Source organism: Pseudorasbora parva, chromosome 1 (genome assembly GCF_024679245.1).
Source record: "Pseudorasbora parva isolate DD20220531a chromosome 1, ASM2467924v1, whole genome shotgun sequence".
NCBI classification, from domain to species: Eukaryota; Metazoa; Chordata; class Actinopteri; order Cypriniformes; family Gobionidae; genus Pseudorasbora; species Pseudorasbora parva.
This window is the reverse complement of record NC_090172.1, coordinates 64744384-64888562: the sequence shown is the minus strand read 5'-3', so window position 1 is coordinate 64888562 and position 144179 is coordinate 64744384. Positions and strand designations below refer to the sequence as shown.

The 144179-nt window shown below is 40.0% G+C and overlaps 6 protein-coding genes, 3 long non-coding RNA genes and 1 pseudogene across 10 annotated transcripts; 1 reads left to right on the top strand and 9 right to left on the bottom strand.

The window, feature by feature from the left end:
• Positions 1-4901: 4901 nt before the first annotated feature.
• LOC137082207 (GTPase IMAP family member 5-like) lies at positions 4902-10757 on the bottom strand. The gene is made up of 2 exons (XM_067447701.1): positions 10751-10757; positions 4902-6328 (listed from the first exon to the last, which is right to left on the bottom strand). The coding sequence occupies exons 1-2, from the start codon at positions 10755-10757 to the stop codon at positions 4902-4904; spliced, it is 1434 nt and encodes a 477-aa protein (XP_067303802.1).
• LOC137089127 (5S ribosomal RNA) lies at positions 7019-7134 on the top strand (annotated as a pseudogene).
• Positions 10758-50682: 39925 nt separating the features above from the next.
• LOC137087888 (uncharacterized) lies at positions 50683-56529 on the bottom strand. Its single transcript, XR_010907540.1, has 4 exons — positions 56496-56529; positions 52806-52957; positions 52626-52726; positions 50683-51084 (listed from the first exon to the last, which is right to left on the bottom strand). It is a non-coding gene; the product is annotated as an uncharacterized lncRNA (long non-coding RNA).
• A 16936-nt stretch (positions 56530-73465) lies between these two features.
• On the bottom strand, positions 73466-75085 carry LOC137087877 (uncharacterized). Its single transcript, XR_010907539.1, has 3 exons — positions 74425-75085; positions 74139-74293; positions 73466-74029 (listed from the first exon to the last, which is right to left on the bottom strand). It is a non-coding gene; the product is annotated as an uncharacterized lncRNA (long non-coding RNA).
• A 15737-nt stretch (positions 75086-90822) lies between these two features.
• LOC137072586 (uncharacterized) lies at positions 90823-92417 on the bottom strand. The gene is made up of 2 exons (XM_067440471.1): positions 92411-92417; positions 90823-92327 (listed from the first exon to the last, which is right to left on the bottom strand). Exons 1-2 carry the CDS (start codon positions 92415-92417, stop codon positions 90823-90825), a joined length of 1512 nt encoding a protein of 503 aa, XP_067296572.1.
• Positions 92418-99491: 7074 nt separating this feature from the next.
• Positions 99492-102034, bottom strand: LOC137087861 (GTPase IMAP family member 7-like). Its single transcript, XM_067452088.1, has 2 exons — positions 101955-102034; positions 99492-100791 (listed from the first exon to the last, which is right to left on the bottom strand). Exons 1-2 carry the CDS (start codon positions 101959-101961, stop codon positions 99611-99613), a joined length of 1188 nt encoding a protein of 395 aa, XP_067308189.1. The 5' UTR covers positions 101962-102034; the 3' UTR covers positions 99492-99610.
• Positions 102035-106758: 4724 nt separating this feature from the next.
• Positions 106759-114318, bottom strand: LOC137087835 (GTPase IMAP family member 7-like). Of its 2 annotated transcripts, XM_067452086.1 has the most exons (3): positions 114189-114292; positions 110706-110826; positions 106759-108452 (listed from the first exon to the last, which is right to left on the bottom strand). In XM_067452086.1, the coding sequence occupies exons 2-3, from the start codon at positions 110782-110784 to the stop codon at positions 107572-107574; spliced, it is 960 nt and encodes a 319-aa protein (XP_067308187.1). In that variant the 5' UTR covers positions 110785-110826; positions 114189-114292; the 3' UTR covers positions 106759-107571. The 2 variants fall into 2 exon arrangements, with proteins under 2 accessions (XP_067308187.1, XP_067308188.1); XM_067452087.1 differs by lacking the exon at positions 110706-110826 and having other exon boundaries at positions 114189-114318.
• An 8003-nt stretch (positions 114319-122321) lies between these two features.
• On the bottom strand, positions 122322-126548 carry LOC137087819 (GTPase IMAP family member 7-like). The gene is made up of 2 exons (XM_067452085.1): positions 126236-126548; positions 122322-124284 (listed from the first exon to the last, which is right to left on the bottom strand). Exons 1-2 carry the CDS (start codon positions 126240-126242, stop codon positions 123101-123103), a joined length of 1191 nt encoding a protein of 396 aa, XP_067308186.1. The 5' UTR covers positions 126243-126548; the 3' UTR covers positions 122322-123100.
• A 132-nt stretch (positions 126549-126680) lies between these two features.
• On the bottom strand, positions 126681-136992 carry LOC137087808 (uncharacterized). The gene is made up of 4 exons (XR_010907538.1): positions 136854-136992; positions 136163-136352; positions 133411-133459; positions 126681-127156 (listed from the first exon to the last, which is right to left on the bottom strand). It is a non-coding gene; the product is annotated as an uncharacterized lncRNA (long non-coding RNA).
• Positions 136993-137015: 23 nt separating this feature from the next.
• On the bottom strand, positions 137016-141744 carry LOC137072432 (GTPase IMAP family member 7-like). Its single transcript, XM_067440416.1, has 3 exons — positions 141630-141744; positions 137146-137954; positions 137016-137099 (listed from the first exon to the last, which is right to left on the bottom strand). The coding sequence occupies exons 1-3, from the start codon at positions 141634-141636 to the stop codon at positions 137016-137018; spliced, it is 900 nt and encodes a 299-aa protein (XP_067296517.1). The 5' UTR covers positions 141637-141744.
• Between the last annotated feature and the right edge of the window lie 2435 nt (positions 141745-144179).

Genomic DNA, 144179 nt, shown 5'->3' with positions numbered 1-144179 from the left:
TTAGTGTTGACTTCAGTCAAGTGAGGGTTTCTTTCAGTGTTGGAGCTCTGCAGAGACAGAATTTGCCTACTCCTGCTCTAAGGACAACGTCTCAGGTTATGTAACCATGGTTCCCTGAGAGGGAATGAGACGCTGCGTCAAAATGCTTCGGGAACACTTCTGCGTGATTGAGTCGTAAAGCACTCGTGAAATCCTTTGTGGTTTATATACAAGATCCACTCATGATCTCCCCCCAGCCGGTGAGGGATGCATTCATCGTTAGCATCAAGCAACGACAATGAGCCCCCGACACCGGTCCTTGGACCAGAAACCAAGGATTCTTCTACATCACCAAGGCACGAAGGCATCGCCGCATGACCTTGATCATGCAAAATGGATTTCCCCTCTGGAAGAACCCCTTGGTCTTGAGCCACTACTGCAAGAGTCTCATGTACAGCAGGCAAATCACGTTGGACGCTGCTGCCATCAGACCTAACAGTCTCTGAAACTGTTTCACAGTAAGTGACTGGCATAGCTTCACCTTAGTTATGGCTATGAGAATCGCTTTACCTAAGCGGGCTTTAGATAAGCCTTCATGGTCTTCGAATCACAAACTATGCCTAGAAATGTGGTACTCTGTATTAGTGATAAAACACTTCCTTGGTGTTTAGCCTCAACCTCGACACTTTCATGTGAGCAAGAACAGCATCTCGATGCTGAACCGTTAGTTATCGTCTATATATTTCAGAACGCAGATGCCCTGGAGTCTCAGAGGAGCCAGAGTTGCATCCAAGCACTTTGTGAACGTGTGGGAAAATAAAGCTGGTAAGCTTCGTCCCCGAAAGCAAACCTGAGGAACCTCCTGTGTTGAGGAAGGATGTAGACGTGGAAGTATGCGTCCTTTAAGTTTATTGTGACAAACCAGTCCTCGGACCTGATTTGACACACAATCTGTTTCAGCGTGAGCATTTCTTGAATTTCTTGAACTTTTTACTGCAATTTAACTGACACAGATCTAGAATGGGACACAGCCCTCCATCCTTCTTCAGAACTATAAAGTACTGGCTTTAAAACCCAGACTCTCTGCTGTGGGGAGGGACCCTCTCGCAGAAGAGTCTGTACTTCTTGTTCCATAACCAGAACTGGCTCGGGGCTGACCACAGTGGACCCCGTTTTCTACCGTCTGCAGGACCCAATTGGAGATATTTGGCAGAAGTTTCAACACTGCCAGAAAATCTACTAAACGAACCAGCATCTCGAGGCCAGCCTATGATGTTTGTTGAGCGGTCAGCTCGGTGCCCTGAAACGGCGCACCGCCAGGGAGCAACCGAACCGACCGTTTTTGAGCCCTCCTGTGCTCGCAGCAAGATGTGTGCTCGCTGAGTACTGCTGCGCCCGGAAACACACCAGGTGGCAGGGTTGGCAGAAAAGCCTCCTGATGGCACCGAAGGCCCCGTGTATGAGGTAAACACCGACCCACTCCAAAGGGGACTGCCATCAGGAGTCTGACCCTTATCAACCAAACAAGTAAAAATGATCTGGATGAGAGTCTGAATATAATGTATTAATACAGATAATCTTCTGAAAAGTATTTATAATTTAATTCCTCAGAATTCAATGCAGCCAAATATCAACCAGACAAGTAAAAATGGTCTGGATGAAAGACTGAATATAGAGATAATAGACATCATCACAGATGAGTCTACAGATGTCACTGTTCATGAATTCACTGGTTCATTCTGTGTGTGTGTGTGTGTGGTGTGTGAGTTGGAGGCGTGGTTACTGATTACCGGCTCATCAGATCATCACCACCATCTGCTGCACTTTATTACCTGGTCTACTTTATGGCTTGTTAACCACCTTGTGTTTGTCAGATCTTTTGATGTTGTCCTGTGATCCAGTCCTGTGGTCCTTCCATTTCCTCCGGTGTTTGCTGTTTTGAGTCGTTCCTGTCTGTTTCTGTGGATATACTCAACATGGTGGATTATCTTCCTGACCTGGTTGCCCAAAGAGTCCCTGCGTTACCCGGATCGAAGTCTGCCAACATATCTGACCCTCGCTGTATAGCCTATACTAACTGTGTTCTGAGAAATAAACTCATTTATTCCACTCACTATTGAATCAGTCTGTTATATGACAAGTATTTAACATTTAATTTATTTTAATTTAATTTAACAGACTGAATAGTCTATGAATATTCATTACATTTTTTCTCAATTTTACAAAGGGAATTCATAGATATAGTCTGCAAACACACATAATTAGTTTGCACAAAATCATAAGAGAGAGAAAGGGAAATTCCCGTCTACTCAATTCCCCACGCATATTTTGCGGACCCGTAATCTACACATTGCCTAAGCAAACGTGAGATCTGAGCTGCGATTTGTAGTAATTAGATTCTCATTGTAGATGCAGACCTATAATCTACGCGATGCCTGGCCAAAAGCGCAATCTGAACCACTAGACTCAACCCCCTAATCTACACGCTGCCTTGGCAAACGTGAGATCCGAGCCAAGGAATCTTTGTTGATTTTATTCCCTCGAGAAGAAAGCCAATAGGAGGAGAGACTCTTGATAGTGCATGTTACATGTCGGGAATTTTATGAATGAACACTGTCAGCTCTGTTTTACTAGAGCATTCTCTGCATTCTCCACTCCCAAACAAACAACACATAAATCGTGTGTATCACCACTCGTGATGAAGCGAGGGGGAGGAACACATAATCCAAAATGCTATCTGCTTGTCCATTATTCTCCTGTCTATATGTATTTCTTATGCTCGTTCTTTTTTAGACAAACAACAATAAATAGACAAAGACAGTTTCACGCAGAGCTCTTGCTGAAGACAACAGAAGCTGATATCGTTTGGTTCAGGGGTGCTTTACAGTTTCCTGGTCAATGACGTCACCCACCTGTGATGTAGCGTCACGCCATTGGACTGATTTTTACGAGGGCTTCACGACACAATCAGCAGTATTTCAACGCAGTGTCTCGTTTCCTTGAAAGGAACCAATGTATAATTGTATCATGAGGACCAATTGTGTACACTGTACCTGTTATTCTGACAGTGTAAATCTCTACAATATTAACAATTTTTACCCACAAAATGTCAACAAAATTTTGCAAATGTAACATTCTAAATCAATTCTTAATTCAGTCTGATTACGTACAGCACCTTATGAATTAGTGGAATGAATGGAAAAATAGAGATTAATAAATGTGCACCAAATATAAACGCATTTTATGCAATTATATACCACGTGGATGCATAGACACTCCTTCAGTTAGATTTAATTTAGGTTAACCACTTATGCAAGGTTTTAAACTTTACATTGTAAACAAATTGATTGATGACATGTATTAAAGGTTATCTAACAGTCATAATGACCAAACTGCAAGACTGATGAACTTGAGTCCAGAAGGTTTATTATATATGGCATCTAAGAAGAGGATTTATTACCCATGCTCACTGCAGCTAAACACAGCTGACACTTTAACACAGAGTTCAGTCATTTGGGCATTACGAGTGACTCCTTTAAACATACAGATCATTTGGAGAATTCACTTCTGCTTCACTCCTTGTAGTGTATATGTGGCCAGTGCAATGCAAAGAAGAACAGTTCAAATAGACATGATCCTAGAACTCATGTAACACTTACCTCAAATGCAATGATAATTTATATGTAATAAATAATACAGACTGCTGAGTATTTTAAAGGCATTTTTATTCTCAGTTCATGTGCATGCTTAAAGGTGCACTATGCAACTTTTCGTCCACTGGAGGGCGCCTATTCTAAACGGCTCGCGAGTACCGGGACTTTTATTATGACGGGACGGGACACAGTCGCTGGGTGGCCGCACTTCCGCTTTTTCCGGTCAGGTCAAGCAGCTATTTTTATCATATCAGATACATTTAAGGGGCCAAGGGCTTCGGCCATCCGTCCACTCTCTTCCCTAAACTGAAATGAAGTAGTGGGCTGTACTTTCCACATGATTGACATCAGGTTCAAGTACTTCATGTTGGCTGGTGGTTATGTTGCCCGCATACCGCCTCCCATGGCCGAGACTGGTATTACGACACCTGTCGGGCCGGGGCTAGTAATGCTACTGCTAATTAAGGTTGATATCTCTGCAGCACTATAACGTGACATTTTTTTAATGACATCATCGCCCTTATTTCTTCTCATTCTTTTGATGCGTGAAGGTAATTTTTTGGATATTTTTACCTCAATTTTTACACATGGCACCTTTAAATGTACATCAGAATAAATTAATGACTATATTCATTATAAAAAAAATGTTTTTTTTTGTGTTTTTTTTTTTTTGGACTAATAATAATAGGTGAAACTGTATGGAATTGTATTTATTTATTTTTTTGGTCATGAAAATAACAAGAAATTAGAATACAGAATTAGTAGCATGTAACATAACTTGCATCAATTATTCATTAACAAACATCATATACTGCTTAATCATCATTAGTTAATATGTAATCACATAGCTATGAGATAAAATGCTTGTTAATGTTTAAATAGACTTAATTACACAATGATGTATACTTCATTATTTGATGTTAATACAATTCTAACAAATCCCAAATAAACTTTAATTCATATATTAGCTTACCGAATGCACTTTTTTACGTTTACATATGTTATGCATTTGTAAGCACTTCACGCACTGTTCATGTTTCCTTATTATTCCATAACTCCAGCCTGTAAATGTCATACATTGGTCTTTGTGTGTTGTGATGTGTCTATCATACAAATGTATTTATTAATTGTTTGTTCATTATCTTTGATCACAAAAACAACATATTTCCCTGTGAAAAAAACAACAACAAATTTTTTTTCCATATCTGTTAATCATAAATACAACAGAAGGTTTGCTTCTAAAGAGGGCACCAGATATACAGGAGTTAATTATTTTTTATTTTCTTCTGTTTGAGTTGGACTGAAAGCATTAGCAACAAATTTGTGTGCGTTCTCCAACACAGCTGTTGCATTCTCATAGTTCAGCTTTGCTGCTTTGTTCATTGCGTCATACACTGAATCAGCTTCTTCTGCAGCTTTCCATCCAGTGACTCCTCCTACAAAGGCTCCTGCGAGAGCTGAAACTTTAAAAACACCTACAGCAATCGCAGCAGCTGCACCAACCCTTGCAGCTTCTGCTTTTTCTCCTATTTCTTCTTCCACTATTCCTGCTTTTTTTTCTGTTTCTTCTTCTGCTCCTTCTGCTTTTTGTCCTGTTTCTTCTTCCACTATTCCTGCTTTTTTCCCTGTTTCTTCTTCTGCTCGATCTGCTTTTTCTCCTGTTTCTTCTTCCATTATTCCTGCTTTTTTTCCTGTTTCTTCTTCTGCTCCTCCTGCTTTTTCTCCTGTTTCCTCTTCCACTAATCCTGTTTCTTCTGCTCCTTCTGCTTTTTCTCCTGTTTTCTCAGCTTCTCCTTTGGGAACTGTTGCTTTATCTGCTGCAGTTTCTTCTGTCACTGCTCCTCTTGCTCCTACAACAGCTGATGCCATATTCAGAAATGTTCTAAAAGGGATGGTCGTTTGTAATAAAGGCAGAATGAAAGTCGCTGCACTAAGCGCACCCATTAAAGCACCAATCAGCGCTCCTGTGGTTGCTCCCGTAAGCTGATTCAGCATTTTATTCCCAACACTTTTCTTTGCTTTTTCTCGTTTCTCTTCTAGAGGCACATTTTTCTCATCCATATTTTCAATCTCCTCTTGAATGTCTTTCTCCACCTTCTGAAGCAGCTCATTGGTGAAGCAGCCACTCTTATTCCTCATCTTGTCGATGGTCTCCAGCAGTTTTTTCACCTGAACTCTGTTGCTCTTGTTTCCCTGTTTACGTTTTTTCCAGTGTTTGTTGTCGATGACGTGACAGCGTCCTCCACATTTATCAACAAGCTCCTGTAGTATGGAATTGGCCTTCAGAAATTCTTCAATGGTCTGGCCTTCTAGTTGCTCACCAAAAGTGAATAATATCACTGTATGCTCTAAGACATCCCCTTCCAGTGAGTTCAGACGCTGCTGTAGCACCTCCATTTCTTGTCTTGTGTACTTTCCCACCTTTAGAACAATCACAAAGGCATCGACACCCTGAGCGCATTCAATCAGAAGATTAACAATCTCCGATTTCATCTCTTTATCATCACAATCAGTGTCAAATAATCCAGGTGTTTCAAAGACTCTGATCTTTCTTCCATATCTCCTTGTTTTTCTTCCTTCTCCTGAAGCGCTAGGGGTAAATACTTTTTCTCCAAGAATTGTGTTCCCAGCACTGCTTTTGCCATCTCCTCTCCTTCCCAAAAGAACAATTCTTCTCTCTGGCATAGACACACAAGCTATGGAAAAGAAAAAGAAAAGAAAAGGGAAAAAATATATTATGTATAATGAATGTAATTTAAGCCTATTTGAACAGTTAATGAAAGGTAAATGTTGTCAATGTGATATCACACTTATAAAAATAAAGATTCTCTATTGGCATTGATGGTTCCTTGAAGAACCTTTAAAGTACTAAAACAAGAAACACTTTCCTCCGAGTTCATCACACCTAAGAGTGTTAAAATGAACACTGAAGCAGTTTGTTTTTCTCATTCGCTTTGGTACATTTCTCATATCACTATTTACATTTACACAACAGTTAATGCAGTTCTCAAAACAATTAGTACAAACTGCAGTATGAAATGTGATATAAAACATGTAATATAGTGTACTGTATAACATACCGTTTTGTTGTCTATGTTTTAAATCTGTTTTTGAAGTGTCCCACTCTGTGTAGCCTCACATCACGTGTCAAAACAATCTCCATGATGATCAGTGAGCATTTATTTGCCCTCTATAATAAAATCTAATATTTGAATCTATAATAAAAATAATAATAATAAGTGAATCTGTACTTTTGTACTTTAGTTTTTATATTTCTGTTAACTTTACCGTTTTACTCCACTACATTTCTTAAAAACATTTATACTTTTACTCTGATACATTTCCCTAAAGCATTGTATTACTTACTACAAACACAGGACTGCCATACCAGCAGCCATATCACCCTGTAGCCCAAGACTGGTTTCCCACTGAAGCTAAGCAGGGCTGAGCCTGGTCAGTACCTGGATGGGAGACCAAATGGGAAAACCAGGAGCTGCTGGTAGAGGTGTTAGTGAGGCCAGCAGGGGGCGCTCACCCTGTGGTCTGTGTGGGTCCTAACGCCCCAGTATAGTGATGGGGACACTATACTGTCAAAGAGCACCGTCTTTCGGATGTGACGTTAAACCGTAAGACGTAAAAATGTGGTCATTAAAAATCCCATGATCTCCTTCGATAAAGAGTAGGGGTGTAACCCCGGCATCCTGGCCAAATTTGCCCATTGGCCCCTGTCCATCATGGCCTCCTAATAATCCCCATATCCTGATTGGCTTCATCACTCGGTCTCCTCTCCACCAATCCGCTGGTGTGTGGTGAGCGTTCTGGCGCAATATGGCTGCCGTCACATCATCCAGGTGGATGCTGCACATTGGTGGTGGTTGAGGAGATTCCCCCTTCTATGTAAAGCGCTTTGAGTGCCTAGAAAAGCGCTATATAAATCGAACGCATTATTATTATTATTATTATTATTATTATTATTATTATTATTATTATGACTGTGAATATGGACAAACAAGTGCTCACACAACCGCAGGTGATTTCATTTTCCAGGATGTGTCCGTTGCTGGAGTGGAGTGAAGTGTCCTCTGTCATTATACAATCAATCAATCAACTTTATTTGTCTAGCGCTTTTACAATGTGAGAGTGTGAGAGTGAGAGTGTGAGAGAATACAGTGTGAGAGTGACCTCTCGAGGGCAAAATAATACTCACAGATGCATCATGGAGATTGTTTTGACACTAAACAGAGTGGGACACTTCAAAAACAGATTTAAAACATAGACAACAAAACGGTATGTTATATATTACGCTATATTACATGTTTTCATATCATCATAAAGTAATTTGTTTGTTCTCTAAAAGCTGCATTAGTGGAGAACAGGAGTGGAGGCTAAGAGGAACATCAGTAGCACCTCAAGTGGTTAAAACAATCTGACGAAAACACACGCAAATCTGACCCAACTGTTTAATGCCACGATTGTTACCATCTATTTGTATTAGTTTTAATTTGTTCGCTTTTATGCATTTGTTACCCAATGAAATTGCATATACATAACATCAGAAAAGCTTTTCTCTGCAACACATATTTTGATTAGATAATTATCAAATGTTCTAAAATAGCTAATAATAAGTATACATGTCATATTATGGAGGACCAACACTGTAGAAAATAAAAATAAATTAATGAATGAATAAGTAAATAAATGAATAAATAAATATACACATATTTAAATGAATAAACAGATAAATAGATTAAAAAAATGATAATAGGAAAATAAATAGCAGAATAAATGACTTGATAAAATAAATATGATTAAATTTTAATCAAACTAAAAGTTATATTTTATAACTTAATAAAATATATTTTATTTCCCTTAATTTATTGTTTTCTGCTTTTATTTAAAAAAATGTTTAACTTTTATTTATTTGTTAACTAATTGTAATATTTTTTTACATTTATTTATTTATGCGTTCATTTATTTTTTACATGTATTTATTCCCACATGTGTTATTTTTACATTTATCGATCGATTGATTAATTTATTTGGTAACACTTTAGTATGGAGAACACATATTCACTATTAACTATGACTTTTGCCTCAATAAACTCTTAATTTACTGCTTATTAATAGTTAGTAAGGTATTTTTTGTAGTTAATAGTTAATAAGTGAACCTTAAAATAAAGTGTTACCACTATTTAAATTTGTCAGTGTGCAACATGGAAATGAGGAGGGCGGTCCTTGTGTAGCTTCAGCGCATCATTGGTTGAGACTCGTGCACAGAATCGTCAGACCAGCCGAGCTAAGATAGAGGAGAGTTATCAGTAAATGACGGCTGGATGGTTCTTTCACAGACACCAAACAACTTATCAATGTTTCCAGCAGTTTGACACTGAGAGATAAGTTTCAGTGGTAGCCTACTTATCGGAAGAAAGTACAATGGTTGTCCCACCTTAGTACCATCTGACTCGCACAGATTTTGAATGTCCTGGGACATATTTTGCAGGGTCTATCAGTTATCGTGGTAACATTTCATATTCATATCGGAATACAACCCTCCTAAAAAATCGATAAGCACATCTAATTTGAACAACAGAATTTGATGTGTTGTTTTTTTGACTTCATTCGCTATTTAGCACAACTCTCTAACGTTAGCTGTTTGTGAAATGTCCGCCATATAGTACACACCTGTTGAGTCAGACGGCACTACTATAAGACCACTGAAACTTATCTCTCAGTGGGTCAAACTGCTGGAAACACTGATAAGTTGTTTGGTGTCTGTGAAAGAACTATGCGGCCGTCATTTACTGATAACTCTCCTCTATCTTAGCTCGGTTTACACAAGGACACCCTTCTCTTTTCCATGTTGCATACGGAAAAATAAAAAGAAATGAATCAATCCATCAATTCATCAATAAATGTATAAATAAATATATGTGGGAATAAATGAATGTAAAAAGTAAATGAATGCATAAATAAATGTAAAAATAAATAGAAAATAAATATGAAAATAAAAAAAATGAAAAAAAAACATTTTTTATAAAAGCAGAACATTATATATTAAGGGAAAGATAATACAAAATTTTATTTTATTAAAAAATGATCATATTTATTTTATCATGTTGTTTATTCTGTTATTTATATTCCTAATATCATAGTTATTTATCTATGTATCTGTTTATTTACTTATTCATTCATTCATTCATTTATTTTTAATTTATTCAGGGTTGGTACTCCATATAATATATACAATTATATATAATATATAATAATAGCTTAATAATAGTAACGTTCATTGTTATTTTCAACATTTACAAATGCATTTAAAAAAAATGTATTGTCTCTTACATTTGTTACTGTACTGTGAATTAACATGAGTGATCAAGGGATAATTAATATATTAGTTTGTATCACTTTAGTATGGGGAACACATATTCACTATTAACTATTACTTTTGCCTCAGTAATCTCCTAATTTACTGCTTATTAATAGTTAGTAAGGTAGTTTTTGTAGCGTTTAAGTTTAGGTATTGCGTCGGATTAAGGGATGTAGAATAAGCTCATGCAGAATAAGGCATTAATATGAGCTTTAGAAGTGCTAATAAACAGACAATATTCTACCAATATGCATGATCATAAGACACTAGTTAATAGTTAATAACTGAACCTTAAAATAAAGTGTTACCATTAGGTTTTTTATATATTTTAAAACTACAATAGATATTTTGCCTTTTTTAATTCAAAGAAACCAAAATGGAAGAAAGAGTTAAAACTGAACACAATCTTGCTGCTCAAACTGTGTCTACATTTTTACAAATAATAATATTTTTGTATCTCCTTTTAAATGTTGTTTTTACTTGTACTTTTACTTTGAATACTTAAGTACGTTTAATAATTAAAAATTATTAAAAATGTAAAAGTGCTTATACTCTTTAAAACTTTTACTCAGGTAATATTCTAAACAGTGACTTTAACTTCTACCAAATTAATGTTCTGGTAAGATGTCTCCTTTTACTCAAGTGTGGTTTTCAAGTACTAACCATTCTATTGGATGGCATTTTTTTCGTTGAACTTTTAAAGGTTCATCATTTATTTTTGAGAGTGTATGACAATGACGTGACTTACATCCCATTATCCTTGTCTGTTGATGACGTCAGTGTCTGTAAGTTAAATATGAATCATATGAATATGTTAATCTTGACTTTGAGCAGTTCATATATATATATATATATATATATATATATATATATATATTGTTAATTTACCATATTATAAATTGTGCTGTCGAGGGGATGACAAATCCTTTGCCAACACATCAAAATAATTTTAAATCAAATACATTTGAGAATGTTCTGATTATAAAAATAATGTCTGTATGCTAAAATCTGCCCTGTTAAAACTGAACACTATCGGTAAATGGTGTAAAATGCAGTACTTACATTAGAGTTTTTCCTTCTTTTCTTTGTGGAGAGGTTGTTGGTGGATGGCCAAACCGAGATCTAACTTTCACTTTCTTCTGATATAAGATTGGAAAGGAATTAATTATCAAGTTAATTTTTAGCTAAGCAATAAACACACCCAACAAACACAGCCATGAACTTGTAACTGGTTCATAAAACTTTTTGGTTTTGTTTTACTTGTGACTATGACAATGACCTTTTCTTTTCAGTAACTTTATTTGAAGAAAAAATGGAATTAAATAATTATGACCCTGATGAAAGGTCTCGTAACCTGTCAGAATTTAAAATAGCCCTGTTTAAACATGAACTAAGTGTTAATATTTTACTTTTATTTAATGTTGTAAATAACAGTACAATTACAGTAAAAAAAAACAGTAAACAGAATTTTTTGTTTTTTAAAGTAAGGAATGAACACGAGGTAACTAAATACACACAGTGAAGACTAGACTAACAAAGGGAACACAACGACACACAGTTGACACGAACTAAACTGATGACGGTAACCAAGGGAACAGACAAGTGACAGGAAACTGAGAACATGTGACTCAAAACAGGAAGTACATGAAAAACATGACAACAGAAACACAGATGTGTAACACTTATTAGGTCAATTGGCAACATAATTGGGTATAAAAAGAGCCTTTCAGAGTGGCAGTGTCTCTCAGAAGTCAAGATGGGCAGAGGATCACCAATTCCCCAATACTGCGGCGAAACATAGTGGAGCAATATCAGAAAGAAGCAATGTATTTTGCAATCTATCATCTTTGCACTGTATCATCTACAGTGCATAATATCATCCAAAGATTAAGAGAATCTGGAACAAGCTCTGTGCGTAAGGGTCAAGGCTGGAAAATAATACTGGATGCCTGTGATCTTCAGCCCTTAGACGACACTGCATCACATACAGGAATGATACTGTAATGGAGATCACACAAAAACAAGGACAATTGAAACAACTATAAAGAGATATAAATAAAACAAATAAATAAATAAATAAACTGTTGGAGCACATCTGATCTGTTCAGGAAGCTGGTTCAGCTGTGGCTGGCATAATAGCTAAAGGCAGACTCTCCTTGCTTTGAGTGAACTCTTGGTATTTCTAACTGACTTGATCCTGCTGATCTGAGTGATCTGTTGGGTTTGTATTTAATCAGCATATCTGCGATGTATTGAGGTCCTAGCTCATTGAGTGATTTATAAACAAGTAATAGTACTTTAAAGTCGATCCTAAATGTAACTGGAAGCCAGTGTAAAGACCTGAGGACTGGTGTGATATGGTCATATTTTCTGGTTCTGCTCAGAATCCTGGCAGCAGCGTTCTGTATGAGCTGCAGCTGTCTAATGGTCTTTTTGGGAAGGCCGGTGAGAAGGCCGTTACAATAGTCCACCCTACTGGTGATGAAAGCATGAACGAGTTTCTCTAAGTCTTGCCTGGAGACAAAGCATCTAATTCTTGCAATAGTTTTCAGATGATTGTATGCTGATTTAGTTATTGCTTTGACATGACTACTGAAACTCAGGTCTGACTCCAAAATCACTCCAAGATTCCTGACTTGATTTTTTGTTATCAGGCCTTTAGCCTCAAGATACGCGTTCACCTTGAGAATTTCATCTTTGTTTCCAAATGTAGTGATTTCGGTTTTGTCTTTGTTTAACTGAAGATAGTTTTGGCACATCCAGTTGTTAACTTCATCAATGCATTTGCACAGCGAGTCAATGGGGCTGTAGTCATTAGGTGACAGTGCTAAGTAGAGCTGGGTGTCGTCAGCATAGCTGTGGTAAGCAATATTGTTCTTTTTCATTATTTGGCTCAGTGGCAGCATATACAGGTTAAACAGGAGAGGTGCTAGAATTGACCCTTGTGGGACTCCGCATGTCATGGACGTCCACTCAGACTTATGGTCTCCTATACTCACATAATAACCTCTCCCTTCTAAGAATGAACTGAACCATTTGAGGACCATTCCAGAGAGCCCAAACCAGTTTCCCAGCCTGTCTAGATTACTTCCAGCAAACATTGTCTGTGAGTACAATCCACCGTGCCATTCGCCGCTGCCAGCTAAAACCCTAGAGGTCACATGGAAAAAAGAAAAGCCATATCTAAACATGATCCAGAAGCGCAGGCGTTTTCTTTGCGCCAAGGCTTATTTTAAATGGACTGTGGCAAAGTGGAAAACTGTTCTGTGGTCAGATTAATGCTTTCGGACTAAAGAGGACAAGGACAACCCAAGTTGTTATCAGCGCTCAGTTCAGAAGCTGCATCTCTGACGGTATGGGGCGGCATGAGTGTGTGTGGCATGGGCAGCTTACACATCTGGAAAGGCGTTATCAATGCTGAAAGGTATATCCAAGGCCAAGCACAATTATGCTCCATCCAGACGTCGTCTCTTTCAGGGAAGACCTTGCATTTTCCAACATGACAATGCCAGACCACATACTGCATCAATTACAACATCATGGCTGCGTAGAAGAAGGATCCGGCACTGAAATGGCCAGCCTGCAGTCCACATCTTTCACCATTAGAAAACATTTGGCGCATCATAAAGAGGAAGATGCGACAAAGAAGACCTAAGACAGCTGAGCAACTAGAAGCCTGTATTAGACAAGAATGGGACAACATTCATATTCCTAAACTTGAGCAACTTGTCTTCTCAGTGCCCAGACGTTTGCAGACTGTTATTAAAAGAAGAGGGGATGACACACAGGGGTAAACTTGGCCTTGTCCCAACTTTACTGAGATGTGTTGATGCCATGGAATTTAAAATCGACTTATTTTCCCCTTAAAATTATACATTTTTAAATTTGTATAAGTTTTATTGTGAATAAAATATTGACATTTGAAACTTCCACATCATTGCATTCTGTTTTTATTCACAATTTGTACAGTGTCCCAACTTTTTTGGAATCGGATTTAAAAAAAAAATGTAGCCAATAAAACCAGAAAAAAACTGAAGATGCACTGACTGTTCAGTTGTGAATAATTCTATAAAATTATTGTTTTAGGAGTAAGTATGCAGTAAACATAAACAGTCTGGAATCCGGTTTTCTTAGATGTACTTTATTTTTTATTTTATTTTAAACAGCTCTATAGAATCGTGAATACAATAAAAATATATACTTAAAAACAAATATCAATATAAACAAACATTTTCTAAAAACAGTATGCCGAACCACTTTATATAAGGTGGCTTTAACTAAAGTACTAACATTTAAATGAATCATTTGAAACAATGTTTGAAAACACTTATTGTGTACATAGATGTTTTTTGTACGCATTTATAATTGACATTCCCTTACACCTAACTCTACCCTTAAACTTACCCACGCCACCACACCTGTCCCTAAGTGGGACCCAATATGAAATTATATATATATAGTATAAAATGCTATTTGCACATTTATAAGTTCCTTTTTATGGTTTGTTCATTTTACATTTCTCCCATTATTAATTTTAGTTTGGTTAACAGTGTCAGGAGTATGTTCTGTTTTAGTTTAGCTTTGTCATTCTTTTATTGAGTTCTCATTGCTAGTTTGTTTCCATGATATCTATTTATTTTATAGTTTTGTTGATTAACATCTCATATAATCCTTCAGTTCTTTCTTTGGCAATGTTTACACCTGCATCTCCTGCATATGCATCGTTGAATTGAGGAGTGTTTTGTCGTGGACTCTTCTTCAGATCTCTTATCTCTTTTTTGGTTCTCCCCCTGAGCTTGTGCTACATCCACACTGTGCAACCATTTGTTAATCTTATCTATGGCACTTGTGATGTTATCCATAATTGTCTGGTATTCAGCAGCTGTTTGTCTCATTGTCTGAATAAATTTCAAAGTTTCTGATTTCATGTCTTCTGCTTTTCTTTCGTCTGCTGATTGATTCATTTGATGTATCTCTTTTGAATCTTGAACAATACAAAAGATATCAAGACCAACCATCAAACCCGAGAGTATGCCAGTGACTGCTGCTGCGATACGAAGACCTTTGGCAGCTTGTGCAGCTACTTTCCCAATTAGAGCCATGTCAAGTAAAACATCTGTAACCAATAAAGCTGAATTTATGCCTGTCAAGCCTTTGGCAGAAAAAATCAACTGTTGCTCATGAAACTTCTCTGTGTTTGTAGAAACTGTTCTCAGCTGCTCAGTCATTGGTTTGATTTTGTCCTGGAAATCACCTGTGATCTTCTCAATAGTTTCACGAATGTTTTTCTGCTTGATAAGGTTAGTGATGTTACTTGCTGCACCTGTTACTCCTCCAGTTGCTGCAATGCCAGCACCTACACCTGCAATCGCTAAAGAAGCACCAAATGTGAATGGGGTTAAACACAGACCGACTATGGTTGTGATTCCTCCAGCTGCCCCCATCACTGCTCCTGTCAGACTGCCCACTGTAGTGGCTTTGTGCATGGATTCAAGTTCATCAGTGATGTCCTTCAGCTCCTTTATTAGACCAATGACTTCATGATGCTCTCTGTCATAACGTGAGTTCAGTTCCTTCATGGTCATTTTTATTTCATCAAGTATTCTGAAATATATATATATAAATAGAAAAATACATTAAACTCAATATTAGATGGCATTTGAAATGTGATTTGTGCGTCTCTAGTAGAGAGAAACAGTTTTAATGTAGGGGTGAGCAGGGCACAACCTAAAGCAGGGTTTGTTCCCAGACAGCACAGCCACGTGGGGCCCAGATGGGTTCAATCACTTAATAATCTCATTAACATAATCAGATTCAGTGCTGTGTTTAACACCCGGTGCTGCATTTCCAGATAACGATGGATCTTCACAATTAAGGCTGCAACATACTCCGCAAGAACAGAGAAAAAAGTTCTCACTCTCAGGGCTGCGAGAACAAAATGATGTCAGTTTGTTCTCGCGGCCCCGGTTTGGGAGTTCTCGCAGCTTGTTCTCGACACAACGCCTGAGCAGAACTTTTTTCTTGTGGGTGTCGGAGAACTATTGTGTGATTGGTCATACATTTAAAGTGGGCGTGGTTAATGTGGAGAAACGCAGATGATCGGCACCTGCTTTTCTCGTGAAGTATGACTGTACTGCCTGAATGAACTTTGTTCTTGTTCTTTGTTCTTTGTTCTTACCACCTTAAGAAAACGAACAAATGTATTTGTTCTTGCAGAGTATGTTCCAAGCTTAAAGAGCCTTTTCTACGAGCGATATTACGAACGTACGTGTGGCTTTCACATTCGTTTCACAAACACGCAGTTAACACGATCGCTCGCAGCTCTGCTTTAAGTGCTGCTTAAGAGTCCTATACATTTGTCAAGTGCTGAGATCTCACCTTATAGAATGGCTCGCAGTTGTAGCACACGCTTGTATTTTCAAAATGTTTAGCCTTATTAACGTTTGCTATGAGGTAAGAAATCTATATAAGCACATAGACTAGGTGGACACAAAAAATGGCTGAATAAAAAACAAAAGAGGAAACTTTTCTTATTTTACAGGTGGAGCTATAAGTTTCAGCAGTTTTGATGGCAGTCATACCAATAAACAAAAACAAGAAATCTGCTATAAAATGATATTGCTATAAAATTGGCATTCAAATCAGGGACGGAGGTCAGGAAGAAGTGCCAGGACTTTGCAAGCCTCAAGAGTACCACAGAGGTCAACAATTATTAAAACAGGTTCATTGTGGGCCCAATAACTCCTCTCTTCTTACACTGAGAGAAGCAAAGGCACTGTCAACACTTGGCCTCAGATGGGACCTGTGGTGTTATTGACCTCCATGGAGGAGTAGGAATGCCTGAACCCAAACCAGGTCCATCATGCACACAGGAGCCATCAGGTTCACCTGCCTTTGGCCGACACCTACTATCTCCCAGTCCTCCCAACAGCTTACCCATGCTCGAGCCTCCATCTTCAATTGTCAGACCACAACACCTCAGTGCTCTGAGAATGTCTGCGGTTATAGTCAGGACTTATTGCAGCTAAAGAGGGAGAAACTAGATGTCCTAAACGAGATGAGAAAATGACTTAAAGATGCCAATAAGAGGGACATCAGCTTTCAGCAGCAGTGAAAGCTTACAATTGTATTACAACAATTGTATGAAGGAATATACATAAAAACAATATTAAAATCAAGTTTAGGTGCACTTCGCCAATTGTCCTGCAGGTGAGCTCATAGCTCTGTCTCCTTCCGATGCCCTTAGAGTTACGATTACTCCAGAGCACTCGTAGATCTACGAAGATGTTCAAGTACTACTTGAGTTATGAAGGTTTTGGGAAGTGTAAGATGATTCGTGCAATAATTTTTACAATCTACTGAGGCTTACGATGCTTTTGGCAAACCCAGCCCTATAGCGTGCTCTCTGAGCAGTGTCCATTTAATCTGGGCTAACACATGCTAACTTCATGGAAACTGAGGACAAAACATGGCTGGGTAACGCATGGCTTAACACTTTCCTCACATGACAGAAGAATCTCAGTGTATTTACTAGTTACCATATCATATCATATATATATATATATATATATATATATATATATATATATATATATATATATATATATATATATATATATATACAGTTCACTTCCATTCTTTGAGTAAATAAATAAAATAATTATACACTTAATTGTACTAGACGTGGAAAATGAATGTGGGAAAACATAAATACACTGAACCCCAAGTGGATTTACACAAACTGAGACAGTCAAAAAGCATTATTTTGTGCCCCAACTCTCCCCTACATAACTTTACATTTCAGCAGTATGTATGTAAAGACCTAAACAACTAAATAAAATATAACTTATAATGACATCAATCAAGTTATATTGATCAAATATTTGAGGAAGAAAACTACCTTTTAAATGTCTCTTCTTCTTGATTCTCATCGCCTGCAATTGAAACAAGAAAAAAAAATAAAAAAAATAAACGGATCATAACTGTTGTTGAGTTTGTCCATACTTTAGATTCAGAATATTACTGTATTATTCGGGACATCAAATTGTGATTTCTGAGGATCATCTGTTGCTTTATACAAAATGAATGTTTATCATAATTTATTACTCACAGTTCAGTGTAGGAGTCTGTTCAGTGCTGCGATCCTTACTGCAGCCAAAGGCATTGCGAAGGTAATTCATCTCTAGAAAAAAATAAAAACATATTAAAATAAGACATATATTGCTTGCTATATCCCTTAATTAATAAGCAATATTTTTAAATATAAGTAAAAATATTTGCCTTGAAACCATGAAAAAGAACAAGAGATAAATATATGAATTAGGACAAGACAAAACATACTAAAAGCTTACCTTATGCTTACGAATATCCACTTGTTTCTCAGAAATCATAAGGTTTGTCACTGAACTGTTGCAGTTTGTGTGATTGTGACAAGTGAGATGGTGCAGTTGGTTAATATAATGTTTTTATAATCTTTTTATGGTCTTGTTGCGCAGTTCAACAGTGAACATTTTTTTTATTGCGTTGACCATTACAGCTCATAAACATTTCATGCATGATAGTATTGGAATTGTGTTCCTCATTTATTGTGTATATTGCACAAAGATTTCATTAAAGATAAAGATTTTGATTAAAAAACAGAAACATCCTAAGGCATCCTAGATATGCTTGAGATGATACATTTTCCACTGAGTAAAAGTTTGTTAGGAGATGATGTTTTCTAAAGTAAAATATTAATTTCCCTTGATGAATGATTTACACTGGATCCAATCTGAAAGTGAAAGCTTTCAGATCTGTTTTGAAGCAGTATAATATGTTTGAGCATGGACCTTTGAACCTTTGCTGTCTTCTTTATTCGGTTTATTAATCTGTTTAAATTCTGACACTGACACACATTGCACTGTTAGACTTTACCAGGAAACACGGCTACTGAGAGAGCAGTCCAAACGAATTCAAGTGGATTCAGGACAATAATGTCCAATAATTCGCATGTCCTGCCACTCTTTTTCCGCAGCTAAGGAATCCAGCCGTATGTTGTACATAATGTCGAAGAAGTTTCTGGCTACAGGACTGTCTCCCATGCAGAGAGTTCTCCTTTCTCCTCGTGTGGTGAAAGTTACAGATTTTCCCCATTTCTCTGTCTCTATCCCCATCAAATGTTACTATCGATAGCCTCTGATATCTTACAGTCCAGCTCGTCTGACGCCAGTCCGATACATTCTTCCTCGTCTTCATCTTCGCTCAGTTGTAGATTAGGGATATTATTATGCCACTTTCTTCGTCACATAAATAAGTAGCCTCGCTTCTCTTGGAGGTAGGGGCAATAACAAGCTTGGTCCATCCAGTATGCAAATACACACAGACAATGACACACCCCTGCTGCATGCTAGAATCTCTGAAAAACAAGCCGATTTCAACCTCAAAATGTGCGCTTTTAAATATACCAATACTGCTTTCTCAAACACGGAGAGGCTTCTTCGTGATCTCAACTAACAGATTCTGCAAAAAAATGCTTCTGCTCGAAAGTAGTGCTGCTGACTTGTGCCACTGGTTTCCGTGACGGGTCACAAATGTCATAAATTTGCCAACTTTTATGTGTCTGTTATTAATACCATAAATGTATTGCCTGATTGATTTACTTGAGCCTATAGTTGCCATAACTCTAGTTAAACACATTTCAACTGAACAAAGTTGAACTGTTTTACAGATGTAATGTTAATGCACCTGTTAAACGAGCGCCATCTGTTGGACAATGAGTCATCAAACATGTCAGATGGTTGTGCAATCATGGACGTCCACTGTCCTGCAGAGTTTAGCTCCAACACACCTGCCTGAACGTTTCTATTAGGGGCCTGTGCCATGATGGCAGTTTAACAAACTCAGGGTTACCGGATTAGTTTAGAGTTGACAAAACCAAACCAATCTATTCAGGCTTTGTTGGTCCCATGATGCTGATCATCAGCTTTCTCTGTCAACGCAGGCTTTGATCCGGAGTTTAGCTGTGACATCAGCAGTGAACTCTTGTGACCTTTAATTTGGAGTAGAAAAAGAGGGAACGGCTTTATTGCATCAGAGGTGTGTCACTTTTCTCACAGCTGATTGGTCCAGTTTCAGTTTGAGATCTCTTATCCAGAACATAACCTGCCCTGGAGCAGGTTAGCAGTGGAGTGTAAGTTACAACGGAGATGAACACTGCTAAAAACCAGGCCACTCTTATGGTACCTCAAACCCAGGATTGGCACAAACTAAGCTTAAACATGTCTGGCTAGCCAGCTAAACCGGCTTCATGGTATACGCACCACGTGTGTTTCATTAGAGCCACTGTTCTTCCATTATCAGGTTTGGACAGCACTTCTGTAGATGCGAAATGGACAACAACGAGCTAAAATGCTTTCTAAAGAAAGTTCTACAGGTTTGGGCTGACATGACGGTGAGTACACGGTGACAAAATGTTAATGTTTGGGAGAAATTTAGTAGCTTTAAAATTGTCATTCTGTAACAATTACTAATGCACTCAAACAATTGTAGATGAGTATAGGCTGGTGTTCGGACGCAAACCACAGCTTTACCACAGATATACTGTAACTGAACCGTTACTAATACAGTGTCTGTAAGTGCTCCATATGCCCTCATTCACTACATCAGTCCACTAATATAGTCCATTTTTGCAGAAAAGAAATGAGTGAATTCAGACACTGAGTACGAAACATAGTTTGTGCTGTTTAATAATTACTTGAAACTTTGCAAAATTGCATCTCCAGTAATAATAAAAGATAAAAAGATTAAAAATATATATATTTAATAATCAATTAAAAAGGAATTTACTCCCGCTTGACGTTGCGCTGTAGCCCCATTGGACCAGCGGTTTGGGAAACGGATGGATGATTCAGCTGCGGACGCCATCTTCTGCTCAGAGGCAGGATTTCATTGGGCATGTATGCGACTCTCGCAGTGCATTATGGGTATTTTATAGCCCTTATGTGTAGTAGTGGGGCACAACCTAACACGGGCTAGTTATAACACATGGTTTAAAACCTTCCTCACAGGCCAGGATGACGAAACTTTGTGTATTTACTAGATGCCATATCAACATTATATAGAGAAAAAAATGCAGCAAATTAAAAATAATTCTTTGGAAGATATCACTGAACATTTTTTACCATAGCAAAAGTACATTTTCTACTTATTTTTCATCTCTGTTTTTTGTGTTATTTAAAGTTAGACAAATCTGCTATTATTGTAATCGTATGTATTTTATTGAACAGTTGAGATGTTCTGTAATGCTGATCTAACAGCAGAAGACACGAGCTGCGGTTAAATCACAGTGGAGCATATTTATGTATATGTATTTATGTATTTGTACTAGACTTGAGAAATTCATGCAATAATACTCTGAAGTATGAGACAGTCAAAAAGTGTTAGTTTGTGCCCGCTCTCCCCTATCAACAGTACTCTCATTATTGTGGTGCATTATGGGATTGAATGAGTGCCCTCTATAACGTCCACTATAGTTTCAGACACCACTACAAATGGCTGATGTAAAAATATGTTTAATTATAAAAACACCTATGGTATTTTAAGATTTCATATATTTAAATGGCTTTTCCAGGTCTAGAAATCACACTTTTAAAATTAGGGTCCCTCATATATCCTGGTTCTCCTCTGGTGTTAAAGAGAACAGTAGTTGAGGCGGTGAATTTGAACAGAAATCTCCTGAATTGCAGCAGTTTTAGCTCATTGTTCCAGTCATTTTGAGGCCTCTAGTGGACCATGACCCCTGGTTGGTTTAGTCCGTCACACGGCTTGACTTTTCATTAGGAGTGTAACGATTCGTTGTAACAACGATTCGATTCGACACTGATTTAAATTTTTGGCTAAAAAGTTACTGAATCGATTTCAAGTCATTGAATCGTTTCCGATCATATCGTTTTAAATGAACCAATATCGTCCTTAAATAATATCGACAACCTCAAATTCTGATAAAAAAATCGTATGGTTGTTAAAACGAATCGTTACACCCCTACTTTTCATGTTAGCTACATATTATTACTCATCTTTCATTGTAAATGCATGAGCATTGTTTTATTAAAGCGTTCAGCTCTTCCTGTGTGTTTGTGCAGATCACAGTATGGAGACGCCTCACAGCGCCGGAAACACACACAGTCCGGCCAAACTGACGCTGATCCATGATGTGGGAATGGAGAAAAAGACACTCACACTGACAGTCAGTAAGACGTTTTATTTTTAGCAAGAATAACATAAACTTCAGTTTTGCAAAAACATAAAACCACACGTGCATTTGAAAAAAAAAAGTTTAAAGGGATGATGAATTGAGAAATCATCTTTCCCTTGAGCTTTTGATATATAAAAGGTCATGATAATATAAGATTATCCTGTAAGTTTCAGAGCTGAAAATGTCCTTGTTAGTCAAAGAAAAGCTTTTATAGACACCAGGCCCAGAAAACGATACGGCGCTCTCAGAATACACCACACCTTGACGTCATCGTGTGCTGAAACACCGCCTCTACAGTAGAAGAAGAAAGCCTGACTCTGAAGCTCCGCCCACCGCCCTGTGTCATTAACATGACATAGGCCTACATAGAGCTAAACTTCACCGGATTTCTATCTAAGCAGTAAACATACCACGGAAGCTTCAACTGGATTCTAATATAATGAATGCCTTGATGAACTTTATTTTTAATTAATATCCAGCTCACGTGGGGAAGACATTGCGCATTTGTTCCTTCATTTAACCATGGATTCGTTTGTAAACGAGACTGGATTTGCAGACAGGATCATATGCACAACACACTAAATATCGTATTGATTTATGTCTAACAGAACATACCTTAGCACGTAGTCACAGGCTGGAGAACCCTTTATTTGTGGTGTTGTTGGTTGGGATTGTGATTTGGGATCAGACTTGGACTTGTATGTGCCAGGGCTCGCAAAGGCCAGCGTTCCGGGGCTGTGTGTTTTCCAGACGGGCTACCAAAATGTAAGCCTGACTTGATATTGTGATTCAATATCACTCTCTTGACTTGATATTGTGTGTGTGTGTACGGTTCGCAGTTAAATTCATCGATCGGTCGGGCCAAGTAATGTCAATAAAAAATAACAGTCTAATCAATCGCGGGTGGATGAGAGATTAATCGTGTTGGTTTAATAAAGCCATTTCCCCACTGACCACAAGTGAGCTGAAGCTCATTAAATATGCAAATCTTCTCCAATCCTAGCCGTGGGCGTTTACTTCCGAGTCTCCAGTGCGGCACGCCCATCAAACCTGTGCGTTTCCTGAGAGAGCCTTAAAACCAGTGTAGAAAATAGCCCATTACTTATTCATCATGATAATTTTGAATGTAAAAACCACACAAACATCATTAGTTCACCTCAGTATAAAAGCTTTATAGCTTTTAGACAGTATTAAAAAAAAAATCATGAACCCTTTAATTCTGAAAATTACACATGGAAAAGTCTAGAAATGGATAGTTTTCTGAAAACTATAGCAAACATAAAGTGATAAACAGCAATAATTTCTCCAGTCAAGCTAACAAAAACTTCAGGAACCCTTTTTTGAAGAATCATTGAATTCATTGATTGACTAATGGACAGATTAAATCAAGAGTTCACAGAAATAAATCACGATCTCCAAATCACAATCTCTATCCTGAAAGGAGTTTTTTTTTTCTTTTTTCCAACTTTTTTCTTTTCAACCTTGCCTATAGTTCGACCACTCTTCACCCCTAATGAACCTATTTGGTCTTTGGCTTGCAGATCTTACCTTCGGGTGGTGGTGGTGTGTTGGTTTGTTTCTCAAAGTGGACAGGCAAACACTGATTCTCAACCAGATCACAAGCTACAACAACATACTGTTTATCCAATTTGTCTACTTTCTTAACTACACACTGGCCATGATCGAGAACGCTTTCAACAATGTACACTGTGAACTTATCTTTACTGATACACAAGTTGCCTCTGTCTCTGACGCCTTTTCCATTGCAGATTCCTTTAACTTTAGTCGCATCATTTTTGTTGATGAAGGACTGGATCTTAGCTCTTCCACATAGTTTCTTGGCTCTGAGGTAATTTAGCCAAGCATCTGCACTGTTTGTGTTGAAATCTCCTGAGAGAATATGCTTTTTCTCAAACATAGCATAACCGTTGTTATTCTTTTTCCGGCATGGTTCCGATGCAAATTCCTCTTGATCATTGTGCTGATTAAATAATCTGTTTCTGACATTATCAGTGAACATCAGAGTGACGGAGAGTAAGAGGCCAACCACCAATGTCACCCTGAGAGAGAGAGAGAGAGAGAGAGAGAGAGAGAGAGAGAGAGAGAGAGAGAGAGAGAGAGAGAGAGAGAGAGAGAGAGAGAGAGAGAGAGACACTTAGAGCTTCACAATTAGTGGATATGAGAAATATCAATGTGGCAATATTCCACTAAGAAAATAGTATTATTAATTTAGTCACATAGAGATAAAGCCTATTTACAAAAATCATTTAGCCCTGTTGGAGAAGTTATTTAATATCTGTATTTATTTATTAGCCTTTTATAATAATAGTAATAATAATACATATTAAGCTTTTATTTAGCTTTTTATGTTGGTGGAAAACCACTGGAAGTCCTCAAAGCTGCTTAATAAACTTCATTACAAGTTTGGGAATTGTTTGCACTTTCAAATGCTTGTTATGATTTCCGAGTTCATGCAAGTGTGTGTGTGTGTGTGTGTGTGTGTGTGTGTGTGTGTGTGTGTGTGTGTGTGTGTGTGTGTGTGTGGGCTGGTAATCCCTACGTTATGGGGACAAAATGTCCCCACAAAGTTGGCAATATCCAAAATCCTTGTCCTTGTGTTCCCAGTTAGAAATACCAAGAGTTCACTCAAAGCAAGGAGAGTCTGCCTTTAGCTATTATGCCAGCCGCAGCTGAACCAGCTTCCTGAACAGATCAGATGTGCTCCAACAGTAGCCACATTCAAATCCAGACTCTAAACACATCTGTTCAGCTGTGCATTTACTGAATGAGCTCTGAGCACTGTACGTCCGACTGATTGCACCTTATCTTATCTATCCATCATATTTTTATTATTTGTATAACTGTTTTACTTTACCTTTGTACTTATCTTTGGTAATTGATAATTTAATCTATATAAAACATTTTGTTAATTCTCTTTACAACTATACAAATTTTTTTTTTTTTACAACTTTTTTTTTTTTTTTGGTAGGGCTGTCTGACTGAAGGAGATTGGAAAAGGAGAGCAGTGAGCTTCTCTTCTTTCTGCTAGTGTTAGCAGACAGTAAAGAAGCGGACTCAAGAAAGGGGAGGCCCTGCGGGGCAAAGGTCACGACCCCTACAGGAGCCCGTCTTAGACTGACTTGTAAGGTCAAGGAGACATTGTGAACCTGCTTCTTCTCTCCTATCTCAGAAAGGGGTATCCGAATTTAGAATCAGGCAGATAGTGGACTATTTATCACCATTTTATTTATTTATGTATTTAATTTTTATTCTCTTTACAACTGTTTTAATTAACATTGTTTCTATTTTTAATTCTTACACATGGTATTCCTATTTCACTGCATGAAAAGTGGGATTTTCGTCCCCGTAAACGGCCGGAAATCTCCCTGATTTTCGACAATTAACGTCAGTTTACAGCCTGTGAACGTCGCGTTCGTCTGTGCCACATATTGACGGAAACGAACCATGACGTATGTGGAGCTCGCGGAGGCATGCTGGCGCCGGCGCTAATGGCTCTAATTAGCATATGAATAGCAGCTCTGGGCGGCGCCTTGCCGGAATGGCTTGAATTTCCTCACTCAGTATTGGTTGAAACTACTACATTGAAACAAGAAATATCACTCGTGATTGGTTGGCAGATCTGTTACTATTGGTCAACCTGGGTAATAAATTAATAAATTTAAACCCCCAAATTATAATAATTTTACACAAATATATATATATATAAAATTATGATTTGCATATTATTTTTTAATTGTTTATATTTATATTCATGTGATATGCTATTATGTTTTATATTCATGTCATTGTTATCCAATGGATTACGCTATTATAACCATCAAGGACATTCATTTATTGAGGAAAGGAAAATATGACAGGGACATGCAGTTTATTCAAAGAAAGAGCTTTATTAGAACAAACACAAACACACAACCAAATGCAAAACGTTTGAGATCTGCCCACACAACAATAGGAAGCTCACGAGAAGCCCAAAATCCTACAGCACCATGAAGTCTCTGTTTTCCGCTTCAGAGCTGTAGGTAACTAGCGCCATTCTGTCTGTTTTAAGTCCATTTTTCAGACGTCTGTCGTGCGTTGCCCTGTTCTTTGGAATCGCCTCTAATCTCGATTGCAGCGTGGCACAGAGTCGGCGAACAGTCCATCCAGACACCGCGCGAACGATGCCGTCTTCCTCATCAGATATCAGGTCTATGGTAACGCACTTCCAAAGGCCCACCTCATCCTCAGCTAACACACTCTTTCTTGCTTGTAGCAGCTGTAAAAACAAACAATAAAGACAATCAGTATTGCGCGAAGTACTGCGTAAAATGCACCTGAAAAATAGTCACACTGACCCAAAACGGATCTAATCTAATAAATCTTACCCTCTTTCTTCTCAATCGACTCCGAGCTGAACTCTTCACAGCTTCTGCTTGCGATGCAAGAACTCGTTTGTACCTCCTGCGTACTGTCTCTGTGTCTTACATGCAGCTGGAAAACAATTAAATGAGTGTTATGACGAAGTTGTGAAGACGGCGTACTGCTTCCTGTAAAATGACCAGAAAAAGAAAACACTTTTATAAAGCAACTTACATTTTTTCTTTTACAAGGCTAATTTCAGCTTGTGCTACTTAAAAAGCTTTGCTTTAGGTTACTTTAGCTTAGATAACAGTCTTACCGCAATCTTAGGACTGGTCTTCTCTTAGGCACTCGTCTTCTCTTCTTAAAGTTAGTATCTTCCACACAGTTTTTCGACTCCAAAGCAAGCAACCTATCATCTATGGACAGCAACCTGGAGATTACTAAAGTTAACTGCTCGTTAAAATCGGCAGCAAGCTGACGAGATAGCCCAATGATTGCATTCAGCTGTTTCTTCCCGCCGGTGTTACGGATCAACTGGGGATCATGTTATCTGGGGACGGGCGCGTGCACGCAGCTAGTTTTACCTGGATTTACAGCAGATGTTAGACGAGGACAGATTTGTCACAGCGGATTTTCCACTGAACAGATTTAAAACGCTTTCCACATTATTGGTAAATGTTTGCATAATATCAGGCTCTGTGTTTTCCTCTGTCGCTGCTTTGCTGTATGTTTCAAACGCAGTTTAAGGGAATTTTTAATGTGGTTTCATTTCACAACACAGACCACGCCCACATTTTGTTACATTCTTTTCGATGAAAGTCGTATCCAATGACAATTAAATTCAATAAATTACATTGTGTCGTATTAGTATCGGAATTTTTATTTTGTTTTTTATTTTGTACTATTGTTTTTGTAATTTGCTTAGGGTATTTTTTAAAAGAGATATATATATATATATATATATATATATATATATATATATATATATATATATATATATATATATCCTAACTAAAATAACTCAAAGCCTGTCATATTACCTTTCTCATATTAGCCTATTATATTCTATTATAATCTATTATATTGCCCACCCCTTGCCCACCTGCACATCCCAGCTGATATACAAGATTTGAGGGGGTCATTCTGCATTTGAAAGTTTGAAAGGGTTTTAAATCTTCTAAATAAAGTAAAATGATTCAAAATCAAGTAATTTATATATGCCAAAGTCAACTTTAAACATATACAATGTAATTTCCAAACAGCAAAATTGTGGCCAGTGAAAATGCTGAGTGGCTAGTAACTTTGGAAAACCACTAGCCACGGTGGCCGGTGAGCAAAAAAGTTAATGTCAATGTATAATATGTGTATATATATATATATATATATATATATATATATATATATATATATATATATATATATATATATATGTAGTGCCCTTAAAATTAATTTGCGTTAACACGTTAATTTTGACAGGCAATGATATATGATATATAAAGTTTGCTGATGTATGACGCCGCTTATTAGCAGGAGACCGCAATGATTGGTAAAAGTTGCGGTGATTGGTCAAAATTGCGAGTCGCACTGAATTCACGGGGACTGATTGCAAATGACACACAATAAATAATCTAGAATACTTTCATCAAATATATAAATTCAAGCTTAAGTTTAAGATTTTACAATTAGGCTATACTGAGCCTGATCTATCTAAGAGATTTTTTTAGAAGGAAGTTAATACCTTTTAGAAAAATGTCACATGGGTTAAAACTCCTGCTACCCTGATTTGCATTTGTATAGCTCACAGCATGTTCATTTACATGTTAAAGCCTCCCCTGGAGTTAAGGGAAGGGGGGTCTTGGGGGGGACAACTGCCAAGCAAGGCCCACGTCAATTTCTGACAATTCACAGCAGTTTTCGGTGTCGCCTGCAAACTGCCGTGTACAGTCGTAAACCTGATCTTCCACGACAATCTACAGTGCCGCTTATTGACGAAAATCCCACTTTTCATGCAGTGTTTCTTATGCATATGCTATCACTATTTTAATGAATTTCTAAGTAAAGCACTTTGAATTGCCATTGTGTATGAAATGTGATTTATGCATTGCCTTGCCTACAAAGCGTGTATTTCAGCGGGAATGTAATTAATTTGCTTAAACTCAACACTGATTTGACCAACTGCATTAAGGCTGCACTTCAACCATGACAGTTTTTGTAATGTAGGCTGCTTTTAAATACTTTAACATTTAAATGATTTCATGAGGTTAACTTATACGGTTTTACCCCACTTGTGGTCAGTCTGCACAAATGCCAATCACCATAACTGTTGGATTCGTGGCCCCTTAAAATAAAGTTTAAAGAAAGACCAAGCATTTGATCTCCGTCAGCGCGTCCACAAATCTTTCTACAGCGTCAATGGCAGGGCGGCCAGAGCTGCTTTTGAGGTGTGTAAGCTCATGGCGTTCCCATTGAAAACAACTGAGTTCCAGCCATGTTAAAAAAATGCTTCAGTGGACACACTGCCTAAGACCCCATTTTACTAAAACTTAAATTGATATAGAACTTTTCACATTACTCAATGAACACTTATTTTATATTTGGGGTTTTAAAACTGTAATAAATAAAAAGCTGTAATTCTGAGATGTGATTTACCTGTGGTTGTCGACAACCCCATTGTCCCCCCGGTTGCGAACCCCCTGGTTGTTCATCTGTTCTGATCAACTGTAGATTGTTTTTTAAACTAAAGTCGCATCCACTGGAGCATTCACTGTTTGGCCTGCTGGATCACCTGGAACGAGAGACCAAATGAAGATTGAGAAGACGAGGGTAGTTTCTCATTTATCAACATGCGTACACACACACACACACACACACACACACACACACACACACACACACACACACACACACACACACACACACACACACACACACACACTTGTTTTTGTGACATATGGGGACATTCCATAGGCGTAATGATTTTTATACTGTACAAACCGTATTTTCTATCCCCTTACACTGCCCCTACCCCTAAACCTACCCATCACACACACACACACACACACACACACACACACACACACACACACACACACACACACACACACACACACACACACACACACACAGCCCCTAAACTAAAAGAACAAAGACCGGCACTGAAGTCATTCTTAAAGGGGGGGTGAAATGCTGTTTCATGCATACTGATCTTTTTACACTGTTAAAGACTTGGATTCCCATACTAAACATAGACAAAGTTTCAAAAGTTAAGGTGGACGTTTGATGGGAGTATTTCTTTGTCAAAAATACTACTTCCGGTTAGTCATAAGTTTCGGCAAGTTTTTGCGATCATGCATCCCCTTTGACGTTAATGGGGGCGGAATTTCCTTGTATGGGCCTTACGGACAATTCTACCGGAAGCGCGTGAGAGAGAGAGAGGGAGAGAGCGAAAGTAACAGGCTACCCCCATCAAAGCGCTGGCTCGTAGGCTGCTGCACAGGTGATGTGCACAATTACAATGTCACCAAAAAAGTGCGTTTTTGGTTGCCAGACCAAGACAGATGCACAGATTCCCCAAAAACCCCGCGTTAAGGCAACAGTGGATGTAATTTGCTTTTCCGGATCAGCAACTGAGTTGCGCGAATGTTTATATCTGTTCGCTGCATTTCGGTGCCGACTGTTTCATAAACAAGGCCCAGCTTGACGCCGGATTTTCCGATCGCCTAATGCTGAAGGATGGAGCAGTCCCAACGATAAAGATCCCAACGTTAGAACCGCAGGCGGTGAGTGAGACTGCTTCAAATGTCTGTGTTTTTGCCTATGCTCATCAAGTAGCCCAAACATGATCACGTATAGTTAATTGATCAATGGAGCATGCGATGTGTAGTGCGTGTACATTTGTTTAGCTGGCCACTATATGTGTAACTTTATGTTTGTGTATTGTAAAAGCACTCCAAACAACAATACACAAAGAGGGGGGAAATATGTTGAACTAAATAAGCGCGCTTCTTCATTCAAATGCGCTACTATTCCGTGTCTTTCTATGTAAACACTAACTTAGCCTGCCGTGCAAAACCAGTCCGCTTACTGTCTACACAAACCACGCGTAAACACACAAACACACGTGCACAACTGCACTTCCCACATGTACACCTTCAAAGACAAAAATATGACGATATAATTCAAGTATAAATATGTAAATAACACAAGCCGCTAAGCATATTATATAGTTAGTGTATAACTTGTACCACATAGAGACGTCCTGCTCTAGTCGTTTTTGCTGCTGCTCCTGTTCAACTGCAGCCTCTGGGTCTGATTCCGGATCATAGATGTATGGCTGTATCTGATTAAAAGCCATATTTTTATTTTGAATAAAGTTTTTTTCCCGCTGTTAGGGATGACACAGCTTTACGACGCACTCGACTCAACACAATAGCAGCAGCGCGCACACGTCATTATTTAGCTCCGCTCACACGACACGCCCCCACCCGCTCGGCTTTTTCCGGAAAGACTCGGAACAGCGCATCTTTCTTATATAATTATAAAAAAAATAAAGACTTTTCGGAGATATGCAGGATGCAATGCTACTCTATAGGTACTCAAGATTGACATGACACTGACTGAAACTGAGTGTTTCACCCCCCCTTTAAGAAGGGAAGATGTGTTCGGAGTTTAGCCGACCGGATAGGGCGAATGTTTAATCTGTCAGCGAGCTCTGCTTCACCTTCGTTGCTCTGGTTGGTTGTAGCGCTATCCTATCGCGTGCAGAGGGAGTTTGAAAGACAACCGTTTATCCCGCCCCTCAGATTGAGCTGTCTATGGTGAGTTTCCAGACCAAACATCTTGATGTGGGTCTGGCTTGTCAGGCTAGCTCTTTGTTCTTTTCTCAGAGAAAAGCTTAACCCCAAGTCTTCCAGAGTCGCGGTCAAAGCTGATTCGAAAGACTGCCGCCGTTCTCCAGTTTCTGTGTTTACTAGAAGCACGCAAACGCAACTCGGCCATCGTCATTATGGACGTTATTACCACACATGCATTTACACAGTTGTATTTTTAAAGAATATAACAATTTTCATTTTAAAAATTACACATGGAAAAGCCTAGAAATGGCTATAGTTTATCTGAAAACAGTGATAAACAGCGATCATTTCTCCAATCAAGCAAACAAAAACTTCAGGAACCCTTTTTGAAGAATCATCACACGTTCACTGATTCACTAATGGACGGATTAAATAAAGCGTTCACAGAAATAAATCACGATCTCTGGCCTAAAAGCAGCTGTAGAAGAGATGAAGAGGATAGAAGTGAAGCTAATGAACACGTTTGCATTCGTCATGGTTAATGATGCTTATGCAAAACGTCCTGTAGAGATAAAGTAGAAATCACTTGCTACTGACTTTTCTCTTTTCAACCCTACTGTTGCCTATAGTGTGGCCACTCCTTACCCCAATTTATTCGGTCTTTGGCTTGCAGATCTCACCTTTGGGTGGTGGTGGTGTGTTGGTTTGTTTCTGATAGTGGACAGGCAAACGTCTCAGGTTACGTATGTAACCCTAGTTCCCTGAGGGAACGAGACGCTGCGTCGAAACGCTGTGAGAACGCCTCTGCGTTAATGCGTCGTGAAGCGCCTGTAGAACCATTCCATCGGAAAAAAGATCGATCGTCGGCGTGATGACGTCATCGACCGGAAGCTATAAAGCGTCCGTGAAAACAAACAGGAACTAACTTCTGATAAAGCCTGAAGTAAGTGATCACGGACACGCCGGGAGTATGGCAAAGCGACGCAGCGTCTCGTTCCCTCAGGGAACTAGGGTTACATACGTAACCTGAGACGTTCCCTTTCGGGGAACTCGAGCTGCGTCGAAACGCTGTGCGAACGCTTATACCCACATCGCCATAGGACCAAGTGTCTCGTATGTGTGAAGCCGAAGCGCACACGGTTACGAGAGTACCTGTGCCCCAACAGTAGATGCCAAGTCTAGTTCGTAGAACCTGACGAAAGTTAATGGAGACGACCAACCGGCCGCGTTACAGATGTCATGGAGGGAAGCCCCCGACAACAGTGCTTTAGAAGCAGCCATACCCCTGGTAGAATGCGCCCGGACAGCCAGTGGAGACGGCTGCCCGGCCGCCTCATAAGCAAGTGAGATGGCCTCGACCACCCACTTGCTCATTCTCTGCTTAGATACTGGGGCCCCTTTCTTAGGGGGCCCGAAACAGACAAACAGCTGATCAGTTTTCCTCCACAGGGCAGCTCTGTGGACATAAGTATCTAGCGCCCTAACAGGGCACAGCAGATTCAATCTTTCCTGGTCTGACGTCGTGAAAGGAGGAGGACAGAACGCCTGAAGAGTGATGGGGCCCCGTGGGCTCGTAGGAACCTTGGGGATATAACCCGGCCTGGGATGTAGAAATGCTTTCACCATCCCAGGCGCAAACTCTAAACATGAGGGCCCTACAGACAGGGACTGAATATCTCCTATTCTTTTTAGAGATGAACTAGCCAAAAGGAATACCGTCTTGAGGGTAAGGAACTTATCCGAAACCTCCTCCAAGGGTTCGAATGGAGGCTCGGACAAGCCCCGTAAAACAATGGCTAAGTCCCATGCTGGGACCCTCGAGTGCATCACAGGCCTCAACCTTAAAGTGCCACGGAGGAAACGTGTAACCAGAGGGTGTCTTCCCAAAGACACTCCACCCAAAGGGACGTGGAAGGCACCCAAGGCCGCCACGTACACCTTTATTGTGGAGGGGGTCAACCCTGCCGAGAACCTTGCCTGCAGAAACTCCAGCACTGTACCAACCGGGCAGTTAACTGGGTCCCACTGGCGTTCTCTGCACCATGCTGAGAAAAGTTTCCATTTCAGAGCGTACAGTTTCCTCGTGGACGGAGCTCTGGAGTGAAGGATGGTCTCTACGACCTCGGCCGAGAGACCTTCCTCTATGAGCCTAGCCCCCTCAGAGGCCAGGCCCACAGTTTCCACATCTCCGGGCGTGGGTGCAGGAATCTCCCGCCCGCCTGAGAGAGTAGATCCCTCCTGGTCGGAATCTCCATCGGAGAGCCTTCCAGGAGAGATATCAGGTCCGAAAACCATACTCGGGTCGGCCAGTACGGAGCCACTAGAAGTACCTGGGCCCCGTCCCGGCGTACCCTCTCCAGAACTCCTGGAAGCAGGACAATCGGGGGGAAGGCGTACAGGGGTAGCCTCGGCCACTCCTGTACCATGGCATCCAACCCCAGCGGGGCTGGATGGGTCAGAGAAAACCACTGCGGGCAGTGGGAATTCTCCGCCGAAGCAAATAGGTCTATTTCCGCTTTCCCATAAACCTTCCATAGGAGCTCCACCACCTCTGGGTGGAGTCTCCACTCCCCGGGCCTCGGCCCCTGCCTCGACAGGCTGTCTGCTTCCTGATTCAGGACCCCGGGGATATATACTGCCCTGATTGACAGCAATTTCCCCTGGGCCCACAGGAGGATCCGATGTGCCAATTTGTCCAACGGACGGGACCTCAGACCCCCCTGGTGATTTATGTAGGCGACCACCGATGTGTTGTCTGACCTGACTAACACATGGTGGCCCCTGAGGTCGGGCAGGAACTGTTTCAATGCAAGAAACACTGCGAGCATCTCTAGCCGATTTATGTGCCAGTGCCGCTGATGTTCCTGCCATAGACCCTGGGACGAGCGACCACTCATGGTCGCCCCCCAGCCCGTGAGAGAGGCGTCTGTCGTTAGCGTTACGCGACGAACATGAGCCCCCAACACGGGACCCTGAGATAAAAACCCCGGGTTTTTCCACATGACCAGAGCACGTAGGCATCGCCGCGTGACTTTGATCGTGCGGAGCGGATTTCCCCTCGGGGAGAACCCTTTTGTTTTGAGCCACCACTGCAGTGGCCTCATGTACAGTAGGCCAAAAGGTATCACGTTGGACGCTGCTGCCATGAGACCTAACAGTTTCTGGAACTGTTTCACAGTGACGGCCCGGCCTAGCTTCTGTTCTTTGACTGCTGCCAGGATCGATGTTATGCGTGTTGGCGATAATTGCGCCCGCATAATTACCGAATCCCAGTTCACACCTAGAAAAGTGGTTCTCTGAGCCGGAGAAAGCACACTCTTCTTGGCGTTCAGCCTCAACCCCAGCTTCGACATATGGGCGAGAACAGCATCTCGATGCTGAACCGCCATCTGCTCTGTATTCGCTAGAATCAGCCAGTCGTCGATATAGTTCAGTATGCGGATGCCCTGCAGACGCAACGGCGCCAGAGCTACATCCACACACTTGGTGAACGTGCGGGGTGACAGTGCTAGACCGAAGGGAAGTACTCGATATTGGTATGCCTCTCCCCCGAAGGCAAACCTCAGGAACTTCCTGTGATGTGGAAGGATGGAGACATGAAAATACGCATCTTTGAGGTCTATGGTGACAAACCAATCCTCCGACTTGATCTGCGCTACAATCTGTCTGAGTGTAAGCATCTTGAATTTGAGCTTGGCCACCGAGCGATTTAATAGTCGCAGATCTAATATCGGGCGTAAGCCCCCATCCTTCTTCGGCACGATGAAGTAACGGCTGTAAAAGCCAGACTCCCTGCTGGGAGGGGGAACCCTCTCTATAGCCCCTTTTTGCAGGAGTGTCTCTACTTCCTGTGCCATTACCAGAGCCTGCTCCGGGCCCACCTCTGTAGGTAGGACACCGCTGAAAGGAGGTGGCCGACTTCTGAACTGAATGGCGTACCCCTTCTCTATTATCTGCAGGACCCAATGAGATATATTTGATAGACGTTTCCACTCGTCTAGAAAATCTACTAAGGGAACCAGCCTCTCGAGGCTGGCCTCTGGTGTACTGTGAGCAACAAGCACAGTGCCCTGAAGCGGCGGACCGGCAGGGAACGACTGACTTGACTGCTCGGGGACCCCCCGAAGGGGGTGCGGACCACCCTCGGGTGGCCCGCGGAGACCGACTGCGCCCCGGCATTGCAGCGGGGTTGGCAGCGCGGCCCCCCGAGGGTGCCGCAGGGAAACGGGTACCGTTAGCAGGGGTAAACACCGTTTCCCTACGGGGGGAACCACCCTCAGCGTCCTGCTTTTCTCCCTCTCCTTGATTTCAGTGGGGTTGAGCCACAGATGCCTCTCCGTAGCCACCAAGGCTGCCATAGAGCGGCCAACACATCTGGCCGTCTCCTTGGTGGCCCGGAGAGCAAGATCAGCTGATGTTCTTAGCTCATTGATTACATCACCCCCCACTTCATCACGTCCATCTAGGTCCCTAAGCAGGTCAGCCTGATAAGCCTGCATTATTGCCATTGTATGCAGGCATGCAGCAGCCTGACCTGCCGCCGAGTACGCTTTGCCCACCAGTGCCGACGTTGTTTTTAATGGTCTGGTGGGCAAAGTCGGGGCCTTCAGGGACGATGCCGAGGAAGGCGAGAGATGGCTCGCGAGCGTCTCTTCTACCTTTGGCATCGCCCCATAACCGTAGTGCTTCAGCCCCATGATGTTGCTATAGACCGAAGTCTGAGGGCTGAACACACGGTATGACGCCGGTCTCTTCCATGACTTTGCCACCTCGGTGTGCAAATCATGGAAGAATGGCAGGCCCCGTCGCTGAGGTTCTGAAGCGCGAGCGGGCAGGAATCTTTCATCTAATTTACTAGATCTTTTCCTTCCTGCCTCAGATCTCTCAATGGGCCAGTCAATATTTAGTCTGGCCACAGCTCGCGTCAAAACCTCAACGAGCTCCTCACTCGCAGGGGACTGAAGTGGCGAATCTTCAGTCGCGATGCTCTCAACGTCCACCTCCTCGGAGCTGGATAGTTGGAGCACCGGCGACTCTCTCGGGGGGGAAGAAACCGCAATGCGTGCTTCCAAGCCCCGAGAAGAGCCGCTGGATGGAGCAGGTGAGGGCAGAGATAAGGCAGCGCCCGTCTCAAACCCCTCTGCAATATCCAATTGTGAACCCCACGACTGCAGCCTCCGCTCTGCCTCGGCAGCAGCGGGACCAGAGCCGCGGGGAACACGAGCCGAGGCACCCTCCTCGAAGAGTGCCCGGCGGGAGCGCAGCGTTCTCAGCGGTAGTCTTTAACAGTGCTCGCAAGCAGCCCCCTCGAGGGCTGCCTGGGCATGCTGCGCTCCCAAGCAGGCAACACAAAGAGAGTGTGTATCCCCACCCGTGATGTAGTGTGGGCAGGGATGAACACACCTCTTGAACTGACTGCTCTCACTCGCCATTTCTCTATCTATTTATTTTCTCTTTTTTTGTAAATATAGGAATATTTAACAAAAGGGTGGAAAAACTCTTGCAAATAGACAGACAAAAACACCAAATAGACAGACAGGTTCACACAGATCGCTTGCTGAAGGCTCAGAAGCTAGTTCCTGTTTGTTTTCACGGACGCTTTATAGCTTCCGGTCGATGACGTCATCACGCCGACGATCGATCTTTTTTCCGATGGAATGGTTCTACAGGCGCTTCACGACGCATTAACGCAGAGGCGTTCTCACAGCGCTTCGACGCAGCTCGAGTTCCCCGAAAGGGAACAGTGGTTCTCAACAAGATCACAAGCTACAACAACATGCTGTCCATCCTGTTTGTCTATATTCTTAACTACACACTGACCATCATTTGTGCTTTCAACAATGTACACTATGAACTCATCTTTACTGATACACAAGTTGCCTCTGTCTCTGACGCCTTTTCCATTGCAGATGTCTTTAACTGTATCTGTGTCGGCTTTGTTGATGAAGGACTGGTTCTTAACTCTTCCACATAGTCCCTTGGCTTTGAGGTAATTTAGCCAAGCATCTGCACTGTTTGTGTCGAAAAGCATATTCTCTCAGAAGATTTTCTCAAACATAGCATAACCGTTGTTATTCTTTTACTGGCAGGGTTCCGATGCAAATTTCTCTTGATCATTGTGTTGATTAAATAGATTAAGAAATTTGTTTCTGATATCATCCCTTAGACCAGTGAACATCAGAGTGACGAATAGTAAGAGGAGAACGCGGTGTAAGAATGGATTTCACCTGAGAACAAACTCAAGGGATTAAAGCTGCAATGAAGACAATAAAACTTCACTCTCTGAATACAAGACAAAACAAGACTGCACCTGGCCCAATCCTATTTCCTCACCCCTGCCGAGATATGACCCTCTCACCCTCTGGGTCACACAAACATCCAAATATCACAGATACTGCCACAAGCTGTTTCTGTATGGTCAATATAAATACTTTTGGTGTGATTGGTAAACAGGTTTCATCCTCACATCAGTGGAACAGGTTACATCCCCGCACTAGTAAAACAGGTCGTAAAAGAAGGACAACCGGGTTTGTTCCTCTGGTGTGGGGAGATGCTCATAAAGATCTTTAGATAAACATTTGCAATCAGGCCTCAAGGATAGGTGGGACCATTTGGGTCTGAGAAAAGAACCAAGATCTGCATAAATATTTGGGTGCTAAATGTTTATTGTTCTTTGATCTGGTTGAGTATTTAAGGGGAAGGAGCAAACCGCTCAGGGAAGCATCTGTATCCAGAACTTCCCACACTGTTCCCGTGTGTCTCTATAGCCAGGTAAATGATGACTCTTTGAAACTATGTTTATACTATTTTATAATTGAGTAATATTGTATGCTGATCAGTTGTGTATAATTGTCTTTTAATTTGACTATATTTTGATGATTTTGCCTGGCTAAAATAAACATTAACTTTGATTAATCTTGTATTATTCTAAGGCCGCTTCTTTTAGTATGATCAATCGGAGTCTGGTATTACCGCAGATCGTTGTGTCGGGATAGATCAAACCGTAGGACTCAATGACTGGAGCATGGAGCACAGCATTAGGGATAATCTGATTTCTGACTATCACTGTATTTGCAAGGTTCAGTTCCTGTGATCATTATTCCCATTACGCTTTAAGATGAGTAAGCAGGCGCAACCACTTAAGCCTAGTTCAGCCTGCACGATTTTCAAACTCGTCGGGTCACTGCTCTTTTCACACTGCATGACTATCTGGGCTATCATTCAGTCACTGCTGTGTTCACACTGACCGATGGTTTGACGACAGAGGAGTTCACACTGCATGACTGAACAAGGAAGAATCGCTGACAACTCTCTCTCTCCGGTGCGCAAACTACGTTTTCCAAACACACGTGCGATATGACAAGTAAACAACGCGAGATCACACGTGCGTCAGACCGGAGTTCTCGCGCGAAACTTGGAATTGTTATTAAAAATGATAAACTGCACAAAGTTTGCTTCAAATTGTATGTGCGCTGATTTGTGGAGAAAAAGAAAAAAGATTATGGCGGAAGAAATTGTTGGAGAGACAGAGGGAGCCAGGATTGTGTTCTGCAAAGACAGTTTGAGGTAAATAAACAATTTTGTAGTGTGCTACTGCTGTGGCTGGATGTGCAAATGTTTGGCCTTTGTTTCTGTTTGATAGAATTGTAAATTTATCTATTAAAATACTGATATTCTGCTCTATAACTCCTCCCTGAACCTCCTGCTGCCCTGTATCTCACTCTCTCATTGGCTGTCGGTCAACACCAATGTGATTTTCAGTCAGAACGCAGTTCACACAGCAGGAGTTTGAATTCACCGACAGGTCCAGATATTTAGCATGCCAAATATCTCACCGGCGTCGGCGACTCGTCGGCGATTCTCTCTGATCGCGTCTTTGATTATTCACACTGCGTGATTGTCACTCGCGTGCACGAGCACCGATTTGCCTGTGATCTCGGGCATTTGTCGGCGATTTCACAAAACCTGTCGGCGACTCAAAATCGGGGCAAAAATTGGGCAGTGTGAACTAGGCTTAAAAGGTAAAATATTCACTCTGCAATCCTCAATCAAAGCAAAGCAATCCTGACTAATAGCAGAACTTGCCCGTCTGTGACTGTGAGAAATATAACGCGAAACATATATCTCTAAGCGATACCGGGTCCCTTGATGAACGAAGATAGTGAGAAGTAGAGATACTCAGGGAGATCAAAGATCTAAATTAAATCACAACTAATCATACGATCAGCCGTAATTTATAAACATATATATATATATATATATATATATATATATATATATATATATATACACATATATCATTTTTTTCCCCCATTTTTCATGAGCTGATCTCAAAGATAAAAGACTTTTTCTATGTACACAAAAGGCCTATTTCTCTCAAATATTGTTCACAAATCTGTAAATCTGTGTTAGTGAGCACTTCTCCTTTGCCGAGAGGATTCATCCACCTCACAGTTGTGGCATATTGAAGGGAATTTCTTGCTAATTTCATGATGTTGCTTATTATGATCTAAATTGCTAATGTTGCTGTGCAATATTATAAAAAAAAATACTTATGATATAAAGGAGATTGCTGTAGATAAAGGCTTGATGATTTTTCATGTCTATATGTGGTTAGAGGTGAAAAGGTTAGGCAGGGGTATTTCTGAAAAATGCACAGCCACTTCAGCAGAAATTGAAACTGAAGAAACAAAGACCATCTAAGGGTATGTCTTATAATATGGAAAAACACTGGAGGTCTGGTGTCTTTTGTGTGTTTAACTTTCTCTATAGATGAGCTGCCTGGAAACAGATGATGCAGGACCCCTGATTGGAGGAAACGTGACATGGGGAGGAGATGGAAGAGCAAGAATTTAAATATGAAAGATTGAAGTTGTAAAGGCATTCTAGACCACCCAGATGCTTATCTCTGCTGTTCTCAATCCTGATATCAGATCATATTTTGTACTCGCTCTAATTCATAATAAAATAATACTTTTGATAATTTTTTTTATTTGATTGATAATTAAAATTCGACTCCTGTCCGATCATTGAACTTGAGGTGGACTTTGGGGAGAGAGAAAAAGTCCAACAATATCAATTTGCTGATTAGATCATATTACTAACACACCCTTTAAATAACACAGAAATCTAAGCTATTGACTTTAGACCAGGTGTTTGGTGGTCGTTTTCAGTTCCTCACAATAGCAACGCGTCAATAATGTGCCTAAACACACCTGGTTTTCACACCAGCACACTCTACTCACATAGATCAATTTATATTATAAGACTCGTTTTGAGGAAAATTAGCTTTGTCGCTCATTATCTATGTTACTATGATTGGAAAGAGGTGTCATTTGTGTTTTAACAATGTTAAGCTCACATTTTTACCTCTAAACTTTTTTTGTTTGTTTTTTACACCTAAAAGATGTCCTTTTAAGGGTACTGTCCCAGTGACAAGCTGTTGTACTCCTAAAGATACCATTTAGATGTTTTCCTAAGAGTGTTCATCAGATCACATTTGTTCTAAGGAGTTGAATGGGAGGGTTAGAGGAACTCACTTTTTAAAATTTGCTTCTGTAGAGTTCAAGAAAGTGATATATGATTAAACAATGACAATTCTTCCTATTGACAACATTAAGTTCATAAATCTCCTGCTATCCATACACAACTACATATTATTTAAAGGTGCCCTAGAATGAAAAATTGAATTAACCTTGTCATGGTGAAATAATAAGAGTTCAGGCCTGTTGCATGAAGCTAGCTGAACAAACAGCCAATCACAGTGTCCGTTTGATTCACTTCTCTTCTGAGGATTGAGAGATGGTTTTAAAAAATGTCATGAAATTAAATGTGTTTACAAAGCAGGAATAAACACTGATGCTGCGGCGACCGTTTGAGAAGACAGATGAAAGAATATCTGACTATAACTATAGCATGATGTGTGTGGCATGCAGTGAGGCGAGGGACCGTGAGAGCGGCCGGTGGCGAGTGCTAATGAGGGCCAGCTGCGCACCACACCGCTCTCGTCTCGCGGCGGAGTGACAGGGACATAAAAGGAGGAGCGATGATAGTGGAAGACGAGAGAGGACCAGGCCTGGACTTTACGGTGAGTTTTTTGAGCCTAGAAAATTAATCAGCCTAAACATTTAACATTACTCAACTTGAATCAGTTCTACTTAGGGCTGTAACAATTCACTCGTTTTCTCGATGCATCGATTACAAATCCTGACGATGCATATGCATCGATCTTGAAACATGTATTATGAATCGTGAAACGTTAATTTCGGCCGATACTCGATCTAAAATGCTAAGAATCTGATGAATTTCAAAAACGATTCAGTGCTTTAAAATAAACATTTGATTATATCTACTGCATGCGTGAATTAATAGAGCCGCTGTGCTGCGTGATCTGCTCGCCCACAGTCACAGCTGATCTCCTTCACAGACGCACGCGCTCTTTACCGCCGTCACTGGACTGCTCGCGCTCCGTCCGTAGCTCATTCATATAAAATAAAATACTTAAGTTTTAGAGAAATGGGTCATATACCTGAGCATTTAAAATACAACTCCGCTTATTCAAGGATGCACATTTATTGCATGGACGGAGCAAACACATTTGTAAGTGTCTAAAATGCATACGCACAGGTCTGATGATTTATATACATGAAATATGACTTAATATCGTTTAACTGACTATACAAATTAAACTGCTAAAGTAACTACAACATTACCAACACTGAAATAAGAGCGTGCGGTTTATCTGTTCAGAGGCGCATTAAAGTTGCGTCCGATACTATAGCCTCTTTTGTCCGATACTATAGCCTCTTTTGTCCGATACTATAGCCTCTTTTGTCCGATACTATAGCCTCTTTTGTCCGATCCTCTTTTTGACCAACTAGAGATCTCAGCACATGTGTGAGCGAGCGAGGACCGGAAACCACTACAGCTCAGTTCAAGTTAACCTTTCACAAGTTCTGTGCAGTATGATCATCCTGTTCTCTGTCACTATAAGCTCAATGAGGTTATGTTTAAACTCATAAAGTCCCCCTACGCTCGCAGGACATTTCCCCTGGACTCTGGTGTTTTAAACTACATATGTAGGGCTTGATCTGAGTGTTTTAGTTTAAAGTTTAAAGTGTAAGCGACCACATTCCAGCATAAACTAAAATAATATCCCTGATGCATCGACTGATGTCTGAGCACTTTACACAGTGACCGCTTTACAGTATGTCAATGGTGTGATGTGCAGTGTACTCACTTTGACTTCCTTTTCGAGACTGATATTGAAGAGGTCGTTGAACGGTCACACCAAGATCTAGCTTTCGTTTCCTTCTCACACGGCCTGTATTGAAGAGACTTTCAGAGTCAAGTTAACCCCTCACACACTGAAAGCATTTAAACTTTCACACATACGTGACATGCTTAAAGGGATAGTTTTATAAAATAAAAATGACCCCATGATTTACTCTCCCTCAAGTCATCCTAGGTGTGTATGATATTCTTCTTTCAGACGAATACAATTCGTTTTATTTTATAAACTAACACAAAAACAGACACACTTTTATGATGATAGATGCACTTTTATGATGATAGATGCACTTTTATGATGGACAGATGCACTTTTATGACGGATAGATGCATTTTTATGATGGACAGATGCACTTTTATGACGGATAGATGCACTTTTATGACGGATAGATGCACTTTTATGATGGACAGATGCGCTTTTATGATGATAGATGCACTTTTATGATGGATAGATGCACTTTTATGATGGACAGATGCACTTTTATGACGGATAGATGCACTTTTATGACGGATAGATGCACTTTTATGATGGATAGATGCACTTTTATGATGGACAGATGCACTTTTATGATGGATAGATGCACTTTTATGATGGACAGATGCACTTTTATGATGGACAGATGCACTTTTATGATGGACAGATGCACTTTTATGATGATAGATGCACTTTTATGATGGATAGATGCACTTTTATGATGGACAGGTGCACTTTTATGACGGATAGATGCACTTTTATGAAGGACAGATGCACTTTTATGACGGATAGATGCACTTTTATGAAGGACAGATGCACTTTTATGATGGACAGATGCACTTTTATGATGATAGATGCACTTTTATGAAGGACAGATGCACTTTTATGATGGATAGATGCACTTTTATGATGATAGATGCACTTTTATGATGGACAGATGCACTTTTATGATGGATAGATGCACTTTTATGATGACAGATGCACTTTTATGATGGACAGATGCACTTTTATGACGGATAGATGCACTTTTATGACGGATAGATGCACTTTTATGAAGGACAGATGCACTTTTATGACGGATAGATGCACTTTTATGACGGATAGATGCACTTTTATGAAGGACAGATGCACTTTTATGACGGATAGATGCACTTTTATGATGGACAGATGCACTTTTATGACGGATAGATGCACTTTTATGATGGATAGATGCACTTTTATGATGGATAGATGCACTTTTATGATGGACAGATGCACTTTTATGATGGATAGATACATTTTATGACGGATAGATGCACTTTTATGACGGATAGATGCACTTTTATGATGGATAGATCCACTTTTATGATGATAGATGCACTTTTATGATGGATAGATGCACTTTTATGATGGATAGAGCCACTTTTATGATGGATAGATGCACTTTTATGATGGATAGATCCACTTTTATGATGATAGATGCACTTTTACGATGGATAGATGCACTTTTATGATGGACAGATGCACTTTTATGACGGATAGATGCACTTTTATGAAGGACAGATGCACTTTTATGACGGATAGATGCACTTTTATGATGGACAGATGCACTTTTATGACGGATAGATGCACTTTTATGATGGATAGATGCACTTTTATGATGGATATATGCACTTTTATGACGGATAGATGCACTTTTATGACGGATAGATGCACTTTTATGATGATAGATGCACTTTTATGATGGATAGATCCACTTTTATGATGATAGATGCACTTTTATGATGGATAGATGCACTTTTATGATGGATAGATGCACTTTTATGACGGATAGATGCACTTTTATGACGGATAGATGCACTTTTATGATGGATAGATGCACTTTTATGATGGATAGATCCACTTTTATGATGATAGATGCACTTTTACGATGGATAGATGCACTTTTATGATGGACAGATGCACTTTTATGACGGATAGATGCACTTTTATGATGGACAGATGCACTTTTATGATGGACAGATGCACTTTTATGACGGATAGATGCACTTTTATGATGGATAGATGCACTTTTATGATGGATATATGCACTTTTATGACGGATAGATGCACTTTTATGACGGATAGATGCACTTTTATGATGATAGATGCACTTTTATGATGGATATATGCACTTTTTTGATGGAGAGATGCACTTTTATGATGGACAGATGCACTTTTATGACGGATAGATGCACTTTTATGATGGACAGATGCACTTTTATGACAGATAGATGCACTTTTATGATGGACAGATGCACTTTTATGACAGATAGATGCACTTTTATGATGGACAGATGCACTTTTATGATGGATAGATGCACTTTTATGACGGATAGATGCACTTTTATGATGGATAGATCCACTTTTATGATGATAGATGCACTTTTATGATGGATAGATGCACTTTTATGATGATAGATGCACTTTTATGATGGATAGATGCACTTTTATGATGGATAGATGCACTTTTATGATGGATAGATGATGCACTTTTATGATGGATAGATGTACTTTTTTGACGGACAGATGCACTTTTATGATGGATAGATGCACTTTTATGATGGACAGATGCACTTTTATGATGGACAGATGCACTTTTATGATGGATAGATGCACTTTTATGACGGATAGATGCACTTTTATGATGGACAGATGCACTGTTATGATGGATATATGCACTTTTATGATTGATAGATGCACTTTAATGATGGATAGATACACTTTTATGATGGATAGATGAATTTTTATGATGGACAGATGCACTTTTATGATGACAGATGCACTTTTATGATGGATAGATGCACTTTTATGATGGACAGATGCACTTTTATGATGGACAGATGCACTTTTATGATGGATAGATGCACTTTTATGATGGATAGATGCACTTTTATGATGGATAGATGCACTTTTATGATGACAGATGCACTTTTATGATGGACAGATGCACTTTTATGATGACAGATGCACTTTTATGATGGATAGATGCACTTTTATGATGGATAGATGCACTTTTATGATGGATAGATGCACTTTTATGATGACAGATGCACTTTTATGATGGATAGATGCACTTTTATGATGGATAGATGCACTTTTATGATGGATAGATGCACTTTTATGATGACAGATGCACTTTTATGATGGATAGATGCACTTTTATGATGGATAGATGCACTTTTATGATGACAGATGCACTTTTATGATGGATAGATGCACTTTTATGATGGATAGATGCACTTTTATGATGGATAGATGCACTTTTATGATGACAGATGCACTTTTATGATGGATAGATGCACTTTTATGATGGATAGATGCACTTTTATGATGACAGATGCACTTTTATGATGGATAGATGCACTTTTATGATGGACAGATGCACTTTTATGATGGACAGATGCACTTTTATGATGGACAGATGCACTTTTATGATGGACAGATGCACTGTTATGATGGATATATGCACTTTTATGATTGATAGATGCACTTTAATGATGGATAGATACACTTTTATGATGGATAGATGAACTTTTATGATGGACAGATGCACTTTTATGATGGACAGATGCACTTTTATGATGGATAGATGCACTTTTATGATGGACAGATGCACTGTTATGATGGATATATGCACTTTTATGATTGATAGATGCACTTTAATGATGGATAGATGCACTTTTATGATGGACAGATGCACTTTTATGATGGACAGATGCACTGTTATGATGGATATATGCACTTTTATGATGGACAGATGCACTTTAATGATGGACAGATGCACTTTAATGATGGACAGATGCACTTTTATGATGGACAGATGCACTGTTATGATGGATATATGCACTTTTATGATTGATAGATGCACTTTAATGATGGATAGATACACTTTTATGATGGATAGATACACTTTTATGATGGATAGATGCACTGTTATGATGGACAGATGCACTGTTATGATGGATATATGCACTTTTATGATGGACAGATGCACTTTTATGACGGATAGATGCACTTTTATGATGGACAGATGCACTTTTATGACGGATAGATGCACTTTTATGAAGGACAGATGCACTTTTATGATGGATAGATGCACTTTTATGAAGGACAGATGCACTTTTATGACGGATAGATGCACTTTTATGACGGATAGATGCACTTTTATGACGGATAGATGCACTTTTATGATGGATAGATGCACTTTTATGATGGATAGATGCACTTTTATGATGGACAGATGCACTTTTATGATGGATAGATGCACTTTTATGATGGATAGATGCACTTTTATGATGGATAGATCCACTTTTATGATGATAGATGCACTTTTATGATGGATAGATGCACTTTTACGATGATAGATGCACTTTTATGATGGACAGATGCACTTTTATGATGGATAGATGCACTTTTATGATGGATGATGCACTTTTATGATGGATAGATGCACTTTTATGATGGACAGATGCACTTTTATGATGGATATATGCACTTTTATGATTGATAGATGCACTTTTATGATGGATAGATACACTTTTATGATGGATAGATGCACTTTTATGATGGATAGATGCACTTTTATGATGGACAGATGCACTTTTATGATGGATAGATGCACTTTTATGATGGACAGATGCACTTTTATGATGGATAGATACATTTTATGATGGATAGATACACTTTTATGATGGATAGATGCACTTTTATGATGGATAGATCCACTTTTATGATGATAGATGCACTTTTATGATGGATAGATGCACTTTTATGATGGATAGAGCCACTTTTATGATGGATAGATGCACTTTTATGATAGATAGATCCTCTTTTATGATGATAGATGCACTTTTACGATGGATAGATGCACTTTTATGATGGATAGATGCACTTTTATGATGGATAGATGCACTTTTATGATGGATATATGCACTTTTATGATGGACAGATGCACTTTTATGATGGATAGATGCACTTTTATGATGGATAGATACACTTTTATGATGGATAGATACACTTTTATGATGGATAGATCCACTTTTATGATGGATAGATACACTTTTATGATGGATAGATGCACTTTTATGATGGATAGATCCACTTTTATGATGATAGATGCACTTTTATGATGGATAGATGCACTTTTATGATGGACAGATGCACTTTTATGATGATAGATGCACTTTTATGATGGATAGATGCACTTTTATGATGGATAGATGCACTTTTATGATGATAGATCCACTTTTATGATGGATAGATCCACTTTTATGATGGACAGATGCACTTTTATGATGATAGATGCACTTTTATGATGGATAGATGCACTTTTATGATGGACAGATGCACTTTTATGATGGATAGATGCACTTTTATGATGGATAGATGCACTTTTATGATGGATATATGCACTTTTATGATGGACAGATGCACTTTTATGATGGATAGATGCACTTTTATGATGGATAGATACACTTTTAAGATGGATAGATCCACTTTTATGATGGATAGATACACTTTTATGATGGATAGATGCACTTTTATGATGGATAGATCCACTTTTATGATGATAGATGCACTTTTATGATGGACAGATGCACTTTTATGATGATAGATGCACTTTTATGATGGACAGATGCACTTTTATGATGATAGATGCACTTTTATGATGGATAGATGCACTTTTATGATGATAGATCCACTTTTATGATGGATAGATCCACTTTTATGATGGACAGATGCACTTTTATGATGATAGATGCACTTTTATGATGGATAGATGCACTTTTATGATGGATAGATGCACTTTTAAGATGATAGATGCACTTTTATGAACTTCGAAACAGAAACAGCCATTCATTACCATTATAAATCTTGGAATAGCCAGGACTTTTTAAATATAACTCTAGCTGTATTCGTCTGAAAGTAGAAAGTCTAGAATGAAGATGTAGACCTAGAATGATTTTAGGGTGAGTAAATCGTGGTTTTTTTTTTTTGGGGGGTGAACTATCCCTTTAAACTCTGAAAAAAATATCAGTTTATATAATATCTTTCAAAATGTGGATAAGATTAGAATCATGATTGTAAAAAACTGATAACAAAACAGAAAAATAAAAACAAAAATCGATATCCTGCTTTGATCTGTCAACACAAAGCTTTGCAGAGATACAGTTGACATGACTGAATCAATGCCATCTGGAACCACATGCTATCATTTTCATCAAAACAGGAGAAATCAAAGAGTCCAAAAAACTGTCCAAACAAGTGATGTGAGTGATCTACTGTAGACAAGAACTATGCCGTGACCCTGAGGATATGCAGCGAAACTTACAGAAGCCCTGTGTGTGCTTTTGATCTGTGAGAGAGAGAGAGCTTCACTATCCATTTAATCGCGTAACTTTCGTTTTGCATGTTGAGACTTACTCCAGTGTTTACTTGAGGAGTGTACTATGAAAGATTAAAGACAAATACGGGTCATTCTGGGAGTCGGGAATATTTCAACTCGGCCAGATTACTTTCACTTTCTGAATGACTTTTCTCATCGCTTAAGGGTTTAAAACGGAAATATTTCTCTCGCGTCGTTTCCCGTGATAAGTTAAGTAAATTATTAAACAAATAGCCTAAGTAAACACACTCATTTGAAACTCGATAAACTAATACAAAATATGAATAAAAAGCTTTACAGCCTATTAGGCTACTTACCATCTTCTGCATCACTGATAGGGATGGGCGGATCGATCCTGGAGTATCGATATTTTCGTTACTAGCATTGTATTGAAAGGATCGATTCTCAAATTGAAATATCGATCCTACCTGGGATTTTTTTTTTTTTAAACAAATGATTTTAGTATCTGTTTAAAATAGTAGTAGGCCGTATACATTTACTTAAATATGAAATGGGAGTTCCCGTCAATGGGAACTATTTCTTCTTCCGCGGTGTCTGTGCATGCATGTGTTCATGTCAGTGGCAGAGTGGTGAGCGCCGCAATCTCTCACTCCGTCAAAACACACTCAGCGCAGAATCCAACGGATTGCTGCGGTCACGACTGAAAGAAAAAGAAGCATAATCTGGAGTTATTTCACTCCAGTTAACAACGATGAAGCTTCATGTGACATTTGTCACCAAAAAATTCGCCATTGTGGCAATACCACAGACATTATAAAGCATCTAAAAGTTAAACACCCTAAAGAGCACGAAGAAGTACAGCTGAGGCGAGCAGAGGAGGTAACACAGACACGACCCCCATCTTCTGGATCGAGGCAGAGTTCTTTAGCAGAATCCTTTCAGAGAGGCAGGCATTATCCAGGTACCATGTGATGATAACATCAATTTAATTATTTTAATAAAATAGTCTAGTCACATTTATTTATATAAGCCTTTAGGCCTATACAATACAGATCGTTTCAGATATGAAGATTACATACAGTATTTCATGAGGAATATACTGATTACTGGACATTTTAATTTAAACAGTATTTTAAATCGTTTTATATTAGGGTACTTGGTATCCTATGGTGGACATTCATTTTTTTTTTTTTTTTGTTAAATAAATTATAGTTAAAGTGTCAAGTAAGCCTACACTGCATATTTTAAAGAGTGAATTTAACTCCCTCGGAGTTAAAATTTACACTTTCCCAGAGTATATATGGGAACCACTGGAAAAGTGTTAAATTAATACTTTTGAAAGAGTTAACATTATTAACACTCTGACAGTGTTAACTAACAAACTCTTAAAGTGTTAAATTTTTACACCACAATAGATAATCAGAACACCAAAGTCAGTGTTCAAAATTAGTTTGTTTACATGGCCAACATTTCACCAACGTTTAAGCTGAATTTTATTATAATTAATGTTAAGTATTTACATAGACAACTATGATTTACACTATAGTTTGAACAGTTACCATCTATTAGTGTTACCATTACAATAATCAGACCATAAAGTGCTGTAATGAATACATTTTATTATTTTTCCTTTTCCAGGACTTTACATTAAATTTAGCCCGGGACAGGGCACTCAAGATTTACTGTACAATTACCCTGATCAACATTTAACTTCAGAAAACAAAGCATACCTCACAGTTTATATGATGCAGTTGTTTGGTACAATATAAAAGTCTATAAGCATAAAACATTCGAGCACCGAAGAGCTTCACGTATCATCCAAGTCTTCACATAACATGCAGGACACTCAAAATACATGGTCATCATAACTTACACTGAAAATAAAGAGCACTTTAAATAGTTCATCGAAGTCTACCAATGACGTGGTTCCTTGGCATGGAATGAGCATCTTGTCAATCACAATGTAGTAAATGCTGATGGCCAACTTGTGAGTTCCAGAGGCAAGGAGATGAGGCTGGCGATGTCCCTCCAGTTTCCCCAAGTGTTCTTCTAAGCTGCTGATCAACTGTGGGAAAAAATGCATATCAATTTGCTTAATATTCTTACTAGTTCAGGGTTTCTGCAAGTATTGTTAAATCTAATTTATTTATTTTTTTATGCCTTGTAAGCTTTTTAATGTAGTTTTGAATGACAATTTATTATGGCTTTCACAAAATATGACAACTGGAGTAATGATCCTTGAAATGCAGCTTTCAATCACAGCTATAAATTATAATTTAAAATAAATTGCAATTAAAAAAAGGGTTATTAATTAATAATTAATATTTTATAATATATACAATGTTATTGTATATTTTTTCAAATAAATTCAACTTTGGCGAGTAGGGTTGTGTATTGTAAAACACATTTCCAAGAACTGGATATTCTATAAGATGCGTGCATTTCACTTCCATTAAACAATTCATGTGTTCACATTTTAATGTGGTTTCACACCATTTAACTGCAGGAAAGGAAGCAAGTTGTGCACTGTGTGTATGGCCTGCACACATCTGGAGCGAAACCACAAGAGAACAGTGATCCCGGTTCGCGTTCCCTGCCTGTGTCTGTTATCAAACTGTTCCATGCATTTCAACTGCATGGTAGTTTCGAGCTGGAACGGACTTATTTCGCCTTAACCAACTAACCAACCAATATGCACAAACATACATTATCGTCGTCACAGTATATCATCGTAAACAAAGCCTTTTTAAAATTCTCTCATTAATTCCTCTCCCTCATGTCGTTGGACACCCATAAGACCTCCGTTCATCTTCACACACAGATGAATATATTAGTGTTGAAATCCGATGGCTCAGAAAGGCCTTCATTGACACCAATGTCATTTCCTCTCTCAAGACCCATAAAGGCACTAAAGACGTCGTTACAAAGCCCATCTCACTACAGCGGCTCTACAATCATTTATGAAGTGATGAGAATAGTTTTTGTGTGCAAAAAAAAAAACTAAATAATGACTTATATACTGATGGGCGATTTCAAAACAAAGTTTCTAACATTATAAATCAGCGAATTGATTCATGACTCGGATAACCAAAGTCACGTGATTTCAGCAGTTTGACATGCGATCCGAATCATTAATTGATTCACTGATTCGTAACTGTTCGAAACTTTGATTTGAAATTGGCCATCACTATATAAGTTGTTATTTAGTTTTTTTGCGCACTAACTCTATTCTGGTCTCTTCATAAATGATAGTAGAGCCGCTGTAGTGAGATGGGCTTTGTAACGACGTCTTTAGTGCCTTTATGGGTCTTGAGAGAGGAAATGACATTGGTGTCAATGAAGGCCTTTCTGAGCCATCGGATTTCAACACTAATATCTTCATCTGTGTGTGAAGATGAACGGAGGTCTGATGGCTGTCAAATGATATTAGGGTAAGTAATTAATGAGAGAATTTTCATTTTTGGGTGAACTAACCCTTTTTTCTTAATTAAAATCCATTTAATGACTTTTAATGCTTTTGATTGCCCTCTGGAAACCCTGTAGTTTGTGCTACCCACTACAAAAAAACAAACAAAAAAAACACACAAACTGTAGCTTTGCACATACCTTGTGAAATGCAACTAGATAGTCCGTGGCCTGAGCTGCGCTGATGTCAGTTTTCTGTGCAGTTTTTCTTTTTAGAAGGTCTTGGGATGCCATATCCCACTCTAAAAAGAAACACAAACAGTGATTTTTATTTACTCACTTTTCTGTGGTGTTGTCACATTAGTCTTGTGAAATGAATACCTGGTTGATCCTCTGATGAGTCATCATTGTACTGATTCCTGGCAGACTTCAGAAAACTCTGTAGTAAGGTTCTCGGCCTCTCTGATCACCTTTTCTTTATAGAATGTAGGCCCCTTCTCCAGCAGTTTGTAAACCAAAGAGGAGACTAAAATCTGGAGCAACAGAAACATTTTTTTAATTTATATTTCTGACAATCATACACTAAAGCACTATTCGCACGGGATTAGTATTATCTAGGCACCTCTGTGATTTAGAAATTACTCACACATCTGAGTTTTGCGTGGCACATTCGCACGGGATAAACAAAGTCTGTGATTTTACTCGAATTTACTGACTTATCTCCCGGATATGATGTCAAGACTTGTAAATGTTTTTTCGTTATAGATAAAGCTGTATGAAATCATAAACAGTCATATGTATCGATATCGTTTTGATTGTTTTATAGTAAAAAAAAATGATTTCATTCAGTTAGAGAATAGACATTACATTTAAAAAATGAATTGAGCACAGACCAGTGGCAGGAGTCAGATTTAATTTATCACGAGTGAGAAGCTGACAATACGGCGGAAGATTCAGATTCAAAGCTATATGTAAAAACGCCCATTTCAGCCAGCTTGTCATTGTACTGTTCTGTTGCTATGTTTCTCATTAAAGGGTTAGTTCACCCAAAAATGAAATGTATGTCATTAACTCCTCATCTTCACACACAGTTTAAGATATTTTATATTTAGTCCGAGAGCGTATGCAAGTGTATGCACACTATACTGTCCATGTCCAGAAAGGGAATTAAAAAACATCATCACAGTAGTCCATATGAGACATCAGTGGGTTAATTAGAGTCTCCTGAAGCATCCAAAATACATTTGGGTCCAAAAATAACACAAACTACGACTTTATTCAGCATTGGCTTCTCTAACTAACTGATGTCTCATATGGACTACTTTGATGATGTTTTTATTCCCTTTCTGGACATGGACAGTATAGTGTGCATACACTTGCATACGCTCTCAGACTAAATATAAAATATCTTAAACTGTGTGTGAAGATGAACGGAGGTCTTACGGGTGTGGAACGACATTAGGGGGAGTCATTAATGACATCAATTTCATTTTTGGGTGCTTGCAATCCCGCGGTTGGCAAGTGATGATACTGGTGTTGTGGCTAAACACCTGTAACAACGCAAGCCTACCTCAAGCCATAATGACTTTAGTCTCCCAAAACACGTTTTGTAAACAGTGCAAGTGGCACTTAACCACACATCAAACCACAATGGATAAGTACAGCCCGGGATGCATACCAGATGCAGTGATGCAGCGACGCAGTGACAGCCAAGCGCTCACTCTCTAAAGCTCAGCTCAGGGGTCCCCAATCCTGGGAAAAGTTTAACAGCCACGTCCAGGCTGCAGCAACAGCTGCCAGTCAACACGCACCAACAACAAACGAGCTATCCCATATACACACGCACTCACCTCCAGCGCACCTGAATTCAATTTGGCAATTGTCATGCCGCGAATGTCACTGGTAGAAGCCAGATTAACTAGGCAACCAATCATGTTACACCTATATAAACCATCAGGGGGCTCTAAGGTCCCGCCCCTTATACAAGCTGGCACGTCAGATCCTCCTGTGGGCCCAAGGGAAACTGCGCTCAATCAGGGCAGTCTACAACCCGGGGGTCCTAAATCAGGAAGCAGACATCCTGTCGAGGCAGGGGCCGAGGCCCGGGGAATGGAGACTCCACTTCGAGGTGGTGGAGCTCCTGTGGCTGAAATTCGGGAAAGCAGAAGTAGATCTGTTTGCTCCAGCAGAGAATTCCCACTGTCCTCAGTGGTTTTCTCTGTCACATGGGGCTGGACACCATGGTACAGGAGTGGCCGAGGCTGCCTCTGTACGCATTTCCGCCGATTGCTCTGCTTCCGGGAGTTTTGGAGAGGGTGCGCCGGGACGGGGTCCGTGTGCTATTAGTGGCTCCGTGCTGGCCGACCAGAGTTTGGTTTTCGGACCTAATATCTCTCCTGGAAGGCTCTCCCATGGAGATTCCAACCAGGAGGGACCTCCTCTCTCAAGCGGGCGGGAGATTCCTTCATCCCTGCCCGGAGTTATGGAAACTGTGGACCTGGCCTCTGAGGGGGCTAGGCTCTTAGAAGAAGGTCTCTCGACTGAGGTCGTGGAGACCATCCTTCACTCCAGAGCTCCGTCCACAAGGAAGCTGTATGCACTAAAATGGAGATTGTTCTCAGTGTGGTGCAGAGAACGCCAAATTGGACCCAGTTAACTGCCCGGTTGGTACAGTGCTGGAGTTCCTGCAGGCAAGATTCTCTGCAGGTTTGACTCCCTCCACAATAAAGGTGTACGTGGCGGCCTTAGCTGCTTTCCACACTCCTTTGGGTGGAGTGTCTTTGGGAAGACACCGCTAGTTACACGTTTCCTCTGTGGCACTTTAAGGTTGAGGCCGGTGGTACATTCAAGGGTCCCGACCTGGGATTTGGCCATTGTTCTTCACAGCTTATCTGAGGCCCCCTTCGAACCCATTGAAGAAGTGCCAGACTGATTGCTGACACTCAAGACCATCTTTTTACTGACCATTTCGTCCCTTAAAAGAATTGGTGACATTCAGTCGCTGTCGGTAGGGCCCTCATGTTTGGAGTTTGCGCTTGGCATGGTGAAGGCTTTTCTTCACTCCAGACCAGGATATATCCCCATGGTTCCTATGAGCCCTAGGGGTCCTATTACTTTTCAAGCCTTCTGTCCTCCTCCTTTCGTGATGTAAGACCAGGAAAGATTTTAATCTGCTCTGCCCAGTTAGGGCGCTTGATGCTTATGTCCGCAGAGCTGCCCTGTGGAGAAAGACTGATCAGTTGTTTGTCTGTTTCGGAGCCCCAAAAAGAGGGGCACCAGTATCTAAGCAGAGAATGAGCAAGTGGCTGGTCGAGGCCATCTCGCTTGCTTATGAAGCGGCCGGACAGCCGTCTCCCCTGGCTGTCCGGGCGCATTCTACTAGGGGTATGGCTGCTTCTAAAGCACTTCTGTCGGGGGCTTCCCTCCAGGATATTTGTAACGCGGCAGGGTGGTCCTCGCCGCTGACTTTCGTAAGATTCCAAGAACTAGATGTAGCATCTACAGTTGGGGCACAGGTGTTGTCGTAGTCGTGTGTGCTACGGTTTCACACATACGAGCACTTGGTCCTATGGCGATATGGGTATAAGCGTTCTCACAGCGTTTCGACGCAGCTCGAGTTCCCAGATAGGGATACAAACGTCTCGGTTACGTATGTAACCCTAGTTCCCTGAGGGGAACGAGACGCTGCGTCACCCGGCCATACTCCCGGCATGCCCCTGATCACTTACTTTAGGCTGTTTCAGAAGCTAGTTTCTTAGTTTCTCAGTTTTGTGTTTGCGGATGCTTTATAGTTTCCGGTCGATGACGTCACCCGCCTATGACGTTCGATCGTCTGATTGGTCTGGTTCTACACGCGCTTCACAACGCAATCACGCAGAGGCATTCTCACAGCGTTTCGACACAGCGTCTCGTTCCCCTCAGGGAACTAGGGTTACATACGTAACCGAGACGTTTGTGTGTAGACATTTCGCCAGTATGTATGTAAAGACCTAAACAACTAAATAAAATAAAATACAACTTATAATGACATCAATCAAGTGATAAAAGCAAATATTTGAGGAAGAAAACTACCTTTTAAATGTCTCTTCTTCTTGATTCTCATCGCCTGCAATTGAAACAAGAAAAAAAAAAAAAAAAGAAAAAAACGGATCATTACTGTTGTTGAGTTTGTCCATACTTTAGATTTAGAATATTACTGTATTATTTGGGACATCAAATTGTGATTTCTGAGGATCATCTGTTGCTTTATACAAAATGAATGTTTATCATAATTTATTACTCACAGTTCAGTGTAGGAGTCTGTTCAGTGCTGCGATCCTTACTGCAGCCAAAGGCATTGCGAAGGTAATTCATCTCTAGAAAAAAATAAAAACATATTAAAATAAGACATATATTGCTTGCTATATCCCTTAATTAATAAGCAATATTTTTAAATATAAGTAAAAATATTTGCCTTGAAACCATAAAAAAGAACAAGAGATAAATATATGAATTATGACAAGACAAAACATACTAAAAGCTTACCTTATGCTTACGAACCACTTGTTTCTCTCAGAAATCATACCCCATGTCACTGAACTGTTTCAGTTTGTGTGATTGTAACAAGTGAGATGGTGCAGTTGGTTAATATTATGTTTTTTTTAATCTTTTTATGGTCTTGTTGCGCAGTTCAGCAGTGAACAAATAAAAAAAAACACACACTTGAAGGCATCCTAGATATGCTTAAGATGATACATATATCATATTGATTGATGATAATCAATTGATGATACAACAATAACAAGCTGGTCCATCCAGTATGCAAATACACACAGGCAATGACACGCCCCATTGCATGCTAAAATCTATGAAAAACAAGCCGATTTCAACCTCAAAATGTGCGCTTTTAAATATACCAATACTGCTTTCTCAAACACTGAGAGGCTTCTTAGTGATCTCAACTAAAAGATTCTGCAAAAAAAAAAAAAAACTCTTCTGCTCAAAAGTAGTGCTGCTGACTTGTGCCACTGGTTTCCGTGACGGGTCACAAATGTCATAAATTTGCCAACTTTTATGTTTCTGTTATTAATACCATAAATGTATTGCCTGATTGATTTACTTGAGCCTATAGTTGTCATAACTAGTTAAACAGATTTCAACTGAACAAAGTTGAACTGTTTTACAGATGTAATGTTAATGCACCTGTTAAATGAGCGCCATCTGCTGGACAGTGAGTCATCAAACATGTCAGATGGTTGTGCAATCATGGACGTCCACTTTCCTGCAGAGTTTAGCTCCAACACACCTGCCTGAACGTTTCTATTAGGGGCCTGTGCCATGATGGCAGTTTAACAAACTCAGGGTTACAGGATTAGTTTAGAGTTGACAAAACCAAACCAATCTATTCAGGCTTTGTTAGTCCCATGATGCTGATCATCAGCTTTCTCTGTCAAGGCAGGCTTTGATCCTGAGTTTAGCTGTGACATCAGCAGTGAACTCTTGTGACCTTTAGTTTGAAGTAGAAAAAGAGGGAACGGCTTTATTGCATCAGAGGTGTGTCACTTTTCTCACAGCTGATTGGTCCAGTTTCAGTTTGAGATCTCTTATCCAGAACATAACCTGCCCTGGAGCAGGTTAGCAGTGGGGTGTAGGTTACAATGGAGATGAACACTGCTAAAAACCAGGCCACTCTTATGGTACCTCAAACCCAGGATTGGCACAAACTAAGCTTAAACATGTCTGGCTAGCCAGCTAAACCGGCTTCATGGTATACGCACCACGTGTGTTTCATTAGAGCCACTGTTCTTCCATTATCAGGTTTGGACAGCACTTCTGTAGATGCTAAATGGACAACAACGAGCTAAAATGCTTTCTAAAGAAAGTTCTACAGGTTTGGGCTGACATGACGGTGAGTACACGGTGACAAAATGTTAATGTTTGGGAGAAATTTAGTAGCTTTAAAATTGTCATTCTGTAACAATTACTAATGCACTCAAACAATTGTAGATGAGTATAGGCTGGTGTTCGGACGCAAACCACAGCTTTACCACAGATATACTGTAACTGAACCGTTACTAATACAGTGTCTGTAAGTGCTCCATATGCCCTCATTCACTACATCAGTCCACTAATATAGTCCATTTGCAGAAAAGAAATGAGTGAATTCGGACACTGAGTACGAAACATAGTTTGTGCTGTTAATAATCACTTGAAACTTTGCAAAATTGCATCTCCAGGAATAATAAAAGATAAAAAGATTAAAAAAAATATATATATATTTAATAATCAATTAAAAAGGAATTTACTCCCGCTTGACGTTGCGCTGTAGCCACATTGGACCAGCAGTTTGGGAAACGGATGGATGATTCAGCTGCGGACGCCATCTTCTGCTCAGAGGCAGGATTTCATTGGGCATGTATGCGACTCTCGCAGTGCATTATGGGTATTTTATAGCCCTTATGTGTAGGGGAAAGTGGGGCACAACCTAAAACGGGCTAGTTATAACTCACACGGTTTAAAACCTTCCTCACATGCCAGGATGACGAAACTTTGTGTATTTACTAGATGCCATATCAACATTATATAGAGAAAAAAATTGCACCAAATTAAAAATAATTCTTTGGAAGATATCACTGAACATTTATTTAACCATAGCAAAAGTACATTTTCTACTTATTTTTCATCTCTGTTTTTTGTGTTATTTAAAGTTAGTCAAATCTGCTATTATTGTAATCGTATGTATGTTATTGAACAGTTGAGATGTTCTGTAATGCTGATCTAACAGCAGAAGACACGAGCCGCGGTTAAATCACAGTGGAGCATATTTATGTATATGTATTTATGTATTTGTACTAGACTTGAGAAATTCATGCAATAATACTCTGAAGTATGAGACAGTCAAAAAGTGTTAGTTTGTCCCCGCTCTCCCCTATCAACAGTACTCTCATTATTGCGGTGCATTATGGGATTGAATGAGTGCCCTCTATAACGTCCACTATAGTTTCAGACACCACTACAAATGGCTGATGTAAAAATATGTTTAATTATAAAAACACCTATGACATTTTAAGATTTCATATATTTAAATGACTTTTCCAGGTCTAGAAATCACACTTTTAAAATTAGAGTCCCTCATATATCCTGGTTCTCCTCTCGTGTTAAAGAGAACAGTAGTTGAGGCGGTGAATTTGAACAGAAATCTCCTGAATTGCAGCAGTTTTAGCTCATTGTTCCAGTCATTTTGAGGCCTCTAGTGGACCATGACCCCTGGTTGGTTTAGTCCGTCACACAGCTTAACTTTTCATTAGGAGTGTAACGATTCGTTGTAACAATGATTCGATTCGACACTGATTTAAATTTTTGGCTAAAAAGTTACTGAATCGATTTCAAGTCATTGAATCGTTTCCAATCATATCGTTCTAAATGAACCAATATCGTCCTTAAATCGTATCGACAACCTCAAATTCTGATACAAATCGTATCGTTGTTAAAACGAATCGTAACACCCCTACTTTTCTTGTTAGCTACATATTATTACTCATCTTTCATTGTAAATGCATGAGCATTGTTTTATTAAAGCGTTCAGCTCTTCCTGTGTGTTTGTGCAGATCACAGTATGGAGACGCCCCACAGCGCCGGAAACACACACAGTCCGGCCAAACTGACGCTGATCCATGATGTGGGAATGGAGAAAAAGACACTCACACTGACAGTCAGTAAGACGTTTTATTTTTAGCAAGAATAACATAAACTTCAGTTTTGCAAAAACATAAAACCACACGTGCATTTGAAAAAAAAAGTTTAAAGGGATGATGAATTGAGAAATCAACTTTCCCTTGAGCTTTTGATATATAAAAGGTCATGATAATATAAGATTATCCTGTAAGTTTCAGAGCTGAAAACTTCCTTGTTAGTCAAAGAAAAGCTTTTATAGACACCAGGCCCAGAAAACGATACGGCTCTCTCAGAATACACCACACCTTGACGTCATCGTGTGCTGAAACACCGCCTCTACAGTAGAAGAAGAGCCTGACTCTGAAGCTCCGCCCACCGCCCTGTGTCATTAACATGACATAGGCCTCCATAGAGCTAAACTTCATCGGATTTCTATCTAAGCAGTAAACATACCACGGACACTTCATCTGGATTCTAATATAATGAATGCATTGATGAACTTTATTTTTAATTAAAATCCAGCTCACGTGGGGAAGACATTGCGCATTTGTTCCTTCATTTAACCATGGATTCGTTTGAAAAACGAGACTGGATTTGCAGACAGGATCATATGCACAACACACTAAATATCGTATTGATTTATGTGTACATGTCTAACAGAACATACCTTAGCACGTAGTCACAGGCTGGAGAACCCTTTATTTGTGGTGTTGTTGGTTGGGATTGCGATTTGGGATCAGACTTGGACTTGTATGTGCCAAGACTCGCAAAGGCCAGCATTCCGGGGCTGTGTGTTTTCCAGACGGGCTACCAAAATGTAAGCCTGACTTGATATTGTGATTCAATATCACTCTCTTGACTTGATATTGTGTGTGTGTGTACGGTTCGCAGTTATATTCATCGATCGGTCGGGCCAAGTAATGTCAATAAAAAATAACAGTCTAATCAATCGTGGGTGGATGAGAGATTAATCGTGTTGGTTTAATAAAGCCATTTCCCCACTGACCACAAGTGAGCTGAAGCTCATTAAATATGCAAATCTTCTCCAATCCTAGCCGTGGGCGTTTACTTCCGAGTCTCCAGTGCGGCACGCCCATCAAACCTGAGCGTTTCCTGAGAGAGCCTTAAACCCAGTGTAGAAAATAGCCCATTACTTATTCATCATGATGATTTTGAATGTAAAAACCACACACACGTCATCAGTTCACCTCAGTATAAAAGCTTTATAGCTTTTAGACAGTATTAAAAAAAAAATCATGAACCCTTTAATTCTGAAAATTACACATGGAAAAGTCTAGAAATGGATAGTTTTCTGAAAACTATAGCAAACATAAAGTGATAAACAGCAATAATTTCTCCAGTCAAGCTAACAAAAACTTCAGGAACCCTTTTTTGAAGAATCATTGAATTCATTGATTGACTAATGGACAGATTAAATCAAGAGTTCACAGAAATAAATCACGATCTCCAATTCACAATCTCTATTCTGAAAGGAGTTTTTTCTCTTTTCTAACTTTTTTCTTTTCAACCTTGCCTATAGTTCGACCACTCTTCACCCCTAATGAACCTATTTGGTCTTTGGCTTGCAGATCTTACCTTTGGGTGGTGGTGGTGTGTTGGTTTGTTTCTCATAGTGGACAGGCAAACACTGGTTCTCAACCAGATCACAAGCTACAACAACATACTGTCCATCCTGTTTGTTTATATTCTTAACTACACACTGGCCATCATTTGTGCTTTCAACAATGTACACTGTGAACTTATCTTTACTGATACACAAGTTGCCGCTGTCTCTGACGCCTTTTCCATTGCAGATTCCTTTAACTTTATCTGTGTCGGCTTTGTTGATGAAGGACTGGTTCTTAACTCTTCCACATAGTCCCTTGGCTTTGAGGTATTTTAGCCAAGCATCTGCACTGTTTGTGTCGAAATCTTCTGAGAGAATATGCTTTTTCTCAAACATAGCATAACCGTTCTTTTTCTTTTCCTTGCAGGGTTCAGATGCAAATTCCTCTTGATCATAGTGTTGATTAAATAGATTAAATAATCTGTATCTGACATTATTCCATCCATCAGTGAACATCAGAGTGACGGAGAGTAAGAGGACAACCACCAATGTCACCCTGAGAGAGAGAGAGAGAGAGAGAGAGAGAGAGAGAGAGAGAGAGAGAGAGAGAGACTTAGAGCTTCACAATAAGTGGATATGAGAAATATCAATGTGGCAATATTCCACTAAGAAAATAGTATTATCCCTGGTTCATGCTAGTGTGTGTGTGTGTGTGTGTGTGTGTGGGGGGGGGGGGGGTAATCTCTACGTTACAAAAATGTCCCCACAAAGTTGGCAATATCCGAAATCCTTGTCCTTGTGTTCCCAGTTAGAACTACCAAGAGTTCACTCAAAGCAAGGAGAGTCTGCCTTTAGCTATTATGCCAGCCGCAGCTGAACCAGCTTCCTGAACAGATCAGATGTGCTCCAACAGTAGCCACATTCAAATCCAGACTCAAAACACATCTGTTCAGCTGTGCATTTACTGAATGAGCTCTGAGGCCCTGTACGGCCCACTGAAGGTACCTTATCTTATCTATCCATCATATTTTTTATTATTTTTAAAAAAATGTGTTCACATTTGTTCTTATCTTTGGTTATTGTTATTTTATCTATATAGCATTACTTTATTATTTTTAATTCTCTTTACAACTGTATATTTCTATTTCTTCTGCATCTGTTGATTATTATTTTTGGTTAGGGCTGTCTGACTGAAGGAGATTGGAAAAGGAGAGCAGTGAGCTTCTCTTCTTTCTGCTAGTGTTAGCAGACAGTAAAGAAGCAGACTCAAGAAAGGGGAGGCCCTGCAGTCGCAAAGGTCACGACCCCTACAGGAGCCCGTCTTAGACTGACTTGTAAGGTCAAGGAGACACTGTGAACCTGCTTCTTCTCTCCTATCTCAGATAGGGGTATCTGAATTTAGAATCAGGCAGATAGGGCTCTATTTATCACCATTTTTTTTTTAATTCTCTTTACAACTGTTTTAATTATCATTGTTTCTATTTTTAATTCTTAAACATGATATTCCTATTTCTTATGCATTTGTTATCACTATTTTAATGAATTTCTAAGTAAAGCACTTTGAATTGCCATTGTGTATGAAATGTGATTTATGCATTGCCTTGCCTACAAAGCGTGTATTTCAGCGGGAATGTAATTAATTTGCTTAAACTCAACACTGATTTGACCAACTGCATTAAGGCTGCACTTCAAACATGACAGTTATTGTAATGTAGGCTGCTTTTAAATACTTTAACATTTAAATGATTTCATGAGGTTAACTTATACGGTTTTACCCCACTTGTGGTCAGTCTGTACAAATGCCAATCACAGTGACTGTTGGATTCGTGGCCCCTTAAAATAAAGTTTAAAGAAAGACCAAGCATTTGATCTACGTCAGCGCGTCCACAAATCTTTCTACAGCGTCATTGGCAGGGCGGCCAGAGCTGCTTTTGAGGTGTGTAAGCTCATGGCGTTCCCATTAAAAACAACTGGGTTCCAGCCATGTAAAAAAAATGCTTCAGTGGACACACTGCCTAAGACCCATTTTACTAAAACTTAAATTGATATAGAACTTTTCACATTACTCAATGAACACTTATTTTATATTTGGGGTTTTAAAACTGTAATAAATAAAAAGCTGTAATTCTGAGATGTGATTTACCTGTGGTTGTAGACAACCCCATTGTCCCCCCGGTTGCGAACCCCCTGGTTGTTCATCTGTTCTGATAAACTGTAGATTATTATTTTAATCTAGACGTAAACTAGTCGCATCCACTGGATAATTCACTGTTTGGCCTGCTGGATCACCTGGAACGAGAGACCAAATAAAGATTGAGAATACAAGGGTAGTTTCTCATTTATCAACATGCGCGCACACACACACACACACACACACACACACACACACACACACACACACACACATTTGTTTTTGTGACATATGGGGACATTCCATAGGCGTAATGGTTTTTATACTGTACAAACCGTATTTCCCTTTCGAAAGGGAACTCGAGCTGCGTCAGCTGACGCTACGGGGAACACCTCCAGCGTGACCGGTGTCTGAAACGCTATCCAATCACATCAGTCCTACTGACCGGCGACAGCCTCTGACGTCATCGACGTGCGACCAGGAAGTATAAAAGGGCGCTTTGCAAACACAACCGCGTCCAATTCGTCTTCAGGGACTGTTTGTCTGATTCAAAAAAAAAAAAAAAAAGAAACAATGTCCAAGTGTGTGCACAAGAAGAAGCACGGCTTCAGAAAGTGTGCAGACCCGTGTCCCAGGTTTCTCACACCTGAGGACACACATACACTCTGCGTGTTCTGCCTGGGTGAGGAGCACGCACGGGAGGTTCTTGAAGAAAGTGCCTCCTGTGCGAACTGTGAGCGTCTGTCTCTAAAGACGCTCCGCTCTCGTCTGGCCCTCTTCTCGAGGGAAGAGGGTCCAGCGGCTGGGAGTGGTCCCGCTTTTGCCGAGGCTGAGCGGCGACTTATGTCTTGGGGCTACCAGCTGGATCTGGCCCGCCGTCTAGAGACCGAGGTTGTGCTCGGCGATGGGCCAGATCGCGAGGGGCGGCCTCCGGAGGAGGAGTTGTGTGATAACTCCTCATCGTCGGCCGAGGAGCTCCCACTTCAGCAAGGGATGGAAGTGGAGGGTGGTGAAGCGGCCGAGGCCGAACCCTCCAAGCCATCCTGCCCCGTGTACGGGGAGCTGTTGGAGGTAATGTAACGGGGCGCCGATTGGCTACAGGTGCCGTGGCGGCGCGTTAGGGGAGAAACCGTTCGTCCAAATCGCCTGGACGATCGGTTTCTCTCCGGCTATAACCCCGGTGCTCGGTAGATCCTAGGATCGAGCAGCTGACTCCCCTCGCTAGCAAGGGTTGGAAAGCACTACGCTGAGCGCTGTTCTCCAGGATAGCCCGTCTCTGAGTTCCGGCCTGAGGCGGACACTGCCAGTTCGCAGTCCCTCAGCTGGATGCCTCTCCAGAGGCGAGTTTCCAGAGGCTCTGTTGTTAGCAGACTGGGCTGGCAGACGGAAGCGTCCTGCATAGTGACGCCAGGTCAAGCCTCCCTGGTGGCATTCGGTGAAGTTCTTCCCGAATAGTGGCGGGCTGGGGCGCCCTCGGATCCCCTAGCCACATTCCCTTAAAATAACCCCTTCTGTTGAACAGGTTGGTTCCAGGCCTTTGAGCGTAGGGTACATGGAGGTGCCCCAAGGCCATGGCTCGGGCTATAACCATAGGGAATGCTGTCACTGACAGCCTAATGTGACCAGAGGGGGAGTGGTTCAGGCATTTTAGTTGAACTTGCTTGTCCTGACAGTTGTCACGGCCAGTGGGCATGCACTCCCCTCGGCATGGCGGCGTGGGTATATCGTTCCCCGTAGCGTCAGCTGACGCAGCTCGAGTTCCCTTTCGAAAGGGAACGCCCCCGGTTACGTAACTAACCTTAGTTCCCTGAGAACAGGGAACGAGACGCTGTGTCACTTTTGCCATGCCTCGGGGCCTGCCTGCGAACAGTCCCTTCAGACGAATTGAATGCGGTTGTGTTTGCAAAGCGGCCTTTTATACTTCCTGGTCGCACGTCGATGACGTCAGAGGCTGTCGCCGGTCAGTAGGACTGATGTGATTGGATAGCGTTTCAGACACCGGTCACGCTGGAGGCGTTCCCCATAGCGTCAGCTGACGCAGCGTCTCGTTCCCTGTTCTCAGAGAACTAAGGTTACATACGTAACCGGGGACGTTTCTTGCCCCTACCCCTAAACCTACCCATCACACACACACACACACACACACACACACACTGCCCCTAAACTAAAAGAACGGCACCGAAGTCATTCTTAAGAAGGGAAGATTTGTTCTGAGTTTTGCCGACCGGATATGGTGAATGTTTAATCAGTCAACGAGCTCTGCTTCACCTTCGATGCTCTGTTTGGTGTAGCGCTATCCTATCGCGTGCAGAGTGAGTTTGAAAGACAACCGTTTATCCCGCCCCTCGGATTGAGCTGTCAATGGTGAGTTTCCAGACCAAACATCTTGATGTGGGTCTGGCTTATCAGGCTAGCTCTTTGTTCTTTTCTCAGAGAAAAGCTTAACTCCAAGTCTTCCAGAGTCGCGGTCAAAGCTGATTCGAAAGACCGCCACCGTTCGCCAGTTTCTGTGTTTACTAGAAGCACGCAAACGCAACTCGGCCGTCGTCATTATGGCCCCGCCCACCGACTCTATACAAGATCTGATTGGTCCGGCAAGAGTTAGGCGAATACAGCTCAGAAGGGTATTGAGAGTTCCTAGATGACACTCGCGGACAGAATAGATTTGCTGCCGCTAGGGTGCGTCTAGATTTCTAGGTTAGAAATGCTCAGCTCCAAAACAAAAATTTAAATGTGAAAGTGCCCTTCAATTCATCTCCACTTAGTGGGCCGTGGTTCGTGATGCTAATCTCACACAGCTAATGTCCATTGACTGGTTAATTTTACACTTGAAGGGGATTGGGTTCTTAGACGAGATCTCAATTAATCAGTTCAGTTCTGACATAAAGTGGAGCATGAATGACTGATAGTGAACACAAGAACTATAACTGACCTCCAAAACAAACAAAAAAGGTCACCATTTAAATGCACGTGTGAACCATTGATCTTAATCATAGTCTAATCTCTGATAATATTAAAAATATGTTAGTGTTGTGTTATTGATTTCAATAGCCCTTCTGTAAACTTCTTTAGATGTATGACAGAAATCAAGTCAAACTGGTTTATAATAAGTGAAGCTGATAATGATGAATAGTCAAAAGTGTTTCTCTTGTTTGTTCCAACCCCCTCGCTCTGTCAGGAAATAGATTTTGATCTGATACTCAAATAACCAAACTGTTGTTGTGCAAAGGCACAAAAAGATCAGAAATGAACTAAAGATAAATAGCAGTTTATTGATTCATTTTAGCTGACGGACATCTGACCCACACAGATGTTTTTTTTGACAGTGTGTTTTAATAAAATAAAATGTTAGTTTCCCAGACACTGTATCGTAAGCCATGCGTTTGTAATGCTTAAAAGTTTACAAAAAAATGAACAGTGTTCATAAATGGCTGTTGAGATTAGTATTCTCATTTGAAACGGAGTAAATGCTTCAGTATTATCAGATTAGCATCATGACTTAAACAGATATCACCACTTTAGACATTAATAATTCTTTGCAGGTAGGAAATGGCAATGATAGCAAAACTTAAGCAATTCAATTTCAGTAAATGTAAGTAAAATGTACAATTGTATGTACTCACACCGATCAGATTCAGACCGCAGTTGGTGAGGAGGTTGCTGTTGTGATCAAGAAAAAATGAAACAGGAAAAACCTTTCCCCCACCCCATACCTGTGAAGCTGAATGTCGTCAAACAAGCATGTTACGACCTGTGTCTTGCACTTGTATTGCCGTGCCGTGTTTTCCTTCTCTCCTTTCCTCTTCTCTAGCTTTTCTCTGATAGGTCTATCAATGATCGGGTGGAGGATCGTTATTGGTTACCCGGCTGAAGCGTGGATGATAAAAGGATGCCGTCCGCACTCGACGGGGAGCTCATTGTTGGTTCGGCCGCGACCGGGTTGAGAGCTCCTGGATCCCTCCTCCGGCCGATGATCAATGTCTAATCGTGTTATTTGATTCTTTGGGCATGTAAACAAAAACTATTACAAGAGCGTAGGGGTGTCCTGCTATTTATTTTGAAACTTGTTTGGGTTCGGTTTATGTTAGGTAGTTAGGTTAGTAAAATGTATTTTCTTTTGCTTTAATTAGGTTATTTAGTGTATCTTTCTTTTCAGGTTTGTTTTGTTTGTTATGTTGGCCTTTGGACACCCTGACGAGATGCTCGCCCTTTTATGTATGTTCATTTAATAAATTCATATTTACTTATATAGTGTTTGGTATGTTTGATTATCGACCGGAGTGATTCAGGGCTGGGATTCCAAAACCACAACCCATTTTATTATTATTATGCCTGGTTAACGTTTGTTTCCTTCCCCTAGACCGCGGGGCGTAATAATTGGGGGCTCGTCCAATTCTTTGATTTAGAAATCCTTCGATGCTAATTTGGAAGCTTGCGGCTTTTGCTGGTGAGTACCACTTATTTTTTCTGTTTTGAGTGGCAGTTTTTTCTTGGATTGTGGGGAAGTGGTAGGTCGATACGGATGGACTTTAGTATAGAAGCGTTTAGACAGGCTCCTTCAAGTGAAGTCCTGGGGTCATGTCGGAAGACTGATTTGTATTTAATCGCTGATCACTATAATATTCCGGTGGCAAAGGCTGCTAGGAAGAGTGAAGTGCGAGACGTAATTCAATCGGCATTAATACGGCTAGACATTTTAAAGCCTGCTTCTGACAGTGAGGTTGAGATAGATATTGATGCTTCAGGTAATCCTATGCTGCGCTCACTTAGTGGTGTAAACTCTGAGGATTTAAAGTTAGCTATTCAGTTAAAGCAGTTGGATCTTGAAATTAAACGGCAGGAGCATACTACTCAACTTTTGCGTTTCAGGCAATGTGAGTTAGAGGCTGATCGTCGTTCTAATGCAGCTGAAATTCCATCTGCTGGACAGACCTCTGATGTTGACCAACGTTCGTCCTCTGCACCATCTATACCTGTAGGTAATCCTCCCGATTTTGATATTAGTCGTCACCTTACCCTTGTTCCTATATTTAGGGATGACGAGGTGGATTCGTATTTCGGCGCGTTTGAGCGTATAGCTGCTGCGTTGCGCTGGCCGAGAGATGCGTGGCCTCTCTTGATCCAGTGCAAATTAACTGGGAAAGCCCTGGAGGTTTGTTCCACTTTATCTGTAGGTGACAGTTTGGACTATGATAAATTAAAAAACGCTGTGTTTAGGGCTTATGAGCTTGTGCCAGAAGCGTATAGGCAAAAGTTTCGGTCCCATGTTAAAAATGCCACTCAAACTTATGTCGAATATGCACGGGAAACGAAAAGAAAGTGTTGACCCTCGCCGAGGCGGCCGTTTGCGCAGATGAGTTTTCTCTGACTCATATAAGTGCATTTGTTGCACGCCGCGAATCGAATTTGGCTTTATCGTCTGAGAAATATGTTAAAGTTGTGATTCCCGAAGCTCGTGAATATTTTTACTGCCACGAGCTCGGCCATTTGATTGCGATGTGCCCTTCATTGAAAAATAAAAATAGAAAGAAATCCGCCAAAAGCGTTGGTTTCGTTCAGAAAATCGACAGTCAACTTAGTTCGAATATTGACGCCGCCTATGATCCTTTCGTGTGTCAGGGAATGATTTCTCTTAGTGGATTAGAAGGAGATTTGGTCCCTGTTATGATGCTGCGTGATACAGGTGCCAATCAATCGTTTGTGTTAGCTAGTGTGCTGCCGTTTTCTGACGATAGTTATTGTGGCTCTGATGTCCTTATTCAAGGAATTGAATTGGGCGTTTTGAAGGTACCATTACATAATGTGTACATTCGATCCGGTTTAGTAAAAGGCTTTGTAAAATTGGCTGTACGTCATATGCTGCCGGTGAAGGGGGTTGCCTTAATAATAGGTAATGATCTAGCTGGAGGGAAAGTACTTCCATTCCCCGAGGTTATTGAAAATCCGGTGTATGACTCTGTTACTACCGGTGAGTTAGTGTCGGAATTCCCGGCTGTGTTCTCTGCGTGCGTAGTTACGCGGGCTCAAGCGCGTAGGTTTGGCGATTCGATTGATCTTGCGGACACCTTTTTGGCCGTTGAGGACAAAGTCAAAGGTGAAGGTTTGCTAACCCGTTCGGAGCTGTCCGGGCCTGAGTTGCTGTCCACGGTTAGTGGTGCTGAAGAGTCACCTGATCTGCCGTTGTCTCTTGAGAAAGATCTAATCTCTGTTGAACAGAGAAAAGATCCTTCGTTATCGCGTTGTAGGAAGGCAGCTTTTAAATTAACGGAGATTGAGAATGAAACTGTTGCTTATTTTTGGGATAACAACGTGTTAAAAAGAAAGTGGACTCCAACGAGGTCTGATGGGTTAGGTTGGGATACTATTTTTCAATTAGTAGTCCCTCAGTGTTTACGCAAGTAAGTTTTGAGTGTGGCCCATGATAATGTTGCAGGCCATTTAGGTATAACTAAAACTTACCACCGAATCCTGCGTTATTTTTTCTGGCCTGGTATTAAATCTGATGTGGCACGGTACTGTCGTTCATGTCACGTGTGCCAGGTCGTAGGAAAACCTAACCAGATAATTCGTCCTGCCCCTCTTAAACCTATACCTGTTATGGGAGAGCCTTTTTCCCGAGTTATTCTGGATTGTGTTGGACCGTTACCGCGAATGAGATCTGGACATGTTTATTTGCTTACGCTTATGTGTGCGACTACTCGCTATCCGGAAGCGGTACCGTTACGCTCATTAAAAGCAAAGGCAGTGATGAAAGCGCTAATTGCATTCTTTTCCACCTTTGGTTTTCCTCAAATGATCCAAACGGATCAGGGAACCAATTTCATGTCCCGATTGTTCAAACAGGTTCTGTCACAACTGAACATCAAGCACGTGACTTCTAGTCCTTATCACCCAGAGTCTCAGGGTGCTTTGGAAAGGTTTCACCAAACTTTGAAGTCCATGTTAAGCAAATATTGCGTTGAGTTAGGGAAAGAATGGGATGAAGGGTTGCCTTTCCTCATGTTTGCTGTCCGTGAGAGCGTTCAGGAGTCTCTTGGGTTCAGTCCAGCCGAATTGGTTTTCGGACACACGGTGAGGGGCCCACTGAAGATGTTGAAAGAGACTTGGCTGGCTGAACAGACCGCGGGGTGTAACTTACTGGACTATGTTAGCTCTTTTCGAGAACGCTTGCATAATGCTTGCAAATTAGCTCAGACTGCTCTGGAGAGTACGCAGGTAAAAATGAAAAACCGTTTTGACAAGAGTGCTGTTTCTCGTTCATTTTCCGAAGGGGACAAAGTCTTGGTTTTATTGCCCATACAGGGTGCTGCATTGCAGGCTAGATTCTCTGGACCGTACGTCATTGATAAGAAGCTGAGTGAAACAAATTATGTAGTTCAAACTCCTGATCGACAGAGAAAAACTCGCGTGTGTCACATTAATATGTTGAAGTTGTACGTGAGTCGCGAGGAAGATATTGAGTCAAAAAGCTCAATTATCACTCCTGTAGCTTCGATTGTGGTTACTTCTGACAGTGACTTTGATGAAGATGGGTTGAGCCTGCAGAGTACCCTAGTTTCGGGTGGTAAACTAAATAATTCCAAGGTTTTGGAAAATGTAACCTCTCATTTGGCGCATTTAACTGATTCTCAACGAATTGATATCGTACAGCTGATCCACTCTTTTACGGGTTTATTTTCGGATATTCCCACCTGCACTCAAGTGCTGAAACATGACATAAACGTGGGTGATCATCAGCCTATTAAACAAAGGGCATATAGAGTGAACCCTGTTAAACGTAAACTTATGGAGGCTGAGGTTAAATATCTGGTTGAGACTGGTCTTGCAGTTCCGAGTTCCAGCGCCTGGAGTTCACCATGTTTATTGGTTCCGAAATCTGACGGCACGCAAAGGTTCTGCACGGATTATAGGAAAGTAAATGCCGTGACGAAACCTGATTCGTTTCCCCTCCCGCTTATGGAGGATTGCATTGATAAGGTAGGCTCTGCACGCTTCGTCACCAAATTGGATCTCCTAAAAGGATACTGGCAAGTTCCTTTGACGGAGCGCGCAGCCGAGATATCTGCTTTTGTTACGCCAGAAGATTTCCTCAATTACAGGGTGATGGCGTTCGGGTTGCGCAACGCCCCGGCTACGTTCCAGCGTTTAATGAACAAGGTGCTGGGCGGGGTTCCGAACTGTAAAGCATATCTAGACGATATTGTTGTTTATTCGAATACTTGGGAGGATCACTTATCAAGTTTGAGTACAGTGTTTGACCGTTTGTTAAAGGCATCTCTCACTCTTAATTTGGTTAAGTGTGAGTTTGGCAAAGCGACTGTTACCTACCTAGGGAAACAGGTGGGGCAGGGACAAGTTCGACCTGTCGCTTTGAAAGTGCAAGCCATTGCAGAATTTGCGGTGCCCCGTACGAAACGTGAACTGAGAAGATTCTTGGGAATGTCTGGTTATTATCGGGGATTTTGTAAAAATTTCTCCGATGTCGTGTTGCCTCTAACGAATATGCTTCGTGTGTCCCAAGCCTTTGAGTGGACTGCTGAATGTCAAACTGCATTCGAGTCTGTTAAGTCACTTCTGTGCAGTGCCCCTGTGTTAACAGCTCCAAATTATTCACGTTCATTTAAGTTGGACGTTGATGCTAGTGCTACAGGTGCTGGCGCTGTCCTTTTGCAGGATGATGAAAACGGGGTTGAACATCCTATTGGATATTTTTCAAAGAAATTTTTAAAACATCAATTAAATTACAGTACCATCGAGAAGGAAGCACTAGCTCTGCTAATGGCGTTACAACACTTTGAGGTATATGTTGGCTCTAGTTCATTGTCGATCGTCGTATTTACCGACCACAATCCGTTAGTGTTCTTATCTCGTATGAAGAATTCAAACCAACGAATTATGCGCTGGTCTCTCTTTGTCCAGGATTTTAACCTGGAAATATTTTACAAGAAAGGTAAAGACAATGTATTGGCTGACGCCCTATCGCGGTCGTTCAGTTCTGAGTGAATCCACTGTATGTAGATTCTTTGTGTGTAAGGGTGTTACGACCTGTGTCTTGCACTTGTATTGCCGTGCCGTGTTTTCCTTCTCTCCTTTCCTCTTCTCTAGCTTTTCTCTGATAGGTCTATCAATGATCGGGTGGAGGATCGTTATTGGTTACCCGGCTGAAGCGTGGATGATAAAAGGATGCCGTCCGCACTCGACGGGGAGCTCATTGTTGGTTCGGCCGCGACCGGGTTGAGAGCTCCTGGATCCCTCCTCCGGCCGATGATCAATGTCTAATCGTGTTATTTGATTCTTTGGGCATGTAAACAAAAACTATTCACTGCATGAAAAGTGGGATTTTCGTCCCCGTAAACGGCCGGAAATCTCCCTGATTTTCGACAATTAACGTCAGTTTACAGCCTGTGAACGTCGCGTTCGTCTGTGCCACATATTGACGGAAACGAACCATGACGTATGTGGAGCTTGCGGAGGCATGCTGGCGCCGGCGCTAATGGCTCTAATTAGCATATGAATAGCAGCTCTGGGCGGCGCCTTGCCGGAATGGCTTGAATTTCCCTTACTCACTATTGGTTGAAACTACTACATTGAAACAAGAAATATCACTCGTGATTGGTTGGCAGATCTGTTACTATTGGTCAACCTGGGTAATAAATTAATAAATTTAAACCCCCAAATTATAATAATTTTACACACATATATATATAAAATTATGATTTGCATATTTTTTAATTGTATATATTCATATTCATGTGATATGCTATTATGTTTTATATTCATGTCATTGTTATCCTATGGACTACGCTATTATAACCATCAAGGACATTCATTTATTGAGGAAAGGAAAATATGCCAGGGACGTGCAGTTTATTCAAAGAAAGAGCTTTATTAGAACAAACACAAACACACAACCAAATGCAAAACGTTTGAGATCTGCCCACACAACAATAGGAAGCTCACGAGAAGCCCAAAATCCTACAGCACCATGAAGTCTCTGTTTTCCGCTTCAGAGCTGTAGGTAACTAGCGCCATTCTGTCTGTTTTAAGTCCTTTTTCAGACGTCTGTCGTGCGTTGCCCTGTTCTTTGGAATCGCCTCTAATCTCGATTGCAGCGTGGCACAGAGCTCGGCGAACAGTCCATCCAGACACCGCGCGAACGATGCCGTCTTCCTCATCAGACATCAGGTCTATGGTAGCGCACTTCCAAAGGCCCACCTCATCCTCAGCTAACACACTCTTTCTTGCTTGTAGCAGCTGTAAAAACAAACAATAAAGACAATCAGTATTGCGCGATGTACTGCGTAAAATGCACCTGAAAAATAGTCACACTGACCAAAAACGGATCTAATCTAATAAATCTTACCCTCTTTCTTCTCAATCGACTCCGAGTTGAACTCTTCACAGCTTTTCAAGAACTGGATGTTTGTACCTCCTGCGTACTGTCTCTATGTCTTACATGCAGCTGGAAAACAATTAAATGAGTGTTATGACGAAGTTGTGAAGACGGCGTACTGCTTCCTGTAAAATGACCAGAAAAAGAAAACACTTTTATAAAGCAACTTACATTTGTTCTTTTACAAGGCTAATTTCAGCTTGTGCTACTTAAAAAGCTTTGCTTTAGGTTACTTTAGCTTAGATAACAGTCTTACCGCAATCTTAGGACTGGTCTTCTCTTAGGCACTCGTCTTCTCTTCTTAAAGTTAGTATCTTCCACACAGTTTTTCGACTCCAAAGCAAGCAACCTATCATCTATGGACAACAACCTGGAGATTACTAAAGATAACTGCTCGTTAAAATCGGCAGCAAACTGAGCAAGCTGACGAGATAGCCCACTGATTGCATTCAGCTGTTTCTTCCCGCCGGTGTTACGGATCAACTGGGGATCATGTTATCTGGGGACGGGCGCGTGCACGCAGCTAGTTTTACCTGGATTTACAGCAGATGTTAGACGAGGACAGATTCGTCACAGCGGATTTTCCACTGAACAGATTTAAAACGCTTTCCACATTATTGGTAAATGTTTGCATAATATCAGGCTCTGTGTTTTCCTCTGTCGCTGCTTTGCTGTATGTTTCAAACGCAGTTTAAGGGAAATTTTAATGTGGTTTCATTTCACAACACAGACCACGCCCACATTTTGTTACATTCTTTTCGATGAAAGTCGTATCCAATGACAATTACATTCAATAAATTACATTGTGTCGTATTAGTATCGGAATTTTTATTTTATTTTTAATAACTATTGTTTTTGTAATTTGCTTAGGGTATTTTTTAAATTATATATATATATATATATATATATATATATATATATATATATATATATATATACACGATATATATATACACTATATATATATATATATATACGATATATATATATATATATATATATATATATATATATATATATATATATATATCCTAACTAAAATAACTCATAGCCTGTCATATTACCTTTCTCATATTAGCCTATTATATTCTATTATAATCTATTATATTGCCCACCCCTTGCCCACCTGCACATCCCAGCTGATATACAAGATTTGGGGGGTCATTCTGCATTTGAAAGTTTGAAAGGGTTTTAAATCTTCTAAATAAAGTAAAATGATTCAAAATCAAGTAATTTATATATGCCAAAGTCAACTTTAAACATATACAATGTAATTTCCAAACAGCAAAATTGTGGCCAGTGAAAATGCTGAGTGGCTAGTAACTTTGGAAAACCACTAGCCACGGTGGCCGGTGAGCAAAAAAGTTAATGTCAACCCCTATATATATATATATACACACACACACACACACACACACACATATATATATATATGTGTGTGTGTAGTGCCGTTAAAATTAATTTGCGTTAACACGTTAATTTTGACAGGCAATGATATATGATATATAAAGTTTGCTGATGTATGACGCCGCTTATTAGCAGGAGACCGCAATGATTGGTAAAAGTTGCGGTGATTGGTCAAAATTGCGAGTCGCACTGAATTCACGGGGACTGATTGCAAATGACACACAATAAATAATCTAGAATACTTTCATCAAATATATAAATTCAAGCTTAAGTTTAAGATTTTACAGTTAGGCTATACTGAGCCTGATCTATCTAAGAGATTTTCTTAGAAGGAAGTTCATACCTTTTAGAAAAATGTCACATGGGTTAAAACTCCTGCTACCCTGATTTGCATTTGTATAGCTCACAGCATGTTCATTTACATGTTAAAGCCTCCCCTGGAGTTAAGGGAAGGGGGCTCTTGGGGGGGACAACTGCCAAGCAAGGCCCACGTCAATTTCTGACAATTCACGGCAGTTTTCGGTGTCGCCTGCAAACTGCCGTGTACAGTCGTAAACCTGATCTTCCACGACAATCTACAGTGCCGCTTACTGACGAAAATCCCACTTTTCATGCAGTGATTACAAGAGCGTAGGGGTGTCCTGCTATTTATTTTGAAACTTGTTTGGGTTCTGTTTATGTTAGGTAGTTAGGTTAGTAAAATGTATTTTCTTTTGCTTTAATTAGGTTATTTAGTGTATCTTTCTTTTCAGGTTTGTTTTGTTTATGTTGGCCTTTGGACACCCTGACGAGATGCTCGCCCTTTTATGTATGTTCATTTAATAAATTCATATTTACTTATATAGTGTTTGGTATGTTTGATTATTGACCGGAGTGATTCAGGGCTGGGATTCCAAAACCACAACCCATTTTATTATTATTATGCCCGGTTAACGTTTGTTTCCTTCCCCTAGACCGCGGGGCGTAATAAAGCACTTCTAAATTTTTTAGCATCAAGTTCACTGCACTATTATATTTCTGGGTTTTGAGATATTATAAGTTCATAAATGACTAGGAAAGAGTAAACCCAGATTATAACTTTGAGAGAAGGTTAGCCAAAGTTATGAACAAACATTCTTCCAGTAATGTTAATATAATGTCTATTTAATATTATCTGGTCTTCAGTAAAGTTCCCAAAAGGTTAGCACAAAAACGTTATTTATACATTATGTTTTTGTGACGTGATCGTCAACATTAAAGGTCCCGTTCTTCGCGTAGTTTTGAAGCTTTGATTTTACAGTGTGCAATATAACATGAGTTCATGTTTCGCGTGTAAAAAAAAACGTATTTTTCACACAGTTTACTTATCTGTACAGCGCCGTTTCCTCTGGGTGTGTCTCAATCAGCTCTCTAGTTCAGTAGTCAGGGCACTGATCAGGACACAAGTCAATGGGCTGACTCCCTGATCAGTGCTCTGACTACTGAACTAGGGAGCTGATTGAGAGGCACCCTCTGTCCTAAAAACGGCCTGATGATTTCCTTGTTCTATGAAGTCCCTCCTTCAGAAACACATAACGAGTTCTGATTGGGCCAGCGCTTCCCGTGTTGTGATTGGACAGCAGCTTAGCGCACTTTGCCCGGAGAGGTCCCGCCTCTCACCATAACGGGGAGATGCAAGCGCTGAATGCGCGCTCTTCTCCACGTGGGAGAGCAACAAGACCACGCCCCCTATTTTGCGTGTTCTTGTGGGCGGAGCTTTAGTCAACAAACGGTTCTAGTGCCGTCATTACAGCAGGAAGTGCAGCGGTGTAGTCCAAACCGGCCGTTCGCTGTAGGCTTTGAAAGGGAACTTCTGTTAAATAAAATATCTCGCTTGGCATTGAACTTTGAGCTTTATAATTTTACAGGTATTATTTATGCTCTAAGAGCAACATTTCACACTAGAGCCCCTTTCACACTGCACGTCGGACCCGCAATATTTCCAGAACATTGCCGGGTGGCCTTCTGTGTGAAAGCAACCATGTCCCGGAATTGATTACCGAATTGAACCCGGGTTGGGGACCTAGTAATATTGCGGGGTTCGACCCGGGACGAGCGCTGTGTGAACAAAAGCAGAAACTAATGCCGCAACGTGTACGTAGTTATCGTGCGACTCCTAGAGCTTGTTTTTTCAATAATACAACCCTGCAGTGCCAGAAGAGCTCGTCGGTGTTTTAAACGCAGAGAGTGTTCGTATCCAAAAGAAACTAAAATTAAACAAGCAGAAATGTGCGCAAACTGGACACAAGTCGAGACCACGGAGCTCCTTACTATCCGCGCTGAAGCTGAGATCGCTCTCCATTATATGTCACATCAGGATGTCACGTGTCAACTCGATCCGGGACCGTTACGGGTTGTGTGTGAAAGCGCATATATTACGGTATTTCGCTGGCGGTATTTTGAATGGACCAAATCTAGCGGCCCGGGAACAAATGTCGGGTCGTATTATCTGTGTATTTGCTGGAATCACAGTGTGAAAGGGGCTTAACTAAAATATGAAAGATGGGATCGCGAAGAACGGGACCTTTAAACAGCAAATAAGTCAAAACTGTGTAATGTTACTGAGTGAAATGTCGACTACAGGTCTGTGAGGCTTTGGTCTTTTGATGGACTTGATCAACTCCATCTGTGTTTGATCATCATTCTGAATCTGATCTGGATGTAATCTTTGACAAAAACAGATTTCCTCAGCACACTGAGTGTGAAACATAGTTTGTGCTGTTTAATAATCATTTGAAACTTTGCAAACTTGCAGCTCCAGTGTTAAAAGTCTGTTCCCTGACATGGACTACATTACCCATAATGCATGTGTTCTTATATAGTTCTGCTCGCTCGCTAGGCGCTTTCACTTTCGTGTGGAACATGGCCATGAGTATTCACGGTGCAGAGAATTGCCATCCTTTGTTAATCTTGTGCTAGTCTTGTGTGTAGAAGTGCTGTGTGCGTCCTTATGATGTAAGTATGGCTTTGTATAAATGACGCGATTATTGCAGATATTCACTCAGGTGGCAAAGTTGTTACACCCGTGTTATTCCCTACTGCTCAGCTGCAGATGCCGCTCCGGCGCTCCACAAGTGCACCTAAAGCAGCCATCTACTGTATATACTTTAGTTATTGCCTTACAAATAACTGCAAATATTATATTTAATGTATAATTCGCCTATTTGGCATTTTTCACCACTTGGAGATTTATGGCATTTATGCACGTTCATTTATAGTGTTAGAGTGGTTTTGGTTGTAATGCGGGCTATTTCTTTATGCATCTGTTTGTAACCATAGCCTACATGTTTACTAATATACATTTTATTGTATTTTTGTTTCAGATAACCACACACACACCCCACACAAACACACCTATTTGTCATATTAATACCTACAAATCATCATCATTTCCATGTTTCTGACTCCTCCTCAATAAATTCTCAAACTGTACCATTGGATTTGTCTATTCCTTCTGACCGAGGAAGACTCAGTTGACGAACAATCCAAAATCAGTTGCAGACGCACACGGTCTCTTACATCCAGTAAAAAAATATTTATCTTAAACTCTGTCATTGAAACTGTACAACCCTTAATTAAACTATTTAATTATCAATTAAAAAGGAATGTACTCCTGTTTGACGTTGCGCTGTCGGTTTGGGAAATGGATGGATGATTCAACTGCGGACACCATCTCATTCATTGGGCATGTATGCGACTCTCGCAGTGCATTATGGGTATTTTATAACACACAAAAAACTTTAATAACATCAGGATGACGAAACTTTGTGTATTTACTAGATGCCATATCAACATTATATAGAGAAAAAAAATGCACCAACATTAAAAAAATCTTAGGAAATACCACTGAACATTTATTTAATCATAGCAAAAGTACATTTTCTACTTATTTTTCATCTCTGTTTTAATCTTATTTCTGTTATTGAACAGTTGAGATGTTCTGTAATGCTGATCTAACAGCAGAAGACACGAGCCGCGGTTAAATCACAGTGGAGCAGGCGGGGCATGTTGTCACACTGAGTTACAATGAGCCCCTTTTAGAAAGACACTATTATATTCTATACTTTTATTATTTATACTAGGAAACCATGAGAAAGGGGTGAATAATGACTGAGAGTCAATGTTCAGAATAATACTTGTTCATGATTTATAATTATTTTGCTTTGACCAATGCTGTATAACTGTGTTTTGATGTGTGTATTTTGTCATATTCAAAAATGTGTGATATTTTAATGATTAAAAAGTGCCATTATTGTATTTAAAAGTTAATAATTGTATTTTATTGACACTATTTTAGTTTGTCTTATATATTGATTATATCAGATAACATGTTAATCTGTCATATGCTCATGTTATAATGTCCTCCACCTATGGGGCATGTGGTCACAGTTCTTTCGGGGGATATCAAGAGAAAAGTAAACACTATATAAATAAAATAAAACCACATATTTGTACAAGATGTGGGAAATTAATGTGGGAAAAAATAAATACTCTGAAGTGGATTTGCACAAACTGAGACAGTCAAAAAGCCCTAGGCACCATAACATCCACTGTATGACTTCATACAGGGCCATACTCGGAAAAAAACCTTTCCGAAACTTGTTTAAATTAGTTTGGCACAGAAATACTCTGTCATATGTCCAACATGTTTTTTTTATTTTTTATTTGTCCATGTTTATCATGAGAATCAGCTCTTTAACAGAGTGAATAAGTCAAAATTCATGAAACAGCATTAAACACATCTTCAGTTTTGCAAAAGCATAAAATCACACATTTACACAGTTGTATTTTTAAAGGGGGGGTGAAATGCTGTTTCATGCATACTGATCTTTTTACACTGTTAAAGACTTGGAATCCCATACTAAACATAGACAAAGTTTCAAAAGTTAAGGTGGACGTTTGATGGGAGTATTTCTTTGTCAAAAATACTACTTCCGGTTAGTCATAAGTTTCGGCAAGTTTTTTGAGATCATGCGTCCCCTTTGACGTTAATGGGGGCGGAATTTCCTTGTATGGGCCTTACGGACAATTCTACCGGAAGCGCGTGAGAGAGAGCGAGGGAGAGAGCGAAAGCAACAGGCTACCCCCATCAAAGCGCTGGCTTGTAGGATGCTAAACAGGTGATATAACCAGTAGCTACTGACTTACCCACTGATAGGCCGGCGGTCGATCTGTATTAGCACTTTCCTCACGCGACGGGCGAATCACTTTCCTCACAGAGCGACTCACTTTCCTCACGCGGCAGGCGAATAACTTTCCTCACTGAGCGAATCACTTTCCTCACAGAGCGACTCACTTTCCTCACGCGGCGGGCGAATCACTTTCCTCACTGAGCGAATCACTTTCCTCACAGAGCGACTCACTTTCCTCACGCGACGGGCGAATCACTTTCCTCACAGAGCGACTCACTTTCCTCACGCGGCAGGCGAATCACTTTCCTCACTGAGCGAATCACTTTCCTCACAGAGCGACTCACTTTCCTCACGCGGCGGGCGAATCACTTTCCTCACTGAGCGAATCACTTTCCTCACAGAGCGAATCACTTTCCTCACAGAGCGACTCACTTTCCTCACGCGGCGGGCGAATCACTTTCCTCACTGAGCGAATCACTTTCCTCACAGAGCGAATCACTTTCCTCACGCGGCGGGCGAATCACTTTCCTCACTGAGCGAATCACTTTCCTCACAGAGCGAATCACTTTCCTCGCAGAGCGACTCACTTTCCTCACTGCAGCGCGCTGCTGCACACGTCATTATTTAGCTCCGCTCACATGACACGCCCCCACCCGCTCTGCTTTTTTCGGAAAGACTCGGAACAGCGCATCTTTCTTATATAATTATAAAAAAAATAAAGACTTTTCGGAGATATGCAGGATGCAATGCTACTCTATAGGTACTCAAGATTGACATGACACTGACTGAAACTGAGTGTTTCACCCCCCCTTTAAAGAATATAACAATTTTCATTTTGAAAATTACACAAAGGCCATGAGTTAAACCAAATAATATAGTTCTGATGTGCAGCAAAAGTGGCTGTAAGAAAGAAATGTCTACCATCAGGGCAATAGTTAAGAAGTTCAATTAACTAAAGATGTTACGAATCTGCGTGTGTATATATCGTCTTAATGCACGGTAGTTTAAGAAGACAAAGACTCTCCAAGATCACAGATTCAGAATCGCAGAGATTAGTTGAGTCTTGGGCTCAGAAAGCCTTTAAAAAATAAATTTAAAAAATCTAACAACCCCTATAATCACCACATGTTGTTTGGGAGGATTTCAAGAAAAAAAACGTCCTGTGTGTTTGTGCAGATCACAGTATGGAGACGCCCCACAGCGCCGGAAACACACACAGTCCGGCCAAACTGACGCTGATCCATGATGTGGGAATGGAGAATAAGACACTCACACTGACAGTCAGTAAGACGTTTTATTTTTAGCAAGAATATACAATTTCAGTTTTGCAAAAACATAAAACCACAAATGCATTTAGTTGTATATTTAAAGAATATAAAAAGCTTGAAAAAACATAAATTCTCAAAATTACACATGGAAAAGCCTAGAAATGGCTATAGTTTATCTGAAAACAGTGATAAACAGCGATCATTTCTCCAATCAAGCAAACAAAAACTTCAGGAACCCTTTTTTGAAGAATCATCACAGGTTCACTGATTCACTAATGGACGGATTAAATAAAGCGTTCACAGAAATAAATCACGATCTCTGGCCTGAAAGGACTAAAAGCAGCTGTAGAAGAGATGAAGAGGATAGAAGTGAAGATAATGAACACGTTTGCATTCGTCATGGTTAATGATGCTTATGCAAAACGTCCTGTAGGGATAAAGTAGAAATCACTTGCTACTGACTTTTCTCTTTTCAACCCTACTGTTGCCTATAGTGTGGCCACTCCTTACCCCAATTTATTCGGTTTTTGGCTTGCAGATCTTACCATCGGGTGGTGGTGGTGTGTTGGTTTGTTTCTCATAGTGGACAGGCAAACACTGGTTCTTAACAAGATCACAAGCTACAACAATATGCTGTCCATCCTGTTTGTCTATATTCTTAACTACACACTGACCATCATTTGTGCTTTCAACAATGTGCACTGTGAACTCATCTTTACTGATACACAAGTTGCCTCTGTCTCTGACGCCTTTTCCATTGCAGATTCCTTTAACTTTAGTCACGTCATTTTTGTTGATGAAGGACTGGATCTTAGCTCTTCCACATAGTTCCTTGGCTTTGAGGTAATTTAGCCAAGCATCTGGACTGTTTGTGTCGAAATCTTCTGAGAGAATATGCTTTTTCTCAAAACTATCATAACCGTTGTTATTCTTTTCCTGGCAGGGTTCCGATGCAAATTCCACTTGATCATTGTGTTGATTAAATAGATTAAGAAATTTGTTTCTGATATCATCCCTTAGACCAGTGAACATCAGAGTGACGAATAGTAAGAGGAGAACAGGGTATGTCATCCTGAGAACGAGAGAGAGAGAGAGAGCGAGAGAGAGAGAGAGAGAGAGAGAGAGAGAGAGAGAGAGAGAGAGAGAGAGAGAGAGAGAGAGAGAGAGAGAGAGAGAGAGAGAGAGAGAGCTTCATAATGAGTGGAAACAGGCTAGTTTATTAGAAATGTCAATGTGGTTTTGTCAAGTGTTTTTTTTTTTGTTTGAATGAAAAAAGACTTTGCCTTGATTTTTCATTTTGAGGTTTATGTCACGTGAGATTCATTATAGATACTGTAAGTTCTGCAGGCGATTTACAATGAAATGTACCAATGTGTTATTATGAGATTAAGAGAGTAGCCTTCATGTTTATTATGGATTAGATGTCTTCAGTTACCATCAATGTGCTACGTCCGCCATCTTGTAGGCATATAATGAAACAGCTATTAGTTTAATAGTTAAAGGGTTAAATGAAGATTTTTAACTCCAACCGTTGCCTTGGGCCAGTCATATAATGGATGTGAATGGTTAACAATTCTATGAGAGCAAAAAAAAAAAACATGCTTAGAAAACATGCACACAGAGCCCTGTGGTTAATGAAGACACATTGATATCTTAACCCTCTTAGTGCCACGGTCGAGTTTACTCGACAAGATGCGGCACTGAACTAAACGGCCGATTTTGTCAAATAGGGTGTCAAATTTCATACGACCTCCCCTCCACTAGATGGCAGACATGTCGTACTTCATCCCTGACTCAAAAAAACATTAGGATTCTATACAAAATTGTCGAGCAAGAGCGCTTTGAATTAGTTTACAAACAAAAGCGGAGCTGGTGTGTGAGTGAGGCGTTTTATCAGAGCATTGTCACTTCCAATAAGGTCAATATACGCTCTGGGGTCATGTACGTGTAAAGATATATGAAAGTGTTATATGGATCTTTTACACGATGCCAGATTGTGTATATTGACCTTACCGGAAGTGAAAGCGCGTTCTGTGGATATAGTGTTGTATTTGAGGTAAAAAAAATATATAAATACGGCTCGATTTCTCACACAAACTGATCGTTTTGTGTCTTAAGATATCAGTGTGTCGTCATGAGCCACAGGACTCTTTGTGCATGTTTTGTTAGCATGTTTTTATTTGCTCTTATAGAATTGTTACCCATTCACATCATTATATGACCTACACACAGCAACAGTTGAGTTAAAAATCTTCATTTGTGTTCTCCTGAAGAAACAAACACACCTACAAACCATTTGCTATTCCACGTTATTATCCAAAACAGCATTCCATATGTACAGCATTTCAGAATACAGATTTAAAAGATTATTAGTTTTTACAGGATTGATAAGATCTTCAGTATCTGATCTGTATGGTTTACATTAGTGTGGTGTATAGATTTACCTGCGTGTCGTTCTTGAGCTTGTGGAAATGAAAGAGTCTGCTTGAGTCTGAGCTGGAGTTCAGAAAGTGCAGAGATTTTTATAGAGTGTAAGAGAGGGAGGAGTGAAAATGTGCCCACTTCTTGGAAATGCATACAAATATATTTCTTGCATTTCAGCTAAATTTAGTGAATGAATGAATGAGGCATTTATATAGCGCTTTCAAATGTACTACTGTACACCCAAAGCGCTTCACACTTATGTCAGGGGTCTCTCCTCAACCACCACCAGTGTGCAGCATGTGCAGACGGCAGCCAAAGTACAACGGCGCCAGTGCGCTCACCACACACCAGCGAAAGTTGGAGAGGAGAGAGGGTGATAGTGCCAATTCAGTGCAAAGGGATTATTTGGAGGCCATGATTGGCAAGGGCCAATCAAGGGAATTTGGCCAGGACACCGGGGTTACACCCCTACTCTTTTACGAGAAGTGCCATGGGATTTTTAATGACCACAGAGAGTCAGGACCTCGGTTTAACGTCTTATCCGAAGGATAGTGGATATTTTTGCATCATTGAGATTCTGCCTTTAGGAAGTTTGGTAATGCTTTACAATAAGGTTCCACTTGTTAACATCCGTTCTTGTGATCAGGCTTTGTTGGTCGCTCCACGCGCTAGACTCAAGTGTAGAGGTAAACGTGCATTTGCGTTAACAGGGCCACAACTCTGGACTACCCTGGCATGTGAATTTTGATTTTGAATGAAGAGAGTTCACAACTGTATTCGGCACGTACTCATCTAGATATCGTCCAATATCTGGAGCTGCTTAATGTCACATGGCTGGATGTTTTAAATGAAACTGCTCCTTGGAAAGAAAAAAAAAAAATAGAACAGATCTGTGGCAAACCTCTGAGACTTGCTTATTGAGACAAACTTGTAGGAAAGCAAGCTGGACATGGAAAAAAAAAGACTTGAAACATCATTTAAATGACTCAAGGACTGCCTAGTGCCAGACTGCTGCAAAGTCCGCAAATGCTGCATATTTTTCTAATATAACTTCTAATAACCTTCAAACCATCTTGATCTCAGTTATAAATGCTAACTTAAATCTGCCTGTCAATAATACTACAAAAATATAAATAAATAAAAATATTTATTATTATTTTTATTATTAATTTATTTACTATTTCTCATCTAAACCCATTTGAGCTAAACATTTTTACTTGAAGTACCTCAAATATTACCATGAAACGGAAAGGTCAAGATTCTGAGACTGAAGGGAAGTGTCTCAAAGGGAAAGGAAACTGCTGATGATTGTGCTTTGAAGTTTCAGAATGATCAAATCTGTGTAAAATATACGCTGGCGGTTTATGTATTGCTGAGCTAGAAAAGTTAGCCTCTTTAAACTATTTTTAGGTATTGCAAAAGAGGGAAGCTGATAACAATGCTTCAAAAACATTGACAAACATCGATTGTATAATTTGAGTACGAATACAATGCATGATTTAGACTCATTAACAAATAGAATCTCCAAGTTTTAGGCCATAGTCTGAGGGAACTAACTCCTGAGATGAGCTTCCCCTTTAACAACACATTTAAATAGATTTCCTTGAAAGAGTTTCGTTACATGTCACCGCAAACCTACACATCCCAGTATAAACACTTCAGATAAATGATTTACTGTATAGAAGCGTTTTAATCAGATTTTAACAGAAAAGCAAGCATACTGTATTATTGAACTGTTTGTACACGTACAAAGTTCTCAATGCTTGGGTTTGCATGTAGGGACCCTCATTATGCTGCCATGTTAGTGTGAGGCTATTTTGAGCCTTGTTAGTGGTTCTATCTAGCAATTTAATTTCACTACCATGCGCCCTATAGACTAGCGTTATAAACTAATCTAAATAGTTTTTAGAGATAAAACTCTTTACATTCGATTTTCATGAAAACACCTTACACCTAAGGTTCATTTCTCACCAGAGTTGTCCTTTAATGGCTCTTGTGTTGTCCAGATCTGGACTACAGACATGAGCCACACATTAGCCACAACTGGCCCAAATCTCAGTCAAATAATCTATAAACAGCCCTGAAGTGAGTCAGAAGTTTTAATAGTGGTACTTTCAGTAAAACAGATCAACACCAGTCTTTAAGATGAAACCCCAAAACTGACCCATAAAAAATGCCACACACAAAACAAAACACAAATCGCTGATGTCAAGTTTAGCTCAGTTGCATGTATGTAGTTGTTCTGTTCAGTGTTCCTTTATTGTGAGTTCTTTTGTATATTAAATCTTGAAAACCGCTGTTTTCAGATCCTGTTTTCAACTTTCGCATCCATGCTATGACAGATCCACTCATAGGCAGAAAAACGTACATTCACACGTACAGACAATTTAGTGTCTGCAATTCACACATCTTTGGATTGTGATGGGTCTGAGGGAAAGACCTTCTGAGGAGACAGTGTTTCCCATTGAGCCTCTACACTGACACAAGATGGCACGGTTGAGCATTATTAAGATCAACTACTAATATAGGACATTAAATCTCTGAGGATCTCAGCAGAGGAGGATTACACAACTGTACAAACAGCATTACCAGATTCACACATTACTAACCAGACTGACTTTATTTCTGTCATAAATCTCTACAGACAAAAAAAAAAAAAAAAAGGAAATGTCTTGTATGATGTGTGTATGTTGTATTGTAATAACGGAGTGCACACTGTGAGGCGCTATTTCTTTACCATCTTTATTAGAGGCAGTTTAAGATCATCCACAGTCATCTTCTTCATCAATACAGCACAAAACCCATGAACCTGGCATACTAGCGCTCTTATCATTTCAGAGATTCTTTCACTGAAACATATGAATATATGTATTAATTTGTCTGCTGTATAATTAGCATCAGGTCAGTAAAAAGCCATAAAGCTGTTCCACTACTGGTACAAATAGAAGCACAGTTCTGTATTTAGAGCACACATGGGAGTAATATGCTGAAAGCATTGAATTGCCACATTTTATGCAAACAAATTCACCTAATCATCAGCTATATTTATCAACAACCCAGGTCCAGTGGTAATATATATTTCAATAACTTACTCCTTGAAACTCCTCTGTGAATATCTGTAAAACTTGTTTCAATAATTTATATGAAGTTGTGAAATGATAACTGTTATGTAAAGCAGCTGCATGAGGACATTCAACTACTTTATAGCCTATAAAACTGGTTTGAGTGCAAAAATAGTATCACTGAAGTGGGAAGTGAAAATAAATGGCAAAACATAAAACATACATAAAGACAAGCTGAAGTTTTCTAACAAAATAAAGACAAGCAGGATTAATCAAGCTAATCATTAGTCACATTTCTATATGATATCATATGGGAAAAATTACAATAGCGTAATAATAAATTATGCCTAGTAAATTGATTACATGATTGCACATTTTTCACACAACGGCAGTAAAAAGTATGGTATAAGTATATTCTTTAGAATTCAGTAAAGAACACAATTGTGTCTGTGTGTGTGTGTCCCTCCAATTTCCCTTACTCTGTCTGCATTGTTAAAAAAATTTCCCATGACCTTTAACTTGACCCTATTCTAAAGCCATGATTGGTTGGTGTTAATAAAACAATGAGTGTTTGTACATGTGATGAGTTAGTGTTAAGCACGGTTTAATTTGTTATTAAGTGTAACATTTTGATTGGTTGTGTTTGAAAAAGGAAATCAAGATATTTCCTCATAGATGGTTGTGTGTTGTGTTTTGCCAAATGTTTTTAATGAAAACATTTCAGGGTGGAAGTCAAAGAGCTCCTCGTGGTGCCAAAGCAGAAGACAGAGATGATAATGGAGCTAGCCCATGGCCATCCGATGGCCGGTCACCTGGGAGTCGCCAACACCATCCAGCGCATCCGGGACCGTTTCCACTGGCCAGGTTTGGATGGAGATGTGAAGCGCTTCTGTCAAGCCTGTCCGACCTGCCAACGAACCGCACCACAAGCTCCTCCCCCCAGCCCACTCATTCCGCTTCCCATCATTGGGGTACCTTTCGAGCGAATCGGAAGGGACCTATTGGGGCCGTTGCCTAAGTCTGCCCGAGGACATGAACACATCCTGGTGATTGTCGACTATGCCACCTGGTATCCAGAGGCAGTTACCCTGAGGAAAGCAATGGCCAAAAACATCGCCCACAAGCTTTTCCTGCTCTGCACCCGAGTCGGCATCCCAGCGGAGATACTGATGGACCAAGGGACCCCCTCTATGTCCCAGCTGATGGCTGACCTCTGCCAGCTGCTGCAAGTAAAACAGCTCCGCACCACGGTCTACCATCCGCAGACAGACGGCCTCGTAAAGCACTTTAACTAGACCCTAAAACAGATGCTCCGGCGTGTGGCAGCGGAAGACAAGAGAGACTGGGACTTGATGCTCCCCTTCATCCTGTTCGATGTTCGGGAAGTCCCCCAAGCATCCACGGGATTCACCCCTTTTGAATTACTCTTTGGTCGTCAGCCGAGGGGCCTCCTGGGAGTGGCCCCGTGAAGCCTGGGAACAGCAGCAGCCGGCACCTCTCCGCTCCGCCATCGAACACGTGAGGGAAATGCGTGAGCGGATCGAGAGGGGTATGCCATTGGTTCGGGAACACCTCACCAAGGCGCAGCAGTCCCAACAACAATGGTACGACCGTGCGGCTCAGCCACGAGAGTTCCAACCAGGGGATCGAGTCCTGGTGCTGGTCCCCACTTCCACGTGCAAGTTCCTCGCGACCTGACAAGGCCCTTTCACCGTTGTGGAGCGAGTGGATCCCGTCAACTATTGGCTGCGCCAGCTGGGTCGCCGGCGTGAAGAACAGTTATACCACATCAACCTTTTGAAGAGGTTGGTGGGGACCCGGGAACAGCTCGCCACGTTGGCCTCCGTCGATCCCCTGGTTGTAGACGTCGGGGACCATCTGGCAGCCGCCCAGAAGACGGAGCTGAACCATCTGGTCTGTCAGTTCTCTGATGTTATCTCCACCAGTCCTGGGCAGAACAACGTCATCCAGCATGACATCCGAATGCCACCAGGAGTCATCGTGAAAAGCCGGCTGGCACCCTCCGGTTCTGTAACGACTTCCGCCGGCTCAACGATGCCCCGTGTCGACGAGCTACTGGAACGTCTGGGGAGGGCCCGGTACATCACGACACTTGACTTCACCAAGGGATACTGGCAAGTCCCACTAACAGACTCCGCTAAGGAGAAGATGGCGTTCTCCACTCCAAGTGGGCACAGGCAATACCGGACCCTCCCCTTTGGCCTCCACGGGGCACCGGCCACGTTCTAGGGGATGATGGACATCCTCCTACGTCCTCACCAAGCGTACGCAGCCGCCTACCTCGACGACGTGGTCATCCACTCCGAGACCTGGCAGGACCATCTGGAGCGGCTCCGGAGGGTGTTCCTGGAACTCCGGCAGGCTGGACTGACCACCAACCCCTGGAAATGTCATCTTGCCCTCGCCGAGGCTCAGTACCTGGGTTTCCGGGTGGGTAGAGGGCTGGTCCAGCCCCCGCAGAAAAAGGTTGATGCCATCCTGACAGCGCCCTGCCTGGAGACCAAGACTCAGGTACGAGCCTTTTTGGGATTGGTGGGCTACTATCGCTGTTTTATCCCCAACTTCTCCTACTTAGCATCTCAACACATTTTGGGGTGAGTCTCCCGAGCTCTCATCAGCGTTGCCCTGGCAACAACGACAAAACACCTGCACGCAATCAGCACGGGCCGGACCGTCACAGCTGCAGGCCATCGCCGCACCCCATAGGAGCCCTCACACCGGAACACCAGTCTGAGCACGATCTTCATGCAGCACTATGCTAACGCTTATCTCTCTCTTCCACCCAGACAGCAGCCTGTGATTCTCCGGCCACACTGACTTCACCGCTAGCACCAGGGAAACCGGAAGGAGGACACACAGCGCACCTGCACCACTCTTATTCAACGTTTGTTCACTATTGTCACCAATAAATCCACCCTCTGGGGGTTTTGCACCAATTCCATTGTTGCATGATCCTTCACCCTGCCACAATATATATGTACATGGTTAAAATGGCATTATTTTATTTGAAATGTTATAAATTGTATTTTATTTAAACAATATTTTAGTTTGTCTTGTATATTGTTTTGATTATATCAGATAACATGTTAATTTGTCATATGGTCGTTATAATGTACTCCACCTGTGGGGCATGTTGTCACAGTTCACTTCCATTCTTTTGGGATAGGTCAAGAAAAAAGTAAACAATCTATTAATAAAACAAAACCACATAATTATAGTAGACGTGTGAAAATATTGTGGGTAAAAATAAATACTCTGATCTCAAAGTGGATTTACAGAAACTCAAAAAGCGTCAGGTTGTTCCCCGCTCTCCCCTATGTTTTTAAATACGGGGGTTAAATATAAAGTAAACTTGTTTTTGTGCCTTCTCAAGTACAACTTTTCCATATTCATAGGTGGCTGCTGCTCCCATCTGTATTGCATCAGATACTGAATCAGCAACTCTTGCTGCTTCCCATCCTGTAGCTGCTCCTGCAATGAATCCTGAAAGAGATGCAGCAACAAACACAGATGTACCAACCCCGGCAACAGATGTACCAACCCCGGCAGCAGATGTACCAACCCCGGCAGCAGAGGTACCAACCCCGGCAGCAGAGGTACCAACCCCGGCAGCAGATGTACCAACCCCGGCAGCAGATGTACCAACCCCGGCAGCAGAGGTACCAACCCCGGCAGCAGAGGTACCAACCCCGGCAGCAGATGTACCAACCCCGGCAGCAGAGGTACCAACCCCGGCAGCAGATGTACCAACCCCGGCAGCAGATGTACCAACCCCGGCAGCAGAGGTACCAACCCCGGCAGCAGATGTACCAACCCCGGCAGCAGAGGTACCAACCCCGGCAACAGAGGTACCAACCCCGGCAGCAGATGTACCAACCCCGGCAGCAGATGTACCAACCCCGGCAGCAGAGGTACCAACCCCGGCAGCAGATGTACCAACCCCGGCAGCAGAGGTACCAACCCCGGCAGCTGCTGTATTTGCTCCTGCAACACCTGCCTTTATGGAGGTCACAACTAATGCCACACAAAGACCAGCGCCCATTAAAGCACCAGTTAGAGTCCCTGCTGAAGCTCCTGCAACTTTCATTAGGAGATTATCATGAACAATTCTTTCCGCTTGTTCTCGCTGTTGGTTTGGAGACGCATTGTCTACATTAGTATTCATCATCTCTTCTTGAATCATCCTCTCCAGACTTTGAAGCAGCTCATTGGTGTAGCGACCGTGCCTATTCACCATCTCATTTATAGTCTTTAGCAGATTTTTCACCTGGACCCTGTTGCTTTTGTAACCACAACTGCAGGGCCAATGGAGACATTTTCTCCAGTATTTATTGTCGATGACGTGACAGCGGCCTCCACATTGATCAACAAACTCCTGTAGCTTCTGATTTTGTTGAACAAATTCTTCGATGGTTTGACCTTCTAGTTCTTCACCATGAGTGAATAAAACAACTGCATGTTGAAAGATATCCTCTCCACAAATTTGACTGATTTTATCCACAACTTCCTCTGCTTGTCTTGTGAACCTTTCAACTTTCAGAACAATGACAAAGGCATCAAGGCCTGCAGCGCAGTTAATAATGGATCTAATGATCTCAGATCTGATGGACTCATCATCACGACCCGTGTCCAAGACTCCAGGTGTGTCAATAACAGTGATCTTTTGTCCATAAACTTTGCTCTTTCCTCTTACAGACGTATCTGTTATGGAATTTGGGGAAGCGTCGGGTGTGAAACAGGTTTTTCTGAGGATTGTGTTTCCAGCGCTGCTTTTGCCATCTCCAGTTTTCCCAAGAAGGACGATGTTTCTGTCTGAAGACACACTCGCTATTTGAAGAAGACATTTGTTATATAATATTAAGCTTATTATGAATTATGTTTTTGTAGCATATTTTTAAAAGCATACTTACCTCCCATTACCTTAGTTGAGGTTAGACTCTGCAATAAAAATAGCATGGAGGTTCAATCAATCAATCAACTTTATTTATATGATTATAAATGAATCATATAAATGTTGTCACTTTTACAATGACAATTGTTTTAAAGCAGCTTCACAGTCTTAAACGGGACAATATTGCAACAAAATTTGATTTGGCTGTGAAAGTTATTCATAATTCTGAACCAAGCATGCATGCATTAGAGGAACAACTGTGCTCTTATATAATGTCTTCACTGGGCAATGACAATATGTCAACATCATTTTGAGTTTCCAAATGACTATAATTGTGTGCAATATTCGTGAGGAAAAAAAGAAAAATACATTCTTACTGAGCTGTTTTGCGTGTTTTATATTTGTTTACCTATTGCTGGGATTTTTATTTTTTTATTTTTTTAATGGGAAGAGATTGAAATGGTGTGCATTTTGAGGAATAGGTGTGGTTTTGGATTGTACACTGGTGTATGTGAGTGAAGTGTTTTCTAATGTGTGGAGATGTGTGTGTAATTACAGTGTTTCCAAGTAGCAAACGTGACGCAGGAACAGGGTAACCAGGTAACCAACACTCTCAGAAAAAAAGTACAGTGCTGTCACTGGGGCAGGACCCTAAGGTACAAAAGTGAAACAGTACATCTTTGTACCTTAAAAGGTATATATTAGTACTTTAAGAGTGTGTATTAGTACCTTAAAGGTACATATTAGTACTTTTTTTGGTTTTGTACCTTAGGGTACCGCCCCAGTGACTGCAATGCACCTTTTTTTCTGACAGTGAATACAAACTTAAAGAACATTAGACAATGAACAGGATCAGGAAATGCTATAATTCCCATCTGAATTACTCTTTCGTACATGTCGTTAAAATTATATATGCTCTACAGACTGAGCATGGTTAATAGCATGTCCTTTATATTTGCATAATTCAAATTAAAGGGTCTTTTATGCATTCCCTTGTTGATGTGTATACAATATATTCACTTGTATGAATTAGCAGTTCAGATGTTTATTTATGAAGTAAGAATAACTTATCTAACGAAAAAATGCAAACATTAAGATACCTGGCAGCAATATTTTTTTTGCAAATGTTGCCACTCACCACATGTGTCCAGAGAGGAGTTGTAGAGGTTGAATGCTGTGTGAAACATGCTTTATGGCCCTGACTTTCTCTTTCTCTCTACTTGTTTTGAGACGCTTTACATTTAGTTTCGTTCTCTCTGTTTTGCATGTATTACATGAGCTGATTGGTGCAGCTGCTTCAGGGAGGTGCTTACTTTCTTCTCATTAAACATTAGGTATTAGGCACTAAACCCATTGGGTTTCATTTAATAACATAACAGCAAGGCTATCGAACAATTTACTAAAATGCAGCTTCTTTTACTACTTCACTTATATCACCTATATCACGAGTAAGTTTTAATATTCATTGGAAGAGGGTCTTTGTTTTTAATCTAGATTTGGGAACACAAAGGATCATCTGGCTAGAAGATCTCCATCTCATGTCTTGTGTTTTGATAAGATATTGAAAGCTCAGCGACATATTTTGGTGCAATACCATTCAACACTTTAAAAACAGCAACAGATCCTTAAAGGGATATTCCACTGTTTTTTCATGATAAACTATGTTATTCCCTTAACTAAAATGAGTTGACACATACCTCTCTCGTCTCAGTGCATGCACTTAATCTCTCTGATGCATGGTGACATTTTAATAGCCCACTAAGCACAGTTCTTTCAATATGGTACCAAACACCTACACATTGTCCCTATTTAAATACAGTTACACTAATTGTTGAATGACCTAGTATGGTGACACAAATTAAACATGACACAAATTAAACATTCCTTGTGTCAAGCTACTTTTGAACAAAAGACAGCGTCATAAGCATCTCCCCTGGGTGAAAGACAAAAATGACTGGACTGCTGCTGACTGGTCCAAAGTTATGTTCTCTGATGAAAGTAAATTTTGCATTTCCTTTGGAAATCAGGGTCCCAGAGTCTGGAGGAAGAGAGGAGAGGCACACAATACATGTTGCTTAAGGTCCAGTGTAAAGTTTCCACAGTCAGTGATGGTTTGGGATGTCATGTCATCTGCTGGTGTTGGTCCACTGTGTTTTCTGAGGTCCAAGGTCAACGTAGCCGTAATCCAGGAATTTTTAGAGCACTTCATGCATCCTGCTGCTGACCAACTTTATGGAGATGACGATTTCCTTTTCCAACAGGACTTAGCACCTGCACACAGTGCCATAGCAAACAGTACCTGGTTTAAAGACCATGGGATCCCTGTTCTTAATTAGCCAGCAAACTCACCTGACCTTAACCTCATAGAAAATCTATAGGGTATTGTGAAGAGGAAGATGTGATATTCAGACCCAACAATGCAGAAGAGCTGAAGGCCACTATCAGAGCAACCTGGGCTCTCATATCACCTGAGCCGAGCCACAGACTGATCGACTCCATGCCACGCCGCATTGCTGCAGTAATTCAGGCAAAAGGAGCCATAAATAAGTATTGAGTGCTGTACAGTTGGCCAGGATTTAGTGGCCAGACATTTTTTGTGTATTGGTCTTAAAGGTGTCATGAACTGGCTTTTTTATATACTTATATACAATTGTCTGAGGTCAACTAATGATGTTTGTGTGGTTTTTACATTCAAAAACATCATAACTAATAAGTAATAGGCTATTTTCTACACTGGTTTCAAGGCTCTCTCCTGAACGCTGGGTTTTGGCGTGCTGCACTGGAGACTGAAGTAAACGTTCACGGCTAGGATTGGATAAGATTTGCATATTTAATGAGCTTCAGCTCACCTTTCAGTTCAGTTCACATGAGGGAGGGATTGTTTTGAAAGCGGCAACCGGGATGATTCTCTCACAGGGCTCGTAAATGTCTTTATCAAACAAACACAGTGATTTTTTTCTCATCCACCCGTGATTGATTGGAATATTATTTCTGTTACATGGCCCTGTGGATATCTGTGGATGTAAGTGTGAACACACACACACACACACACTTGCGCGTGCCCAGATCAAGAAAGAAATATTATTTCTGCCAATGGGCGTATGTTTTTGGTAGCCTTTTTGGAAAACACATAGCCCAGGGACTGCTATTAAAGAGCATATTGCAGGTTAGAGACTCCAGTGAGTCAGTGTATAGAAAAAGAATGTAGGACCTAGATTTTCTTTAAATTATACTTGTAAATACACTAATAAGGCTTTTTGAGTCGTTTTTGTGAGAAAATTTTACTTCCGCATCTAAAAATCCGCAAACCGGCAGTGTTTCAGTAGGGGCGGCAGTGGCTCAGTGCTTCATGTAGGTTGTCTACAAACCAGAAGGTTGGTGGTTCAATCCCCGGTTCCACCTGACCAAATGTCGAAGTGTCCATGAGCAAGACACCTAACCCCAGCTGCTCCCGATGAGCTGGATAGCGCCTTACATGGCTGCCGTCGGTGTATGAATGGGTGAATGTGAGGCAAAAATGTAAAGCGCTTTGGATAAAAGCGCTATATAAATGCAGTCCATTTACCATCAACCATAGAAAAACAATGGGTCGCAATGGCAGTTCAGACGCTGTGGAAATTATACATGTTTATTAATACTCATATGGCAGACCACAGCCATAGAATTATGACACACAATAAGGGACAGGTCAGGATTAGACAGAACAACGATTAGAGGTGATGAATGGAGTTGTTGTGTGAGGAGAAACAGTGGAAAACAGAGCAGGTGAGAGAGTTGGCTCATAACATTATACGCTAACGCTGTGCTCAGAATAAAATACTTTACAGATAATTATCATCAGGCAATCGCAAAGCTGGTATTGGTCATCTAGGAGTATTGATACCAATAACAGAAACTCATAAGTTCAGACCATCTGGCTTAAGTCACACTCGCCTTCCACATTAAACGTTAAAGCCAGGCGCGAGGCGTAACGTTACACGGTGCTGTTTTTGCTGTCATAAGAGCTCGAAGACGATTTCTTTCTCTCGCGCGAACATTGTGGATGCTCGTATGGTCGTGGCTCTCAGCATGTGAGTGGAAAAACAAGACGAGCCGAGCACGTTTCTCGCACCTCCCAATCTCACGATATTTTTAAACATACAAAATCAAAAAATTCGGGAGTCGGCTTGATTTTCACCAGCATGGCTGTCCCCTGTTGCCCAATCATGCACAACAATGTCACAAGCTGGAGCTATGAGTATTATTATGCTATAGCTCAGTTGCTGCAACCATACAGTGCCTTTTTTACACACACACACACATATACATCTCTCCCTCTCTGGTTGTTTCTGTTGAAAGGGCTGCTGTTCTCTGCTTTTCAACAAATCATTTGCACACAAATAAGGTTTTCTATCTGAAGCTAGCAGCAACATTGAGTCTGTTTTGAGTCTCCAGTCTCTGTTTAACGCGAACACTCGTGTGTTCGCTCAGATCGCCTCAGTTACGGTGCTCAGTTCACGCGGTTTCTCCGAGCTGATCGTCTGACAGATCCGTGACCGACCGTCACACCTTCCACTGCGGCCGAGCCACAGACCGTATAACGTTAGTGTTATTGTGTGTTTCATGTGATCCTTTATTCACTCATTCTCTCAAAATATGGGTTTATTTTGTGCTGATTCACGAGATTCGCTAAAGAAGGATAATATTGAAATAATAATTGTGCACTTAATTCGAACTGAATCGAATTCTCTCTTCTACAATTTCCAAATCATTTCAGTATGTAAAGCGAAAATACTTTGAATGTGGTTATAAACCTCAGATACTAGCTTAATAACTCCATAAAACAGCATAGAATATACAAATTTAGAAGAGACAATGGAGAGATCCTTACGACCTCTAGGGATATATAGTAGGTTCCAGACATGTTATGAGGCACTATACTTGTCTAAATGAAGTATAGATCACATAGTTATGGCATCGTTTTTTAGACGAACGCTATCTTCACTCATGAAATCAAGAGCAAGTTGACGAGTTACGTGCAGAAATTAGTTGTTATAGCAACAAAAGACGCACTCGGCTGCTATCAGGAACCACAATGCCAAAAAAGAGAAAACATTGCCAGCTTTTCTTTTAATTTATTTTTTATTTTTTACTAAAAGAGCTTTCTTATCAATGTTTTCTTGTCAAAAAAGGGCGTGAACAGCCATAGACGGTTTTTCAACATCATGTGCTTTTCCAGAGGTTTGGCGCAAGATTTATCCATGCTGTCATTGGATCTGGAGAAGACATGTGATCAAATTGCATTGCCTTACCTATTTGTGGTATCAAAGAAGTTTAATCTTGAAGAAAATTTTTATTTCATGAATTAAATGGTTGTACTGTAGTCTGTGTGCAATAATTCTCACGAATCAAAGAATATCCTCTCGTTTTGATTTGCAGAGGTACAAGACAAGGCTGCTCATGATCACCACTTCTGCTAAAGGCTCAGTCGCTAATGCAAACAGAAGTGGTCAAAGCAGCCCTATCTCATATCCTTTTATTTATTTCTGAGTGTGTTCATGCCAGTCACTATCCTAGATCCTTCTTGGCTTCGTCACTTGCCCTTTAATCTTCAGAAAAATTCACATGCAAGGTGAATAGAGGTGATTTATTTTTATTTTTTTCTATTTAGTTATGGCTTTTGTTTAAACTAAAATCCAAAATCAATTTCTGGAGAATAATTCATATTTCTCTTCTGGGTAGGGTAAATGCAATTACGATGATATTTCCCCTAAAATGTTTGAATATGGTGCAGAACATTACCATATTTCTGCTTAAAACCTTTGGAGCACTACGCTTGAATTGATATGCAGATAAAATTTACTTTTACTGTAAATTAGCAGTAAAAATAAAATGAAGGAGAACTCTTTACTTGCTTTCTGTTTAATTCAGTCACAATTTGGATAAAAAATTTTGTTTTACATGAAACTGTGACTTCCTAATTCTTTTTTCCATATATCAATGATTGGAAATGGCAAATAAGTCAATAAGTGCCCCTTTGCCACCACCAACTGGTTATAGTGATCCCTTCATGTTTTGTTTTGGTTTTTATAATAAAAGTGCTGGTTTGGCCGACACAAACTTTTAGTTTTACAAGTTATCACATTAAGAGTAATATTGAAAATAGATAACATTTAGAGCTTAAAAGGACTGAAAAAGTATGAAGCTCTTGAAAAGTGATTGAATGTTACTCTCAAAAGGTAGTATGAACCCGCGATTAATTACATTTTATGAACATTTGATTCTTTCACAATACCATGTGGTGTTACTACAGTAAATAATGGTGAATGTTGGTGATTTGTGGACTGAAATCCCTGAAATTCACTGTTTAATCTGAAATCAGTGGTTTATAACTGCATCGAATGCTTCCACTAGATCTCTGCGTAAGTGACGTCATTTATTCTGTGGTGAATTTAAACTCTTTCTTGATAGGCCGTGTGTGAGTGATCTGTGCAGCTCAAACAAGTAGCGTGGTTCTGTTCCATGTTCTTTTCTTTTCTCATATGTAACAGAAATGGCAGATTTTATAAGTAGGGCACCATTATGGAAGTGACCAGAGCCAATATGGAAGTGATTTAAACTGCAGTTCATCGACTTGCCACTTGGGACAGGCTCCAAAAGGGAGCAATCTCATTGATCCCCATGTTAAAATGCCTAACTTTGCTGCAGAAAAAAAAAAAACAAACATGTTTACAGCATGGTACAAATTTTGTTGATTTGCTATATGGCTAATTTTGCACTTCAGGACAACTGTAAGGGAGGCAATTTTTTTAGAACTCATTTTTTTGTATTATATAAAGCCTTGAATTTCTGCATAGTTAAGGGCGTGGCTACATTGAGTCACAGGTGGACTGTCTTTTGTCTGCTGTCTGTTATTCACACGTTACCTCAGCTCCACCCAAGTCCCCCAAGTCTCTTTGCCCATTTTCTATTTACACGCTGACAAAATGGCAACCGCCAAATTTGAGGTTTCAAAACTGCTCTTCAGAAACCTACAGGTGACGTTAAAGACACTACGTCCAAAACATTTTTACAGTCCTCCAACAAAACGTTGTTGCACCAGCAGGAAAAAAGGTTGCCCTTTTATAAATATTAAATGTAGTCTGCATATTATTTAGTCTAAAAGGGATAAAGTGCATACAACAATACTGTAAATATAATTATAATCTATGCCATAAATCACTAAAAACTGCTCTTTTCCCTAATTAGTACTATTGTCCTCCTTTTTAAACAGTTTGTGTTGATGTTTCTTTGCCTTTTTCACTGCACCTTTGGCATTCTCATAGTTGAGTTTGGCTGTGTTCTTAATTGCATCACACACCGAATCACCCTCATTTGTTGCTTTGTATCCAGTAATTCCTCCTCCGATCGCTCCGGCAAGAGCTGCAGCTCCAAAAGCAACTCCTGTAGCTGCAGCGAGACCTGAACCAGCTAATCCAACACCAGCCCCTGCGGCAACAATCCCTGCCTTCACCGCCGCTGCTCCTGCTACGACTCCTGTGGCTCCGACAGCTCCGGCTGCAGTTCCTGCTTTCACCACTTCGGGAACATTAGTGCCTTTCAGTAAAGTCACGACAGATGCCACTGCCACACCAATGCCGAGAAAAGCACCGGTCAACGTCCCTGTGGTTACTCCTGCAAGCCGAACGAGAAGTCTTTTGTGCACAATCTTTTTAGCAATTTCTCGCTTCTCTTCTGGCAACAAATTGACATCCTCTACATTCTTCATCTCCTCTTGAATCTCTTCCTCCACTATCTGAAGCAGTTCATTGGTGTAGCAGCCGTTCTTACTGTCCTTCAGCTTTTGCTCGATGGTCTCCAGCAGATTTTTCACCTGAACCCTGTTGCTCCTGTATCCCATTTGCCGCCTTTTCCAGTATTTATTGTCAATGACGTGACAGCGGCCTCCACATTTATCAACAAGCTCCTGTAGCTTTGGACTCAGCTTCACAAACTCCTCGATGGTTTGGCCTTCTAGCTGTTCGCCGTGAGTGAATAAAACCACTGAATGATTAAAGGTATCTTCTCCACAGCACTCCACGATTTTATCCACAATCTCCATTTCTTGTCCCGTGTATCTCCCGACCTTCAGGACGATGGTAAATATGTCTGGACCCGGAGAGCTTTCAATCACGGATCTAATGATCTCGGATTTGATGGTCTCCTCATCCAATCCTGTGTCAAAGAGTCCAGGCGTGTCAATAATGGTGATCTTCTTGCCATCGACCTTCCGATCTCCACTGACACATTCAGCCGTCACAGACTCCGGTGAAGCTTTACTCTTGAAGACTTGCTGTTTGAGAATCGTGTTCCCGGAGCTGCTCTTGCCATCTCCAGTTTTCCCAAGAAGCACGATCCTTTTCTCAGGTTGAGATTCAGAAGCTGTTGGAGAAATATGCTGTTGTTAGTAAAGGGGTATGCAGACCTATACAGTTCTTTACCATAAAACTGCATGGTGTATATATAGACAAATATGCCTTACTATGTCATTATTATACCAGCCACGTGAAACTTTGTTCTTCCAAACTTTTACCATCATGTCAATTCTGATTTGTTTTTGATTACTAAGTGCGAGGAAGTGGGAGAGCAAGACAGTTTGAAGATGGTGGGGGCACGCTTTGCTAGTCTATGTGTGGGAAACACACTGGAGATACGAGAGATACACACACCACACGCGTCCAAACCGCAGCCAGGTGGTCGCTGAATAAAACTCCCACAAATACTACGGAAAAAAGTTGCATTACTTAGTCCTATGACTAGTGTTCGTAACAGCTACTGTATGCATACGGATAGAGTAACTTATAGAGTAACTTGTTTCCACTTTCAAATTGTATGACAATGTTTCAGCTGTCAAACAGTTAAAACATGCTTGAACGTTTAAAACTTACCGTTGTCTAGATCTATACGATTTCAGCACTCTGCTAGTGTCGGAGGGGCAGTACATGAACTACACATCTCCAGCAGAACAGAGCTGTCTGTGTGGACGCCTGTCTGTAAACAATGCCAGGAAAAAATATCGGCGAACCCAGCGGCCTTCTATCACCTGATACACGTTAAAAGTACAATTATCGGCCCGATATATCGGTCGATCCCTACATCTCATATCTCATAAAAAGTTAAATTTATGACATACTAAGTCAAGACAAAAAGTTAAGAGACTATTTGAGAAATATGTTGTTATTAAAATGAATTAAAATCTACAGACTATCGTCTTTTAAAGCATAGACAACATTGAACCCCATTGATTATCATTGTAGAGAAAAACATTTTGGAACATTTGTCAATATATTATTTTTTATGTTCTAAAGGTAATACTACTCAAAAAAACTAAAGTCTTACAGTTTTAAAACATAGACGAATCCCTTTAAGAGAGGGAGTGTGATCTGAATTTCTAAAGGTTATAAACTCTAGTAGCTTTTCTTATTAAATAAAGAAACACTTGCAATTGTTCAGAGTCAAACAAATGTTTTTGAATAAATAGAATAATTTCATGATTTGATTAAAGGCATATTTTAAAGGTGTTGAAAAAATCTGTCCTTTCTTACCTCCCATGTTCTTGTCCCGTCTTCAAATGAGGTGCTTTAATGTATAAAATTATGTTGTTTCCACTGCGTTTTTATCGAAAATGTTACCTACTTATGGTTCCCAGTGCTCAATTAACAAAATATACTATAAACACAAATGACTGAAAAGTTTGAAGAAGTGCCATTTGCTGTGTATCAGTAAAGATACCGAAGAGTTTGGTGCTCAAAACACTCTTGAATGAGTCATTTGACACTACATATGAGCTACATGAATTACCAGAGTGACAAGTTCTGTGAGTTTTCCCACACCTCCTACTTCTGAACGTAACACCCTCATTCTCACATCAAACTCCTTCAAAATCAGAGCCATGAAACTCTTCCTTTGAGATAAACACATGGTAAACATAAGTTTGGTTCAGTTATTAGCAGTAAAATAATACAAAATACTGAAGTATAACAGATTCACTTTACCTTTACTGTCTGTTTTCATTTTTTGTTAGCAGAAATCAATTGGACGATAGAAGATAGAATCATGTAGTTTCACAGGCACCAACACTAAACTTGTGAAGGTTCGTTCTGAATCAGTCAAACCAAGAAGGATGATTATAATGATAAAAGTATAGGTATTAAAATCGTTCTAAATGTAAAAGAATAGCAAAGTCCACATCACAACGGTTATGTGTCAACATGCAATAAGTGATGCGATTTGGTGATTTTGGTGATTTCAAAACGCTGCTTCATGAAGCTTTGAAACTTTTACAAATCTTTTGATTTGAATCAGTGGTTCGGAGTGTGTATCAAACTGCCGGAGTCACGTGATTTCAGTAAAGGTTTCGTTATGTCATATCTGTTTCACCCCAGCGATGTACCATGCTTGTTCAATAGTATACACCCCTGGGGTGAAACATCTGATCTCTTTAATACATTTGTATATAATTTAATAAAATATTCGTATAATTAAAAGAAATAATGGTAGTTGAAACAAATAAAAGCCCTGGAAATTGATATAAGAGAACACATACACAGACACTTGATATTTAGTCTTATTAGATGATTAGTTAATTAAAATTGCATTATCAGTCTAAATATTGTCTATCACTAAAAAAATATGCTATGGCCACTTAGTGGAAATAGCCGCTGCATTTGTTTCCCCCTGCTGTTGAAAAACAACAACAACAAAAAACATTGACAGCCAATCAGAATCCTTCATACTTTAAAGTGGTACCCGGGGGGGGCTTCTGCTGTTGTAGCCCATCCACCTCAAGGTTGTGCGTGTTGTGGCTTCACAAATACTTTGCTGAATACCTCGGTTGTATTATTATTATTATTATTATTATTATTATTATTATTATTATTATTATTATTATTATTATTCATTTAACTGGGCCCATATTTATCAAGCTTCTCATAGTGCCATTTTAGTCTTGAGTGCTTTGATTTCACTTTGCTTTGAATTTTACTATCAAAATTAAATATAAAAGCAAGTTACCAAATATCTTAAAGCTAAGAATCACTGTTACTCTCCCAGTTATTTAAAGCGGCAGATTATTTTGAAATGTTTGACGATCAGCAGTTCATCAAGCTGTCTCGTTCAGACAGAGCAGGCATCATCTTTGTCAGTGCTTGTTAATGTTGGGCTGATCTGCCTTTTATTACATTTCCATTGTTTGACTAATTCATCAGGCAGTAGCACTTCTTCCTCCCACCAATGATGTCTACACGGTACCTCTGACGACATTGCACACCAGTTGCGTGTTTTTGTTTTGTTTGTTTTTTCTAGCTAGGTATTTTAGCTTGGTATTTTACTTTATACAAATTTTATAGAGACGCATGGAGCAGTTTTATGATGAATAGATGCACTTTTCCAAAAGCAGAGCAACAATTTACTGCCATTTTAAAGCTTGGATTACCCAGGACTGTTTTAATATAAATCTGATTTTATTTGTCTGAAAGAAGAATGTCATATACACCTAGAATGACTTGAGAAAGTGTAAATCGTTCTAATTTTCATCTTTGCAGGAACTATCCCTTTATAGGGCCGGCCATAATATTCTGTGTGATTAATGTTAATCAAACAACAACAAAAAAAAATTGAAAATCACCCCATGCTTGACTGAAAAACTTTAATATATTTTTTAAGATTCAGTGTATAGTTAATATATAGAGTGAAGGCACCACTCATCACCTGGTCAATACCATCCCTACCATAAAGAATGTTGGTGGCAGCATCATGCTGTGGGGATGTTTTTCATTGGCAGGAATTGGGAGACTATTCAGGATTGAGGGAAATATGAATGCAGCACTGAATAGAGATATCCTTGATGAAAACCTGCTCCAGAGTACTCTGGAACTCAGACTGGGGTGAAGGTTCATTTTCTAGAAGGACAACGACCCCAAGCACACAGCCGAGATAACAAAGGAGTGTCTACGGGACAACTCTGTGAATGTCTTTGAGGGGCCCAGCCAGAGATTGGACTGGAACCAATTGAACATATCTTGAGAGATCAGAAAATGGCTGTGCACCATTGCTTCCCATCCAACCTGATAGAGCCTGAGAGGTCCTGCAAAGAAGATTTGGACGAACTGCCCAAAAATAGGCATTCCAAGCTTGTAGAATCATAAACAAAAAGACTTAATTCAAAAAGATTTAGGCTGTAATTTGTGCCAAAAGTGCTTCAACAAAGTCTTTCAAAGGTTTCAAACAGCCAAGGCAATATATGCAGGAGATTCACAAAAAATATTTATATTCACAAATAAATACAAAGACATTTGTGAATAACAAAAAAATCCACACATATATTTTGATGTCACAAACACACAACTCTGCCTTGCATAAGTTGCATTCATTTGTGAATCGCTTCCTCTGCATTTGTTGATGGTCTTCTTCCACATTTGTAAATCGCAACACAGCCCGTGGATTTTGAAACATTTCTAGCGTCTAGACTCAAAAAAATCCACAAATACGTAGACTCCACCCACCTTCTACTTAAACCAATCAGATCACGGCCATATCGTGCTGACCAATCATAGCACGTTCTCGCTCTAACCAATCACGCTTTGGCCTGTGCCGCTGAAAAACAGTTACGACCACTGATCCATATAAATCTATATATCTATATATCCACAAAGTTGTGGCTACAATGTACATGTGATTTTTTTATTATTATTGTAATTTTTTTGTAGAATTGAGAAAAAAAATATGATTTTAATACATTTAATATAATAAGGCTGTAACATAAACTGCAGAAAAAGGGAAGTGGTGTGAATACTTTCCAGATGCACTGTAAAAATTACATTTTCAAGTCACCGCCAGCGTTTCATGGCGTGTTGTGGCTTCTCAAATGCTTTGCTGCATACCTCGGTTGTAACGAGTGGTTATTTCAGTCAAAGTTGCTCTTCTATCAGCTTGAATCAGTCGGCCCATTCTCCTCTGACCTCGAGCATCAACAAGGCATTTTCGCCCACAGGACTGCTGCATACTGGATGTTTTTCCCTTTTCACACCATTCTTTGTAAACCCTAGTAATGGTTGTGTGTGAATATCCCAGTAACTGAGCAGATTGTGAAATACTCAGACCGGCCCGTCTGGCACCAACAACCATGCCATGCTCAAAATTGCTTAAATCACATTTCTTTCCCATTCTGACATTCAGTTTGGAGTTCAGGAGATTGTCTTGACCAGGACCACACCCCTAAATGCATTGAAGCAACTGCCATGTGATTGGATTATTAGATAATTGCATTAATGAGAAATTGAAAATGTGTTCCTAAAAATCCTTTAGGTGAGTGTATACAGTACTAGTCAAACATTTGGATGGTACTGTACTATAATACACACATAATGAATATCGGCCAATATATCGATATCAGATTTTTTACTCCATAATATCGGTATCAGCATTTGCCCCCAAAAACCCATATCAGTTGGGCTCTAATTTCAACCCCTGAGTGTGACTGCATGTTGCCTACATATAATATAGTGAGCAAGAATTAAAAATAAATACTCATGAATTATTTAAACAGAAATGATAAAATAAATTACACTTTATAGAACAGAGGTTCTCAACCTTTTTTCAGTGACGTACCCCCTGTGAAATATTTTTCCAGCCAAGTAACCCCTAACCAGCGCAAAGTATTTTTGGTAAAAAAAGAAAAGAAAAAAAGACTTAAAACAGAGCACTGCCATCCATGTCTGGTTTATTAAACTTTTGAACAGATAAACACATACAAAATGTAAACATTTGAAAAAATTTAACTATTTCGAACATTTTAGATAATAATAATCCATGGCTAAATTTATTGCAAATATTTATCGTCACTAAAATTTAGTGTTTCAAACAGTGTCCATAATTCTGAAATTGGGGACATTTCCTATTTCAGTGGTCAAAATATCACTAAAATCTCATTTGTTGTTGTATTTTAGTTAAAAAACAGGGACAATATATTTTTTTATGTTTTTGTTGTTGTGGAGTCCCTATATTATTATTAACATTAATATTCATTATAATTTAGTTTGATTATTAGGATTTTTGGTCTGGATTTAATACAATAAGAACATTAAAAACAAACAAACAATGAAAACAGTTAAGCTATTAACCATTGTAAATAAGCAGTTTAAAACAATATTGTAACATGACTTAACAAAAACAAACATAATAAATAAAACTATTAAAAAATATTGTAATATTGTATAATTGTATTTAAGTTTAGGCTATATACTATATAAATTACTGTTTTTACTTCAAAAGTTTTATGTTTATGCTTGAAAATAATTCTTAGTAGCCTTAATTGGTCATGTTATTTAGCATTTTAGGCTTTTAGGCATTTTAAGTATATGTATTCTGCACATGTACTGTATTTAAATTTCAGAGGTTTGGGAACGTTAATCACTTCATTGTGACTGCAGAACTTTTCAGGCAAATCAATCCGCACCTTTCTGAGGCTCTGTTATAAAGTACATACAAACAATATTACTTTACATTAAAAGCCAATAGTTAATATGTTACTACCTTGAAAGCGATAATGAGGTTTTGTTTGATATTTGAACATAATGCCGTTCTGCCTGCTCTCGACGTTCTTCATGAAGTAGTAGCAGCACACGGACGCGACCAAGTAGAGTCAGCGTAGCTCACAGCGCCATCTGCTGGTGAAAATGATCACGAAACTCTTGCTCCTAAAACCAGCGGCTCTGTATGGTGTTGGTTGCGTGCTTTTCCCCCCAATATATCTGCGGGTTGTTTGGAATGAGCTGTAAAACGGGTACATTTCCGGGGACAGCTCAGTTCAGGGACAGAACATTAAAAACCAGGACTGTCCCCGGGAAACCGGACATCTGGTCACACATTCGTTGATCCAAGTGATTGTCAGTTGATGCCATGCGGAAAATGACAGGTTGGGTCAAACCATCCAGGTATGGGGGAGATTCTGGGTTTTTAGGATAATGAAATTGAATAGCCTACTGAATAGAAAATACATTTTATGAACTTATACTTATATTTCACAGAAATATTTATGAAATAATTATTTCTGAAGGATTTTTGCATGGATGGTACTTTTTAAATATATATAGGCTATATTTTAAAATCACACGTACCCCCTGGAGTGCCTTCACGTACCCCCAGGGGTACGCGTACCCCCATTTAAGAACCACTGTTATAGAATACAGTACTTGCATTCACCACTCTGGGAACATTAGTGCCTTTCAGTAAAGTCACAATGGATGTCACTGCCACACTAATGCCAAGAAAAGCATTGGTCAGCACCCCTGGTTTCACTTCTGCAAGCTGAACGACAAGTCTTCTGCGCACACTCTTTTTAGCTAATTCTCGCTTCTCTTCAGCCAACAAATTGGCCTTTTTTATGTTCTTCATCTTCTGTTGAATCTCTTCCTCCACTATCTGAAGCAGCTCATTGGTGTAGCAGCCATTACTGTCCTTCAGCTTTTGCTCGATGGTCTCCAGCAGATTTTTCACCTGAACCGTGTTGCTCCTGTTTCCCGTTTGCCGGCTTTTCCAGTATTTATTGTCGATGACATGACAGTGGCCCCCACATTTATCAACAAGCTCCTGTAGCTTTGGACTCATCTTTACAAACTCCTCGATGGTTTGGCCTTCTAGCTGTTCGCCGTGAGTGAATAAAACCACTGAATGATTAAATATGTCTTGTCCACAACACTCCAAGATTTTATCCACAGTCTCCATTTCTTGTCCCGTGTATCTCCCGACCTTCAGAACGATGGTGAACATGTCTAAACGGGGAGAGCTTTCGATCACGGATCTAATGATCTCGGATTTGATGGTCTCTTCATCCATTCCCGTGTCAAAGAGTCCAGGCGTGTCAATAACGGTGATCTTCTTGCCATCAATCACCCGTTTTCCACTGACACATTCGACCGTTACAGACTCCGGGGAAGCTTTACTCTTGAAGACTTGCTGTTTGAGAATCGTGTTCCCGGAGCTGCTCTTGCCATCTCCAGTTTTCCCAAGAAGCACAATCCTTCTCTCAGGTTGAGATTTAGAAGCTGTTTGAGAAATATGCTGCTGTTAGTAAAGGGGTATGCAGACCTATACAGTTCTTTACCGTAAACCACAATATGAAAGACCATTTCCAACTAAGGAAATAAGGGAAATTTAAGGAAATAAAATCATGCTTTTGATTAAACTGTTTATTATAAAAAATACAAGTAATAGAAATTAAATAAAAAGGAAATTATAACATCATATTGATGACATACTAGGCCATAATTTTGACGTTTTATGGCATAATGACTTAAAGTCATAATGTTGACATGAAAAGGTGAAATTATGCCATAAAATATCAAAATATTGTCATACTGACTCATGATTATTCCAAAATTAAAAGTCAAAATTATATTAAAAAAAAAAATGCCCAGTCAACATTTTGAAATCATAGTGATCTAACCACATGGTCACAAAAATATTTTAGCTCCCAGCGCACTCATTATGTGTTTCCACTGTCGGGCCAGGGCGAGCCAGGGCTTTCATTGGGCCGGGCTGAGCTAATGCCTGGGACCTGTAGCACCGAGCTCAAAACCACACTGCGTTTCCACTGTCGTATGTATGTCTATATGTACATTGATCATAATAAATTAATTTTTCGAGATTACAAATTAGTCACACACATAAATAAGCGGTAGTTAACATTATTTTACTTAAGAAAGATGCCACAAGTACATATCCAATCATATTTAATCGGTTTATTTGTAGTCGCAGGATGCTGTATGAGAGTGTGTGGCCATACAAGAACTGAGATGTATTTTCAGCTTTCAAGGAATTGTGTACAGATCCTTGAAACATGTGGCCATGCATTATCATGCTGCAACATGAGCTGATGGTCGTGGATGAATGGCACAACAATGGGCCTCAGGATCTCTTCATGGTATCAACATGCCATTAATAAAATGTTCCTGAGTTCCTTGTCCATTACATACGCTCGCTCATAAAAATAACCCCACCGCCACAATAGGCCACTTGATCCACAACGTTAACATCAGCAAACTGCTCACCCACACAACGCCATACATGCTGTCTACCATCTGCCCTGCACAGTGAAAACCGGGATTCATCCGTGAAGAAAACACCTCTCCAAATTGTAAGATGCCATCAAATGTGAGCTTTTGTCCACTCAAGTAGGTTACGACAACGAACTGCAGTCAGGTCGAGACCCCGATGAGGACAACGAGCATGCAGATGAGCTTCCCTGAAATGATTTGGTTCTGAAAACCGATTGTTGCAGCAGCTGTCCAGGTAACTGGTCTCAGACAATCTTCGAGGTTGAGATGCTGGATGTAGGTGTCCTGGGCTGGTGTGGTTACACGTGGTCTGCGGTTGTGAGGCCAGTTGGAAGTACTGCCAAATTCTCTGAAACGCCTTTAGAGACGGCTTATGGTAAAGAAATTAACATTAAATTCACGGGCAACAGGTCTGGTGGACACTCCTGCAGTCAGCATGCCAATTGCACGCTCCCTCAAATCTTGCAACATCTATGGCATTGTGCTGTGTGATAAAACTGCATTTTAGAGTAACCATAGTTGCTTTATTTTATATGCAAGAGCTAAATGGATATCAGTCAGTCTGGGATAAAGAGACTACACCTACTGACAGATTAAAGCATCACTGGGTAACTTTTGCTCTCGGGGTCCCCCTACAGTTGGGAAAAATAATGTCCTCAACTACTGTCGTAAGCTCTGTCATCCTACATTAGGGGATGCCATCGCGCGTGCATTTGTTGACATGACAACCCGTATGTCTATTTAATGGGTGCGGGTGCGGGGCGGGTTGTAAAAATATATACAGTAGTGCAGGGTGGGCCATATAATTTCATAAAAGCGTCCCGCGGGTCGGTGCAGCACTAACAGTTCCCCTGAACACTGCAGGAGGAGTTCACATGCAGGTGTTCTTCTGGCGGCGCGTGTAAAATGTCTTCATCCCAGGTAACGTTACAGTCAGTGGCATGTTTCAGCATGTCATATGAATATCATTTCATGGGTTTTATTTTTTTCAAAAGCCAAATAATCGCGATGCTCACGTTTACAAGCCAGCGTCATTATAGTAGTCTATTGGTTACCGTTTTACAGAATCTATATGATACTTCAGTTCAATGTTTGAGTGGTCAGTAATCACCATGACAAGCAGTATTTTCAAGATTGTATTTATAGTGGTATCTGCATTATGATAAGAAGATAGAAATAATTGTGTAATTAATATGTAATTAATTGTTGCCTTTAATCTGCCTAATTTTAATGAATACGTACAAGAGCTCGTTTGATTTCCCAGAAGGATTGTCAGCTCAAAGTACTTCGAGCAGTTCGCAGGTTTCACCAGGAGACACATTTTGAGGGTCAGTTTATGTGTCAGGTAAGTCGTATTGATTATCTGGAAGACAAATGTGTTGAACATATTAGGCTTGTGTGGATATTTAACATTAGAAGTTAAGTAAGTTAGTTAGAATTAAATTATATATCCAAGGGAAATATGTATAATTTAAGTGATGTCTAACTTTCAAGTTCACTCATCAAGAATAAATGCTCATATAAAACTAAAGGTAATTATTTTAGTTAAAAAACGTACAAAATTGAACATATTTGATGTTTTTGTATTTATATGCGTTTCATTAATTATGTCCCATGTCAATGAGTGCGTTTACATGCACACCAGTAAGATGATAACTCACAAATATCAGCTTATTGATATAACCAGTTTTCCCCATTTACGTGCAAACCATTAAACGGACAATGCAAGTAAACTTGGTTTACATGACTTTATTAATAAACCGGGTTATTTCCTTGTAGTGACGTCAAAAATAATAATGACTCTGAGTTTTCCAAATGTTACGTCAGTTGTGATGTTCAATAAAGCGTGTCAGCGGGAGATTTACGGCTCATATTATCCCTCATGCAGAGGTTATGCAGCGTTTGACTGAACCTCTTCTACTTCTGCTTCATGAGGTAAGAACAAATTCTCATCTGGTCTACCTGTTCAGAAAACAAAAAAAAACTACCTGTCTTTGTTCTGCTCAACACAAAATAAGATATTTTGATGAATGTTTGTAACCAAACAGATACAGCAACCACTGACTACCATAGTAGGGAGGAAATACCATGGTAGTGAATGTTTCTATCTGCTTTGTTACAAACATTCTTCCAAATACCTTCTTTTGTGTTCAGCACAACAAAGAAACTCATACAGGTTTGGAACAACATGCGGGTGAGTGAATGATTTTCATTTTTTTGGTGAACTATCCCTTTAACAGCTGAAACACTGGAAGAACGCTCCACTGTATCTACTTTGACTGTGTGTTTAGGTTAAAGTCTAAAGGTGCATTAAAGAAAAGTTACAAGGGCTTTGGTCATTTTTTAAATTATTTTAAAGAAATTTGAAATGAATTGTTGTTGTTATGAAAATGTATTTGTGGTGTGACAGGCAACTGGGCGAGGGACCGCGAGAGCGGGCCGGTGATTAAAGGGGGGGTGAAACACTCAGTTTCAGTCAATCTCATGTCAATCTTGAGTACCTATAGAGTAGTATTGCATCCTTCATATCTCCGAAAAGTCTTTAGTTTTATCATATTTATAAAAGAAATATGGGCTGTACCGAGTCTTTCCGGAAAAAACCTGGAGGCGTATCGTGTGGGCGGAGCTAAAGAATCACAAGCGCGCAAAGCTGTGACGTCCTCAAGCGTGGAGAAACCCATCTATCTCAGCTAATACAGATAATGATCCACAATCAAATCTGAGGCTGAAATAAATTGAACAGAAGAAACGGCAACAGCAGGACGTCCGTCTCTGTGGTATGGACTGTATTTAATGGCCTCTCCACATTTCTGTGTCTTTACTCGCAGTGTATGAGGACATGATTCGGTTTATGGACTATTGTATGCGACTAGACCTTAGAAGTAGCAAGCAGAACGGTTTTGCACGTCAGACTAGTGTAACGTTATACAGAACAACAATGGAGTAACCGTTAGCGCATTTGAATGACGAAGCACGCGATCGTGTCGTTTACTGATGTTTACTCATGCGACGGTAGCCAATAGCACAGACATTTGAAGTTGATTTACTCACCGGCATCTTCCAAAGCAGGACCGCTCTGTCAAAAACACACTTCTTTGGTATGATTTGGTGAAGTCCTGTGACAGCAGTGACCGTGGAAATCCACTTTGCGACGCGACTGAAGCGATGCCTTGAAGCTTCCCGTCATTTCTGCGTTCAAATCGGTTCAAATGCAGCGCTGCCTTCCCGGGGCGCGCATAAGTGTTCACGGAGGACTGGATCTGCACCTGAGAGACTGTTTACAGCGTGCATTTCCTCTCTCTCCCTCTAGTTACGCGCGCGCGCACCCTTCCGGGAGAAGAGCCCGTTCAGCCCATACAAGGACCTTCCGCTCTATTTAACGTCAATTAGACCCATACTCGAAAAAAACTCGCCGAAACTTGTGAGAAACCGGAAGGAGTATTTTTAACACAGAAATACTCCATCAAACGTCCAACATTAGTTTTTGAAACTTTGTCTATGTTTAGGATGGGAATCCAAGTCTTTAAAGGTGTAAAAAGCTCAGTATGCATGAAACAGCATTTCACCCCCCCTTTAATGTTGACGAGTGCCAGCTGCGTGGCACACCGGTCTCGTCTCGCGGCCATGTGACGGGAGCATATAAGGAGGAGCAAGGGCTGCGGAAGACGAGAGAGGACCAGGCCTGGATTTTATGTTATGTTTTATTTTGTGTGTTCGCGGGCAGTCGTCCGTGAGGGGCTGCCCAGGGTTTTACTTTCGGTTTGTTTATTTATTTTGAATTAATGTGGTTGAACGTTCGCCGGTTCCCGCTTCCTTCCTTCCCATCTACGAACCGTATTACAGTATTGTTTGTAGGACAAATGTTATACATGCAGATGAAACAATGTGTTTTTATTTGTTTTTGTTATCCTCACTATAACATTTTGTGTTCCACAGCAATTTCTAGTAAAGAATAAAACAATTAAAAAATTAAAACGTTTTAGTTGAATTCATTATAAAACAGGTTGAGTAAACATACATTTTAAAGTTGAAGTCAAGTTTGAGCCAAATAAAAATTATTAATTCAATTAACTTTAAAAAATAATTGAGCAAACGTACATTTTAATGCTGAAGTCAAGTTTGAGACAATTCAAAAATATTAATTCAGGTAACATTTTCTAGAACAAAATTGAGTGAACGTAAAAAATCTGTGGAAATCTTTATTAAATAAAACTAGTTAAAAACACTTTATTATTTTTTTTACAGTTTATGAGACACAGAAACTATTTTAAAAATATGCTGTTGTTATTAAAGGAAACTATTATTTTAATAAAATTATTTTATGTCTTCAAAGCATAAACGACATTGAACCCCATTGATTTTTATTGTAGAGACATTTCTCAAAATATTATCTTTTCTTTTCAACAGCAAAACCAAAGTCATAGTTATAAAACATAAATGAATAACAGAAATGTATTTTCTAGGTGAACTGTCCCTTTAAGAGAGGGAGTGTGATCTGAATTTCTATAGGTTATAAACTCTAGTAGCTTTTCTTTCTAGTAGGGGTCTATTAACCCCTTAACTGTCATCTTCCGATTTGGCAAATGGAGCATTTAGACATACTCATAGTATAAAGACAGCTGCTCGTACGGTACACTTGCAGTTGCTCAAAGTCAAAGTTCAAAAACACTTTAAAATCATGTTTGCGAATTTGATTAAAAACATATTAAAGGTGTAATTTCTTACCTCCCATGTCCTTGTCCCGTCTTCAACTGAGGTGCTTAAATGTATAAAATTATATTGTATTAATGATGTTTTCTTCTAGAAGTTCATCCAGTAATGGTTCCCTGTTCTCTAGCTGATTGATTAACAAAATATACTATAAAATCAAATGCCAGCCAACAGTTTGAAGAAGTGCCATTTTCTGTGTATCAGTAAACATACTGACGAGTTTGGTGCTCAAAACACTCTTGAATGAGTCATTTGACACTAAATATGAGCTACATGAATTACCAGAGTGACAAGTTCTGTGAGTTTTCCCTGACATACTTCTGAATGTCACACCCTCATTCTCACACCAAAACTCCTTCAAAATCAGAACCATGAAACTCTTCCTGTAAACAAAGTTGGCTCAATTATTAGCAGTAAAATAATACTAAATACTATAGTATAACAGATTCACTTTACCTTCACTGTGTGTTCATTCTTTGGAAGCAGAAATCAAAAAGAAGAAGTAGTTTCCCAGGCACCAACACTAAACTTATGAAGGTTCGTTCTGAATTGGTCACACCAATAATGATGACTATAATGATAAAAGTATAGTTATCAAAATCGTTTTAAATGTAAAAGAATAGCAAAGTCCACATCACAACGGTTATGTGTCAACATGCAACGAGTGATTTCGAAACGCTGCTTCATGAATCTCTTGTTTTTAATCAGTGGTTCGGAGTGTGTATCAAACTGCCGGAGTCACGTGATTTCAGTAAACAGGGTTTTGTTACATCATAACTGTTGCAAAACTTTTTGAAATGTCAGTTTTTCACGACTTGGGGGGGGGGGGGGGGGGGGTGGGGGTATTGTGATGATCTCTATGAATCACACCAATTCAGTGAAGTCGCATTTGATAGATTTTACTTTCAATAAAACATTTGCAATGGGTCTGTAAAAGTTGTTTTATGGCCTGAGTTTTGGTTGCATTTACCCTGTTCTGACCAGTGTTGCGGACACCTTGAAACAGTGAATGATTTTGTGAAGCAATTGGTTATTTAATTCAAATCTTTGAAAAGCGTTGTTTCTCTCATCACTGTATGTAAATATAACATGATTGTATCCATTTTCTTTTCAGGAACGACACAACAGCACAAGAATGAGGAAAACAACTTGTTCTACCTGAAAGACTTGGCAGGCCAGATTCAGTAGCACGTGTTAATTTATTGACAGACCAGTAAATATAATATTAAGAGTCCCATCCATAGCTCACATCTAGAGGGTAATGGACTCAGCATTTCCTGCCTGAAGACAAAGGGCCGCAGCCGACCCCCCAGGATGTATTGTCGCATGCTGCGTCCCAAATCGCCTACTTGTACTACGTCCTAAAAGTATGTACTCTTTTTGTGAAGGAAAAGTATATACTTTTGAGTGTGTAGCAGAAAAGTATGCAAGCTTCGGGACTACTTCGCCATCTTTAAGGACTCTGTCGCTTATTTACGTGCATCCCGTCACCATTTAAACCTGTCAATCATCGTCAGATTCGTCACAGTTTAAATCCTCCACATTCAGTTTAATCTCCTACCGTATCAGAGAGAAACGTAGTCACTCGTTGATCTGCCATGTGTGGGTCTTTGATACAGAGACTCTCCTCATCGAGCCCGATCTCACGGAAATGCGAATAAATAGTACGAGTTTGCAATCTCGTGGAATGTATACGGCAAAATGAGTTTTGGTGTGCATATGGTACGCGGTTTTTCGGTGCATATGATACGCACTTTATGGTGTATTATACATACGAACCCCTCACCCCACCACCCTAAACCTACTCAAGAGCGTGTCATATGCACGCCATAAAGTGCGTATCATATGCACGCAAAAAACTGAGTAGCATTTGCACGCCAAAACTCATTTTGGCGTATCCATTCCACGAGATTTCACACTTTATATGCATGACCATGAGATCGTGTTGCCTCATCTGTTTGCAGTTTAAATATAATGATGCATTTAAAAGTTAATGGCCAAATGTGTCATTAAAAAAGTTCACAATGCTGCTGCAGGTGAAATATTAGTGGACAACACTGAATAAATATATTTTTGTCAGGTTAAATATTGATAGTTGGTCACTCAAACCCCTTTATCTAATCTTCTCTACTTGACCGCTGGACTCGCACATCCTTCATGTTTTTATTTTTTTTTAACGATTTTTATCTGCATTTGTAGTTCTAATCGAAAATCCTCGTCCAACTCGCAATGGGTTGAGGGTAATATCAGCCGTTAGAGTGCCCATCGATCCATACTTCAAATTCTGACTGGAAATAGTAAATCATCCGGGTATCTTTGGAATACTCTTTTTAACATACTATGATTTACTAATTATATTTTCGAATACTATTTAGTATGGATAGTATGCGAATTGGGACGCAGGGACAGTCACCATCTCATCACTATTTTCAATCATCCTCCCAGACCCTCACCTGAATGCCATTCACTGTTTCACACACCTGCAGCTCATCTGCACCCCATCAACCTGCTACAAAAGCACACACTTCACACACACTCACTGTTTGGTCTCGTTCTGGAGTAAAGGACTTATCAACCCAATTGTACCTACATTGACATATTAGGATTATCAGAAACTTGGCTCCTCAGCTGAGTCTGGTGTTGTCTTCCAAAACTATAATGTGTTTAGAAGGGATAGATTTAAGGGAAAAGGAGGAGGGGTGTTGCATTACGTAAAAAAAAACAACTTAGAATGCTTCCAACACAGCGTACCAAATGAGGTCGAAATAGAAAATGTCTCCTTAAATATCTCTCTCTCTCTCCAGAGATGGCTTTCATTTTGATCTGCCTGTATCGTCCTCCTTCAGCAAAAATGTATTTCTACGAGCAACTACAGGCTCTATTGAAACATCACATTTCATACAATAAGTCCAAAGAAATCCTTGTCATTAGAGATTTCAATGTGAACTGAGACTGTAAGAAGGACAGAAAAGTACTCAAACGTATTACGGATACTTTTAGTTTTTCTCAAAATATTGAGTAACCTACAAGAATCACAAGACAGTCAAAAAACCAAATAGACTTGCTTTTCAGTAACAAGCCGGAAATAATTACTAAATCTTATAATTTTCTGATGGGTATCGCAGACCATAATCTCATATTATTCTCTAGAAAACTAACTAGGTCAAGGGTCAATAATGATTTCTCAAATCCATCAAATAATAGCTCACCATTTGATTTTTTTTTTTTTTACCCAGAAATCAACAACAAAATGTGGCCATAGCTTTATCATCAGTGGATTGGGAGCTAATCCTGTCCAGTGATGAACCTAATTTGTGTTGCAGTCAACTTCACAAAAGTGTAAAAGAAGCTATATCTATACATTCCACCAGAGGGAAATATAAATTAAAGATGCTATTGGCCATGGTTGAACAAAGAATGTAAAAATATGATGACAACAAGAGACCAATTACTGAAACAATTTCTGAAAACCGGTCTTATTATAGACCGACAGAGATTTACTCATATGCAAAATAAAGTAACAGCAAGTCTAAGACAGGCAAAAGATAACTTTTTCATAAATATAATAAAGATCGCAAAAGGAAATGGCAAAATAGTATGGCAACATCTAAACAAATTGTTTAGCCATCAGTCAAACAAAAATAATAAGGAAATCAGGCTTCAGGTTATTAATGACCCCTTATCTATAGCTACTAATCTAAATAGTTTTTTCATAACTTCTGTAAAGGAGATTGCCCAACACTTCAGTCCATCTGTTTGCTAATATCAGTGACACAGATCACAATGTGTTCAGAATTACTGAGATCTCAGATCATGAAGTGGCCAAAATTATCGCTGGCCTAAAAAACTCAAAAACGCTAGATGCTTTTGGTCTTAATACGATTTTTTTCTGAAAGATTTGAAGGATCCTCTTGTACGACCAATCACCCATCTTCTTAACATGTCCTTTAAACACTCCATAGCCCCAATTGACTGGAAAGTAGCCGCAGTGACGGTAATTTTTAAATCGGGTGATAAAACAGACATTGCAAACTACCGACCTATAAGCATACTTCCTGTTATCTCCAAAATAGCTGAGAAATGGGTGGTCAAACTCCTCACAGATCATTTGGAAAACACTCAGCCTTCATTATATCACTACAATTTGGCTATCGAACCCATCACTCCACTGATACTGCCCTGTGTATGTTAATAGAAAACATCCAAAGCTTACCTGACAGGAGTCCTTGTGTTGGGGCTGTGTTTTGGGGATTTGAAGAAAGCCTTTGACTCTGTTAACCATCTGATCTTGCTGTGAAGGTTGACACAGTTCAATATTTCCAACCAAGCACTCCAATGGTTTACATCATATCTCTCCCACAGGAAACAATACGTGGTAGTTGATGGTGCAAAATCTTTGTGCTTAGACTGCGATGTTGGTGTGCCTCAGGGGTCTATCCTTGGGCCGATTTTATTTTCTCTTTTTATTAATGAATTACCAAGTGCTTGTCCAAATGTTTTCGCCCAGATGTATGCAAATGACACAGTCATCTACACTCAAGCCAAAACCTTTCAGCAAGCTGCTGACAATCTCACAATTGCATTGTCGTCTGTGCACAGCTGGCTGAAGGATTCATGTCTCTTGTTAAACACCACTAAAATGGTCTGTATGTATTTCTCAAAACGTAACTTTGAATTAAACAGATCAAATGTTTTTATAAATGGAGTAGAACTTGATCTTGTTTCAGCATTTAAGTAACTTGGGGTTACCCTGGATCCAACATTGTCATTTAAATATCATGTAAAAAAAATTGGCACAAGTAATTAAATTCATTAATTGTAATTTTCAACATATTCGAAATAATCTAACCATGAGTGCCGCTAAAACTTACTTTTACTCCATGATAATTTCTCATATGGACTATTGTATGCTAGTTGGTCCCTTGCTTGTCCCAAAACACTTAAAACCATCGGAAATCTTTATAAAAAAATAAGTGATTAAAAACCCATCACAACCCATTCTCACTCCCAAGGCGTCAAAATCCGAAGCATGGTCAAGTGCCTTCTGCGTCACAATGAAGACGCTAAAGGTGCCCCTAGGCGTAGTTTTTCGACACTCTGGGTGCTCCATTCATTTCGATAAAAAAACCTTTGCCGTCATACACAGACGCACTGGGTATGGGAATATTATCGTCATGGTGATAAACGTGTTTCCGCCTCGGTGAGTAATGTAGCCAATCACAGACATGTTTGTAGATATCTCAACGCAGTTGGCCAATCACAGGTGTTGAACTTGGAATCCACTCACCGCTCGAGTGTTTGTCTGGGTGCTGAGTTCAGTTAACATGCGCGTCTCTGTAAGTGCAGGCATTGTGAAAATAAGAGCTTCAATGTATATCAGCTTCACTGCGGAAATCTGTGAGATTGCGTTTATTGAATGAGTGACAACTTTTAGTGATTATAAAGGGAGCACTCTTTGATCAAGTGCCTTCCGCGTCACAATGAAGACGCTAAAGGTGCCCCTAGGGTCTTTTTTTGACGCGCTGGGTGCTCCATTCATTTCAATGAGAGCTTTGGTGTCATACACAGACGCATTTAATTATTTGGGTTTGTAAAAGCAGACTACTTAGACTAGTACTTAGCCTAGTAGCAGGCTACTTTTATATTTTGGAGCAACTAACCCAACTTTCCGCTAATAAGATGCTATTATTATGAATTCTTACGGAGGATTACAGATCCTAGACAAGCAGTTATGGGCAGCGTTTCCCTCCTAAAGCAGAAGCAGCAGCAGGTGGCAGTGGTTTGAGTGAGAAATGACACGCTATTATCAAGTCCGTCTCAAGCTCGGGACAGCGATGTCCATGAGGTCTGTAGACAATGAGTAATGTAACCTTTGAGTCCTGGCAGAACTTGCCCAAGAGTTTTATTATATATATTTTTTTCTTAATTTTTGTTAGCTTGTTGTTACTTGTGAACAGCATTCAGCCAATCAGAATTCATCCTACTTTAAAGAGCTCAAAATAACAATATAAACATAATATTGTCCATTGTTGTGACCCTATATAATAATAATAATAATTTGTTACATTTATATAGCGCTTTTCTAGGCACTCAAAGCACTTTACATAGAAGGGGGGAATCTCCTCAACCACCACTAATGTGCAGCATCCACCTGGATGACGGTGTGTGACGACGGCAGCCATATTGCGCCAGAACGCTCACCACACACCTGCTGATTGGTTGAGAGGAGACAGAGTATTGAAGCCAATCAGGAGAGGGTGAAGATTAGGAGACCATGATGGACAGTGGCCAATGGGCAAATTTGGCCAGGATGCCGGGGTTACACCCCTACTCTTTATCGAAGGACATCCTGGGATTTTTAACGACCACAGAGAGTCAGGACCTCGGTTTAACGTCTCATCCGAAAGACGCTATTATTATTATAGCTAGCTTAACAGTTATCATTTGTGAACTGGACAGCGAAGTTCTTAAAAGAGGTAGTAAACGTTAGGTCACAAGTAAATGTTTGGACTGTCAATCAATGACAATTTTAAATCTTGATTAATCACACACTTATCGTGAAATTAGGCATATGCCATTTATCTCATTAAACACATACATTTTCATCATCATGCTATATCCAGCAAAGTAAACAATCAGATTGAAAGGAGGTTCTTATTAAACTGTATTTTCTGCAAGCTTCAAGAATCATTGCAGTGATTTGTGGTCTTAAAAATATTAATATTTAATAATAATATTAATATTGAGCTTTGGGTCACTCATCACCTAACGTCCCCTAAGGTGTATTTGAATGCCCGATGATTCCTTCCTATATTACGGGGCACCAGACAAGGAATTCACCATGACATTAAATAACAATCATGAACGATTGTTTACTGAATTAGAATTATACATTTTAGTCATCTGTTTGTCACAGTTTGTCATCTGACCAATCTGAAGGATTTGTGTGATATTGTTAACTTATAGAGCCTCTTACTGTATTAACAACACAAAAGAAGACACAAGTGTAATGAAAGGATTTTATTAACAAAATGATAGACAACTACTAAATGGATAAAGTGCAAAGAAATTGATGAATTCAAGGGACAGAATTGGATTTTATTATGGCAGTTACAAGTGATCCTATGGAAAGATAAACAGCAATAAGCTAAACCTTCTTATGAATTCTTTATACACATGTATAAACTCAGTGATAAAAGATGCCAGTATATTTTGACATGGAAGTTTCTTTATGGCATAAAGAAACCTAAGCTGTTGCAAGTTTTATTGCTAGGATGTGGATTGAAAAAGTCATCCTGAAGATTACAGCTTTTATTGTAGTACATGTGTATAAAGCTTGGAACATACTCTGCAAGAACAAATACATTTGTTCATTTTCTGGAGGTAGTAAGAATGAGAACAAAGTTCGTTCTGGCAGTAAATGCCATACTTCACGAGAAAAGCAGGTGCCGATCATCTGCGTTTCCCCGCATTAACCACGCTCACTTTAAATGTCTGACCAAACTCACAATAGTTCTCGGACACCCGCAAGAAAAAAGTTCTGCTCAGGCGATGTTAAGAACAAGCTGCGAGAACTCCCAAACCTGGGCTGCGAGAACTTTTTTCTATTCTTGCGGAGTATGTTGCAGCCTTGAGTCACAAAAGAGACATTAAAATGTAATGCGATACAAAGTCAGTAGAGAGGGTTGGATTGTTTTCCTTCCCAGTATGGGCGTGGCCTAAATATGCTCTGTCTCTATTGGCCAAGGCCCACTCGAAAGGTTATTTGACTGACATTTAACACAACCAATCACAGTTTGTTTTGGTCTGCATCATGTTTAGGGGCGTGAAACTCTAAAGGTAATGTCCCAACAATAACAGACCAGTGTGCATCTGTAAATGATTCATTCAAGAACGTAGTTTACTGCAACAATTGAGCCGCAAACTTCACATACTTTTGAAAATCCAGCGTTTAGTTGATCCTGATAGGGATCTGTTACTGTTTTTTACTCATTATGTAACGGAAATTCAAGCTCTTTTTGAGCAAGATCATTTTTAGATGATCAATTGAAATGTTTCCTTATGTTTGCACAATCAATTATTTCAGAAACGTTAACACTGCTTTATCCAATTTAGATTTTCTGTTATGGCATCAGTTAAAGTAAAGTGGCCGATTTTAGGTCAAAATCACAGTTCATCATTCCAGATCATTTCCCTCAAGTGCTCTGCTTTGAAATTCTGTGAGGAATAAGATGTGCACGATTGAGAAGCATCTGGCCAATCACAAAATTCAACATTGCACAGCCAATATCACAAAATATCCCGCTACGTTTTTATTGTATATTACACTACATTTATAGTATATGGCTATTATACTGTAGTCTATTGAGTGGATAAAATATAAAAATAATTTTAAAGGTTCTGTGGAGTATAAAGACCTTACACAATAAACAGTTATGTTTTTACTACCTTAAAATGAACCGTTTCTAACTCATTATTCCGCGGGTCCCCTTACAGTGAAATCGGCATTTTGCGCCATCATGTTTCTACAGTGGCCCTAAATGGACAAACTTCTCTACAGAGCGCTAGTCACTCTGCTCTCTCCGACAATAACATCTTAGTCCTCTGTTGGTCTGTGTAGCTTATCTATGTGCTCTGAAAGGGAGGGGTGAGCTTTGGGTGATGCAATTCACAACCTCAACGCTAGATGCTGATAAAATTAACACACTGTACCTCTAATTTCTCCACAATAACAAAAAAACTTTTTTGTTCCAGTTTTTTCAGTTTTTTTTTTTCTTGGAAGCCATCCGCAATCAAATTTCACTTACCGGACACAAGCCCCCCATTCAAACCCCCCACCCATTAAAAATAATTATAGCACATACAACAATGATAATATAATCTATGCCATAAATCACTAAAACCTGCTCTTTTCTCTCTAATCAGTACTATTGACTAAACCACATTTGTGTTGATATTTCTGTCTTTTTCACTACACCTTTGGCATTCCCATAGTTGAGTTTGGCTGTGTTCTTTATTGCGTCACACACCGAATCGCCCTCTTTTGTTGCTTTGTATCCAGTAATTCCTCCTCCGATCGCTCCAGCCAGAACTGCAGTTCCAAAAGCAACTCCTGTAGCTCCAGCAAGACCTGGGCCAGTTAATCCAACACTAGCCCCTGCAGCAATAATCCCTGCCTTCACCCCTGCTACTCCTGCTACGATTCCTGTGGCTCCGGCGGCTCCGGCGGCTCCGGCAGCTGCACCTGCTGCAGTTCCTGCTTTCACCATTATGGGAATGTGAGCAACTTTAAGTATATTTACGACAGATGCCACTGCCACACCGATGCCCAGGAAAGCACCGGTCAGCACCCCTGTGGTTACTCCTGCAAGCCGAACGAGAAGTCTTTTGCGCACAATCTTTTTCGCTACTTCTCTCTTTTCTTCTGCCAACAAATTGACCTCCTTTACATTCTTCATCTCCTCTTGAATCTCTTTCTCCACTATCTGAAGCAGCTCATTGGTGTAGCAGCCGTTCTTACTGTCCTTCAGCTTCTGCTCGAAGTTCTCCAGCAGATTTTTCACCTGAACCCTGTTGCTTCTGTATCCCATTTGCTGCTTATCCCAGTATTTATTGTCGATGACGTGACAGCGGCCTCCACATTTATCAACAAGCAACTGTAGCTTTGGACTCAGCTTCACAAATTTCTCGATGGTTTGACCTTCTAGCTGTTCTCCATGAGTGAATAAAACCACTGAATGATTAAATATGTCTTGTCCACAACACTCCAAAATTTTATCCACAGTCTCCATTTCTTGTCCCGTGTATCTCCCGACCTTCATGACGATGGTAAATATGTCTGGACCCGGAGAGCTTTCAATCACGGATCTAATGATCTCAAATTTGATGGTCTCCTCATCCATTCCCGTGTCAAAGAGTCCAGGCGTGTCAATAATGGTGATCTTCTTGCCATCAATCACCCGTATTCCACTGACACATTCAGCCGTCACAGACTCCGGGGAAGCTTTACTCTTGAAGACATGCTGTTTGAGAATCGTGTTCCCGGAGCTGCTCTTGCCATCTCCAGTTTTCCCAAGAAGCACGATCCTTTTCTCAGGTTGAGATTCAGAAGCTGTTGGAGAAATATGCTGTTTGTTAGTAAAGGGGTATGCAGAACAATACAGTTCTTTACCGTAAACCACAATATGAAAGACCATTTTCACCACGTAAGGAAATAAAATTATGCTTTTGATTATACTTATAATTATGAAAAAAATATATAGAAATTGAGATAAAAAGTAAAAAGGATACAACATACTAGCAACACTAGCCTAGAAATCTAAATGCACCCTAGCGGCAGCAAATCTAAACTGCCGCGAGTATCGTCTTGCAACTCTCAATACACGCTTGAGCTGGTTAGGCCAATCACATCGTGTATAGAGTCAGTGGGCGGGGCATAACATAATGACGACCGAGTTGCGCTTAGCGTGCTATTAGTAAACAGAGAAACTGGCGAACGGCGGTCTTTCGAATCAGCTTTGATCGCAACTCTGGAAGACTTGGAGTTAAGCTTTTCTCTGAGAAAAGAACAAAGAACGGCACTGAAGTCATTCTTAAGAAGCGATGATGTCTTTGGAATTTTGCTGACCAGATACGGCGAAAGTTTAATCTGTCAACGAGCTCCGCTTCACCTTCGTTGCTCTGGTTGGTGTAGCGCTATCCTATCGCGTGCAGAGGGAGTTTGAAAGACGACCGTTTATCCGCCCATCGGATTGAGCTGCCAATGGTGAGTTTCCAGACCAAACATCTTGATGTGGGTCAGTCTTGTCAGGCTACAGTAACATGTCTTCTTGTTAATAAATTTGGTGTAGTAATTTAAGTGTCAAAGTCAAATTAACTGTTTATGGATGATCTTTTAGCATAACGACGCAAGAGGGAGCTCGCCAATCAGCTCAGGAAGACTGAGAACAAAGAGAAAAAAAACATTTAAAGCCACAAGAAAAGAAAGCATCTCCCGGTAGAGATTTAACCTGGAGAGGAAAACAAATGCTTACTCTCATTCGACAGATGGAGAGATCTAATAGGCATTTGAGATATGCCATTAAAAATGTTATGTTGGAAAGTGAATTTGAATGCTCAAATTGCGAAATATTTAAACTTTAAACTTAAAGAGAAGTTCGGAACTCTAGACTCATAAGGAGAGCCGAACTTGCCTTGCAGAATGTGTGGATTTTTATTTTACTTTAGATGTGGTGTAATCTTCTGTTTACTAGATGTGTATGACTTGCTTAAAACATTTAACTCCTATCATATTATATGAAGGGGGGGGGGGGGGTCTAGGACTGTTTAAAGGTGTTAAAGAGATAAGGAGAAAAGAGAAGTTCATCCTAACTGCCAGACATATATTTAGAACTGGCAGTTTCAGAAAGGTCCTTTAGAAGCCCTTTCACTAGTAAATGTATGTGTGATATATGTGCACAACCTGTTATTGCGTCACACTCATACATATTTTTGGAAGTTAAAAACTGTTCTACATAACCTTATAAGGAATCACCAAACCATAAAGGTGGTGAATTTGCAAGGGATTGTGACAGGAAGAGCGGGACAATAAAAGGACCATGAAGAAGGACTTTTGGGGCCGTACTCCGGGTGAAGACTACATGCCGTTTCATTATTTTTGTATTTTGTTGTAATTTGTATTCTGAAACTTATCTTAAGTATACAAGGAACAATTAGTCTGTGGCTATTCTTATACACTTTTTATTAAGTCTCAGAGTGATTTTTTTCCAAAGACTATCTATATTCTACACAATTTAGTTATATCAATATATTAGCAACCTGACCAGTTCATCCGAACTCTAGACTGAGTTGGTGACAGGACACCGCTGGGGACAGAGGTTTCATTTTTGGGTGAACTGTCCCTTTAAGAGAGGGAATGCGATCTGAATTTTTAAAGGATATAAACTCTAGTAGCTTTTCTTATTAAATACAGAAACACTTGCAATTGTTCAAAGTTAAAGTTCAAAAACACTTTAAAATCATGTTTTCGAATAAATAGAATCATTTAGAAAGTAATTTCTTACCTCCCATGTTCTTCTCTCGTCTTCAACTGCGGTGCTTTAATGTATAAAATTATAATAATGTAATGATGTTTTCTTCTAAAATGTTATCCTCTTGTTATTCTCTTATCCCCCAGGTCTGTTGAATTAACAAAATATACTATAAAATCAAATGCCAGCGAACAGTTTGAAGAAGTGCCATTTGCTGTGTATCAGTAAACATACTGAAGAGTTTGGTGCTCAAAACACTCTTGAATGAGTCATTTGACACTAAATATGAGCTACATGAATTACCAGAGTGACAAGTTCTGTGAGTTTTCCCTGACATACTTCTGAATGTCACAGCCTTATTCTCACACCAAAACTTTTTCAAAATCAGAGCCATGAAACTCTTCCTGTAAACAGAGTTGGCTCAGTTATTAGCAGTAAAATAATACTAGTGGTAAATAATACTATTTAGCATTTTTTTTAACATCGCCACTGGCCGATGTGTCTCGTTATGTATGTAACCCTTGTTCCCTGAAGGAGGGAATGGAGGCACAACATCAGAGACCGACGGATAAATCACTGCTCAGAACCGGTTCTCAAGGATTCAGAGGCAAAGGTCCAGATGCTCCACCACATCCGGCACAGAGGATAATGAGGACAGAGTTTGCTTCTGGAGGATATAGCAGCATAATGCAGCAAGCCGACAAGTGCCAGGGCCTTTCAGAATCTAGCGAACGTTTTAGGTGTTGCCAAGCCTGCAGCTCTACAGATGTCTGACAGCAAAGACCACGTGTCAGCGCCCAGGACAAGGCAACACTTCTAGTAGAGTGTGCTTGCACCCTAAGCGGACAGGCCACATCTTATGCTTGGTAAGCCAAGGTGATGGCATCCACTATCCGGTGGCAGGGTTCCACGAGTCCTGGAAAACCTGGAAAATGAAAGATCAATTTTCCAGTCCTGGAAAACACATGGAAAAGAGGAAAAAAATGTAAAAATGTCCTGGAAATGGGTTAAACATTTCACGCATGAATGTCTGTTTTCAAGCAAGTACACAATTTGACATCTCAGTACGCTGGTAGGACTTGCTCCTCTAAACTACGGACATTGGCCCTCATTTATCAAAAGTGCGTACACCAAATTTCCAGCGTACACCTTGCGTACACCCAAACCCACGGTGACTTTGAGATTTATCAATATGGACGTTGGCGTACGGCACGCTCAAATCCTACGCCAGCTCAGGAGGTGGTGTACGCACGTTTGAGTTAGTGGGAAAATGCGCAGAAAAGCAATTCCTAACACCACAAAACGCACTGACAAGATATGCTATATGACCCACTGTAAAAAACCACAACAACAACATTCAGTGTTTATTTTTGTGCAACATGAACGTCAATGTTTAATTTTTGTGACTTTACCAAAGCGTTTGATTTGTAGGCATATGTATTCCTCCAGTCGCGAGCCCGTGCGTAGGATCGTCAGTGATCAGGGAGTCAGCCCATTGACTTATGTCCTAATCAGTGCCCTGACTAGTGGACTAGTGAGATGATTGAGCGCGCCCGATCTCCACGTCGGAGAAGTTTCGCTTCTTTGCCGTCTTCTGTTTGTCCATGGCGTAAAATGAGGGCGTGGGGGAGGTGGAGACTTGAATATATAGGGGCGTGTTATTCTAATGACGATCGTTTTCAGCCGCAGCATTTATCCAGGGCAAGTATTGCGTACACCTGGATTGCAGAGGTACGCACAGCTTCATAAATCAGGCGGTGAGAGGAGTGTAAGCATAATCTTACGCCAACATATACACCAGTTTCTACGCAAGATTGATAAATGAGGGCCATTGTGATTTATGTGGCAAATGTGCACATGCGGTACTCCTGTCTGACAACCAGTGTTAATTTCGTTAAAGAAAACTATGATGAAAAATATTCGATGATGACCTTTTTCCCCCCTGACTAAGATAAGACGATGAGAGACGACACCCACGTCATTAAACGATAACTGTGACTAATAACACATGCAATATCACTTACGAAATAAGACGACACTGAAATGTGTATAAACATTTTTTTAAACTCAACCAAAATCCCTTGTTTTGCCGAATAAATGAGACAACACATTACATTCTGTTTCTACGAGCGTTCATGCTTACGGTTGCCAGATTTAAATAATTAATCCCCAGGCAGAGCTTTTCTGTTAAAAGAACATGTTTCTTCTCTGTCTTTTCAATAGTATCTGGCCATCATAAGCACGCGCACTCTCTCTACAGTGTTGAAGAAGTGAGGATGATCTGAAAACACAGACAAGTAAGCTGGAGTTCAGCGATCTTCATTTGAGATTTTCTACTTAAATGAAAGTGTCATTCAGTCTGTCTGCGTTCTGCCACAAGCCGCTTGCACTGTTTGTGTGATTTAAATCTGTGATTAAAATGCCGGCTGATACATCAGTGTTTTTAATTTTGATCATATTATACAAGCAAGAATGGAATGTTTCCCGAATATCCACACGATTTCAAATGTGACATTGATTTTATGCAACAGTTCAACAAGCTAAGGGTAACTTTTGTTGAGGGATGATGTAACGTTACTACATTTAAAACAGTATTGTCAGTTGGCTATTGCTCCATTTTGCAACGAAAGCCACAGCAGAACCGCAGCACACAGAGGTGTATAATACATAGAATAAAGATATGAAAAAGCTAAGGTATGAAAAGTAGGCCTAATTTATTAGTAATTAAATGTAGTAAACAGTCAATGTAAGCATGGGCGTAGATTACGCGGGGGACGTGTCCCCCTCACTTTTAATAAAATGTATTTTCGTCCCCCGCACTTTTACTGGGTTTCACCGATTCTAGTCGACTCGCTCCGAGCGGGATTCGAACCTGCGCGAGGGCGGGCAAGTTAACAGGGACGCTAAAAAACAGCTTTCTCTAATCTCGGTTGAGAGCGCGCTTCTTGAGGTCACGGGCAAATGTATTTACATAGAAACCAAAGTGAATACATCAAGATTTAAATTCAGAGACAAAAAATTATCTATGCAGGACCTGTAATTTTATTCGAATTTAAATATGAGGAGGGCGCTCTCACAGAAAGTCCAAAAGCGGATTCGTAGAGGTAATACCTCTGGAGCTGTAGCTGAGCTGAAGGAAAACAATCGTTATGATGATGAAACGTGACGACGACAATCAGACGATTGCGACAATATATGCTTTGTGTGTTTTTCAAGTCATCTCAATGTAGGCTATTTATTGACAATAAAGTAGGCTATATGAATAATGCAGCTTTTAATGTTTAGTATCTTCTGCTCACCAAGGCTGCATTTATGTAATCAAAAATAGTTAAAACAGTACTATTTTGAAATATTATTACAAATTAAAACAGCTTTTTTTCTATGTGAATATATAGTAAAATAATTCCTGTGATCAAAGCTGAATTTATCATCATTACTCCAGTCTTCAGTGTCACAAGATCCTTCACTAATCGTTATAACCAAGATATAATAATCAAGATATAATCAAGATATAAGATATAAAAAATAGTTTTATAATCAAAAAAAATTTATAATTATTATCTGTGTTGAAAACAGTTGTGCTGCTTAAAAATGTCGTGGAAACCACGATAGCCTACATGTTATTTTTCAGGATTCTTTAATGAATAGAAAGTTCAATGGACAGCATTTATTTGCATTTATTAAATACATTATCTTTTTTAATATTAAAAATATCACTTGTGATCAATTTAATGCATGCCTGATCAATAAAAGTATTAATTTCTCTCTTTTTTAATTTTACCACAAATGTTTAGATGGTTTCCACAAAAATTAAGCAGCACCTTGAGCAGCAAAACAGATAATAATCATAAATGTGTGTTGATCATCAGATCCTCATCTGAGAATGATTAGTGAAGGATCATGTGACACTGAAGACTGGAGTAATGACGATAAATTCAGCTTTGATCACAGGAATAAATCACACTTTACTATATCTTCACATGGAGAACAGCATGGATTACATCAGAATATATCTATATTTTTTTACATTGCATAAAATCTATGGAATCTTAATGCACAATTGTTTGTAGAAAATAAACCTATCATAAAATTGGCATAAAAAATAGGAGAATAATATTATAGATATTAATTAGTGGTTATTGTTCAGCAGTGTATTTGATATCTTGCCCAATTAAAAGCAAGAGATGTGATAAATTATATTGGTCCAAAAAAAAAGGGGGGGGGGTGGTATTACGAAATTTCTGTCCCCCTCACTTCTGAAAAGATGGCTACGCCCCTGAATGTAAGCATTATTAGACTTAAATTTGTGTTGTTGTCCTTTATAGGCAGGAGTTAGTGACGATGTCAGGTAAAACACTGGCGATATTCAGCCCACTGTCTAGAATTCTTAGCCCTAAAGTGGAGCGTCTGCGAGAAGTTTAGTCATTGGCTTAAAGGACACACATTCTCTGTCTGGACAGATAACAATCCTCTAATGTATATAATGACTAAACCGAAGCTTGATGCCTGCGAACAACGCTGGGTCGCGAAGAAAGTCCCTTATACCTTCAAGATATGTCATGAAAGAATCCAAAATAATCAAAGATATTTGATATTTGACTTTGAACAAAGACATTTGTTTTACTGTGTTTCACCCCCTCTCTCTTATCAGTGGGGCTGTTTGGGATTCCTAAAGACAAAGAGATGTTGAGGGCCTGTAGGCCAAATGGTGCCACACCTGTAGTACAGTGGGGGAAGTCTGATCTGATTGGTCAGTTTGAATGTCTCAGGGTTTCAGTCACATGGTCAAGGGATGAATAAAAGAAGATTGCTACTTTTTTTGGGGGTCTTTTTCCTCGGACGCTGTCTTTTTCTCTGGCTGTCGCTTCTAAGGGCCTTCTTTGGCTCTTCTCTTTGCTCTCTCTTTTTCTCTCTCTTTCTATCTCTCTCACTACCTCTCAGGTAACATCCCAGCAACACATGCTGGGTACGATTAATGGTATAAGTTTTTATCATCTCATTCATCTATTTTGTAACTATTTTAAGTGTAACCATAATCAGATTTTGTCATTAAATTCTTTCAATTATAAATGATTTGCTAACTAGTTTTGGTTTGGTATTGACTTTGAAGTGTTCCCTATTGCAATACAATATAGTCACATTAAAGCAACGCTCTCCCACATATTTTGCTATTGTAACTGCGCTTATTTCCGTCGTTGGTATAAGTAGCAGTGGGTGGTTATAGACAAGAAATGTACAGTTTTTTACCATCACGCTGATAACGTTTCTTTAGTCGTTCGGCAACCCTGCAGTCAGAACCACTGTAGGCGATCCACCCTTACAGTCACATAGCGGGCAACAAGAACATTGTGGCTGATGCTCTTAATCGAGATCCTTTTTCAAAGACAATCGGCCATAGGCTGCTCAACGAACAGTATGAGTGTTTGCTGTCTGAAGCTGAGGGAGTCAGTGAGGAAGGGATACAGGATACTTTTCAGTTGAAAGTTCAATGTCAGCGGCAGGGGTCGGAGACTGACCCAGAAAAGATCCCTCCTGTGGCTAGCTCAGGTACTTGTAGTGTTGGTGCCGTTCATGCCATTTGTGAAGCTCACGGCAAATGGGAGCTGGCAGCAGAGTCAAGAGCGGTGCAGTTGATCCAATCTGTTAAGCAGTTTGCACCATCAAGTCTTGACATGCTACCAGAACTCTCCCAGCAGGAACTTCAACAAAGACAAGATCCTAACATATCAGTGGTGATTCCTTTTGTAATTCGCAAAAGAAGGCCTTCTAGATTTGAGAGAGCAAACCTCAATCTAAATGCACTTTCTCTTAGCAAACAATGGGAGAGACTTCCCTTTCCGGATGGCATACTCTATCGAATAATTAAGGACCCCGTGTGTAAGCACAAGAGTACTGACAGTGACACGCGAGCGCCCAAACCAGTTACATATGCACAACAAAACTCATTTTGGCGTACATTCCACGATTGCACACTCCTACTATTGTACATACATCACTGAATAAAAGTTACTGGAGAACAAAGCCCAGGTGAAAAGAACGCACTATTAAATATATTAAAAATGCACTTTTAATACATTTAATAGTAATAGTCTTTTTCACCTGGGAGTGCAGAAGTGAGTGCATTTTTTTTCTTTAAAATATCGTGACATCATACAGTGACGTATCGATTCATGATTCAGATCGCATGTCAAACTGCTGAAATCACGTGACTTTCAGAATCATGAATCGATTCACTGATTCATAAAGGTTCAAAGCTTTGTTTTGAAATCGGCCATCACTCACTCAAAAACTATTCTTGTCTCTTCATAAATGATTGTAGAGCCGCTGTAGTGAGATGGGCTTTGTAACGACGTCTTTAGTGCCTTTATGGGTCTTGAGAGAGGAAATGACATCGGTGTCATTGAAGGCCTTTCTGAGCCATCGGATTTCAACACTAATATCTTAATTTGTAAAAAAGATGAACGGAGGTCGTATGGGTGACATGAGGCTGAGGAATTAATGACAGCATTTTCATTTTTGGGTGAACCAACCCTTTAATGAATTAGGACTGTTTTAAACGTCCCGTTCTTTGCGATTCCATCTTTCAAACTTTAGTTAGTGTGTAATGTTACTCTTAGAGCGTAAATAATACCTGTACAATTATAAAGCTCAAAGTTCAATGCCAAGCGAGATATTTTATTTAACAGAAGTTCCCTTTCAAAGCCTACAGCGAACGGCCGGTTTAGTCTACACCGCTGCACTTCCTGCTGTGATGACGTCACTAGAACCGTTTGTTGACTAAAGCTCCGCCCACAAGGACACGCCAAATAGGGGGCGTGGTCTCGTTGCTCTCCCATGTGGAGAAGAGCGGACATTCAGCGCTTGCTTCTCCCCGTTATGGTAAGAGGCGGGACCTTTCCGGGCAAAGTGCGCTAAGCTGCGGTCCAATCACAACACGGGACGCACTGGCCCAATCAGAACTCGTTACATGTTTCTGAAGGAGGGACTTCATAGAACAAGGAAATCATCAGGCCGTTTTTAGGACAGAGGAAACAGCGCTGTACAGATAAGTCAATAGTGTGAAAAATACTGTGTTTTTTTACACGCGAAACATGAACTCATGTTATATTGCACACTGTAAACATAATCAAAGCTTCGAAAACACGCGAAGAACGGGACCTTTAAAATCTCTACAACAGAGGTGATAATGAGATTTAGATCATACTTACTACTCTCTTCTTCGCTTGTCTCTGCACTCTGTCTTTGATAGCAGCTGATCTGAAGGGGAAAACAAATTAATTAATACTTCACAAAAATCAAGCAAATGGTGATGAATGATTTGTTTTATTTTTAAGGATAGAATGCTGAGTACAATGAACCTGGTGGGTAATATAAAAACCATTCACATCCTCAGCAGTTTCAGATGAACACTCATAAGCATCCCTTTTTAAAAATGCAATCATTGTACTTATCTTTAATTAAAAATATATTTTAGAAAATTTACAAAAGGCATGTTGTCAAGCTTGAACAAATATAAACGGCAATCAACAAACATGTTGCCATAGTTAGCTGGTCAAAGTACATTTATGTTCATAAGATATTTCAAAAGATCCTTTACCTCAATACAATGAAGTCACATTTCTCAGGAAATCAGAAATAAACAACAACATTTTGCAAATAACAAGAATGTTAATGTAATGTTGTAACTTACATGTTACATGTTGACTTAGTTATGTTTTCTGCTGATGCATTTTATAGTTTTAAGACAGACAAATGTCACCACATCACTTTTAAACAGATTCATCAAAGTCTTTAGAAAGGGACTTTATATATTATGACTACCCAGTGCTGAAGTTGCTATCTAACATTAGCTGGTGTCAGTATCATGTTACAGTGGTTAATGTCAGTACTCCTCTGTTAGCTAGCAAATGCATAGCAGCCCTATCCATAAAACACTGAACAGTGAGCTATTTATTTATGCAAAAAGCAACTAAAACTTACCAATAACTTCTGCAAGAGTATCTTCACCTCTTTGTTTCTGCTTCAATTAAATGTAGATTTGAAAAGCTTGGTTCTGATGGTCAAACTGAATGTAGCCATTAAAGGTGGGGTAAGTTATATCTGTTAACCGTTGTTGATATTTCAAATCACCGAAACAAACACGCCCCTACCCCCAAAAGGGTCTCGGCCCTATTTTGATAGCGCCGCCCCCCAGAGGCATCAACGGCTATGGCAGAATCTCTGTGTATCAAATCCAGGTCGAATATTCAATGAAAAAGTCATCCCTTCTATCACAAAAACACAAACCGTTCTTGTGAACAACTCGATAGTACACAAGCCGACAGTCCAGCTAACGAACATATTACAATTATGACAAGATTAGAGTTACAGCAATCACAAAAACACACACAACCCGTTCTCATGAACAACTCGATAGTACACAAACACACAGTCCAGCTAACGACATATTACAATTATGACCAGATAAGAGTCATAGCGATCACAAAAACACACACTGTTCTCATGAACAACTCGATAGTACACGAGCCGACAGCCCAACTAACGACATATTACAATTATGACTGGATGGGGTTATATAGATCATGAAAAGAGGAAACAAACATATATTAGGAGTATAGTATCTTACTTGTCGGAGACATTGTGTGAGCTGATGCTTGAAGCACACAGGGAGGAGATTTAGATGCTCCATACGGTGTGGAAATGAACGGGTCTTTATCATCGCTGAAGTGAGACACAATACGATCGCAAATGGACAAACAAGCGAACATGACAGAAGAGCATAGTCAAGCAGCATATATTAGGCTAGTTCTCGGCTAATGTCCGTCATGTGTGACTCGTGTGTTTTGAATAATGACGTGCACTGAGCGAGAGCGAGCGCACTTCTCACCATCAATAGTAGACACGCCCCTTACCTGCTGATTGGCTACAAGTTTGTTATTCCACTCGGCCCGTGTCCTTTTTCTTAAATGGTTTTGAAATAAGACTTACCCCACCTTTAAAGGAACTCTCCACCGTTTTTAGAAATAGGGCTTATTCAACTTCTTCAGTTCATTTAGATTCATTCATTTAGATATGTGGGCAAATGCATTTTTGTCTCAGTGCATGCATTGTTTTAGTATGGCAGGATCGCTGCTAGCTTAGCTTAGCATAATGAATGGAATTGCATGCTGCCAGCTAGCATGTCCTGAGTAAAAGTGATAAAAAAAACACCTAATTACTTCTTGTGGCCTGCGTATTCACAACAAGTAGAAATAGTGGTTTCTACAGATTAAGACTAGGTGATTTCCTAGGCAGATATTGACATGGGACTATATTATGGGGAAGCACAGGCGAAGCTGAGATATAACGGCGCTCATCCTCACGCACTCTGGCTGTTAAGAGATCGCAATGTGTTGCCTGATATCTCTGCTTCATAACAGCCTCAGATTTTAAATAAAGCCTGACCACACTTGTGCCTTCAATTTAGTTGTAGTTATAAGTCGTTATACTACATTCACATAATATGTTTATACATGAAGAAAAATATTTAATATAGTTACATTTCTTTTTATGTTTTAGCCTATATATCGCTATATTAATAACTGTCTGAGTAATTCTGAGTATTCAGCTGTAAGCTCTCAAGTGTTGGCTTTCTAAATATATATGGGTTATGTGTATATTCAGAATAACTTATGAGCAGCTGTCTTTTTACTATGAGTATGTCTAAATGCTCCTCCATTTGCCAAATCTGGGGGTGATAAGCAAGGGGTTAAGCAAAAATGTATTACCAATGTACTTTTAATATACTTTTTAGAAATATATTAAAAGTATGCTTGCATTTATATTTTTTAAAAGTATATTTTAGCATATATTTATTACCTTTTTTAAATATTAAATACGTTTAATATACATTTTAGAAATGCACTTCAAATAAGTATGTTGTAAATACAATGTATATATTTAATAGTAAGACTTTTTCACCTGGGGAGACACAGCAGGAGAGTAGATTCCAACAGAAAACAAATAATAAAAACAGTAATCCAACGGATGATGTGTTATTCCCTGAGGCAAAAAATAGGCAGTCTTCACGTGGTCCAAAACCCTCTTAAAAGCTCAAAATAAACAAAAACAAATGAGAGAGGAGCGGCAGCCAAACACGCCAGCATACCCCCTGTCAAAAAACGGAATAAAAGATACACATAATGAAAGGATTCATCAAATAACTAGATGTTCAGCTTATTCTATGACCATCATCACCTTTTTGTGTTAAAAACAAATTTGTCAATAAACTTTTTGGCAATTGATTGTTATTATTATTCAAGATGTGTCTCATCATTTTGTTTGAAATAAAAATAATTACAGCACATACAACAATGATAATATAATCCAGTGGTTCCAAAACCTGTCCTGGAGGACCCCCAGCACTGCACATTTTGTATGTCTCCCTCATCAGACACACCCACTTCAGGTCTTGCCATCTCTACTAATGAGCTGATGAGTTGGAGCAGGTGTGTCTGATGAGGGAAACATGCAAAATGTGCAGGGGCTGGTGGTCCTCCAGGACAGGTTTGGGAACCACTATGCCATAAATCACTAAAACCTGCTCTGTTCTCTAATCAGTCCTATTGATCAACACACGTTTGTGTTGGTATTTCTGTCTTTTTCACTACACCTTTGGCATTCTCATAGTTGAGTTTGACTGTGTTCTTTATTGCGTCACACACCGAATCGCCCTCATTTGTTGCTTTGTATCCAGTAATTCCTCCTTCGAATGCTCCGGCAAGAGCTGCAGCTACAAAAGCAACTCCTGTAGCTGCTGCGAGATCTGAACCAGCTAATCCAACACCAGCCACTGCGGCAACAATCTCTGCTGCAATTCCTGTGGCTCCAGCGGCTCCGGCAGCTGCTCCTTCACTTCCTGCTTTCACCATTATGGGAATGTGTGCGACTTTAAGCATATTTACGACAGATGCCACTGCCACACCGATGCCCAGGAAAGCACCGGTCAGCACCCCTGTGGTTACTCCTGCAAGCCGAACGAGAAGTCTTTTGTGCACAATCATTTTCGCTTCTTCTCGCTTCTCTTCTGGCAACAAATTGACCTCCTCTACATTCTTCATCTCCTCTTGAATCTCTTTCTCCACTATCTGAAGCAGCTCATTGGTGTAGCAGCCGTTCTTACTGTCCTTCAGCTTCTGCTCGATGGTCTCCAGCAGATTTTTCACCTGAACCGTGTTGCTCCTGTATCCCATTTGCCGCCTTTTCCAGTATTTATTGTCGATGACATGACAGTGGCCTCCACATTTATCAACAAGCTCCTGTAGCTTTGGACTCATCTTTACAAACTCCTCGATGGTTTGGCCTTCTAGCTGTTCTCCATGAGTGAATAAAACCACTGAATGATTAAATATGTCTTGTCCACAACACTCCAATATTTTATCCACAGTCTCCATTTCTTGTCCTGTGTATCTCCCGACCTTCAGGACGATGGTAAATATGTCTGGACCCGGAGAGCTTTCAATCACGGATCTAATGATCTCGGATTTGATGAACTCCTCATCCAATCCTGTGTCAAAGAGTCCAGGCGTGTCAATAACGGTGATCTTCTTACCATCGACCTTCCGATCTCCACTGACACATTCAGCCGTCACAGACTCCGGTGAAGCTTTACTCTTGAAGACATGCTGTTTGAGAATCGTGTTCCCGGCGCTGCTCTTGCCATCTCCAGTTTTCCCAAGAAGCACAATCCTTCTCTCAGGTTGAGATTTAGAAGCTGTTTGAGAAATATGCTGTTGTTAGTAAAGGGGTATGCAGATCGATACAGTTCTTTACTGTAAACCACAATATGAAAGACCATTTTCACCATGTAAGGAAATAAAATTATGGTTTTGAGTATACTTATAATGAAAAAAAAAAATGAATTTTTTTATAGATATATATATATATATTGAAGGGGGGGATTTTGAAATCCACTGCCGCTTCAATATACCTGTATATATTTATATCCTAATTAACTTCATAATCAAAATTCTAATCAATATTTATCCTATATTATTATAATGATTCTATCCAGTTATGATTTAGTTTTAGTTTCTTGTTTTCTAAAGTGTGTATTTGGTCTCTGAGGAGTGACTGAGGGTCTGGCCTAGAGATGTGTGATGTGTCACTAAACACTGGCAACAAGGTCATGTGTTTGGATTTTGGAGGTATCACACACCCCTAAGATGTCAGGAGTGCAGCAACAGGGTTTGCTCACTTAGCCCGGCTTCCAGATATGAAATATGGATTTGTCTTTCATTTAATTTATTATGTTTTATTCCTTTTATATTTCCTTTTACTGAAACACTAAAGACTCAAGATGAATATTGCCTGTACTATATTGTGTGTTCCTCTCACTGGAAGAAAGCACATGTTATCAGTATGTTTTGGTAAGAACTGGAGCTTAATCAGCTCCAACCTTGGAGAGACTGTGTATCTGTGTATGTGCGCAATATTCTGTGTTACAGATCAGAATGGTGTACAATGGGCACCCTAAGCGATGGGTGGACTTGTTGTTCTGGGCAAGCTGGCGCCTGCTCCAGATCTGGAAGGTCACTACGGGCCTAATTCTGGGTGAAAGCATCAACAAGTGACACGTCAGTGGAAACGTGCATCAGATTAACGGACTCGAGTGGAAATTTACCATGACTGTGCATTGTCTCTGAGCCAATCAGAACCATCCACATTGCAGTAATGACGTGGATAAGACCTTGAAAACGGTATAACTGTTGGGACAATTGTATGTACGATAGGGCGAGGCAACGAGACGGTGAGAGAGGGAGCGCGGCCTACGAACTCCTTGTGAGACTTGAAGCTGGCTTCTGCTTTTGAAACTGCAAACTATTCTTAAGTAAATTTTTCTTTTATTTAATTGGAATCCTGACTCTGTCTTCATTTCTTCACTACTGGTCCTGGGTCATAAGCTGTTAACCCCTAACAATATATATATATATATATATATATATATATATATATATATATATATATATATATATATATATATATATATATATATATATATATATATATATATTATTATAAGTATAATCAAAACCATAATTGTATTTCCTTACGTGGTTGCTTTTATATATAGAAATTGAGATAAAAAGTAAAAAGGATATAACATACTAAGCCATTTTGATGACATGAAAGGCAAATTTATGCTTTAATAAAAAGTCAGAATTACCATGAAAGAGATTGACATGCTAGGTCATAATTATGTCATAAAATCCAAATGATGACACCCCATATCTTATAATAAAATTACATTTATGACATACTAAGTCATACTTATGAGACAAAAAGTCGAAAGTCAAAAAGTAAAAATGATTAAAATATTTGACAATGTCAAAAAAGCTAAAATTATTACACAAAAAGCCAGTTATAATAATAAAATATATTATTATTATTATTATTAACCACCGTTCCAAGCTCAAGAACACTTTACAAACAGTAACAGAATAGACAGTCATAAACAGTCATAAACAGTAATTTCATATAGTTAAATAATCAGTTAAATGGATGTTTGCCATAGTAGGTGCAATGACGGAAAATGACCTGCCACCCATAGATGACAAACAAAATCTGAGAACAGTAAAAAGGTCACACCCAGAAGACTGAAGAGATCAAGGTGAAACATAAGCAGACCGTAGATCAGAGATAAGGAGACCATTGAGTGATTTAAAGGCAAGCAGAATAATTTTGTAAGTAATGTGAGATGACACAGGAAGCCAATGGAGGTTAAATAAAATTAGGGTAATATGAGCAGATTGTTTAGTGCATGTTAATATTATTTCATTGTGGGTCATGTTCAGCAAGGAAGAGGAGGCCTTGGGCTAACTAGCCATGCTGTTTGGAGTAAGGCCACTGCACCAGAGCGGCGGATGTTGGTAGTGCAGGATGTATGCCATCAGAAGGATGCTGCAAGGTGGGCCAAGGCAGTCTTTCTTGGCAAACAGGGACAGTGGACTCGATGGGACAGTGTGGAAAAGAGGAAGATCAGCTGGAATGATCTGTTGGCCATGGAAGCGAAGCGGTTGAGCTTTTCCATCAGAGAAACATACGACTTCCTTCCAACACCAGATAATCTTCACCAATGGTATGGTGAAGATCCGTAATGTGCTCTCTGTTCCATGCCAGAAGTCCGACCAGTGGAGGTGGGCTGCAGAGGTTTTGTGGCAACATCTACGACCAGACTGCTGAGAGACCTGGGAATTAAGGGCCAGAGCCAGCGTTCGGCAATCAGAGCTGTGTCCGAGGCGGCAGAAGGCAGCAGTCAGTGGCTCTGGATGAAGAGGAAAGACCCCAGCTGGGCCCCGAAGTGAGAGGGTCAGGAGGTATGCGGTCAAGAATGCTTGGCTCAGGGAGGAGGACGCCCCTGCCATGCATAGTCCCATGGAATGTTGGCTATCAACAACAATGCAACTCCTATGACTAATTGGGTATGGGACAAGTGTAGGATTGATCACCCTGTCGCTGGCCGCTTCTGGGGAGGGTGTATAGTGTGAAAGGCTGAAACACCCTAGGAACCAAAGGTACACAACTGATGATGCGTTCCCAAATTTCTTCAGGCTCTCTGTTCATGAACTCTTGGAAATGCTTGCACAAAGGATAGTAACATCTTTTCCTATGTTCTTTGAATTTGCAGCAGAATTTTTTTTCTGTATTGTACACGGGAGACGCAATGGTAATTTGGCAAAAAGAGCATTACAGTAATCACGGTGTGATGTAACAAAAGGATGCACTAGTGATTCAGCATCTTTTGGGCAAACATAAAAATAAAGTTGGGTTAAACAGCAAAGTTGGCAAAATGCAGCTTCGGAAAGTTTACTAATGTAAATATCCAGAGTCAGTGAAGGATCAAGTGTAAGTTAGGAGACTCCGAAGATTGATTGATTGATTTAATAAAATGACTTATACCTTGACACTCGTCCACATACACAAGGATGAGTGAGAGAAAAGGATACACATAAACATTCAACTTAGGTCACAAATAGAAAAAGGAAAATAAAAGTCAAAGAGTACAAAGTCGATAGAGTGGTTATCTCCTCTCCTGCACTGTTCTCATTCCTTCACAGGCGTGTGCACTCTATGCACATGCGCAGTTCATATTCTTCCTCACGTTACTGTAAATGCTTCTACATGACCGTTACAAACAGCAGAACTAAAGTCATACAGTTTTAAAACATTAATTAATAACAGAGGTTTAGTTTTGTTGTGAAATGTCCCTTTAAGAGAGGGAGTTCGATCTGAATTTTTAAAGGATATAAACTCTAGTTACTTTTCTTATTAAATACAGAAACACTCGCAATTGTTCAAAGTCAAAGTTCAAAAACACTTTAAAATCATGTTTTTGAATAAATAGAATCATTTTCGAATGCTATTAAAATGTAAAGGTGTAATTTCTTACCTCCCATGTTCTTGTCCTGTCTTCAACTGCGGTGCTTTAATGTATAAAATTATAATGTTGTAATGATGTTTTCTTCTAAAATGTTATCCTCTTATGTTATCCTCTTATGTTATCCTCTTATCCCCCAGGTCTGATGAATTAACAAAATATACTATAAAATCAAATGCCAGCGAACAGTTTGAAGAAGTGCCATTTGCTGTGTATCAGCAAAGATACTGAAGAGTTTGGTGCTCAAAACACTCTTGAATGAGTGTCATTTGACACTAAATATGAGCTACAGGAATTACCAGAGTGACAAGTTCTGTGAGTTTTCCCTGACATACTTCTGAATGTCACACCCTTATTCTCACACCAAAACTCCTTCAAAATCAGAACCATGAAACTCTTCCTGTAAACAAAGTTGGCTCAGTTATTAGCAGTAAAATAATACTAAATACTAAATAATAATTCATTTTATTTATAATGCACTTTATATTAAACAAAATCTTAACGTGCTAGAGCATTAAAACAATCAACAACAACAAAATGAATTATGTAAATAAAATTAAATATTAAACTGAAAAATTAAGAATTAACAAATCAATCAAAAGCTCTGCTAAAAAGGTGGGTTTTAAGACCATGTTTAAAAGCATCAACAGTCTGTGGGGTCAGGGAGAGCATTCCATAGACTGGGGACTGCAGAGCAGAAGGCCCGATCTCCCATGGTACGGAGATTGGTCGTAGGAGTCCTGAGAAAACAAGTCAAAACAGAGTGGAGGTTACGTGTGGCTGTTTGTGTGGTGAGGAGTGGACCGAAAATGCCTGCAGGTCCCCCTATTGATGGAGGCCAGTGCAGCCAGCAGCAAAGTCTTCATAGACAGATTTAGCTCTGCACACTGCAGAGGCTCAAATGGGGCATTCTGAAGAACTCGGAGCACCAGAACAAGATCCCAAGAGGGTACAGAGGGAGGTTGAAGAGGATTCCTCCCCCTGAGGAACCCGATGACCAGTTCATGCCATGTAAAAACAGGTTAAACTTCAAGGCATAAGTCTATCTCATAGACAGTGCTCCTGATGAAGTGGTGGCGTTATCTATCTCTTGGGATAAGTCCCCTAGAACGTCTGTGTTCCATTCAGAGACATTTCCAGATGTCTGGACGTGGGTGCCCCATCTCTGAGTCAGAAGGTCCTTCCTCAGAGGAATCTGTCAGGAAGGAGAGGAGCATTAACTCTGGGAACCAAGTCCGGTTGTGCCTGACTTTGCACAGGGTGCAAGTAGGCTCACTGGGGGAGAAACATATTTGCGCAGGCCCCGGGGCTAGCTGTGGGTTAGTGCATCCATGCCAAGTGTGCCCTTGTTCAGCGAATAAAGCTACCAGCAGTGGGACTTTTTTTTTTTGCTGGACAACCTGGGGAATGTTCACTGCAAACCATTTTTGGGGACAGATGCATTCAAAAATGCATTTCTGTGTGAGCATCTTGAACGGTAGCTTGTGAAGGCTTCGGTTCAGAACTCGCATGTCCAAGATTGAACGTAACCCACCAGTTTTCTAGGGTACAATGATGTACAGGTTGTAGAAGCCTGTCTTCATATCGGCTGGAGGGACTGGCTCTATCGCGGCCTTCATCACAGGGCTAACAGTTCTAGCGCTGTTTAGCCAACACGCTGCTAAATGGACCCGCACACGAGACACAGCACTAGTTACCATCCCTTGGTGACATACAACCACCGCATCCAGAAGCACACAGATAGAATGTCATCTTGAAAAAGATGCAAGCTCTATCTGTGTAGCTTTTTTTAGAAGGATGCTTTCCTTGGCGATGAAGCATGCAGAGAGAACGGTCGCGGCGACACAGTCAGGGAAGTAGTGCAGCCTGATGTGCGAGGTCTCTCACGTAAAGGCCCTCTCTTACCAGCCGTGAGAAAAGCTTTTTAGTGCTCTCCACATAGCGCACCGAACCAGCTGTGAGAACAGCCTGTGTGTATGCTCTTGTAGGCTGAAGTACTCAGACCTTGCAGCCAAGTCAGTACAATGGGGCTGGCAAACTCAATTGCTTCCTGTAGAGGTTAATTGCAGAAGTTTTGTAGCCACAACAACAACCAGGCTACTAAAGAGGACAGGCCTTCCGACAAGCCATTGGGTCACTTTCAGAGGTTACTGAGTGAAGCAGAGACTGGTTGTGGCTAAAACAAAAGGACCCCAAATGGGCTGCAAATTCACCAAGAGGGGTAAAATCAGAGGGGGACACTTGGGATGTAATTATATTTAACCCAGTCAATATAGTTTAAGTAACTAGTAGCATAAACTACTATAGACAGAACCAAAATCTTCATTTTTTGAAGTCTGATTTGAATTTACAACAATTAATTTAACAACCACACCTGCTAGAAATACACGCACATAAATTTAATATATATTAAATTCTGCCCAGCGAACTCTTCTACCTGATCCCCTACAGTTACTGCCGCAGATGACGGTTCATGATGATGTGGTGCTTTAATTACAAATGTTCGAGGCCATTGCCATCCGATAGGCATGGCCCAGAGATGAGTGGGCCCGGATCTTGGCG

Excerpts from the sequence above, each read along its gene's own strand:
- LOC137087835 (XM_067452086.1), bottom strand. The coding sequence starts at position 110,784 with ATGTGTCTCCTGGTGAAACCTGCGAACTGCTCGAAGTACTTTGAGCTG. Across the intron at positions 108,453-110,705 it reads GGGAAATCAAACGAGCTCTT|CTTCTAAATCTCAACCTGAG; the intron begins GTACGTATTCAT and ends TTTCTCAAACAG.
- LOC137072432 (XM_067440416.1), bottom strand. Across the intron at positions 137,100-137,145 it reads GTGTGGCAGTGGCATCTGTC|GAAGTGAAGGAGCAGCTGCC; the intron begins GTAAATATGCTT and ends TGGTGAAAGCAG.